General features: G+C 39.1%; 3 protein-coding genes and 1 long non-coding RNA gene across 9 annotated transcripts in view; 1 reads left to right on the top strand and 3 right to left on the bottom strand.

Moving 5' to 3' along the window:
- Window positions 1-3,572: 3,572 nt before the first annotated feature.
- IMPACT (impact RWD domain protein) lies at window positions 3,573-20,000 on the bottom strand. The gene is made up of 11 exons (XM_027638773.1): window positions 19,878-20,000; window positions 18,925-19,053; window positions 18,155-18,207; window positions 17,169-17,231; window positions 14,137-14,222; window positions 12,888-13,016; window positions 12,501-12,595; window positions 9,479-9,552; window positions 7,890-7,980; window positions 5,500-5,634; window positions 3,573-3,773 (listed from the first exon to the last, which is right to left on the bottom strand). Exons 1-11 carry the CDS (start codon window positions 19,911-19,913, stop codon window positions 3,702-3,704), a joined length of 963 nt encoding a protein of 320 aa, XP_027494574.1. The 5' UTR covers window positions 19,914-20,000; the 3' UTR covers window positions 3,573-3,701.
- A 4,699-nt stretch (window positions 20,001-24,699) lies between these two features.
- OSBPL1A (oxysterol binding protein like 1A) lies at window positions 24,700-102,193 on the top strand. Of its 6 annotated transcripts, none has more exons than XM_027638765.1 (28): window positions 24,700-24,872; window positions 30,117-30,239; window positions 34,793-34,878; window positions 37,066-37,140; window positions 37,909-38,020; window positions 39,128-39,213; window positions 42,820-42,964; window positions 43,690-43,757; window positions 43,838-43,882; window positions 45,363-45,436; window positions 45,518-45,581; window positions 46,513-46,614; window positions 46,880-47,002; window positions 48,802-48,883; window positions 51,056-51,162; window positions 70,771-70,933; window positions 77,895-78,051; window positions 83,018-83,093; window positions 84,731-84,865; window positions 87,398-87,495; window positions 88,203-88,385; window positions 88,892-88,999; window positions 89,091-89,180; window positions 89,431-89,557; window positions 92,814-92,930; window positions 93,696-93,819; window positions 95,340-95,430; window positions 101,021-102,193. In XM_027638765.1, exons 2-28 carry the CDS (start codon window positions 30,119-30,121, stop codon window positions 101,121-101,123), a joined length of 2,862 nt encoding a protein of 953 aa, XP_027494566.1. In that variant the 5' UTR covers window positions 24,700-24,872; window positions 30,117-30,118; the 3' UTR covers window positions 101,124-102,193. The 6 variants fall into 6 exon arrangements, with proteins under 6 accessions (XP_027494566.1, XP_027494567.1, XP_027494569.1 ...); XM_027638766.1 differs by lacking the exon at window positions 24,700-24,872 and adding an exon at window positions 26,083-26,189; XM_027638768.1 differs by lacking the exons at window positions 24,700-24,872; window positions 30,117-30,239; window positions 34,793-34,878; ... (10 more) ...; window positions 48,802-48,883; window positions 51,056-51,162 and adding an exon at window positions 53,615-53,757.
- LOC113944981 lies at window positions 24,843-26,048 on the bottom strand. Its single transcript, XR_003526904.1, has 3 exons — window positions 25,948-26,048; window positions 25,625-25,864; window positions 24,843-24,924 (listed from the first exon to the last, which is right to left on the bottom strand). It is a non-coding gene; the product is annotated as an uncharacterized LOC113944981 (long non-coding RNA).
- A 9,386-nt stretch (window positions 102,194-111,579) lies between the features above and the next one.
- Window positions 111,580-144,179, bottom strand: part of TTC39C (tetratricopeptide repeat domain 39C) — a 36,437-nt gene continuing 3,837 nt past the window's right edge. Inside the window, exons 2-14 of the mRNA XM_027638772.1 lie at window positions 137,458-137,506; window positions 135,843-135,971; window positions 134,750-134,864; window positions 130,983-131,337; window positions 129,492-129,660; window positions 123,626-123,719; window positions 122,723-122,830; window positions 122,091-122,200; window positions 121,282-121,405; window positions 118,125-118,222; window positions 117,109-117,213; window positions 114,702-114,740; window positions 111,580-114,170 (exon numbers count right to left, since the gene is read on the bottom strand). Coding sequence (XP_027494573.1) covers window positions 114,081-114,170; window positions 114,702-114,740; window positions 117,109-117,213; window positions 118,125-118,222; window positions 121,282-121,405; window positions 122,091-122,200; window positions 122,723-122,830; window positions 123,626-123,719; window positions 129,492-129,660; window positions 130,983-131,337; window positions 134,750-134,864; window positions 135,843-135,971; window positions 137,458-137,506 — 1,585 coding nt within the window. The 3' untranslated portion in view covers window positions 111,580-114,080. The remainder of the gene's footprint in view (window positions 114,171-114,701; window positions 114,741-117,108; window positions 117,214-118,124; window positions 118,223-121,281; window positions 121,406-122,090; window positions 122,201-122,722; window positions 122,831-123,625; window positions 123,720-129,491; window positions 129,661-130,982; window positions 131,338-134,749; window positions 134,865-135,842; window positions 135,972-137,457; window positions 137,507-144,179) is intronic.

The raw sequence follows: 144,179 nt of genomic DNA, 5'->3' as shown, positions 1-144,179 counted from the left end.
GGCATGACTACTAAGTAATACCACTAGCCTTTCTTCTGCTAGCCATACTGAAGCCTCAAGAGTAAACTCAGCAGCTTCACTGTTTTTCATGAGAACCAACTGACCTTGCCAAATGGCTTAAATCTTGAGGTGCTTCCTATGTGTATATAGCTACCTAATTCTTTTCCATCTCCATCCCTCAACATTTCTTCTTGGAGTTAACTTAGATTTAACTTGGTTTCTTGAAATCTTAAATATCCAGTTCTTCCACATCATGCTTGGAAAGCCTGTGTGTAGCAAGTAATCTACAAATATGCTTAACAGTGGATCCACTAAATGAGCTTTTAGAAGAATTATTGTGTGGCTATAACTATGATTAAATCAGTATAGAACACAGGTCTACACAGAAAAATATCTGAAGTAGCTAATAAACAGCTGATTTTCATTTTATATTCAAACAGACGTGTTAGGCAATAAATGCATACCACAGGTGAACACACAAAAAGGATCCACAGTAAATGTTCTTTTTCTCTTTTCTTCTTTCCCCCACATTAAAAAAGAACACATATAAAACAGTAGAAGCACCACTCTGAATTACCTGCAATATCAAGAAATTACAAACAGTCCGGAATTGCTGTGCTGCACTAAGACAATTATCTTCACTTTTAAAAGTTAAGGGTAGTAGATTTTAGAAACGTCACCTTTTCATATTTCAGCATGGAAGATCTCCAGGTACATGTAGGACATTTATAAGAACTAAGTCTAAGAACCACTTGTAAGCTTGTAAGAATAACAGTTCTGCTCCACTGCTCAACTGTCTTGAATTAATTAAGGCTCTTCTACCTACAGTCTCTGTTTGAAAGAGAAACCACCTACCAGTTCTTCAGAAGGTACTTGGCTAACAAAACAGCCCAATCAGAGAGCAGACACAAAGTCTTGGTCTGGTCACTGAAGTCTGAGACACAAAGAAAAATAAATCATTCTGATACTACCTTGTCAGAGACTGTGGTACTGTAATGGCTAATCTGTTTTCATCCATACTCCCAATTCACTTCCAGAATAGCAAAGCAAAAACAGTAACATAAAGAGATTAGACAACAGAGTGGCCAAAAAGACAAAATAAGAGCCACAATCCACCTTTTCCTGCTAGTGTTTGATATTTCATTGACATATTTTTATGACAGGCAACTGTACTTTAGGTATAAATTAATTCCATACTCCTTTTCTTCTTTTTTTTTGACAATAATGAAATTTGTTACTCTTCCACAAGCAGGGACTATTTCTTAAACAAATTCACAATATTTGATAGCAAAACCAGTTAAAACTGCTGCTTTGGTTTAACATTATTTTTAATTTTTGAACAGAATTTATAAAGTTAAGAGTTATTGCCAGCCATTTTTGTACCAACCCTTGTTGGATCTTCCTCTTAGAACGAAGGAAGTTTAAACTTATGAAATGCTTGCAAACAGAAATACAAAGAGAATTGCTACAATCTCAAAACTCTCAGAAAAGCAATAGAAACTTTGCAATACTTAGGTCAATAAAGTACTTGAAGTGAATGCCAAAATTTTTACTTTAAAAGAGTCCATCTATAAGACAAACTATGAACAAGAAATACTTGTATGACCAAAAAAGTACAAGACATACACAGTGTGGATCTCCTTTCCTGAAAGACATTTTTAGTATCACAAGTACAAATGCTAAGGTTGAACTCAAAAGACCTTTGCTATGCAGACAAGTTAATGTAACTTCATAAAACTGTTTTAATAAATCAATGCAGGAATCAGCATGTTTGTTTCGTTTTTTAATCATGTATTTTTGTGGCATTTTTTAAGTTACTGGAATTGCTAAGAAGTATCTCTGTTGCTCTATCAAACTCTGAAAGAGTTACTTTGATTAGATGAAGTCTGCTTTGAGAGAAAGGTTTTCTGGGGTATCTGTGCTGGAGAACTATAATGAACAATCCAGTGTAAGAAGCTAGCAGCAAAAAGTTATATGCGAAACTGGTGGTTGAGTAAGATAGTCTTACAATTACACCTTTAAACTATGTAAGTGCCACTGGAGAAAAGTCATTAAAAATAGTCACGGACCTGACATATGAGCAAAATACGTAAGGTGCACCTAACCTAGAAGTACCTCTGACTAAGAGGTCAGAAAGTTTAGGAAATAACTTGAGAAAACAAAAACAAAAAACCCAACAGAACATTAAAATCTACCATCTCCAAGTGGAAGATATCAAGGGTACATTAAAAAAAAAATTTCATCTAATCTAAATAGAAATATGACAATTAACTGACAAAACATCCTGGTGGGTTTGCTTTGTTTTGTTTTGCTTTTTTAAAATGCATTAAAGCCTGAAAGCCATTAATAAAAGACTAGAAAATTCAAGTCTTTGTGATCATATCAATAACATTAGCTTTTTTTTCCCCCTCTCGACACCAACAGAAGTCTTCAAAATGTTTATATCTTCATTACTAGATGTAACAGTCCTATTTCAAAATCCCCATGTACTTTGTTGAAACCACTGGTTCCTTTAATTAAGCAACACTTAATTCTCAGCTTTTCAACAGGCTCTCAGAGTCCTGATTGTCTCAGAACAATCCTCAAAAAAATTTTGAGTAATTTCATCACATTTCTTAGTTTACTGCCCATGTTTAGCCTTTCTAATGTCATCAAGCAGGCCCTATCTAGCATCTGACTGAGAACTGCACAGGCAGGACCAGGCTCTCCAAGGCCATACAGCACTCAGCCACATGCATTCCTTTTACAGAAGAAAATCTGAAACTCAGAAAGTAACCTGGTGTACAAACGACTCTAGTCTCAGCCTTAATATAAAAAACTAGAGAATTCAATTACTAATACAAGACAGATATTTGAATTTGAATCCAGGAATGGAGAAGATGAGAAATCCACATTAGAAATTAGTCAGCTGTTGTTTGTTGGGAGGGGGTGGGATGGGGTAATGGTTCCAGATGCTGCAATGTCCTCATAACAAGGAGCTGAAACGTATAAGAAACAGAGCAGTTGTGTCTTAGCTCTACTTCAGAAGAGTAGAAAAAAAATCACAAAACAAGATGAAAATATGAGGAGGAACATCAGAGCGAGTGGGAACGATTTAAAGCCCGGAGGGACTTATATGGAGCCTACAATTTGTGGACTGTCATGTTATTCCATGTTTCACGTACCCTTATACATATATTTTTGTATTAACCCCCTTGGTTTCTGTTGTTCAGGGCTTGTCTGGACTTGCCCTCATGTTTTCCCGCCCAAAGTTGTTTACCACCTTGTTCCCTCCTGCTTTCCCGCTCATCCCACACTGATTGGCCAAGAAGTGCCACAGTGCAGAGCGAGCTCTCATTGGTCCCCGCTGCTTAACTCCTCCCAAGTTCCTCCCACTTTTCCTCATTCCTCAGTCCTGTGATACTCTGAGATGTCAATCCCATGCTCCGCCCCAGTTACCAGACCTCCCCTTACTCGAACCCTATATAAGTCCTTGTTCCAAGTGGCCATTGCACCTTGATCTTCTACCGTGTCAGAACCCTCTGTGCAGTGTCGCGTCCCTATTCCTTTTCCCCATCGGGCCGTGGCAAAAATATATCTATATCTTTACTGAATTCTCTTCTGAATACAATATATCTGTTGTACCGGATAAGGCAATAAGGTCCAGGTTTTCTTTGTATAAACATGTGCAAAGTAATATTTTAAGGTTTTCAAAAAATAAATTAGTGTTCTGTTCTCTTCTTGTTGTCCTTCCTTATCTTTTTGCTCTTTCCTGCTTGTCTAGATGATTCTTCCTGAAACGAAAAACAAGCATTTCAAAATTTAAACAATATTTTTGTAAACCACAACTATTCTCTCAAGGTAATAATTGAGAATTATTTTTATTATGAACAGTGTTCGTAGTTCACAAGGATTTATGAAAATTTTGAGTTGTATAATATTTATCCATTCAGTCTCGCTATTTAGAAATTTCTGCCTTCAGCAGTGATAAAATTATAGACGTAGCTACGCCAACACAATATAATATAAAAATAATCTCAGCCATTTCCACTCAGGGAAGAAGTTACCAGTATAGGAATAATTCTATAGCACTATACTGCAGAACTCCTCTTAGTGTGGATGTGGCCTCATCACAAGATACACCAGGACATTAAAACTGCTTTGCTTCCCTAAGTGAAATAAACCTCCAGTGGGAAAAACAAAATTTGGCCAATCCTGCTGGATCAACACTGTAATGCACAATTTACTCTGACTGCCAATTCTGAAAAACAAGACTTTTCTTTGGTAGGCATTCATTGCAAGCATTCCCCAAAATAGTGAAGGAATCTGACACTACATCTGACAAAAACACAAGACATTTTAATCTGTTCCTTTCTATTGCTCACACATGGGAAATGGACTCAAACAGGTTGTTTGAACTCTGATATTTTGAAGAGAGTTAGTTAAAAGAATACTTTCTCCAAGAGCCACATGCATGGCATTAGAATAATCATTAGCCTGAGTTCCATCTGTTATTTTTCTGATGGACACTGGTAACCAAATATGTTTGTTAATACACAGAAAAAAACCCCAGTCTGTTTTGTTAAAAATAGAAAAAGTAGGTATTTTTTGTCAAGAACATGAATCACCAAGTATATATAAGCACGTTTAAAATGGAAAAAGCAAATAACTGAAAAGTGGAGGGGGAGAAATGCCAAAGAATGCTCAGCCATAGCTACCTGAAATACTTCATATACAAAAAAACCCCTGACAGCTGCATACTTTTTCAATTATCCATTAGTAATTATTTCCTACTATCTGAAACTCTCTGTCATTAGCAATTACATACTATAATGTACATAGATATATGTAATATGGTTTTCTGAGGATGAAGAAGTGTTGATTCTGAGGATGAAAAAATGTTGAGAAACAAGAATGTGAGATTATTAAATGATCTGAGTCCTTTAACAAGTAAAATGCCATTCGAAGTCATTTGGAACTTTGTCTCCTGAATTATTTAAGCTCCCTTGGAACATTTTACCATAATTTTTTCTGTACCAGTAATGTTACTTCACTTGAATTCTTCTAGTCTGGATGTTTTTTTAATGGTGTCTATCATCTATAATTCTGAAAACTTCTTTGAGTCTAACAAAGCTTTCCATTTTGAAAATGCCTACTAGTTACAGAGATTCTCAAGCTCAGTCTGCCTGCAGACTAGAACTGGTGGCAGAGGGAAGCATTAGAAGTGGCAGCTTCCAGTTTTCTGAACACAGAAAGAGGCATTTCCCTTTATCATCCTCCCCCAGCTCTCAAATTCGTGTTTTGATCAATGTTCTCAACTGCTTCTACCCTTCTGCTGCACACCTCACGCTTACAAAACAGGTCACTAGCTTCCCTGGAAGTTCTCTGCACTGATCCTGTTAGTGCATCAAAGCAACCCAAGGATGATACACGTTGTACTACTTTTCTTCTGGCTTCACCTAGCAGGGAAAATTCACACAAGTTCACATGCAAACGCCCTTCTAAGGGGCAGAAACTTACCACTGAAGGCACATAGTCATATTCCACAAGTACGTTTCTTGCACAATTGTTTATATGTTTGAAACGATCTGGTCCTAAGAGAATACCTCCATACCAGCGGGATACCACAACTAACACGTTGTGGACATTCAAAATCTGTGAATAACAGAAAGAAATAAAAGTTGTTCTTTTTTAATCGAACTAGTTTTACTATTGGCGCCAATATTAAATGTAAAAAAAGTTTACTATCTTGCATTTTTATGAAGGCCTTACAGTCAGGTCTGTGGCCCACATAGGTTATCAGAGAGTAACAAAGAATGACTAGTCAGCAGTTGTGCTTAAGTTTCCCTCTCCAAGCTCCTATCCAAAGTTAAATGCAAAAGTAAAACGAGTCCGTGTATCCCTCAGAAAGGGCACAAAGCTATCTCATGCACTACCACTGCTCATCTATGTGCCAAAAGCTTCAGGCATTACTTAAAGGGAAAATAACTGAAAATTACGTTTCTTATTGTTTGATACGACCAATTATTATTTCCAGAGAACCACTATTATTAAGCAAATTGTCTATCCACATTTTTAGAAGTGTTGATGGATGAGGCTCATAACAGTCAGGGCACAGGCATTATTCATATGGATAGCAAAATGCAGCTAGTACTGTTAGCATGTCCATGTTAACAACCATTAATCGTCTTCATTAAGGAGAAAAAAATAGATATTTCACTAATTTGAACAATACTATTACAAGAGTCTATCATTGTTTGTGAAAAGAGAAATATTCTCAGAATTTTAAAATGAAAAGGATAATAAAAAAAAGAAAAAAGGATTGGGGCATGTGCTGTGACAGGCATTTTCTACTCTTCCTTTAGGTATCAGCCATAAAGTCTATTTATAGCAACTGTTCAAAGTGAACAGGATGGTATTAATCTAAAATACAGTTTTTTGTAATCAAAAAGAGCTGTCTTAAGTGCTAGGTTTATCTGAAATAGGATTAGATTTCTATTGCAAAAAAAAAAAAAGAGCTACAAGTACAGAAACAATAAATGTTTTAAATCACCTAATCTTCATACCCATATCAGATGTCATAAGAGCTCATAACAAAAAAACTACAAGATCTACGAACATCTAGAAATCAGCCCATAAACTATTTCAATCTTTTTCTATGGCTGAAAATTGCTCTTTTCTGATCCCTACCTTAGTATTCTTCCAAAACTAAAATATTCCCAGTAACTAGGACTACAGATGGAGAGAGATCATCCATATAATTTAGATACATCCACATTTGAAAGGAGATACTTCACGTCACTTTCTAAACTGCATTTTTATGGAATATTAAGTGCTTAGACACTCTAAATCTGACAGCTTTCAAAAGTATATATAACCAAGCTGAGAACAAGCTGATAAGATCAGAACAAACTAAGGTACAGTAACTGCCAAATTCTTTCTTTACATAATTTTCATAACAATAATGTTTTCACTCTTAGCACATATACTTGCATATATTGCGCAACCAAAGTTTTCCTTCCCAAGTCTGGGTTGAGGTTGAAAAAGTTCTAAATTAAAAATGTCAAAATAGTTCCATCAATTGTATTTTTTTCAGAAAAAAAAAAATTTGTGGGGAAAAAAAGTCTCCAGGAATAAGACCATAACACACTAAGCAACAAAATATTCAAGCAAGAAAAGCATGGGAAAACAAAACTGTTGTGAAGGTGACATCAATCGAAAAATAAAAATCAAACCCAATATTTTATCTGCTCATACTGCTAAGTGTCTTGAGGAACATCATTAAGATGTACCCAGACAAACTCTGTAGTTTATGATATTTTATTTATAGTTCTACTAGGGCTGGCATCATGAACCAAAATTTATCAATCTCAAGTCACATTTAGTAGCACCTTTGGTGAGGGAATATTATTTCAACAGATGAAAACTAAAATATAAACAAGTATGAGAGTTAAGGACACAGAACCTTATCAAAACAATTTAACTGCTTCACTCCCACTACCTTTTGTTCTTGAAGTTCTACTGTGCAAGTTCATATATATGTCTTTCTATTATGCATACTCGAGGAAACAGCATCAGCTTCTTCCAGTCTTCATTTTCTATATACCTTACACCACATGGTATGCATAGGAATCAAAACTTAATTATCTCTTAACACATTCAAACTATTACTACCACCTATGAAACACCACTCATTCTATAATCTGAGCCTTGAAAAAATACTCCAGTCTGTGTTTTTCCCTTCACCTTTAAGAAAGCAAACATCTGTTTGACTGCAGCAGAGCAAGAATTAAAATAATTTTTTATTATTATTACAATTATTTACAATTATATTACTACAATTATTTACATTGTAGTGATTTTTAAAATCTGTTCAAGATTTCTAGAAGTCAAATATTAATTTCTAGAACCTGCATGAGATGAAGAAGACGTCCACCTGCTGCTGTCTCTCCATCATCTTCACAATCCTGTAAGAAAGTCTGCTTATCTTCACAGTATATTCTTGGAAAAAAAAACAAAATAGATTAAAAAAAAAGTCAATCAACTAACATCTTTATATGATTAATAAAGTCTCAGAGATCTTTCATACATATATGTATCAATTATAATTCTCTACTAACGACATTTACATGAAAACAGGATGAGGGTTAAGGTAAACCACAAATATTTATCTGTACTGTAGAACAAGTTTTGAGAAGCTTTTACACAGACTTTAGCTACTTCAGGTTAACTCCAGAGTCATTACCAGCATAAAGTCCCTAAACAGGAAAATCCTCAGGTTTTTAGTCTAATAATTACACCTAGCTGAAGCCAACTATATCAGATACAGGTTCAAATTATGGTACAAACCCATAAGTGGTAAGAACTTGGACAAAAACATCACAAATAATTAGTTAGGTCTGTATTTCAGCAGCAACATGAAACTGTTCCTGAAATTCATCTTCAGATTATCCATGTCATCTCCTTTCTCAGGGAGCACTCCAGGAAACTTTTAGATATATTGCTTCATATAAAGAACAGTTGCACAGGTCTAATTTTCCAGAAGTAATGCACAGAGGTCTACTGTTTGTTACCAACTGATTTTACAACTTCTGAACTTACTAATACACAGGTGACACAATGAGAAAGAGGCTTCTGGTACTAGATGACAAATAGGAAGCAGTAAGTATGTGTCTGTTGCTTTTTTGAAGTGTATTTGGATAGTATAAGTGAAAGAAGTCAGATCATCATCTGCAACAACAGAAACCCCTCTTTACAGAAACTCTTTACTTACTTTTACTTTTTGGTAAAATAAGCTTTCACTTGCTCTCATTTCATGTTTCATTAGGATCACACCAGGATTGGCATGAATGGATCAGCATCTATACTGCTTTTTCAGATGACTGGTTCCTCCAGTAAGGAAAGGGCTCCCTTTTACTGTCACATTCCTCAGAAAACCTGCATTGCTATCTGGACTGAGACCGATTGATTTCACATAAGCTGTGTTTACAAAAGTTGCCAGAGGCAGACCACTGCCAAATTAATTTTTACCTGTTTCTCATTTTCCCTGAAGTTTCTTGTATTTCAGCTGAAACTTCATATGCCAGATGTCTGCATCAGGCTTTCTGTTTCGAGTCTTATTTCAACTGACCATTTTCACCTATTTCTAAATATAAGGTTGGGGGGAAAAAAAAGTTACTTCATCCGAGTAAAAACACATTTAGTTCAGGATGATGCAGCATTTCCATGCTCAGACATACTATACAAAGTATACCAACACATGTTCAAATCCACTTTTTTTTTTCTATTTCTAATGCTGCTTTACTATCTTATTTCCTACTGTATTTTCTGCTTTCTTGACCTCAAAGTAAAGCCTGCACTACCATTCAAGTAAGAAACCTATTCCCTTAAGGATTTAACAGGAACGAATTTCCTTCTCGTGCCCTGCACTCATTTGTCAAAGAATGCTAAAAAAAAAAAAAAAATAATTAAAAAAAAAAAATCACTCTTTGCATCTCACCGGTATGCATATATGTTGTGAGTAGCGCTTGCAATCTTCTTGTTCTCATATAATTTTTCAAGAACTCTTTTTACCTTAAAAAAAAACGGAAAAACCCTTCCTTTAGTAACAGGGATTTCATATACACATCTCAATATCACTGCAAAACAAACATCTCCTTCTCAGTACATATACAAAACAATTTTACGTTTTGACATAAAATGAATTATATATTCACTGTGTTAACTCAAGAAGCTGCTTCTCAGTACCCTCATGTTTGTTTCCAATCGTTTTTCTGGGATGCTGAAAACAGATGCTCCTTGAATTTGTACATTGTATACAGTCACATTATTGATGAAGATATATAAGTGTCAAACTGATTTACTAAACAGGAAAGACAGTAAATTTCAGAAAATATTTTTAATCAGTATTACGTATAAGTAATTAACCTGATTATTTTTCCAACTATAAGATTAAGCTGGAATAGAACACAACTCGAATATACCACTACACACTGCTTTTACTTATTTCACTAAAAATGTGATGTTTAGAAAACCTTACTATATTTCACTTTGAGTTTTTCCCAAACATGGGTTTTTTTCAGTTTCCATTTCACAGAAAGAATAACAAAAAAAAAGAAAAGGTTCTATTAGGGGTCTGGAAGTGTCAGTATTTCCCAGGAAATATTTCCATCATGTCCATTCTTCTGCTCTTAAGAATTACCAAATTCAAAACATTAATCAGTATAAGTCCATCTTACGCTTCTAATTAAACAAGCTAGCAATTGTTCAAGCCTTTCCAATGGTCTAGCAAAAAGGAGAGCTTACGATTAAGGCATCGTTTTAGTACATAATGCAAAACATTACTGAAGTTGAGGAAATTTGGGAAAACACGTCCAGCAAGTAAATTGCCTTTCATTGCAAGGAAAAATGTCTCTGAGGTGTAATCAACAGCCATATTTAATATCTGTCTTAGCTGTACTGTGCTATTTCCAATTTTGCTTGAAGAAATTCAACCAACAAACATCACCTCAAATATAAGATACCTCAATGAAAAAATTGCTATTATTAGTTAAGAACATTTTTTCAGACACCTGTCTTCTCCTTATTTTGAATATTTAAGAAATTCAACTTAATACACTCTCATAAATGTGGACAATACACGGACTTAGGGTACAAATCATATGAAATGATCATCACCTTTGACATTACTTATTTGCCAGCTACCAGGTTCCTAAAAACATACTTTAAAGATTCATTCTGTGTCTGTATTAGCAATGAACCTCGAAGACAGACATCTTAAGCCTAAGCAACAATTTATCCTTTTCCATGATGTAGCTCCTGAGCATTTCTGTTCCTCCTGTTCCACTCTCTAGTATTCCTGCTTTAGGGAAATAAGGGATGTGATACATCAGAATGTGTCAGTGAGGCACATGTTCATAAAAGACACAAGATGTTTAAACAATAACTCAGTTCTTAGTCCCATTCAATGAAGGAGTTCACACTGTACTCTGTACACTGTCTCAAAATATTGATGAGTATCACTGCATCACACAGATTATGCAGATAAAGTTGATAAAGAAGCCAGTTTTCACTACAGCTGTAGTGGTTACTCCATTCCTCATCAATTTTGACTTTCTTTCAGAAAAATTAGTCCATACCACAGTAAAGCTTCCCTGCAATCTGAAGACCAATCACCTCACACAGTAAGACTCTCGCAAAACAAGACGGATTTGACACTTTGGGGAACTGCTCTATCTTTATACTAACTATATACCAATAAGCCTTGACTGGAAATTCCTGAGCTTATTGAGTATTTGTTGTCTTCAAAAAAAAAAAAAAAAAAGTCATGAAAGAAGAATGTCAATTAAGAACATCTTTGTATGCAAAAGGCAACTCACAAATCTGCTTTAAGAGAGTCCTACTCCTTGACACAGATCTATCCTTCTGCAAACCGCTGTCCATGGGTACAGACTTCCTCATGTGTAGGAAAAATTTTACCCATAAATCATGATAAAAGAGCAAGAGTATTTAAAATGGAAAAAATTACATTAACCCACTTATTCTGATTTCCTCCCTTTCTAAAGCAACTCTTTGAGTTCAAACATATATTACATATAAAATAACCACTTAAGGCAGAAACAGCTGTGGCACAAAAATCTAAATGAATGTACAGTGTATGTGAACTTGAAAGGTCAAAGTGCTCCCGGAAGATGCAGGGATTTAAAGACCCAATCTTATATCCATACTGGGCAAATTAATGAAAGAATTAAAAACAACAAAAAACCACCACAGACAGATTAAAAAGCTACACCTTTTGTATAGAGAAATATAACTCAATACCCTGTCACCATTCTTTCACAGTCACTGACCATGTAGTAGACTTAGCTCACCTGGAATTTCCAAAAAGCATTTGACAATATCTCTTACCAAAAATCCTTAAAATAAAACGTAAAATTGGATAAAAAGGAAGAGAAAAATCTTCTCAAGGTTTGACTCTCAGTTCATAATAAGAAAAGATGAGTAGCTTCCCCACTGAACAGAGATGATCAAAGGAGGCTGATCACAATAGATGCAAAGTGATGTACAAAGTAACTCAAAACCCCTCTCAAGTAGGTCTCGATGAAGATTTACTTATGCATTATCCAAGCATGTTTTTGAATAGAATTGCTTTCTGAGGGATGGAAAACATTTATAAATTCACATTAATTAATCTTCCAATTAACACATGATAGACTCGGGAGCTTCCAAATATTTTACGATAAACTTGCCATCACCCAGAAGTCAAATTACAATGTTCTTATTCTCTTACATCTACTGAACATAACGGTAAAGAATAGCAGGAAGTACTGCAGAGCTGTTATTTAGAGATATTCAGCTGAAAGCAAGAAGCTGGTGACTACTCAGACAACGTTAGCACACAAAGATGCAGAGACAGACAGACAGACAGACAGACAAACATACCTGGCAAATTCAAAGTATTCCAGTAATATTTTGTCAAGCTCAAAATACAGGCAAAAGGAGAAGAACTGATTTCTACTAACTTGTCTGGTTGTCACCACTGGAGCCAGATGTGCCTGGAAAGTACTCCTTCGATCTGTGATTGGGTTTCCGTGATGTATGGGTGGCAGTTCTTCATCTATTGATCACAAACAAGAAAGTGTTTGTTTTCTTTCAGGAGTACAAAACCAATAATGTATACAGCTGTGTAAGTAAAAAATGTCTCGAGTTTTAGAAAGGGATTTGTTAAAATGACGGACATGACATGACAAACAGAACAAGTAAAAATATGCTGGGTTATTTAATGACTGTTATCAAACTTTATTATGATTTTATTGTTACTAAATTTTCTCTAAAGTTGGGTAGAATAGCAGAATCTTCAAGCCTCTCCTAGATTATTTCAACAGAATTAACATGAGCATACTTTTTACCTTCCTGACTTTCAGATGTCATGTAATTTAACATTTTAATTGGATCTTCCTGAATGGGTTCATAGTCTAGGAGAAAATCTTCTCCATCATCTTCATCAACTTCTTCACTGGTTTTCTTAATATCCGGTTCTATTACAATATAAGTAGTAGAATTTATTACACATTTTTTGCAAGAAAAGCAAAACAAAGTTTCAAACTCTTTGAAATCTAGAGTTCTGGTATTTAGATTTAGAGACAAGTTAATACATCACAGTCTGATTTCTACTGAGGGTCTATGATGTGGTGATAATGCAGTTTTTATAACAAGTATTTTCCATAAAAAAGCAGAGGGGTGATAAAGCATGTTCAAAAGGTCTAGAAAATCATTAGATATAATAAGTAGAAGCTATAAAGTTGCAGTCAAAATACCGAAACTTCCAACACTGTCAGTAAAATTTTCACTTCTCAGTATCCACTCCTTCAGTCACCTCAATGAAAACTAACTTCTTAAATGTCCATGATGCAGCAACAAAATGCTCAGTTTATTGAAAGACTAAAACCAGACCTTACTATGAAGCAACACTGACAACAGAATTTATTTTCCTCTTCAGTCTTTTATTCCTCACAGGACTAAGCTAACATCCATGACACAGAAAAGTACTTCTCTTACCTTTTGCCACATGTGCATGCACACGTCACTCACACATTTCACAGTAGTTTAGCATTTTAATGCACAAAAACCCCTCCATCATTTTTTGAAAGAACTGTGAATTTACACAGACTAGGTAAGAGTAACAACAGAAAAATCACTGCAATTCTAGTGATCGTGTACTTCTCATCCCTATACAGTAAAATACAATTAAGAAGGAATATTTGGTCATTTTTCTGCATATTCCAGTGAAGTTTATCTTCTCTTGAATTCTGATCCTCCAACAGTGCACTCAATACCAGAAATTAATTACTGACATGAATAATTCCTTTGCAAAACAGAGGACAATGCATGATGTACTGTGTGCAGCACTGTCCTTTCATGCAAGTAATTTCATTCCTGAGGGAACTGAGGACTGTGTTCTAGTTCAAAGGCCACATCCTTTTCTCTACTGCTTTTTAAAAAGGGAAGCTATCACTATAAAACAGTAACCATGACACTTGAGACTGTTTTCTGATATGTAGAGCCAATACAAAATTGGACATAAACTTTAACTTGGACTGAAATTTACTTTGCAGTGGAACACAAATAAACTGAAAACCCCGATGTTTTCTGAAGTACCTGGCTCTGAAGATTGTGCCTTTTCTATCAGAACTTCTCGTATCTTCTCCACCCATAAATACAGTATACTTTCACCAAGGTTCTGTCTGGAAGTAAAAACCCACAGAAAATGAATAATCATTTTTGCAGATTTCATTCGGAAAGCACACCAAATAACATACAGATTTCAGACACACAGAAATAGAACATAATAAGCTGGTGAGATAAACAGCTTAGGCAGGCTTGTGGAAAGTTCTGTTTCAGTACTTCACTGAGCAAAACACGGTATCTGCGTTGTTACATACTCTTTGTGGCTTGTTTTACTTATTTATTAACATTAAAAGCACAAATGATGGAGGGAAACAGGAAACTGACAGAAACTTTCTGACCACAAAGCAAAGGGAAAGCAACTGTGGGAAGAGTAAGTCAGACAGACCTCAGTATTTTCAAAAGAATACTAAGCTACAATGTCCAGACTTAGAGCTTACCCTGGATCAGTTTTCTCTACAAAAAGCACTGTACTGCCAGTGGTGAGCTCCTTCAGCTGCTCTGCAGCTGTAGGGGACTCTCTCCTCATCAATACGGCTGAGGTTGACCTCAGTGGACTGTGACAGGAGGTCAGTGGCAGCAGACACAATGGAACATTGGACTGATATACTACATTTTGGGTAACAAGCAGACCTACAGGACAGAGAGGTAAAGATTTAGGTCTAGGAGTCTTCAGTCAGGGGATACAGATGTGTATTAAGGCACTGGGGGAGGATGGAACGAACGTGTTCTATATATGCATATTTGGAATTAAGAAATGCTTCCTTTATGTACAGCAAACAACTCAAAATACATTTCAAATGGTGTCCTACAAAGCTGTCTTCACAATTTTAGTTTGTTTATGAATGATGCATGTTTGTCTCCAAACCAAAATTAAAGATTTAGGGCCATATGTAACTCAAGGTTTCTCATTAATTTTATTCTTACTGCCACCACCTGGGCACCATGTAAATGACAAAATAACAGCTTTAAACTCTCACTCAGCTTAATGTATACAGCACTACTGCTGGAAACAATCAAATTCAAATAAACATACATATTTTAAGAAAAAATATTCAAGCAAAAATAAGGAATTTATAAACTCGTAGCTCTGTCTTCAAAATCTGGACAGACTCCAGAATAATTCAACACCTTGATCTCACACTGCTTTTCTTAAAGAAGCACTGCCTTAAAACCTGAAGACCTAGATTTTTTTTTTTTTTTTAGCGATGGAATAAGAGAGATTAGACAACAAATAAAATTTTTCAGTTTTGTAAAGTAAATAGCAATTTCTCCAGCTACAACCCAATTTCAGATTCTGAAGTTGTAAATTACATTTACTCTAAAAAGTTACCTTTCTATGCTGCTATTTTTTTTGTCACTTGTGTCTAAGCCACTAAACAAAGCTTTCTGTTGGATAAAAATCTTACCAGAAGAATATCTGGTTAAACACAGTTATTTGTTATGTTTTTAAGAACTTTTTGTCTCCCAAAACAAACTCGTGATCTATAACTACCCACTCTTTACACATCCTTAAGAAGACCCAGCGATCAATAGTATAGTTCATACTGCTTTAGATTGCAGAACTCTACAACTTAGATCACGAGGGACTAGAGACATGGTCAAACACACAATGCAAATGATGCAGAGTACGTTTATCCAACAACCACTCAGACACTGAATAGATAAAAGGCTTTCACAAATACTGTGAAAGTCAGTGACTACTCCAGGTTTTTAAACAGTCTAAAATGACATATATGGCCTAAAGTACAAACATTCACTTCCTGCTGAACAAACAAAAGTGAGAGACCAGCAAGGGCTCTGAAGAGCAGCTGATACAGACGGAAGGGAACCACAAGGGACTAAAGTAGCACACTCTAACAGCCTACAAGACTGCAGAGGTGGGGAACAAAAAAAAAAGAAAAAAAAACCCTTTCACAGCCATGCTCACAGTTCTCACATGCCAACTTGTGCCAGATGCTCAGGACATTTAAAGAATCACCTACAGCAGCTCTACCTGTGGTACAGACTTCATCAAATCCTTTGAATCTGGACAACATTGAGGACAATCTCTGTCCTTTTTCCTCCACTAAAAAACTGTGGTGAATATGATTCCATAGAATTTTTGCCTAAAATCCTTGTGCATTTTTAACACTTCAAATTCAATTTTACTTGCTTAAATTATCTGTTGCTTAATTAGCTAAGAAACACAGTTAATCAAAGTAACTGAGTAATTAGATAAAAACCCATTATGCAAGCTAAGTGCTCCCTTCCTTATGGCATTAAAAAAACATTTCTTATGCAAGATGTTCAGATTTCACTATCTGGGGCATGACTGTGCTTCCTTATGATGCATTTTCATTTAATTTATTTTACATTATATTTCGGATCTGAAAGAAATAAATAAACCATAAAAAATAACATTTATTACCCCAATTTCACAGCAATTTAAAAATATATAATTTGAGTATTTCTAAATGGTCTGTTTATTCTCGTGCATTCATTGTGCCTTGTTGTAAGCTGCACACTGTGATAATAAACAGTCCATGATGATCCAGACTCCAGTTAATAGATTCTGCATGTGTTTGTTTTAAAACTTAATTATCCCTTAGCTTTTAAGAAAAAATGTGCTCCAAGACACAAACAAATGTTTTCACATCCTGTGCTTTAACATTCAAATGCAGAATAGCTGCAGAAATCTCATACTTGATAGCAATAAACAATCTCATAGATTCCAAAGGGCATCTATTCTATTAGGTTTCAAAATGAAAGCTTCTATCCTTATCGAAAATCAGGTCTAAACAACATAAAAGAGATTTCTCAGAGTTTAACACAATTTGTTATTGTAAAATGATTACTAAATATACTGCAAACTGTTAAGATTGATAAAAAACTTGCTCTGTCTATTGCAGCAATCACTTCACAACTACTAGTTAATGCAGGTACTTCAAAAGCATACACTGAGCAGGGCATGGAACTCAAAATACAATGTATCCTTTTACTATATTCCACAGTCTCGAACTTACAGATATATTTCTTCCAAGCTATTTGCTAGTTCCGTATAATCTTGTCCTCGAAGCCAAGGAGCACTAAAATGAAAAGAAATACAATAAAAATTGTGCCATATGCTGCTTCCAACATTCTAAAATAAGTGATAAACACCTTGAAAATATAAAACATCAAGATTTCAGCTGTAAACATTTTGGGAATAGCACAATCACTCAGTTCTCCTTCAAGACACCTAACCTGGGCTGCCTTTTCTTACCTTAGTTAAAAAAGCTGGACTCATTGTTCATGGAAGACCATTGTCACTCCAGTGTCACCCTAAGTATTATTTGTTGACCCTTCCAAGTCCTTCAGCACCATAGTATCTACTATATCTAGAATGACCTTTCAGTTTTGTACTATTGTCCTCCTGGTCTCATGTTAAACTTCAAACTTTGCCTGAAGTTTATTAGCACTACTTTGTATTGCCTTGTCAATACTCCTGACCAAAACTCAGTAGATATGTGTGTGCCACACCCTGCAGGTCCTTCTATCATCCAAATCAGGGACCTGGCTTACACATTCCATTCCCATCTTGTTTACCTGCCAGAAGACAAAGGGAGAGCAGGGAAGGAAAAAAACCAGGAAGATGGCACATGCCAGGGCTCCATCCTCTGAAAAGCATTCCTTACCATCTGAAACAAGGATCCAGACAAGAGGGGTACATCCAATGACACATCAGTGTCTAACACAACAGGCAGCTGCCACCTTAACTCTACAATCTCACTGCTGCCTAACCACAAAATAATGCTGCAAGAATTAGAGTTGAGGGAAGAGAGAAAACTTTCATAGGGAGCTCTGTAATTTTAACTTAGGAGAAAGAACAGAATATTCTTGCTGGAAACATCCCTCGTCCCCTGTATACTTTAATTTGAAGAGTCATCTTAACTAAACTTCCACTTACATGGTAAACAATCAACAGTGGTAATTCAGGAAATACAAATGTTTGCAAGAAAATTTCACCTACTTGAGTTGATAAATGGGTGGCTCTTCTGTCGGATATCCTGGTGGCAAAATCACCTGAAAGAAATACAGAAAAAGTATTCATTGGACTACTCCTCTCAGCTAGCTGAGCTTTACTGAAGGACTCTGATGTCGAGCACTAGAACTACAACTGGTGTTACAAATGAAGCAAACAGTTGGGTATGTTGATATAGAATTACAAGAACATCTGAATATCTGTATTTAGAATTCCGGTAATGGTAACGCATACAATTATATTTCATGGTGCCATTTTTAAGGATGCAAAATAAAGTATGGAAAAAATTTGAAAGAAGCTGCACACATGGTTACTGGACTTAAATAAGTGGCACCACATTTCCATAAGTAGACATGTCAGTGTTTCTTGCACTAAGAAACTTATTGCTTTCCGTGCTGAAGACATAAAGTAACGAGTTACTCAATTAAGTTGGTCCAAATTTTGTTTTGTGAAGCAACTGCAGCAGATTCGCTGAGGTGCGCTACACAAAGTCAATGTTAAATATTTTTCAGAAATTAGTCTTTGGAGAAGCACACTGAAATGTTTTTGCCAGGTGTGGAATTAGGATATGTAACTACAAGCACATCGATGTGTTACAGGAAAACAATCACTGAGAAGTCTTATCACAGATTCCAATTTAAGCTTCTTAACCCACCTTAGTAAATAATGAACCGTATTTAGAATGGTTTCATGCAGCACACATTTTCACCTGCCTCAGTCCAACTGCAAATTTTGTGCTAAACTCTTTACCACTATACCTGCAAACAGAGGGTCCATTTTGGTTGATCCAGACAATCACTAATCTTAATGCAGTAGATTTTTTCATCTTCATCAACAACACACCAATCTTCACCATAGATGGATGAAAGGGCTTCAATTTCATCAATCTAGAAGAAAAAACCCCAGACCATTATGCAAAAATAAATAACTCCCCCACAAAGCCCACTCACAGTATTTTTTAAATCTTGCTCTTCTACAGGTTACTGACAGATGTGACAAGATTCACTTTACTGGAATGCTGTAAGTACTGGGGATTCAGTCCTGATTCACAGTTGCGCCTGGGGAGGTTTAGGTTGGATATCAGCAAGAATTTCTTCACAAAAAGGGTGATTAGACACTGGAATGGACTGCCCAGGGAGGTGGTGGCATCACCGTCCCTGGCTGGAGGTGTTTAAGAAAAGACTGGACATGGCACTGAGTGCCATGGTCTAGTTGACACAAGGTGGTGTTGGGTCACAGGTTGGACGATGATCTCGATGATCTCAGAGGTCTTTTACAACCCAGGTGATTCTGTGATTCTCTAGGTAACTTCTCAGTTCTCCCACGCACAGTTCTCCCACGCACACACCAGCTTTTGCATTTCAATGGATAATCACTTTCAGCAGTGACAAGGTGATCAAAGTGACACGGAACAGCGACAACACATTCCCGCAGCTCCCTATCCGTGCAGCTCCCGATTGGGTCGGACCCCTGCAGGGGAAAGAACCCCCGAGGGCTCGACACTAAGCTCTTCCTGAGGAAGAGCGGGTACTCGGCAAATTCCCATAAAAAAACCGGAGAGCCTCCTTCCACACAGAAACCAAACACCTGGAACGGGTCCTTGGTGCGAACGCGCCACCGCGGGCGCGGAGCCGCTCACGGGGCCGGGGCTCACCAGAATCCCCCAAATCACCGCTCTCCTCGCAGCCCCCTCGCCCCCACCCCGGCTCACCTGCTGCTGGGCCCTTCCCGTGTCACTGGCCGCCATCGGGACACAAGGGAAGGGAGACGAGGAGGAGGGAAAGGGGGAGGGAGCCGCCCGGCGCCGGGCCGTGTGCGCAGCTGTGACCGTGACGCCGCCCGCCCGCCCTTCCGCCGGAGTACTGAGGGCGCGGGTACTCGGTCGGTCACGGAGCGCCACAGAACCCGCGTTCTACTTCTCTGGTAGACTTTCGCCTTATTCCTTACGCCCCGTTTTGAAAATATACTGTGTGAACACTTATGTTTCAGTGGCGATTTTACTGATGCAGCCGTTTTCACCCTACGTTTATGAGACCCCGGAATGAGCGATTGACAAAACTGCGTTATTTCTTCTAAAAATTATTTTAAAAGGATCATAGGTGTTCCAAGCAGTTTTCGTTACAGCTCTAGAAATTAATTTCTTTTATTTAACATCGACAAGTTTAAGACATCTCTTTAGAGAGAGCACTGATCAGTAAAGATACCTTTTGGCTTGTGTGCAAAGCATGCATGTCACCTTTTTTTGTGTTTTTGTAGTTCATGTTTTCTTCCAGTGTGATTTTATGCTGACACAGTCATGAGGAATTCAAGTTAATCTTTGTTTTCCTCTTTCTCAAAAGCTTGGAGAATTCCTGGAGAACAGGATTAGAGTTCAGAAGGATTGTGACAATCAGGACAGGCGTTATAAAGACAAAATCAAAACAAACAACCCATCAAGAAACCCCACCCAAAACAAGACAAAAAACCAAACAAAACCACCTAAAAAAAAACCAACAGAAAAAAAATCCAAAAAAAAACCCCAGAAGCAAAACAACAACAACAAAAGGCAAAAAAACCCCCCAAACAAACAAAAATAAAAACAACCAAAAAACCAACCAACCAAAAAACAACACACCACCAGAACCCAGGATGCAACTGAGCAGGGACAAACCTAACTCCGTATTATCAACTGCATATATTCTGGATGGAGATGGAGAACAACTGGTTGCACAGCAGTTCTGCAGAAATTATTTCAGAGTTAAAATTAATCCAAAACCTTTTTTGTCTCCACTGTCACAGAGTTGGTTTAATTATCTTTGAAACAATAATAAAAAGAATATATCCAGTCTCAGAACATGACAAAAATGCACATTTTATCAGGCAAAGTCACATATCCTACTTAATTTTAAAAGAGAGCCAGGCAGGGAGAGAGAGAGGGAGCAACCTTATTGTTCAAACAGTTGTCTTCTGACCAAAACAGAACAGAAAGCTTCAATTTACAAGGACCTAGAAAAGATAGTGCTCCATCTGTTCATCCTAATATTAAATTGCCTTATAAATTTAAAGAAAGAGCTATGACATTTTTAAACTTTCTGACAGCAATCTCTGTATAGTGCTTGTGCTTTATAAGTTGCTAGTTTTGACTTAGCTGAACAAGTGAGTTTGCATTACTGTACACATGATTTGTTATCAAATAATTCAGAAATGTTATTGACATTTTTTATGGCTGTTGTCTATAATCCATAACAAAGCATTTATATGAAAGAATTGAGCAATGTAGTATTGGGCCAGGAAGAAAATGTACCAGATAAGAAGACAAAAAGAATAAATCACAAAGCCCATATGAACTGTAGACATCTCTGATAGATTTCTGAGGACTCTATAATTTCCTTTCACTGTTATTTGTATTTGTGATAAGTCTTAATAAATAGAAAGGAATGTAAATTTGGCTAATGAATCTCCAGCATGCTTATATATACTAAATTAATAACAGAAGAACTGAATTGATATGGTACACAGGAGTATTTAACAGCTGTACATACAGGAGACAGTGATCCACAGTACAGTTAACTGGAGCAGGCTCAAGTCTGTCCTATGCTGCCTTCAGGCCTGTGTCACAGTGCACAAAACCCTTAGAAGCCAGCTCCTTGACACAGAGGAGCCTGAAGGCAGCTCCTGTGTAATGCAGGCAATTACACCATCTGCGTGGCCTTGCCTTTATCTACAGGCATAGCAAGGAGTGAACCTCTCCTGTGAACATCCTTTATGAATAGCTGTTTTCTTGTAAGAAAACTAAAATAGCTTGACCAAAGAAGAACTTCTGTCCACAGATGCAATCTGTGTAGCCTGCCATGGGAGAAGTCCATCCATGGTCAGTCTAATGCTGCAGGAATGCTGCAGTCTAATGCTGCAGATATCATGGCATCTAAAAGGATGCAAGATTTACCTGCTGTCTCTGTTGCTCTTTACTATGTCTTTTTAAAACATTAAATTTATTAAGTGATTTGTTTTCAGGTCTTCCTTACTCAGATTCAGAGAAAAAACCTGCACTGACTGACTGAAGGGTAAAACTCTGAACTATAAATTTTGTGCTGCATCGCAATGGGTTACAGAGTAGGGGGATGACAATACCTCCAATATATTGCAAAATTTATAAGAAATATGAGGTAATAATATACATATTTTTATATTGTATTCATGTATGTAAAATATAATACAAAGTAGGAAAGAAAAAGGATGCTTGAGTTTATTGTGACGTTGCTTAAAGCAGTTATGGCATTGTGAAAGATGGCTCAAAGTCAGAAGCAAGAGGAAGAAATAAAGGAAAAGGTATGTGGGGATGACATAGCTGATGTTCTGAAAGTAAGGACAGCAACTTGAAGACCTGCTCCTAAGAAAAGAAAGTCAATGTGATCCTTCCCTGAAGCCTCTCAGATGTCATATACTTCTTGCTGAAGCATCCCTGGAAGCAAATGTCTTATCTAAGATAAACTAATTTAAAGTAACAAAAAACAGCAGGAGTCCAAACAGAGTAAATTTGTGTTATCTCTGCAGGTTTGGAACTGTTCCTTTTCTTCTTTTTGGTATGTCATTCTTCAAACATTGAAAATATATATGTAGCTATAGACAATACAGAAAAGTGAAGCTTGCCTCATCACTTGCCTCAAACTCTGAAGAGTTTCGCAAGAATTGCTCAGTTTAAACTTGCCCACTTTTGGAACAGAAGTTTCACCCTAATCTTTTGTCATAGTTTCTCATGGCACCTGTGGCTCCTGCCCTGCCTTTTCAGTGCTCCTTCTGCATATGACACAGACTTGGTCATGCCGCAATAGTGCAAAGCTTCCCTGCTCCCTTTATAAATTCCTGCAGGACTTCCAAGGCACTGTGCAAGTTTTCAAAAAGTAAAACTCCTCTTACGTACTAAAGGCAGAAAAACAAGGTACCAGCTCTTACATTCAGATGAAAGGTACAGTGGAGAATAAATAAGGGCAGGAGAAAACAGAGGGGAGGGAGTGGTGGACCAAAGGGCCTTGAACAAAGGGAGCACTTCACTTTTTGTCCCTGGTAGCATCCAATCTCTCACTCTTCTAGGTTCCTTTTGGCTGCACTGTTCTTAGAAGCAGTACGTATATTCAGTTTCCTTTCACTTGCACCACGGTCGTATAGCAACTGAAACAAGTTCCAAGAAGACCCTTTTTCCCCTCTGGTGATGCACCATTCTTGTACTGTTACCGTCCTCTTTTGAGGCCTTTTTTTGCACTCTCCCTATCTCTCTGAACACCTGTCAGTGCCTCTTTCCCTCCCCCCCCCCCCGTTCCGCCCCTGCTGAGGGTGCTGGGGTGCTCCCCGGTCGGAGGGGAATCACAGAATTGTTAGGGTTAGAAGGGATCTCTGGAGATCATCCAGTCCAACACCCCTGCCAAGGCAGGTCACCGAGAGCACGAGACAGAAGACCGTGTCCACGTGGGTTTTGAATGTCTCCAGAGAGGGAGACTCCATGACGTCCCTGGGCAGCCTCTTCTAGTGCTCTGCCACTCACTGTGTAAAGAAGTTCTTCCTCATGTTGAGGTGGAATTTCTTGTGTTTTAATTTATGGCCGTTGCTCCTCAACCTGTCGCTGGGCACCACTGAAAAGAGTCTGAAACCCATCCGCAGCGGGCACAGGGCAGTACCTGCAGGGCAGCCCCGGGGTCGCAGGGAGATCACTGTCCCTGCCTGGAAAGAGCGGCCGCCGCCGGCTGCGCCCGGCGCGGGCTCGTTTCTCTCACAGGAGGGCGGGCGGGGGCAGCGCCCTCGGCGGGGCCTTGCCTCACCCTGCCCGGCTTTTCGGGAGGGCTGCGGCGACCTCCGAACGTCTGCGACAGGCTCTGTGGGAAGCCCGCCTGCCCGGTGCCGGGGGCGGTGCCGCGGCCAGGCGGGCGGAGCCCTGTCCCGTCCCGCCCCGCCGGGAGCCCGCGCCGCCCGCCCTGCGCGGTGCGGGGGGAGCGGCCCGGCTGCCGGGGCGCTGCTGCCGGTCACATGTAACCGGGCTCGGTGCCCGTAACACAGCGCGGGGCAGCGGCGGCGAGAGCTGCGCGGAGCGGGGCGGCGAGGCCGGCGGTGGGTCAGCCCGCCCGCCTGTCCGTCCGCCCGGGGCGGGTTTCCTTCCGCGGCGGGGACGCGGGGCCGGCGGGGGATGCGCCGCCCTCCCGCGGCGGCGTTGGCTTTGTTGCTGCTGTGGCGGCGTCTTTGGCTGTCCCGCGTCGCCGTGGCCGCCTCTCCTCCGCAGCCGCCGGGAGCGTGTGGTGGAGTGTCGCTGCTTCCCCCGCTCGGGGGTGCGCGGTGCGGGGCGAGGGGGCGGCCCAAGGCAAGGCGCGGCTCGGGGCACGAAGCAGAGGCGGCCTTGGTAGGCGGTGGGGGTGGTCTCTGGCCCTTGGGAAGCGATGTGCTCACCCCTTCTGGGCGCGGGTGCCCCTTCCAGCTCCTCCTCCTCCTCCTCGTTCCCCTCCTCCCTGGAACAGCCTTGGCGGTGGCTGGTGCTCCCAGGTCTGAGCGCGCCTTTCCCCATAGGTAAGGAGCGCAGCTGCGTGAGCCTGTCTCGCCGTAAAAAGTGTTTTAATTACCGCTACCGAAACGAGCTGCACGATTCCAGGTGGACGTAGGGAACTCCGGGCGTTCTGCTGAAGTTCCTGACTGCTTGGGGCTGTGCCTGCCTGCTGATCCGGGTGAGATCACTCACGAGCTGTGGGTAAGCTTATTCGGAGTTCCTGGGCCGAAAGAAAGTCTTTGATGTGACAGATCTAAAATATATGTAGAAAACAGCCAATAGATGCCCAAGAATGAGGATTAGTTTAAATAGCTGTTGCCTTGGCAGCGGTATTGAATAGATGCTGTGTTAATTGCTATTAAGCAAACAATAGTTGACTTTAGAGAGGTCGTACTTTCATAGGAAGACTGTCATAGATGCATGTTCAAGTTCTAGAACTCTTTACGTGAAGATTAAAACTACTTTTAGATAACATCACACATGCTTCTAGTACAGCTACTCTTTCTTCTTGGAGCAACTTCTGTCAGTACAGTGTGTTGTGTGGGTTTGTAGACAGGTTCTGTCTGTTTGTGCGGTTTGGTGAATTTTGTCCTCCTCCTTTACAAGCATCACATCATAATTGTTTGCGTGCTGGGACACGTAAGAAATCTTCCTGAGCAAGTATCATCCTTTCCCTACAGGAATCTAATTTTCATGACTAGAGGGAAATCTCTTGAAATACTAAGTAATGTGCATTTTACCAGCCTCACTGTTTTTGTCACAAGTAGAAAACTTCCTATGCACCCAGTGGCTACTGCCTCAGAGCCTTAATGTTAAGTTGGCTGATGCCAGTACTGGTTCTCCTGCTTTTCTAGCCGTAGCAGAGTGAAACCCACCCACATTCTGCTTAGTGAGTATTGTTGCTGTTCTGGGCTGTGTACACGGAAATCAAAGTAAAAGAAAGTGGGTCTTACTAATAGTGCTGCCCCATGGTGAGGGACGACACTTTAGGTCTTTGTAGACCATTTTGAGAAAAGCAGCTTCTTTTGCTTGGACTCTATCCTAGCAGTTGGTTAAAGTTGGTAGTTTGTATGTCAGTAGTTTGGTGGCCTTCTGTGTTGAAGTATTCAGCAAAACTCCCTTAAGCAGGCATGCAGGCAGAACGGTAACCTGGGCACTCTGTGTTGGAAACAACTCCTTTGTGAAGACAGATGCTGAAATAGCGTGAGAAGATCGCTCTGGCATAGGTCTCATAGAAGAAGATAAAAGCAGAGCATCTCAATGCTATTTTTTATACCTTCTTAAAGGATAAGATTCAATTAACAGTCAAGTACTGCTCTAGTAGTCCTAATGAGTTCAATAGAAGTGCCTTGCAGTCACATCTCAGCTGTAGAGGAGATGCTAAATAATGTTCTAAGGTGTTTTGTAACAGTATAGCAGTGACTGTGGAGACTACGATGCAAGCCTTTCAATGGCACAAGGCATGAAGATGAGCTGAGAAATAGGTTAAATTGCTTATCATCTGATTAATGGAATAAGGTAATATGGCAACATCACTGACTGAAGAAATGTGTGTTCTCATAAGTGGCTAGTAGATTTTATATAGAGGCAGCACAGTTCATATAGATTAACCTGCTAGTAGTATCTCAAGGCTAATAGTTCCAAATTAAACTATTCAGTTTCTCCCTCAGTGCTGATGATCTGGCTCAGTGCCTCAAAACTGGTGGATGGGGATTTTGGAGCTCTGTTGGTGGTGGGTCATGGGACCAAATAAACTCCAGTCTGCAGGGGAATGTAGGTGTACAAAGTACAGTTGTACGTGCACAGCATTCAAGTGCCTGTGTATTGACTTGTTTCCATACTCTAAACGTGTCGCTCAAACTTTCGTTGGTCATTGCTCATCTCCATTGTAGAGGAAATACTGTTGCTTAAAACAGTATTTTCAAGATTATGATAAAGTTCTGTTAAGAGCCTTTTTGCTGCCAGCTTAATTTAAGAACTTCTTTTATCTCTTTACCTAAAACATTATGTTCTTTACCACTTTTCTGATGGGTAACTGCATGCACATTCACTTTCCAGCCCCAATTGTAGAAACATTTTCATGTGAGTGATCCTTCTAACTATGACTAATAGCCAGACAGTCATTCTTCTGCATCACTGAATGCTTCAGGCTTACAAAGTGTATTTGAAATTGGAGACTTGGCCTAAACAGCAAAGTCTTTGGGGAGTAAACCAGTGAAGCAGACTGGTTTACCTTTCTTAGCGATGTTACTATGCATGTCACTCTCTTGCTAATGTTTGCTGTGAGAGTAGAAATAAATCAGTGGTTTTAACCTTATGACTGTCTGCCGGGAGAAGAACTGTGCAAGTAATTTTACATAATGATTCAACTTTCCATGTATCTTAAACTATTTAAGATTCTGCTCGTGTATGTAACAGACCTTGCTGCATACAAGGGTTATGTGTTTAAATCAGTCTTGGTTCCCTTCCCAAACAGTCTTTTCTTCCATCTCATCAATATCAGATGGAAGCAGCAGGTTCTTAATATGTTGAAAGTGCGTTACTGTTCATACCTGCTGAGTATGTGGGATGTTGACAAATGATACAGGGTAATGATAGGAGTGTGTTTCTCTCATCTGAAAGAAATACTGTGTGGGAGGATGTGAAAACGAAGGATGAGATTTTTTTTTTTTCTCTTCCTTAATGATTGTAGGCCAGCAAGATGAGCTCTGTCTTCTTGGCTTTTGTCTGTACAGTTCTCAGAACTGCATTCTTTGTCCCACTGAAACTGTGTCACTCAGCTTCAGAGATAATATTACAGGCTGATAATACATTAACATATTTGATTTTGATCTTTCTCTAGACACTGTTAGAACTGATTCACTGAAGAAGATTATAGCTGTCCTGGTAAAAATAAACTGTGCAGTGTTGCCTCGCATGAGTGGATAGACTCCTGTTTAAAGGAGAAGGTAGCTTCAGGGCTCAAAGGATTACTGGAAGAATTAGTACTGTTTTGTTTTGTTTTCTAGAACTGAAAAGCATGCCCAAACAAGAGTGCTCTCTAACCACTTCTGGAGAAGGCATTTGTATCCTATGTCTATTGTAGATTGCAGGTGACTGATCCAGTGTGTTCTGAAATATGCTAGAAAGGGCTTGTTTGGTCTCTCTGTCAAATTCTTGGAACACGGATTCTCTCTCTCCCTTTACTGATTGAGCACAAGGTAGAGAAACTTCTCTTTGCTGTATTATTAGCACTTTGGCAGTCTGTCCTGTTCTAGGTTTCTGCCTAAGACTTGAGTATTACAGGATCTATCCCTGTTGCAGGCTTTTTGTTGCTTGTCCAGTGTTCTCACTGTGTCTTTTCTTGCTGAGTCGCTTCTTATCTTACAGTAGTCAAAGAGCTTCCTGCATCTGTTTAAGCTGTGAGTGTGTCTGGTGCAATCAAGCTGTCTGTCTAGTACAGCAGAGTGTAAACAGTTTGTGGGACCAATCAAAACCTCTGCTAGTATAGGAAAGCTAACTATGTGAGGCCAGTAATCATTAACCAACATCAGAAATCTAGATTCTATAGGACTTGGTAAACCTAGCGTGTCAGGTGAACCTGCTAAAATGGAGACACTAAATTTGGACAACAGCCTCTCATTTTTGTATTGTATTTAACAGCAGTAAATTGTGTATAGCAGCACAGTCTTTTGAAGCTCTTTTTGAAATTGTTTTTTGACAACTCTTAAAAGCAGTGCATTTAAACAAGGCATTGCTGCATCTGGGTCTAGTTGAATCATAGAATCTTAGAATATGCTGAGCTGGAAGGGGGCCCATAAGGATCATCAAGTCTAACTTCTGGCCCTTTGCAGGACCCCCCAAGAATCACACCATGTGCCTGAGAGTGTTGTCCAAATGCTTCTTGAACTCAGACAGGCTTGGTGCTGTGACTACTTCCCTGGGGAGCCTGTTCCAGTGCCCAGCCACCTTCTGGGTGAAAAACTTTTTCCTGATATCTAACCTAAACCTTCCCTGACTCAACTTCATGCTGTTTCCTTGAGTCCTTCACGAGAGTGAAGAGATCGGTATCTGCCCTTCCGTTTCCTGTCGTAAGGATATGGAGGACCATACGGAGGTCTCCCCTCAGTCTCCTCTTGTCCAGGCTGAACAAACCAAGTGACCTCTGCAGCTCCTCATAAGGCTCCAGACTGTTCACCATCCTCATGGCACTCCTTTGGACACTCTCTAACAGCTTTGTATGTTTCTTATATTTTGGTGCCCAAAACTGCACACACTACTCAAGGTGAGCCTGCACCAGTGCAGAGTAGAGTGGGACAATCACCTCCCTCAGCCAGCTGGCGATGCTGTGCCTCATGCACTCCCAGGACACAATTGGTTCTCCTGGCTGCCAGGGCACTGCTGCCTCATGTTCAACTTGCCATGGACCAGGACACCCAGGTCCCTTTCCACGGCACTTCTCTTCAGGCTGTCATTCCCCAGTCTATACACACAACCAGGGTTGCCCTGTCCCAAGTGCAGAATCCAGCACTTTCCCTTGTTAAACTTCATGCAATTGGTAGCTGTTGTAATAGCAGGGAAAAAAAAGGCAAACTAACCTCAGTTTGTGATTTCAGTGTGGGAAAAAGATTGGTTAAGATATCACGTTATAACTGTATTCTGCATGAGACATGTTAAGTAGCAGTATCACTTGCCCAAAGGTCTAAGGCTCTCTGTCTAGTAGAGAGTTGTACAATTTTTATGCTAAAAGGTTTTGGTTTCTCCGTTCTTTGAAAGATGCAAATACTTTTTTTTTTTTTTTGTAGTTCAAGAGCAATGGTAAGATGAAAATTAGTTAGTGATGTTTTACAGTTATGTGTTAACTTCTTTATATTGTACTATTGTGTTTCTTAAAGAAAAGGTCAAATCTGCAAAGTTGTTTGAATAGCTGACTCCAAGTCGAGATTGGAGGGGCTCAGGTATCCAAGCTCAAGAGGTGATAGTACCAATCACTGATGGGTATCTGGGACCTCTGTGCAAAGACAGAATCTGTTCCCCAGGGTTGGCAGCCAAAATAAGTGTCAGTTAATTCTGAAGAAATACTTGGCTAATATCTGTGCATAATTATTTTTTTTATTTCCTTGTTGCTTCTGAAAACTGTGAGGAGTAAAGGTGGAAGTCTTATGAGGGAAAAGTAAATGCCTTGTTTGTGGCATGCAGTTCCAACTCCCAAGCCACACTTAGAACCTAGAAAACTGAGATGCAAGAAAACTTGGGTAATTTGTTATTTAACTGCTTTGTATGAGGAATTTTAATGCTTCTTAATAGCCTGAGTGCTGGACTGTTGAAAACAGCTTACGCATTAAATGTGTTCCACAGGGAGAATAATTATCTTTTGCATACCAGAGTTAAATAAGGAGAAAAGTGATGTAATTTACAGCAGCATATAAGAGATTGCAAAATCGGTTCTTTCATATCTTTTATTAGAGATGAGTACTGAAGCAGAACAACAGCTTCTCCATGATGCTAGAAATGGAAATGCTGAAGAAGTTAAGCAGCTGTTGGATACCATGGACAAAGGAGAAATAAGCTTTGATATCAACTGTAAAGGTTAGTAGCCGCCTTCAAATGTTTGTAATCTCACTGTTGAAGCCACACGTAGTGAAACTGGTAGTGATTAAGTATAATCTCGCTTTCTTTGGAGCGCTTAACAGAGTAATAAAAACCCATTTAAATGGCTGCATTTACCCCATGAGTCAAGGCCATACTTGCATAGGGGAGAGATAACAGAAGCAGAGTACGGAGAGTAGTAATGTACAGAAAACCTCAGAGTAATTCACAGACGTTAGAAGTGTCGACAAGATGAAGAGATGGTACCTCTCTTTGCTTGTGTTGGTGCTTATGCCAGCTTTGGAGCTTTGTAATACTAAACAAAACAGACCGTGGTGCCAGGGGGTGGTTCAGGGAAGTAAATAGCCTTCATTGGAGCTGCAGAGATTAGATCAGGTCATTCATTTCTGCTCTGTAGGAGCATTACATTTCTTGCCACTTGCAGGAACGTTTGGGACAAATATATGCTTTTATTATTAGCATTATATTAGGTTACTTGGGAAAAGAAACTAAAACTGTTCTCCATCTATCTTTGGCCAACACTAAAGTTTTTCTCGTGTGTAGCGAACTTAGTTACGGCCAAGCAACTTGCTTGCTGAGCGTTAAAACTTCAGACTGGGATGGGATTTGTAAGCTTGCTAGCAGTTTCAGGCTGCTTTACTTCTTTGTTAATTTAGTAACTTTATATTTTTCTTTATTTACACAAGTGTGCAAGTGTGTTTCTGGTTGCTTCAAAGAAACGGATGTATATCCCACTCTTTCTACACAGGCTAGTATTCTGTTATTCAGCATATAACTGTTAAGCAGCACTAAGAAGACAGTGATACAGAGGGAGAGGGGAGAGAGCAACTATGCTTTGTCTTGGCCATGACAGAGGGAACACCTTGCCCTAAAGAGCAGGGATGCCTGTTATCTGACCAAGCTTAATCATCAGTTTACTCATCCTTTTGTTTGACTGCTCAGCTGTGTTTGTGTTTTCCCAACGGTTAGTGTACTCACTTCAGAAAAACAAGTTGTAAATCCAAACTCTTGCTACTTTATCTTTGAGTAGCTAGTTCATAATTTAAAGGGGAACTAAACAGACCTTGATGAAGGTGAAATCCTCCACCCTCACAAGTATGTCCTTTGCAAATATTCAAGACACTGTGTGTAGTGCCTAAACAGTTGGAATAACAGTTCCATAAAATTCATAAAAGAGTACCCATAAAAAAGTTCCTGAAGTTTCTTGTGCTTAGAAGAGATTTCAGAGCATCTCTCATGTGTTCTTAAACATAATCTGAAGCTGAGAAATAATAATTAAATGGCACAGTCTGCAGTCCATATTATATAAAGCAAACAGGACTCTGGTCAGAAAGTCTGCACGATAGAAGAGACTCGGGTAAATGAGGGGAAAGATGGTGCTTAGCTGTTGTTCTTCTAGTTTAGCAATACAAGCCAACCAGTTAATCCTTGCTTGCTAATGGGAGCTCTAGGAAGCTAGATGGAATATACTTGTGATAGTTCAGGTTAAAAAAATTAATTCTGAATATGGAATCGGTCCACAGTGAAATCTCTAGGTTCTGATTCTTCTAAATGTTGGAGGACATAGAAGTGTAATGAAAGTGTGCTCTGGGGGAACTGTTCTCTAACTCCAGAGTTAACTCTCTGCTCTTCCACAGTCACTTTTCAGAGCCTAACTTGTTTCACTCTGCTCCCATAGAGTACTTCTTTGCAAATAGTTGAAGACAAATTCAGACCAAACAGCTTCTGCAGTATCACTGTCCCTGCCATTTTGCCTCTTCGCTAGCACAACCACCATGTCTTGCTACAAGTTCTGATCTGCTGGGTACTACCAGACAGTAATTGCATAACCACTTGATTAACTAAAATACACGCTTTAGACTGTAACTGTCTGTTTGCAACTCTCACTCTTCCTTCTCTTCCTGACAGCCTCTTGTGCTTCTGTCATTACCTTCTTGCATAATCAGATGTCCCTAGAAAGTCAGGGTATGGGGAATGTCTTCTGTGCTGTGGCAGTTCCTTCAGTACTTGAATCTGATGTGACAGTGACACTTGGCCCGGAATAAAGTGCTTCTAGAGCAGGTGGGAGGCTGAACTGGAGGTAGTGTGAACTTCCTCCAGGGTGTGCCTTAGGAGATATAAGTCTGACAAGTCAATGTCCCTGCATGTCAAAGCCTGTCTTTGACACCTTGTACTTGTCTTTCCAGGGGGGAACCTATATCTGAGTCTGTGTGTGCTATAGATTCATAAGTGTAAAGTCAGACAACAGTGATCCTAAACACCCCAATTTCAACCAGAGTGAGGGAAGAGAAAGTAAATTCAGGCTTCTTCTACTTGCTCTGCTGTGGCTGTATTCTACCCAGTCAGTGCTTGCAGATAATCAGGACTTGCTTGAGGAGAATCCAGCCAAATGATCTGAACTGCTTTTGGTTTTCTCAGTTCACCATTTTGGAAAGAAGGTATCTGCATTAAAACAGTACTAAACCCAGGTTTCACCTAAAATGATCATGTTTTCTAAGGCCATCTATTGTTAGCTCATTCTCCTTAAATACAAGAAAACAGAATATCGAGGAATTTGCAAAGTAAGAAATCTATAAAGGTCAATGGTCAATAGTGTGTTATGGCAAAATACACATTTGAATGACTGCACAGTGGCCTAGCAAGCCACAGCTGGGAAATGACTGTCTGATTTGTCTCCATTAAACAAATGGTAACACTTGAGACTTAAAGTTAACTGGCATTAAAGCAAAGAGCTGTGTGGGAGAGGTAGAGAACTTTATATTTTTGTTGAGATTATAATATTTCTACTTTCCTATCCTTGCATTCTCCCCTGTGTAATGATTTTCTAGTTTAAAATAACAAAAAAAAAAAAGGTGCAAACACTTGTGGTCACTTGAAGAGAAGTAACAAACACCTTAAGGGCTTGAGAAATAACTGGCCAGCGAACATCAGAAATGCAAACATTCAGAGCGGATGCAGAACAAGGGCCTGTGGCACTTTATCCAATAAGAACTACAAATCTGGATGGGTTTCTGTTTTGTTTTGGTTTTTTTTTCATGACCAAATTCCTTGGCAGCAGCATAGTCTTGTCAGTGCTGTAACTAATGACTGTCTTGGGCTAATTTTGTGAATACAGTGCAGCTCAGACCTCTTTTGTGTTCTTTGAAAGAACCTTATTCCCTACTAGACTGAGGGATGAATGATGTCTGTTTAATAGTTATCCAGCACAAATAGCCCCAGAGTTAGTGATCTACACAGTGTTTGTCTTCTGTGGTACCTTAGCCCATCAGTCACATAGAGTAGGAGCTCTGTTGTAGGCCTAAATGTGATGAGGGAAAGATCTAAATCTGGGGCTGGAAACAAGAGTCGAGAAGAAAGAAAATCAAATAACAAAAGAAATTACCAATACAGGGCAGAAATGTTAGCTGGAAACAGTTCTAAGAAATGGGAAGGTATTTCAGCTGTGAACCACATTCTAATGTTAATTTTTATTACGAAAGCATGATAAAGAATGATGAACTTTCAAGACCAAGAGTTTGTTTTTCCTCATGCTCGTGGCTTGTTTCCTTAGGGTGAAGTTATGCTGTGCATGTTTCATGCCTCACTACTTGAGGTTACATGACAGGGGAAAATTTAATGGTGTCAGTAATTTCAAAACAATTTCTAATGCCTCATTTTCATTTTGCTTCCAAATACAAAATGATTGCTTTTAGGTGACACTCAGAATGCTTTGGGTCTGTTGCTTAGTAAAAAGCACAAATCAGCTTTGCTTAATGCAGTTGAGTGTTGCTGTTGGAAAGTGATGTGGATTGTTAACTTTAGTAATCTCTAATGCTTTAATATCTTGCTTTTAAAGAAGTGATTGTAGGACAGTTGTTGAATTTTATTCTTACAGACAGTCCTCCAGGGCATGTTTTAAATGCTCTTTAAAGCATAAATCGTATTTTTCTTTGCGTGGTCACTTATGTGCCTGCTTCCTGTCTGTGCTTTGTCATTCTGCAGTTTAGAGCTGTAGGTGATACATGAGTTCTACTGTGCACAAAGATTTCAACTCATGTTACTTAGTAAGGCTGTCTGTATTAAAATTGAATGCAAGCACAAGACAACAAAGAACCCCAACATTAGATCATTCCACCTGTTTTGTTTTTAATCCTTTGTTTGAAAAATGAGTTGTCCTACCTCTCCTTTGAGTAAAGGAAATAAAATTGGGTAAACCAAAGAGTTTTTTGATAAACAAGAGAAATATGTACCTGCATGTGCCGTTTTCATAGTAAATGAAAGTTACTGAAGCTTCTTGCTGGTGTTAAAGGATGAGGCATTACATGCAAACAAAAGTTTTATTCTCAGTCAGGCTACATGACTTTTTCCTCTCAGAAAGATTTTATAGGTTTGACTCTAGCATTTTCAAACTGCATCCTGATTTTTCAAATAACATGAGTGGTATTGGTGCTTCCAGCCTTCTTGCTCCTCTGTTACTGTGAAGAATGGTCACCCATGCCAGCCTTGAATTGTATTGTGAGGCCAAAACTTAATTTACCTGTTATGCCTTTCAGGCAGAAGTAAATCTAATATGGGTTGGACACCTCTTCACCTTGCTTGCTACTTTGGACATGCCGTTGTGGTAGAGGATTTGCTGAAGGTATGTTTCTACTTTCCTCTGCATCTAAGGCAGAAAATTCTTTGTTATTCTAGAAGCAGTTAGTGTTTATTCAGGTTTTTGTGATAGAAGAATGGAGGCTTTGCAGGGAGGCAGAGCCAGTCGTACAGTTTATCTACATGTGACATTGAGGTAACTGGTCATTAAAACTAAGGAGTGAGATCGTTGTGGTAGGTAGAGGATGGCACAGTTTACAGGGATCCAAAATAGTGGCACTGGAAAACTTCGCAGTAGCATAGATTGGTTACTCTGAACAGTGTTTACAATTATCAGTGCTTAGCTAGCTTTCTCTTGGAGTGTGTGTGTAACTGTCTACATATAGAAATTGAAGACAAGTAGTGTATATAGGTATGCACTCATGAAAGCTCAGCTTTTTTCAAGCTTAGTGGATATCTGTATATAGGAAGCCAGCATGTGATACTAGTAATGCAGTTACTTCAAGGGTTTGATCTAGGCTAGTGCAGTACATAAAGTACATAAATTTAGGCAATTTCACTTTCTGAGTTGTAGGAAAAGCTAAAGTGTCTCAAATGCAAAAACCTGTGTTATCTAATTCTATGTTGTGCGTAAAAGTAGGCCCAGAATTCTGCACAAAGTGTTTCTTTCAGGAACAGGCTAATATAGTTTGACTCGTTATTGCTTTCTAACATCTTTGAAATAATGCACTGTGTGACAAACTTTGAAACAACAAACCTCTGCCATGAAAGCTGACCTGTTTATATGTGCATAACAACTGCAAATGCAGTGATTATGAGGCTTATGACTTACTTTTTTTTTTTGCTCTTGGTAGCTTCAACCAACCCTAATTGTATTAGACCCTATTCATATTGGACAGATTTTTTTGTAGATGGCAGGAGTGTGATAAACAGCCTCAGGTACAAAGGTAACTAATCTAAACTTGAATTTCATTCAGAATAAGGGCTGCTGGCCATAATCCAGATTCTAAAGGAAGAAACAAATTTGAGATTTCTTTAAGAAATTCTTCTCTAGCCTCCATACTTCCTCAGTAAATAATGCTGTTTTCAGTTTAAGAGGGCTATTTAAAGCAAAAGGTAGAGTTTTATTAGTGCATTTTTCAAGCATCGAACTTCAAAAGTTGCAAGAGTATGTGTAACTTTGTGCTTTCTTTGTTAGGGCTCTTGAAAGAGTATTATTTAAAGAATAAGGTGAGAAATAAGAGAGGCTGTGCAACTCTGAAAGCTAGGCATGTGCGTGTCTGTGTATTTGTGCCTAGATTTTGTGCTCAAAGAGCAAGTGAAGGAGATACCAGAAACAGAGCTCTAGAATCTAAGTCAGGTTCATCAGTTACCTTTAGGGAGGCAGCAGTGACCTGGCTAAGTCATGTAATCCAAACATATGTGCTGAAGTTAAATATGTCCTGCCCTCTTTCTGACCCTTTGAGAGGTTAGGTAAGGTGGTGTAGAAGGCATACTCAGTGAAAGAAGAACAGTATTTCTTGGTTTCCTGGAACTGTGCCTGTGCAGTGTGGCAAACAGTCCTCCTTTCAGATAAAAGGTGTGGGATAGAGTGTGACAAAAGGAAGGGAGATTCAAGACAAAGACTGAGGAAGAGGAAAGAGAGAAGAAAGGTTAAGTTTCAGATGGTAATATCAATGCTCACATGGAAGTTTGCACTTCAGGTGAAAGAACAGCAATAGTTGCCTAGAGAGAAGACTTGTTATATCAGGAGCTCCGGGAGGCTGGTGGTACTTTGTACATCTGTAACAAATGTATGTATGTTACACAGTACTACTATAGTTCTTTCATTAAGTTTTGTTATGTTTTTTTCCTAGCACCTCCCTGCCAAAAAATGCCAAACAAATAAATAAACCAAAAACCTACAAAACTCCCAACAGCCCAAACCAAAGAAAAACCAAGCCAACAACATCCCCTGTGGGGTACTTATTTCCCATATACCATATTCTTAAATGTGTGAGAGATACCTGGAAAAATGCAGGACACTTTTCATTTTGGAAGCAATTTGCAGGATGTGGGTTATGAATCTTATATATGTACTTTATCTTTGTTTCCAGGATGTGTTACAATTCTGATCTGATTTGCCATGAGGCCTCTATTGGTTCCTGTCCTCCCCTTCCCCCCCAGTCAGAGGGAATAGCTATGTAGTTCTTGTTGGAAGGACATTCAGATGTCTTTTGGTCTTGCTGTTTAGGCTGGTGCAGATGTGAATGTGCTGAATGACATGGGGGACACTCCACTCCATCGGGCAGCTTTCACAGGACGCAAGGTAAAGTATGTTGGCTTTTTTAAGCCTCAGTTGTAGAATTATTAAGAAAGTGCTAGCAATAAGATCACTTCTAGAAGATGTTTTTACAGTGTCTAAAAATGACTTATTGTCTGTTTTGGTACACTGTGTTCAGAGGGACTAGGCACATTGCCTAGCTTGTATAACTGTATCCAAAAAAAAACCAAACCACACACACAGAGAAATCACATTGTTTTAATCTTAGTGCCTTCTAGAGGGGAAAAAACCCTCTAGGGTTAGGACACACAGGCCCATTTGGGATCTGGAAGTGCTGTTTCTTCACAGATAGCTAGAACTAAAGAGCTTTTTATAGACCTGTGTAATGTGAGACTAGTTTGATTTGTTCCCCATGTGCCACCATCATTCCAAAACTAGTACTACCACTATGGATAGCCTCTTAGGCCTTCTGAAGGGAGTGACTACTTACTGTGTTATGAAAAGAGCCAATTGCAGTATTTTTATCTGTCAGATTTAGCATTTGCACTAGGTACGCCAGCTTTACAGAGTGAATCTGTTCAGCTATAACTCCTGTTAGTTCCCTCAGCCTGACTGATGTGAGAGAGAAGATTGCAGTCTACCTCACTCTTCAATCCCTCTAAAACATCCCTTCCTGTTTTCATAAAAAATCAGCAGTGGTGAGAAACTGTTAGTTACGCAGCTCATCTTACAGGATGTCAGTAGCTGGAAAGCCCGATTGTGGCCTTACTGTTACAGAGACAGATAAGGAGTGTTTTTGAAACTGTTTTTCAGGAGGTGGTGATGTTACTCTTGCAGCATAATGCTGATACTTCCATTGTTAATGGGAGTGGAGAGACTGCAAAAGAAGTTACTCATGACAAAGACATAAGGAATATGTTGGAAGGTAACTTTAATAGGTCATGGCCTGTTTTGTTTGTTTTTTTCAACATATGTACACTCTGAAAGCTGATCTTTCTACTTCAAGTTACAGAATCTCAGTTGAATTTTCTCTTTAAATTTTGTCATTAGAAAGAAAAATGTCACAGTTTTTGGTTCTCATCTGCGGTACTGACAGGTGGGGGTTTTTTGTGACTTGGAGAGTTAAATGTCATGAATGCCAATAGCATTATTCAAGTAACTTTCAGTCCTGCTGGGTTAGTCCTTGCTACAGCTCTGAATAGTATATGGTAGTCAAAGTCTTGGCTCACTGGAAGAGGAAAAGCTCAAGTCAAGAATATTAAGCGACTTTATGTCAATTGAATCATTAAAGGAAAAAAATGCTGAACAGTTTGCAAAGGTGCCTCATTTTCGAATCAAGTTCAGGACTTGCTATTGCAGTCATAAATGTTAAGTAAAAAGGGGAAAAAAAAAAGTAAAACCTCTTCCCCTCATTTTCCTGCATTGCCTCACAGGGATGAAAAGTGAGGCAGATGGTGCCTAAGTTCACTGCTTATAGATTTGGAGAGTTCTAAGAACTGTGTTGCTTCCTGGCAGTATTATGTGATAATCATAAATACAGCTGAAGCTCTGTGTCCACTGACATAGACTGTACATGTGAAGTGATCTCACTTCTAATTCTGCATGCAAATGCACAGATAACAGTCCTTTCAGCTGCTCATCTGCTGAATTTTTAGAGAAGAATAAAATTCTTGTAGTGTGATAGGAAGAGTAGAAGAGAAGCCGAAAAGAGCACAGGGAAGATCTAATAAGGGTGTCACAGAGTCCCTGTTTTCCCTCCCACAGGGAATGGGGTAGGTTATAAATGTTGAAAAAATTATAATATGTATGTTTATATAAACTCACACATTTTGTCAAATTTTATGTCCTTTGAACATATTTTTGCTCTGACACAGACTTTTCTGAATAAATATTCTATTTATACCTGTTCCAGATGAATAACACTGGAACTCTTTTTTTCTCTAGGCCTGTTTTGATATAGTTTTTCAATGCTTTATTTCATGTGTACTTGCTACTTTATTGACTGACCTTAATTTTTTTTTTTTTTAAATAGCAGTGGAAAGGACACAAGAAAGGAAACTGGAAGAACTCCTCTTAGGAGCAGCAAGAGAGGGGGAAGTGGGGAAACTGACTGCCTTGGTAAGAATTCAAGTGCCTGTAATACTTTTGTATCAAGTGGTTCGAGCCATAATGCTAATGTAACAAAATATGACATTGTACCTTGTATTGCAAAGCACTGTGACTTCAGAACATCAGTGCTGTGCACCAGGTTATGTAAGGTGCTGAACCCTGAAGGGTTTTCCAGTCTCCCTGTTAGAGATTGCAAAACAATGATTTTCAGCTTCTTCTGTGTTTTTAAATTCTCTTCAGTTAGTTGTAAATAGCAGTGTAATGGTTCTAGGTCTGCTGATGTGAGCTTATTATGTTATTGTGGATGCCTTAATGTCATGGGTGCGTAGGTTTTTATCACGGTATGGTCTTAAATCTTGAAAGTAAGTTTTTTGTCCTTAGCATCCATTGCAGCTGAAGTCTCTGTAATTTTCAATGGACAGTTGTCTGCACAACACAATTTCATGCTGAGCAGAAATTGAAAACTGTATATGTGTGCAAATGCACACCCATAGAAATTCCAGCTGACCAATACAGTGGCATGGTAAGACTATTGGAGGAGCAGATCGCAGAAGAATTGAGACTGGAGGGTTCCTCTGGAGATAAACTAGTCCAGTTCCTGTTTGCAGAGCAGAATGAAGTAGAGCAGGTTGCATGGTACTGTATCCAGTTGGGTTTTGAAGCCAGTTTTGAAGTTAGGTCCCAGAGTCCTGAAGAGTGTCCCCGGAGGTAAGACATGCAGTATGTAACATTTTCTAGCTAGTTGGCACCTTTAGTAATACCTTTTATTTAAGGCATCAAAGCAGTCTAAATACTTCTACTTACTTCTAATGGAAAATTTACAAATGTGAAATTTGTATATTGAGAAATTTGACATTCTTTACTTTCCTGCCTAGAAGCCAGAATGAGCACCTATTCAAAATTTGTTATTTCCCTCCTTTAAATTTATTTATTCTTATCTGGAGAACTCGTCTTTCTAACTCCTTCTTACATGGAAACTGTTTCTAAATATTTGGTCATCTTTGTATTTCTTATTTGTACTTTTTTGTACGTCTCTTTGAAATGGAGAGAGAACCAGAGCTGTACACAGTAACTAAGATGTGGAAGAATAGTCCATTAGTACACTGGCACAATTGTATTAATTGTAATTAATAAGCTGACATAATAGATCTGTTCTTGATTCTGGTAATTTTAACACTTGTTTCATGTCTTCTTACCTTAAGCTGATGTGAAAAAACAATCAGAAAAAGGTGACTCCTCATAAAAATCTGTTTATCGAAGAACTCTGCTTTCTCTTATGTGGCATGTAACTATGCATGTAACTGTTCCTGTCAATGTTTTAGTTTCTAAGTAATTTTTTTTAGACATATATGTAGTATCTTTGAGCTCTGTATATGTGACATGTGATACGTTGATCTCTAACTTTTTGAAATATTTACACGTTTTTGACCCCAAGACAGTTTTTAAGTCAAGTCTTAAGAGGTGTTCCTTGGAATCCTTTGGTGTGAGTACTTGGACCTGTGGCCATTGAATTACAATTTTGAAACTCCTGATGACTCTTGAGAAGTCCCAAGAACTTTCTCAATTTCCAGCTCTGTAGTGTAATCCTCTTTGACTTTCCTACCCTTAGGTTAATACCTCTGCAGAGAATTTGTGTAGCTCTTCAGAACTGCCCTATACCTTGAGAATTGCTCATACTTTGCCTACTGATTGTTCAGGCCTTTCTGCTCCTACTGTATGTTTTTTTTTATTAGTAGACTGTTATGCTTATGGAACTTTAGCTACTTAAATGTACTTTTATTGTGAGACCTAACACCAGAATGTGTTATTTACTTCACTGCCTTTGGAACAGAGTGCCACTTGCTTGAAAGATATCCTTTTGTTATTAATTCTCTTTTATCCTGAGTATCTTTACAAAAAAAGGCTGTACTGCGTGTTGTAACACAGTTGTCTGGAACAGATAATTTAATAGTGCAGTTTCTCTAAACCTTCTAACTGGACTTCAGACCCTTTTTTCTCCTTTACCTGCATACGCTTAACTTTATAACTGCTTTCTATTGAAGTTTCTTGAAGTCAAGTGCAAGTGGTGGCTTTTGTGCTTCTCTTTTGTCAAGATTCTTGCTAGATCACAATCTGTTTTGCTACTACGAGCTAGATCTTCAGCAACTGAATCTTATTAACCCAGGCTTTTTTGTCTACTTGAGGCAAAACCAGTGTGTTTTTCCTCTGAGTTTTCAAAAATGTACTGTATGTTTCCTGAGGTGATTGGAGAGATTTTTATCTCAATGAGCTGATGCATCAAACTTTCTTCCAAATAATGCTTTGTAATATGGTGTAAGGTGTTGAAAGCACAGGCATGCAGCTTAAGAGGTGTGGAGGGAAGAAGTCAAGAGACAGAGATAAGGTAGATGTAAAACAGCTGGTTGGAGGTAGCTAAAACTTAGGAATCCTCAGGAATGCAAGTATTTGACCACAGTATTAATGAGGCTATACTTTTACAAGCTCCCACTTTTTGACTTTTGTTCTCTTATCATTTGATCTGTAAATAACATCTGTAGCAGTTTATCCTTTACAGGACTATTTCTGAAGCATGTTTTAGGTGGTCGCAGTTGATGTTAACTTAAATTGTTGCCATGGGAATTCTGTTATTAGGGAGTAATTTCTCAATGGTTAATGAGAATGTTTCAACTGAGTTTCTCTAAAAGTGTTGTCGTGCACTTGTGACTCTGGTCTCCTAAGGCTGCATATCAGTAACTTAGCCTTTCTGTTAAGGCAGTCCCATTTGGCTCATGAGCCTAACTGTATGGCTGATATTGCGTTAAATGGTTTGGGTTGGAAGGGACTCTAAAGATGATTTAGTCCAACGCCTGTGTACACATCCAACGGCCACATAATTTGAGTAGACATGTAGTGGTATTTTCTGGTAGGTAGTAGTGTCACGCTTAATGACCCTTCTCTTTGATGGGATCAATTTCTCAAAACATTTATCTTGTCTGCAAGTTAAACCGGGGTGATTTTTTTTTTTTTCCCTCAGTTACATAGTTGCTCTAATCTTAATGGTTAGACTTTAGAATGCAGCAAAGCTGCAGTCTGTGTGACAGACTGCCTATCCTAGGAGCCTCCAAATGACCTAGGCTGTCTGTGTCACTGACACAGTGAAGGTCTGCCACACTTCAGTAAAAGTTCTTACTCTCTGAAACAGGGTGGCCACACCATTTTTTTCTGGATTTAGTGCTGGCCTGTGCTAACTTTCACACTGTGCCTGGGAGCCTTTCATTGAGAACAGTAGATTTTTGACAGTAGAATCGTACAGGGCCATTCTAGCAATATAAATGACTGAACTGCAATGCTGGGCAACTTTCCCTGGCACTGTGCAACTGAGCAGGATAAATGTGTCCATGCTGTGCAGTAGAAGGGGAACAGCAAGCAAGAAAAGTGAAGTTCCCTTGCTTTAGCTGAACATCTTGTGTGATTATTGTAGTCCTTGCCCTTGTCTAACACTTGCTACGTGCCCTCTTTGTTGCCAGATCTACACTGAAGTATCTTATTTAGGAACCTCTAACTTTCAAAAGAGAGAACATGGCATCTGGAAAGGGAGGAAAACTGATAAGTAAGCAGAACTTTGTTTCTTTCCAGTTGAATAAGCCCAAACCACCTGATATCAACTGTACAGATCAGATGGGGAACACACCATTGCATTGTGCAGCATACCGTGCTCATAAGCATTGTGCATTGAAACTTCTAAAAAATGGAGCAGACCCTAAAATAAGAAATAAAAATGGTGAGTACCAAAGGAAAAGTACATTAAACGTCAAATGGAGACAAATTCAGCCGCTTCTATAAGCTATGTTACCGTGCAGTGTTCAGGGAAAATCTTATGATGCTTTACAAGCTTTGTATCCCTAATAAAGGAAGCTCAAAACTGACTTAATTGCACAAGACTGAAGAACTGTAGCAAAATACTTATATATATGTTTTTATTTTCCAAACATAACCATTTCTAGAAACTTTACCTACTGTCTGAACAGTGAAATGTGTTTGACTTTTGTTTTCTTGATGCTAAACACTGAACACAAATAACAAAAAAATAAGATTGAAGATCTGGCTCCTCAGAAGAAATCTTCTAATGAAACCAAACAGAGGAAAACTTTATGCAGATGTTATGCAAACTGTGTACTTGTCCTCTGGTTAAAGATGCCTCTATCTTGGTGTTTGCAAATGTTCTAAACTGTTTTGTATAGCTGAGAAGCTAAAAACAAACTTACACCAGTAAGGGCAAAGGGCTGTCTGTAATTGGTAGAACTCTGATGGACAGTTCAGTGCATTAAAGATCAAAACCTTTACAGTCTTCTGCCCCTGAGGAGTTTATGTTCCCCAATTCCAAGTAAATGTAGATGCTTGTGGGACCAAACTTTAGTGGGTAAACAGTGTCAAATTATTGTGAAGTTAAGTACATCTAAGTTTATTTGCATCAAATTCTCATGCTTTGTCTTGGTTGCTAAACAGATCAGACACCCCTTGATCTAGCCCAAGGTGCAGAAATGAAACTGATACTGTCAGGTAAAACTGGAAAGGTAGGAACTTTTGTATGAATTTAAAATGCCTAGGCTGTCTAGTGGAAGCTATTCCTACATGAGCTTTAATTTCTATGCAGGTTATCAACAAACCCCTGAGACGATACGAAGGTCTCCTATGGAAGGTATGTCTTACTTCCTTTTCTAAAATAGCTTATAAGATCTCAAAGTATGTCAGTATGTCCTTTTTCTGTACTTTAATGATAATTGCTGAATGAGGGAATTTTTCAGTAATAAATTTTCTAAATGACTTAATTTAGTCTAGTGTATATACAGTTAGGCTGGCTGGGTGGGGAGTCACTAGTTTCATGGTACTCTGATGTTATTCTCAGTCCTTAAAATTTCTTTTTATTTCTTAGTATATTTTGTGGAAAAGCTTCACTGTGGTAAGGTTTTGTTCCTTATCTGTGTGGTGGGCAAAATGTTTTTTGTTTTTTCTCTCCTTAATAGATTACTTTGATAATCTATGACCAATATAATCTGTGACTAATATTTTGCCACAAATTCACCATCTTCTGAAAATTTTAAAACATAGTGGGAAGATGTCAGAGAGTTTAACGCTTGTTTTGCTGTGTTGCTCAAGCGAATCTATTTTCCCTTTTTAAAAAAAGAGTCTACATGAATGCTTAATTCTATGTTCCTCAATGAAATCTTTAAAGTTTTCTTCAGTGTAAGTTTTCCTATGTATGCAGTCATGATTGTAATATAAGGAACCAGAACTATGTACCAAAGCTTATGAAAGATAAAATGTTTTCAGTGGATATCTCAATATCATTTGTTTCTCATTTGATTTTAAAAAATAGAATTTTGTGGTGATCAACAACTCCTGTAATATTAAAAAATGCAGCATTTTAGTATTTCAGTTCATCTTGAATAGCAGGCTCAGCAAAACTTTTGTCTTTAGGTGGTTCCAAAAAGGAGAGTAGCGCTGTAATTGTAGAGTATTCTCAGGTTACTGTGATCGCCAAGATATGCAGAACCTAAAACGTTTTCATAATCATTGTCAGTTTTATGTGTTGAGGAAACTTCCCAGTTTGACAGTTTAGGAGGCGCTGTGTCAACCACACTTCCACCACCAGGAACTTTCACTGATGAGACCGAAGCCCAGTGGGTGGCTCCAGTGAGTCGATGGGTGCCCTGCTTGACTCCCTAAACCTACCACACTCGCACAGTCAGACAAGGTTTCCTTACCAGCTCAACCCTAGGTTTTCCCTAACAGAGTCTCAGACATGTAGATCCTTTAAAATAATTTAGTCATGGTGCAAGAACAAAATAGCAGCTCGAACTGGTGTCTCCGAGGAGGAACCTAGAAAAAAGGAACCCCATGGCTTTTATATCCCTTCAGTCTAGTAGGAAAGTCTGGGGACTTCCTTCTGAGCTGTTGAGTCTTTGGCTCCTGGCACCACAGGTCACTGTGCCCTTTGCTAACCAAAGGCTTATCACCAGTTCATGGCCTCTTGCCTTGAGCTCCCGCCACCCAGAGCCCAACCTGCAGCTCTTACTGCAGCTGCACACCCAGCTGTTAACAGAATACTAAATGTATTCTGTTAACCTTACCTGACCCTTTTCTTTTTTTTCTTCTTTTTCTTTAAATTCTTTTCTTAGAGCTCACGATTTTTTGGGTGGAAACTCTACTGGATAGTTCTAGAACATGGAGTCCTTTCCTGGTATCGGAGACAGTAAGTTCTGTGTTTAAATTTCTGAAAAGCGATTTAAATAATTCTTATCCTCACTTTATTAAATCTCTTCTTCTTTCAAAGAGCTGATGCAGTGAACAATGATCATCGTCAGGGATGCAAGCATCTAACACAAGCTGTCTGCACGGTAGGAAGTGAAATGCTTTGTAATACTGAGTTGTGTTCTTATGTGATGGTGTTCCGTACCTGGATAATGAAAACTTCAGCTAGATTGGTAACCTGATCTTTGTTATAAAATAGGGAAAAAGCTTATGCTGTTGAAAGAAACGCTTGTTCTTGTCGAGCAAAGTATTCTTATATGTAAAGTGGCCGTAAAGCTCCTTCATTACTTTTCTAAAGTCCTGAAGATTTAAGCAAACATAACATATCCTGAAACCTTGGTTCATCAGTTGTGCAAAGCAACTGTTTGGAGCATGTGATACAGAATAGCAAAGCTCTAGTTCCTCCTTAGCTGTTATTGGCTACTTGTGACTGATTGTGTAACTGAGGCTGATCTCAGTTGAAATGATCAATTCTGAAGGCGACTTTTGGAAAACTTCCCTACATTCCATTATGCTTGTGGGAACCCAATTCACCCATTTTGGAATGGGTGAATAGAGGAAAAACAGGCCAAGTGTTGTTTATAATACACAGGAAGATGCATTTAGAATCATTTCAGTATTTTTGTTACTAACCTGTCCTAGTTTGGCACCACAAGTTCTGCTAAACTGCACTTACATATACACTCATGTTATATGAAAAGTGACTCTTGCTTCTCATTATGTACAGATTCCTCAATCCTGGTGATCTTACACCATTGCTGAGATTTTATCTGAATCAACTGGCGCAAATAAATGCAAACATATTATTTAGATATAAAGAACCTCTGTATTCTTGTTCGTGATGTAATGGCACACTTTGAAAAACTTCTGACCAAGATACTTGTAAACTATAATTATTTGTATCAAGACTGAGGCAAAAACTTCTGAGTTAAGACTAATTTTCTACTTTGCTTACTCTTCAGTTTTTTTCTGACTCAGTCATTATACTAATTTTGTGTTTTCTCCACATCGCTTTAGGTAAAATCTACAGACAGTTGCTTCTTTTCTGTCAGATGTTTTGATGACACTGTTCATCGTTTCAAGATTCCTAAAAATAGCCTTCCTTCTCAAACTAGAGAGGTAATAATGACTCTTTATCAAAGGCATTAAAATATAATAACTTCTGTAATTAATAATTTGCATACTGCTTGCTATGGATGCATTATTAGCAGTATGTTTCATATCTTTAACATCAGGACTTCATAACATAAGTAAAGATATTGAATCTTTTAGCATGATTATAGACTAAACAGCAAAAAATGGACAGATTGTAATTCTCTTCTTTAAAATTAATGCTACCTTGTTTTCCAGCTCTTGTTTATTAATTCTGGTTTTTCCTTTTCAGAGTTGGCTGGAAGCAATAGAAGACCACTCTGCATATAGCACTCATTACTGCACACAAGAACAATTGAGTAGTGATGATGAAGATGATGCAATATCTGTTACAGACCTACAGGATACTCTGAAAGTATGTCCTGAGTACTTATTTGGCTCATGTATCTAGGTAGTCGGTATTCGTTTGTGTTGAAATACTTTAGTGTACTTTTGGCTAAAGGTGATGATTTTTCCTACAGATGCATAAATGCTGCTTGCATTTGCATTGCTTATTGTCATGTTTTCCTGTTCAGACTGTGTGAATAAAATGGCATGTTTATCATAGCTACAGGGCTGTGTTTTTCAATTTTGCTAGAACTACTGCAAGATAGAAAGCTGCTTTAGACTTTCAGCCAGGAGAGGGAGCCTTGAATACTGTAGTTAGCGACCCCAAGACTGAAGGATAACAAAGTTCACCTTCAGTGAGCTCTGCCTCTATAAAACAGGCGACAAAGTGTCTTAGAAATGGTCCTTTATCGCCTCAGATCAGTTAGATGCATTGTACAGTGACTGTTCATACCTGCAATGGAAATGACTAGTCTTTGGTAATTCTAGCATTCAGCCTGCGATTCTTGCTTTTTGCTATATATACACTTCTGAAACCTTTTATTTTAAGGGAAAGTTCACACTGCAATACAGAAACCTTCACGTGACCAAACTCCAAAGTGGCTTGTACCATACCTTTTGGTACAAGAACTCTTAAGTAGCTCATGGCAGAGCAGAGGTGGGAGGATAGCTGGGGCTGGCAGTTCTCAGCAACTGACAGAAGAAGGTATGTAATAGATAACTGTGAACTGTGCACTCAAAGCCCAAAACACCAAGTGCATCCTGGGCCACAGCAAAAGGTGCGTGGCCAGCAGGTCAGGGAGATGATTCACCCCCTCTGCCCTGCCCTCATGAGGCCCCACCTGGAGTGCTGTGCCCAGGTCCAGGGTCCTCAGCACAAGACAGACGTGAACCTATTAGAGCAGGTACAGAAGAGGGCCACAAAGATGACCACAGGGAACGAGCACCTCTCCTATGAAGACAGGCTGAGAGCTGGAAAAGCAAAGGCTCCAGGGAGACCTAATTGTGGCCTTCCAATTCTTTAATGGGGCTTATAAAAAAGAAAAAAAAGGAAAGGGACGTTTTACATGGGCAGATAGTGATAGGACAAGTGGGAATGCTTTTAAACCAAAGGAGGAGAGATTTTGTGTAGATGTCAGGAAGAAATTCTTTACTGTAAGGGTGGTGAGGCACTGGGACTGGTTGCCCAGAGGAGCTGTGGATGCCCCATCCCTGGAAGCGTTCAAGGCCAGGTTGGATGGGGCTCTGAGCAACCTGGTCTAATGGAACGTGTCCCTGCCCATGGCAGGGGTGTTGGAAGTAGATGATCTTTAAGGTCCCTTCCAACCTAGATCATTCTATGATTCTATGATAACTGTCTCCAAGTTCAAATGCAGGCTTGAAATATGATCTTAGGGTTGGTTCCTGCCATGCCATTGTACTTGCCATACATCAGTTAACATATGAATTTGCTTATTTTGGCCTTAGGTTTCTCAAAGAACAAGAAAATGCTCTTCCTGGGTTTTTAAACTTTAATAAACAAGATGGGGAAATGGAAAAGTGGTACATAGCTTTGGGGGCTGATTTGCTATGCTAATTTAAATAAAAGCTGGTCAGTGATATAATGTGCATAAATCTTCTCTTTGTGTCTTTGAAAGGTACTTCAAGTAATTTGTTTCAATTTTTTATATCAGTCTCTGGGCTGGGAATCTTCATTAAGATTTAATGCTCTCCAAATTTAAAAATTTAAAATTAAATTTCTCCAAATTTAAAATAGTTAAGAGAGTAAACTTATGCTTTCCTTAGGACAAGGCATGTCTGAACTTAGCTATCCTTGTTGTCTTTCAGAAAGCACAAGCATGCCAACTAAGACTCAGTAAAGAGATTTCAGACTTTCTTGCAATGGTTAAATCCTTGGATGCTACAAAAGGTAAAACTTATTTTTTTAAAATGCAGTTTGTTGCCAGGCAACTGATTTTTTTTTCTGTTAAACAAAACATGCTTTTATTTCACCAAAATTAAATTTTCAGGAGCTTAAAAATATAGGTCTGTTTTCCTCATTGAAAAATATACAAATAAAGTAACATTATCGGAATTGCTAAGAATTAAGATTTCAGATTTGGAGAAACAACTAAGGAGTATGCTGACTGAAAGAAATTTTATTAGTGGCTGTAAATCCAGGGGAACTGCCTTTAGCTATAGTCCTTATTGAGTAGCATTGTAAGAATATAACTCTTTTAAAAGTTCACTTTAAAGTTTTTTTAAAACAAAGTTTGTAGTTGGTAGCTTATTGCAGAGCATAATTGTCTCCTCACAGGTACTTTCTTACTTTTCTTCTCCCTCAAAATATTTGTCTTGTAGTGAGTAGAAATGCAATGAAAGCTGAAGCACGATAAACAGGATATGAAGTGAAATCACGAAACTATGCAAGGAAGTGGAGGGATGGTATAATGGGATATATTCCACAGACCTTTTCCATGTGTTTTATGCCAGATTTTAAATTCTTGGGCTTCTCAGGCAAAATTACTCTGAAGTGGATAAATTCCCTTTGGTAGATGTAGGAGCAGTTTCTCAGACTCCATATTGCTGACCTGAAGAACAAGTCAGATTCTTTTTTAAAAGAGAAAGCTTTTTTGAAAAAGGAAACATACAACTTCAACAATCAAAACCCATAGTAAAGCAAAATCAGATACTATCTCATTCCTAGAAACTGCTAGTCTTGGCCAATAGCAGTAATAAGTTCCTGTTTTCCTTCCAATGAATGTAACTTGATAGGTCAGTGAACTGTTTCTAGGTTCATGTGTAACCTCTGCAGGTCTCCCAGTAACTGCTGCAGTTATCCCAGTTCTCACATTGTTGTGCTATCTTTAAAGTATTGGAATCCTATGGCTCCAGAAGAATGCAGATTTCTGAGTTAGAAGTCCTTCCATGTAGAGCTTCCTCTAAAAACTTTTGAGTAATATAAAAATGGCTGTGTTGGGACGTGATATTTAAAATTCTCTCCATAACTGTTTCAACATGCTGTTCTGAATCCAGTTATCTTTGAGATTTATGCATTTGTATATTACAGATAAAGATGTCTCCTGCTCCTGCGCTCACTGTGCTGGTCCTCCTTCTAGAGGTGCTAGCTGTTCTTAGTAGCTACTGTAAGACTCAATTTGAGTCAATAGTGAGCTTTGGTATCAAAGACCACAATTAATGTGTGTATATATACTGTATCTTGTCCTGCAGAAGCAGTATAAGTTGAAAAATAAATTCAGGAACTGTCACTGATGGACCTCTTAATCTTTATTGGTGTGACATCAGCTTGAAGCACCTGTGTTACTAAATGGTGTCAACTGATCCTGATACTTTAATTGCAACTCTCTTCTGAGAGAATGGCTTGCTTGACTTCCGAGGAATTGCTGCACATCACAAAACTTCAAAGAATGACTCAAATATTAAATAATTTCTACCAACTGATTGGGTTATCATGATTTCCTGCTGATTCTAGACTTGTAGCCCCTTAATGTCATAGAAGTCAGGATGTGAGGTGGCATTGCTCTGCAAGCTGTACTGCATGCATGAGTCCATGAAAATAAGATCTTCCCCTTTTATTGTTCACTGTGCTTGTAGTTACAATGCCATTTTTTTTTTCAAACCTAAATCTCTAGCTGCCCTGTGGTAAGCTTTTTCTCTTCTATATAATACATGGTAGAAGGCAAAAAAAGCTACATTTCTCACTTTAACTTATATTAAATTAGTGCAGTATCCTTTTTATTTGAATTCTGTCACCTGGCAACTCTGAAGCTTTTAAATCTAGAAAGTGGTTAAAAGGAGATTGTTGCTAGTCCCTTTTCCAGTGTCTTGCTGCCATGGTTTATTGCCTCTGCTTTCTGAGCCATGCTGAAAGGGAAACTTGATCCATTCATGTACCACTTATGCCAGTACTAGGGAAAGGATGCTACTTTTGCTTGACCTTATCTCACACAGATCTTGTAGTGCACCAGTCTTCCTGTAAAATGCGAATGTTACATCTGTATTACTTGGAGGAAAAAATAATTAAAAGAATCATATAGTTTTCAATGTCCCTTTAATGTTACTAATATTTTTATGCTTTCAGGAATATCTTCTCCCCTCCTGCAGAAAGTTGATGTGGTCTCTGAAGTATCCCAAGAAACGTGTGAGGCTCTGGCTGACTGCCTCAACCTATTCATGAAGCAAGAAGGGGTATGTATTGTGCTACGTGGGTCTATAAAGGGTCGAATAGCTTAGTGTACTTGGCTAGTTCTCTGCTTAGCTGTTACAAAAATAAATACACAAACCCATAAAATTTCATGTTGTTGATAAGCTGTCCTTTTGGATGCTGAATGTGATGAAAACTCATGCTTCTAGAGAAAGAGCAGATAAATTTCTCTGCAAAAGGATGTCTTAGTATTTGGGTGTTCAGAAGAGACATAATTTTTGGTCACAGACTACTGCTTGTGGTGTTCAAACTGAATGCTTGAATTCAATAAAGCTGTTGCTTTGCTAATTTGAAGGTCAAAATATTGAGAAAATTAATAGTTTTGGTTTGGGTTTTTTTTACTGCTAACTGAAGTGTTGAACAATATTGCTTATGAATTTATTTTTCAGACCATGTGCTTAGTGGGTGTGTGAACGCTATCTGTTGAACTTCTGGCTTTCCCAGTGACAAATGTCTTGTATAGTGTTAAACATAATGTAAACACTTCCATTTGGGAATATGTGTTGAAGTCATTAGTTCCTGGAGTAGGAGAGCTGGTATTTTTGTTTGCCTATTACCAAGGAGTAAACTTGTCTTCGTGTACTGTGGTAACTCTAATCCCTTGGTTAGGCTCTTGTTGTCATCAGTAAGCTGTGTTTCAAAATGAGGTTTGTGTTGGTGCTGTTAGTCTTCCAGTTATTTAACAGTGAGCTGCAAACACTGGCTCCATTGTTTAGGTTTGGTTTAAGATTTTTTTTCATTCCTTTCCAAGCCCTTTTGTCTCCGGTCACGAGTCTTTTAGACTTACTTGAGTCAAGTTCTAGCGGAGTGGAACAAGCATTGCTTTTTTTACATTGAGTTTTTTCTTTTAAAAAGTCTGATATTAGAGTTGCCAGCTTCAGTTGCGGATGAGGGGGAAATTGTTACAACAGTGGGTGTACAGTGTTAGTTAGTATTCCTTAATTGTGTTGGCATCTTGCTTCAAGCCAGACTGAAATAGCTTTTCAGAGTGGAGTATGGCAAAGCATATGGTGAAATTGTAATTTCACCTTACTTGAACTTGAAGAGTCTCAGTAGGTGTAATAGGGGCCTTATTTTAATCTGGAAGCACATAAATTTGGGCACAGAGGAATAGGCTGAGGTGTGAACTTGATTTTCCACCATAGCTAGTTAAATCACTCAGTCATGACAGGCAGATGATGTGATTTTGGAGAGTTTTGTGTCTTGGTATTTTTAAACTTCAAACTATTGCAATTCCAGAATATACGAGGCTTTTAAAGATGCCATAAGATCATAAGGGAAATTACAGCTGCAATCTCTTTCTAAGACTTGCACCTTTCTGTGAACTTATGTTCATTGAGCGTTACTGTTCTTAAATCCACAGGATTTGGCTTTGTCTTTTGTAAGTCAGGGCCCTTTGCTGTTCAGTGTTGATTTCCATTGCAAATCAACATTTCAGTGTTGATTTGCCATTGCAAAAGCAATATATATAACCCTGCAACAGTATTGTGCATGTCCCATGAAATCTGGTTATCTCTAGAATGAACGTTTTCTTAAGCTTGGTACCTTTTTATCTTGCCTCTTTAAGGAGAATTCTTTTCTCCTCCAACTTAAATTGTCAACATACCAGAACCTACTGATTGTCTGAGGAGAGGCTGCTAACTTCAGTAAGGATAACTACAGTGAACGGGCTTTCGGCTCTCCAGAGGAAACTTTATTTAGTCAATTGCAGCATAATCGTGCAGTCTGTAGATGAAACTGCTAATGCAGCGCTAAAGAAAAAGGAAGGTTCAGCCGTCTTCCACTTGCGCTAGAAATGGTGCATGAGCGTGATACCCGAAGGCTCCATCTGCCCGCTGCTTCTCCTTCCCCCCGGTGCGGGGCTCGGCGTGCGCGGTGGCGGCTGCGGGAGCGGGGCCGGTTCCTGGCCCGGCGGGCGGGGGCCGCTCGTCCCGGAGGGGCTGCGGGAGGAGAGGCCCCCCCGGCCCCGCGCTGCCCGCCGCCCGTGCCGGGGAGGGCCTGACCTCCGGGCTCCGCTCGGCGGGAGCGGCTCTGACGCCGCAGAGGGGAGCGGGGGGGTGGGGTGGGGTGGGGGAGCTTCCAAAAATAACCCACTGCGGCGGGGCTCCGTGCGGGGCGGCCCTGGCGGGCTCGGGGACCCGCGCACTGTGCGGGGCCGCCCCGGGGAGCAGCGGCGCCCGTGCGCTGTGGGCAGCGCCCTGCCCCGGGGGCGCGGCGGGGGCGGGAGCGCTCGGGCTGTCAGGCCATTTTTAGCCGGGCTGGGAGCCGGGCTGTGGCCGCTCCGCCGCTTCGGGTTGGTTTCCTCCTCCGCCCCTTCCCCACCGCCCGGCGGGACGCGGCGGCAGCGGAGCAGAGCCCCGGCTGCGCAGGGCGGGCGCGACTCCCCCGCCCCGCCCCGCCCTGCGCCGCGGCGGCCGCGGAGCCCGCGGCGTGGTGGTGGTGGAGGTGGAGGTGGTGGTGCAAGGTGAAGGGGCCGCCTGCTGCGCTGTGCCGGCCCGGCAGGTGCTGCTGCTGCTGCTGCTGCTGCAGCCCGGGCCGGCTTCCCTCGTAGCGCCTGCCTTCTCGAAGTCCGTCCCGCGGTATGTGGCGTGCATGACGGGCTGGGTGCTGTTGTTTTGATGGCTTTGCTCCCGTGTTGACATTGGGGTGAACCCGTCAGTGTCAAGCAGTGATAAGCGCAGTACTTTTTTGCGGAGCAGTTAAAGCGTGTGAGGGGAAAACCGAAGGTGACTTGGTTGCTTTAGTCTGAGTATTTACCGAGGCGCTGGTGCTGGAGCCAGCACAACTTGAAACGTTTTCTGCAGTGACTTTGGGCACAAGGTTAGTAAGTATTGTTTCAAAGCAGGACTTCTCTTGGACTATTTCTAGCAAATATCAGAACCTCCGTTCCTAAAGCAGTTTGGTTCTAATATTTTCTATATTCTAAGTTATTTTTATATAGTTGTAGGAGTTTAACTTAAGGTTCTTTGCATGCTATTTTCTCTGCTAGATTTTCTGAGTGAGTTTAAAATTCATCTCTAGTACTCGAGCTACATGTACTGAAGGTGTGTGAAATCGATAGGAAAGGTATAATTTTTTTCTGTTTTTTTTACCTTGCTTCTTCACTAACCAGTGCTAGATAAAGTGTGCTGATGAGTATCTTAAGTTTCACTTTTACCAGCAAGGATTATATTTAACAGTAAATTAAAGAGCTCATATTGCATGAGTTTATAACAAATAGCAGTTGTAAGATGACTTCGTTTGTAGTCTGTTTGTGGCTTTGGATCTTCAGCCTTTGCAAATTTGTCATTCTTTCTAGTTTGTTTAAAAAGGGATTGTTTACAAGCTGCTGATAAATCTTATCTGATGAGATAAGGGATTCAGAAAAGGTTTCTTCATTTTTTGCATTAAAGAGTTGTATATTTAGCTATGAAGAATTTGTCACGACAAATTAAGCTTGTTATTTTTACATAAACATTTAAGATCAAAATACGGTGGGTCATAGTCCTTGAACTTGGTTATCTTTACCTTGGCATAATGCTCTCTCTCTCGTATGTTTAATTGACATACTGTAAATAAAGAAAGTGGACATAGTTCAGCTAGCACGTATTAAGCTCTAGAAGTTCAGTGTACTGCCTTAGTTTATTTCGTATTTCTTGGAAACGTAATGGAATGTGCAAAGGTTAAATTTGTCTGTGTGTTCCTGTGAATGCATGCATGCATGCTCTTTGATAAACAAATTGTTGTCTTTAATACATATCTGATTTTCATCTGGGAGACACGTAGAAGCATGGCTGTTATAACTTAAACCTACTTACTACCTTACTGTATTGTGAATGAAGAAAAAGCCTGTAGGCTATGCCCAGATGACTCCTTAATGAGGCTTTTTATTATCTGTTTCCTTGTGGGGATGCAAGTGAGGGGAGCAATGATGAGACACTGCAGTCATGGGAGAACTGCTGATAAGGGCACCCTGAGCAAATGTGTCTAGAGAAGTCCTGGCATCCATCAGCAGTTCTTTTCTGCCACCTGGCAGTATCATCAACTACATTAATCTCTATAAAGTCTTGCGAGCTTTTGGTGTGTGGGAGGGAGAGATGAAGAGGTGGTGATGGACTCAAAATTGGAGAAGCTAAACCAGAGGTTAACTATACGATTTCTGAGTTAGATGTGGGGAGGGGATCATCTCTTGGCTGGCTGTTGTACTAGACCTAAAACAATGGAGTTCAGTCAGTGGAGGAATTATGTTGTACATTCTGTTTTGCAGCTCCTGATGAAAGTAGTAGAAATCAAGGCAAAACCTCATTGTGTCAAGGCCTGTAGGCAATGCCCAGAACCACTGAAATGCTGTTCAGGTTATCAGCTTGGGGAAAGGAGGAGAGTAGTTTTCAGACAGTTGATAATTGCAGTGGACACAAGTGGTATTCGGTGTTGAGAGACTCGAGGTGTGTCTGCATCACAAAAACCTTTATTGACTGTATGAGTCTGTAACTGTCTTGATCGTCTTTCTCCCCCTCTCCTCCAAATGAGTAGAAGTGTACTAGAAATACCTCCTGCAGCTTGAATCTTGGTGGAAAGTAACAAGTTCATTGGAAGGTTCTCTGTGATCAAGAGGTACCCAGGTGAAGACCAGTATTTTTTCCTTTTACAGAGGAACATGGGATTACATGTTGTGGAATGTTGTATGGGCATGGCATGTAAGAGAACAAACCTACCAGCAGGAAAGTCGTTCGGAAGGTTGTTTCTCCTGCTAGAATGCTGGTGGTTCTAGTCATGCCTTGATGATTCTTGCTGTACTGATTTTTGGGTGCTGTAAATGCAGTGTCTTTCATCTGTGCTAAAGCTTTATAGAGAAGATACTAAAGTTGGAAGAACTTGATAGCGAAATGTTTGTGGGTGGCATAGTGTTCTTCCTCTGGAAGCATTTTTTCCCACCATTGTACTGCAGCTTTGCAGATGGAAATTAGCTACAGGTCTGTGAAGGTAACATCCTTACCAATAGTAATAGTGTGTAAATGAAGGAGTTTAGTGAGTCCAAACTATCCAAGAGATAGGGGATTTAAAGAACATAGCTACCTTTTTCTTTTTCTTCTGAGATTTTCCTAGAACAGCTAAGACTCAATAGGTCACCAGAGTGGGCAGTGAAGCTAAGCAGCAGCCCAGACAGAAGCTTGTTAAAATAATAAATGCTGAGTTTCCATTCAGGGAGAAGATAAGTAAATATTACTGCTCTTCTTTCATAAAAGGGCAGTATGTGTGTTGAGAGAATGCTTGAGGTCTGAAGCAGCTGATAAGATCCTTGGTCAGGTGCCATATGGGAAAGTCTTCTTTCTGTATGGCAGATGGTTTTGGCTCATAGAAGGGCACCTTGATGTTAGCATAGGATAAAAGATGAATGCTGCTGGTCTTTGTCATATAGCAGGGTCCCAATTCTGGAGATGTTTTGATTGTTTTGATTGTTTTGATTCTTGATTGGTTTGATTGTTTTGTCTGTTTGGGTTGAATTTTGTTTGTTTGTTTGGTCTTGTTTGTTTGTTTCCATCAAGACTGTGCTCTTCAAAGTTAACCTTTTTCCTTGCAGCTGGCTATAGGTTGTATTGGCAAAGGGACATACTGACTTCTAGGGACAGGGAGATGGTTGCTCACTTGTAGCTCTATGGGCCTTTGTGGAAGCTGATCACACAACTTGACTGAAGGCAGTCTCTGCTCTGGACTGTGTTACTCAACTCAAAGCACACTGATAATCTGTTCTTGCACTTTCCTTAGTGGGTTAATGCTTTTTCAGAGCTTGGCCTGTAGATGTGTGTTTTGTTGGCGGCTGTTGTTAAGCAGCCTTGTAAACTAACTTGGAATCCATTCACGGGCCTCTGGGGAAAGGCAGTGTAAAAACATATTAGTTTGAAATGAGACTCCTCCTTACTGTGCTTCTGCAGCTCCTGCTCTGAGGTTTACTTCTAAGGTCTAGTCTACGACTTATTTGAGTATTTAATTTTTAATGCAAAAACATGGAGAAAACAGTCTTAGCTGAGGTTTCAGGGGGAAAAAAACAAGCAGCAATCTTAATAGAGTAAACTTCTCAAATAAGAATTAGGAATTCCTTTTCCTATGAATGTATTTGCAAAATGGTGCTCTTTTGTCTAAGTTGATAGAGAAGAACAGAAAAAGAAATATATATATTTTATATATATTATATATATATATAACATTAATATTTTCTTTCAGTGTTTTCACTGCTTAGTGCTATGAGAATATTGTTTGGTTTCCTCTTCTTCATACTTTGAAAACAAACTGGAGTGAGAAGGGTGCATGCTTTTATTCTTATGTCATTGTGATGTGAAAATGGCATGTAAAGCTGGTCAGCTTCTTTTCAGTGTTCTGGCTTAATTTGTGTTTGATATGCTTTGGAAGAACAGATGAATAGCAGACTCCCAGAAGTTGTTAGCTCCCAGCCCATCAGTGTATTGTCAGCTAAGGACTGGTAACCTTTCAGGAAAAAAGAGAAGTGGTAAAAAAACAGGATCTAAGGCTGAACCTCTATGCATAGCACCATACTTGTTAACTTTGTTTACTGGGATTTTGCGTGCAAGTGTGTGAGATAATTGGCTGGAGTGGCAGTCTGGCTGGGTGGTCTGGTTTTGTGTCTCAGCTGCATAAAACATCAAAACACTGAATTGGGTAACTGCAGTCACACACATTTACTAATTCTCTGGAGATGCGTTATCCTTCTTGACCTTTCTTTCCTTAATTTATAAAAATTAATGTATAAAAATATGCCATTTTTTTTCTGTGTAAAGCTGATAAAAGCTAGTTTCCTAGAAAAATAATTTAAAAAATAATTTCTATAAATATGAAAAATAAACTTCATGTAGCCTGTCAATACTGGATAGTGACACGTTTTTTTGAGGGAGATAGAATATTTAATGCTTCATTATGCGTGTATTTTGTGTGAAGTTGTTTTAAAGGCAGTGTCTCTGAGTAGCCTAAGTAACTTAAGGTTTTGTGTCACTTAACAGTTGTCAAATCATCTTAAATTTTTCATGTGGTGGGATTTTGGTATGTTTTATTTGGCTTCCTTAAACATCAGTGATATCAGATCTCTTGCCTTACGGGCTAGTGAGCTGTCCATGTGCAATTGTGTAGCCTTTCCTTGAATAAAGGAGTTTGACTGAATCTATACTTCTTTTTCTGCTTTTCTTTGCTGTGTTTTTAGTTGATTTATTTTAGTCACTTCTGATTCCATGAAATATAGATGCCTTCCAGCTATCAAGAATAAAATGGGTGATTTCCCATTTAGACAGTACGAGTGCTTGTGGAAGGGTGTGTTGTCTGTTGTGTTTTTTAACTTTACCTGGCCACAGTCATAGTATTGCAAACTACAATTGCTTTTTGAACTTTTTTTTTATTCTGTGACTCATCAGAGCTGATACCATTTTTATACCAGAGGTAAGCAATTGTGAAATTTGACCTCTTGTCTGTTTTTTTAATCTCATTACCGAATGTGTACTTGTTGGCCTCTTTCTCTCCTCTCTCCACCCCCAAGACAGCCAATGAATTTGAAAGCTTTTTTTGTTTTAATATCAATATTCAGAAGTGTGTTATCTCGGCTTGTTGTGCTGTCCAGTAAAGAAATGCCTTAGTATGATGCTGACTGCTGAGTCACTGAGGTTATCACTAGAATTGGTAAATGGGCTGTGTTTGGAAAGTATTCATGTACTGAAAATAAATCACTGGTGTTGCAGTTTTTCTTGAAGGTATATGTCAGGCTTAGTCGTAAAGGAATGTTAGTAAACTCTTTCTCCATAGTGCTTATATTGTTCTTAGCATCACTCTCCTTTAAATGCATCAATAATATACTTTAAAAATAAATGTGTTCGGTGTTATATATAAATGGGAAATGCAGGCCCATGCTGTCCTATTAGGATAGTTGATAAGCACACAAAAAACAGAGTACACTCCGTTTATAGTGAATTGAATGTTGCTGCAGAGAAGTGGTCAGATAGAGGCCCTCTTACAAATAAAGTGTATCCATCTGTTGTGAATATTCTGAAGAGTCCATTATAATTGATGTCCAGCTTTCTAAGCATAGCCCTTATCTGAATATCTCATCTTTGGGAGTGACACCTGTGATGTGCTTACTTTGCTTGCATGGCTTCATGTTAAGCCGTGTGTAAGGTAAATGTGGGCTCAGTGGTTTTAAATAGGAATGTTTCCCCTCCTCTCATGCCTGTTGCTGCTACATTATTAATGTTAAAAGTTGGACATCAGTGCAATAACTGTTGGATCCATAGGTACACTAGGAGATCTTGAGAATGGCTTTAAAGAATACCTATTTGAAGAGGAGGTCTGTATTGTGCATTCTTAATGTACGGGTACTTTTTAGCACAGAAGTAGTTTGTAAACTTTTTCATCTGCTTCAAATGGTTTTGTGCTGCCAAAGCTACACTGCTTCCACAACAAAAGCATGTTCAGGTATGTCATTTGACCTTTGAGTAGAAATAGAGCTTCTTGTTAATCTTAAAATATAATAGTGTTGCTATTGCAGGTCCCTTTTTTTGAGTCAGGAACTATGGTGGGAGAAAGGGAGATCAAAACTGCTCATCTTGTCTGGAAATATTCAGTGTAATTGGCCAGAGCATCAGCCTCTAGGCCTTGTCCAGGTCTACTGTAGCAGAAAAGTATCTGCAGGAATTTGGAGGGTTTGACCTGATAGACAGACATAAACCAATGGGGCATAGTCATACATGGGGATTTTATCGTTGTGGTGGGGAATAATCTTAAATTGTCAAGATAATAGTATAGTTCCTCTAGGTAATGTGGTAATCCATATATGTCAGTAGTTTATACCTTTCTGGAAATGCTTACAAGACTCTTAATTGTGGATGTATGCTGTGCTATGCATCCAAATTGGATTTTCTGTTGTTCCAGTGAAACCCCTTGCTGCAAGGTCAGACAAATCGAATTGAGTTTAAAATGAGCTAGCTGAGCCTTTCAGACAGTTGAAACCTTAGACAGTTGCATCTTTTCTATGGATAGCAGAAATCTAGTTTTGTCTGACCTGTATCTCCTCCAGCTCTGAAGCCACATTTTGGGCTAAGGCGCAAAGTCTAATCTCACAGAATAACAAAGTGGAAGTGGTTGAGGTTGGAAGGGACCTCTGGAGCTCCTCTGGTCCACTCCCCCTGCACAGGCAGGGCCACCTGGAGCTGAGAACATTGCTCAGAACCATGCAATGGCTTTTGAGTGCCTCCAAGGATAAAGAGTCTACAACCTCTCTGGGCAACCTGTGCCAGTGCTTGGTCACCCTCACAGTGAAAAAGTGTTCCATGATCTTCAGAGGAAATTTCCTGTCTTGTTAGCTTGTGCCCATTCCTTCCTGTCCTGCCACTGGGCACCACTGAGAAGAGCCTGGCTCAGTTGTCTTTGCAGCCTCCCTTCAGGTGTTTATATAGATTGTTGAGATTTGTCCTGAGTCTTTTCTTCTCTAGCTTGAACAATCCTCAGACATCCAAATAGTACTTAAGGGGCAGGCCAGTACAGTAGTGTTAGACAATTTCAGGGAACCATGTGTCAAAGATCAGCTGATAATATAAGGTCAGTGCTTTTTTTACTATTGTCTTTGCTCCCACATGCAGTTAATTGAAACTAAAAAGTGATGTGTCACTCTAGGCTGTCAGATCCTGTTTCAGCTTGAGGTGGGGAGAACCCTTGGTGTTCCTTAGACTTTCATCAAATCTGTAGTCTAGTTTTCTTCTAGCAGCCAGTGGGTTTTATTGAAGAAGTTTGTAAAAGAGCTTCTTAGAAGTTTAATCTGGGTCTCTTCTTCCTCTGAATGGTAGATGCTGCTAGATTGCATATTGGGGAGTAATAAACATAAGACTTATCGGTAAATAGCCTTGCTACAGAGTTCTTGCAAAAAATTTAGAAAAACCCCAAAAAACCCCAACAACAGTAGAAAGCCCCCATCAGATAATAGCAGAATTGTTTAAGATCATTCATAAGGAGAGAAGATCTGTTCCACTGAATTAGAATATTTGGATTTTCTAGTCATTCTGTATTGTATTTCCGTACTCCAAATCATATTTATCTGTCTGCCCTAACTGCTGGACAAATGTCCACATGACATACTCTGATTTCAGGAAATGTCTCATCAGCTTACCCAGAGCCTGGCTGATGTCTGCTGGCTGTTACCTGCTTAGGAGTAAGGACAAAAACTGTCTCAGAGGAATACTGACCCTAAGAAAAGAGTCTTCTTAATGCTGCAAGTCCTTCTGCAGACTGAAGTAGAAATGAGATTTTTGCATTTGCGTCTGGTTTTGAAGTCTGATTCTTTAATATTGGTGAACCTTTTCCGGACTACAGCAAGTAAGAATACTTTCCAAGGTGGATTTGATTTGGAGATCAGAACTCCAGCACTGCATTGTAAAACTCGCTGTCAATTTCTAGCCTGTGTGACATTTTTCACTTTTAACTAATTTGGTTGGCATCCAAAATGAAATAAAAACTATCGGTTGAGACATCTGAGGTTTTCTGAAATGCAGAACAACTGTACAACATGCGTGTTTGTTTTGAATTGCTTGTAAAAAAAAAAAAAGTCAGTTATTCTTCATGACAATTTAACAAGATTCCCGACGTAGAACTTGTAGAACAGACAACCAGCTTCAGAAGTGTTAATTTTTTTAGTAGGAAGCTGTTTTCTCTCTGAGTCAACAACTGAGTCAAGTTGTGTAGCAGCCCTAGTAAGCCAGCAGGAGCCAACAAAAACATGGTAAAAACATGACAGTTGCTTCAAAAGAGAAAACATTACATGCTTTCACTGTAATCCAACTGGGAAGAAGTGTGGGGAAGAGAATACAAAGGGGCTGATCAAAGTTATCAGTGGTGTATATACTGAAAAATGCTTGAGGGAAGTAGTTAGAACAAAACTGCCTTAAGATCTATTTTCAAAACAGTCCTTAAGAACAAAAAGGAAATGTTTCCTGTATGCATTCTTAAGAACCGCTACATCTTAAAGTCTGGTCTCTGTTTGTGAGACTAGCAAACTTCAAAGATGTCCAGAGTCTCTCAAAGGGAAAAGACAAAAAAAAAAGTCCCTACCTGGTGTGAAAACATGCAGCAGTGTACTGTTCTGGTTCTGTTTACATCGCTATAACTTACAGGCTTCGATGAGACCTTTTGTTTGAGTAAGGTTACTTGTGGCATACACCTCTGAGAACATGAATGCCTAATCTCACTAGGGCAGCAAAATATCTTTTGGGATGTGGTTTTTTTCTGGTAATTTTGTAGTTCTGCAACTTGAAACATGCTTCCCAAATGTGTACATCACTGATGTCATTGAGTCCCAGCTTGTTATGTTATTACTACTGGCAAGTGTGAGTAGCAGCCATATTTAATTTCAGCTTTACTCAGAAGAAAAAACAATACTTCACACAAAATGACAAAATTGGAAGGCTTTTTCTTTGAACTTCGGATAGTTGACTAATCGGTATTGTAATACTGGAACAAAAGTAGGGACAGAGTGTGCTCTGGAAACAGGCAAATTCTGCAGCTCTCAAACCTAAGTATACTCCATGAGATTTATCCGTTTACAGTTAAGTCTAAGTAAAATGTAAAGAACAAATACTTTTGAGAGGAAGACTTGGAATTGCCATTGAGTCTCACTTTAGAAACAAACCAGAAAATGCTCTTTTAACTCTTGATCTGTGCAGAATCACTTTGAAGAAAAGAGCTTCTCTGATAGAAAAGCTTAAACCCAAGCTTTTAAACCATCTTTCTAATTTGCACTCAGAAATTAAGTCGTTGAAGTTTCTTGTGCTCTTAGACAGGTTCCTGGCTCAGAACTGTGACATTCTCCATTGGTTAAAATTGTAGTGCTTCATCAGCCTATGAATAAACAGACTTTGACATAGCCAAATGTGGAAACAGGAGAGGGGAAGGAGGGCAGCAAGGTCCGTGTTGAGGAGGAAGTGTTAGTGTCTTAGGAGAGAAAGGTGGGAGGTGAACCATCTTTGTCCCTAGCATGTGGATAGTTCAGGAACTGTTATTCCAGGCAGTCTTAAATGATGAATTTTTATATTAGACATGCATGCTGGAAGAAGGGTGCTGAGTCCTCTCACCATCTCCAGCTTTTCTCTTGAAAAACAGTTCTCTTACTGCCGAGATGTCTGTGTTGACATGATCCTGCCAAAGTATGAATTTCTTCTAGGTGGACTGTAGCTTGGTTCCTGCTTCTAGCAGTGCTTCTGCTGTATTTGTTTTATGATCATATCTGGTCCTTTCCTTCTTTAGAAGAATTTGATTATGTTGATATATAAATATATCTACATAAAAATATGTATTTTATTTTACTAATAAATGAAATATGGGGAAATACTTTAACTCTCGGAAGAATGAAATGCAGCCTTTCCAAATCAGCCCTGCTAAACTCCTCCTCTTGAACTTTTGAGGTGAATGTTCATAGTTACTGACTAACAATGAACTGTTGTGTTCATCTGGGGAATGGCTGAGGCAGAGTCGTATGACTTGATTTACAAAGTCTTTGCTTTCTCCTATAGACTTGGGGTTAGGATGTAAGAGAATAGATTCCCAGGACTTTAAATTGGTATGTAGGGGGTTTGCTTCTGTGTACGTGGGTCTTTCAACCTTTGTACAAAAAGAAACTGTATCGATGATGTTTTCTGTGTGTGGATCGGAAAGAAAGCCAAACGTTGTGTTAGCCTTCTGAGTGTTCTTATTCTTTTGAGTTTGATGATCTCAGTTAGATGTGGTACTGTGATGCTATAGCTATAGAGTCAGCTGGGCAGACTTTGGAGATAAAGACTAATGCTGTCTTGTGATACAGTAAATAACCCTTTGCCTAGCACCGCTGAGCTCAGCTTACCTCCTTGATTAACTGATCACATCTTGTGTTGCATTTCAGTACTTGCATGAGCAGTAGTTCAAGTCAGTGGCAAGGCCTATCTAACTCTGTTTTTAGATCTGATAGGTCTCTGAAGGCAGGTAACTGCCAAGCTTATAGCACAGAGAGAGGGAAAAACTAAGCAAGAAACAATGGTTGAAATAAAGCATGACCTATTTTGGATCAGTCCTCTGTACCCCAGGGTGAGCCAAGGCTATGATGAAGTTTACAAGAGCTAGTTTACTCCAGCAAATGAGGAATTATGATGCAAGACTTTAACATACGTTTAAGATAACAGACGTTTGTCACAAGTTCCTTGTGGTTGGTGGTGATCAGCAGGAGGGCTCCGTGTGGAAAGGCCGATGTGTAAACAGATCAGAACTCCAGAAGTTTTGTATAAAGTATTTACGTGCTTTAGGGCTTTACGAATCTAGGGATGTGTTCATGAAATTGACTGCATCTGTTTTGGAACACTTTGTTGTTGCTTTAACGTGAGCTGTCACACAGTTTTTTGATGTGCCATAGCAGTATTCGTAAATCACTCATTCCTTTATCAAATACCTGAGGCACGCTTGCAAAGAAACATTCTGAAACTAGAATTGTTCCTGCTTTTTGGGGGCGGAGGGGGGGGGGAGGGTTAAGAGGAAAGTAGGATTATACATATTCATATCATATACTAATATGTGCTTAGTGGGAGTTAAGTCCCATGAGGTAAAAATTAATCCTTTTTGAAAATTTATTTTCCTTCTGGAAAACATCCTGTATTGAAGCTCAAGTATTGTTAAAACTGTGAGAACTTTCAGAGTGCGTTCTTTATGAAGCAACTGTTTTCAGTTTTCACTTCAGTAGCAGCTTAAGCAACAATTCAGTACTACTCCAGGTAGCAGAAAATCTGAAAGCATGTTTCGTAGAAATGTCTGTTAAAATAAGCAAACAGTATGTATGAAACTCTGCATTACACCTGTGATTTGCACTGTTAGCCTCAGGTTTTTTGGTAGGGGTTTTATTTGGTATGAAAGTTACAGAAGCAGGGAGACAGAATTCTCGCTTTGGATCCCCAGTGCTTCCTGTGAGTGGTTTTCTGTAGTGTAATGTGTTACAACACAGTGTTTTGTAGGTTTTGTCTTTCAGGATAGTATATCCTGTTGGAATAGCTGACTCTGGAAACTATCAGTTTCATATGAATAGATGTAGTGGGAAACAAGTGACAGGTTTGATTGGCCTTTACTTCATTACAGAAAGCATCAGGAGATGTCCAGAGGAAAATGTCAGTTCTACTATAGCAGCATTTTTCTAATTCCTTAGTTACCTGTTAATTTCCAGCCAGGTGTTAGACTAGCCCTTAGCCTCCTACTGAAAACTTGCACCTCTTGTCTGTGCTTTGTGGCAAATGTCCCATAAGCAATGTTAGCGGGAGAATGGAATTTCTGTGGCAATTGGACAAAGCCATTCATTTTGAAAACCAAAACCTCCCTTCTGAGTCGTCAGAGACGTTGCTGAGGCGGTGTCAGAGGCAGCTCTCCTGCGCTCAGCTTACTGCAGAGCAGAACTGGTACGGGGTGTTCTGACAGTCTGGCAGAGTCTGGCTTCAGATCCCCTCGTGGTTGCTGTATGAAAGAGGAGGTTCTTCCTTCCAGCCCAGCTCTGAAGCCTGCATGTTTTTTGGGCAGTCGTTCCTAACGCTAAAGTTGAGTGCTTGAAAGTAAAATTCAACTAAATCACACTGCAATGCTGTGAAGTCTGTCTTTTCTCTATCTCAGTACAGAAGAAATAAGAACTAAGGTATGCTGTCTTTTAATTTACTATTTTTTGTTAAAGGCGGGTAGCACTACATGTTATTGAAGTGTCTGTATTTGTTCTGTGCCTTGCTTGCTGTATGTTGGTTTTAGTGTTTACTTGCAGCTGCAATAGCATGTCGCTGAGGTGATCTCTTACTCTATTGGCATAAAGTGGTGTGATCCTTTTCTACTCCACAAAAGTGCCACTGTTGTTGGGCATTAATTTAAATTAAAAACATCCAGCACCAAACAAAGCAAGTATTTTGTGTATTGTACTAAGATGTCTTCAGGATGGACAGAGAAGCCTTGGTTACAGGCTATGCTGATATAGTTCAAGACTTTCGGTTTTAAAAAAGAAGGGGAAAAAAAGAAAGAAAAAGTAGTCTTTAGTCCATGTTACTTTTCTCCCACCTACCTAATGGAAGTTGAGGGTACAGAAAGGAATGGGACTGGTGTCTGTTGCACACAGATAAGCTTTTTGATATTCTGGAATGAGCGCATGAGCTTTCTGCCAGTAATACACAGTAAAGGAGTTAACTTTTAAACCATGTACTTGTTCTTAGCTGGATTTCTAATCATGTGGAAAGACAATAAGAGTATCTGCAATTAGTTTGTTACTTTCCTTTAACAAAAAAAAATAGGTCGAACTGCTAAAATAACTCAGTACAACTATTTAAACTCAGAATTTTGTGCTTAGAGTCTGAAGGACTCAAATGTTACAGGAAGCAGTTGGGATTAGATTTCCATTCAGTTAAACCAAAAGTGAAACTGGTTACCAGAACTCTGATATCAAGTCTTTTCAGCTGGAGAAGTATGTTTTTAAAAAACAAATCGTTGCAGTGACCTAGAAACACTGACACAGAACCACGAAGACTTCAGTGTCAGGTTATAACTGTGCCTATGGCTCTTAAGGATAATGATGGAGTGGTTGTTTACTTCTGAGACAAAGCTAGATGGTTTCCATTAGCAATAGTAAATCTGAAGTTTGACTATAATATTATTCTCTTTAGAAATGGAAACAAGACTGATCTTAACTGTCATTGTCTAACAGTGCAAGTGCAAGCCCAATTTCATTGATAACTATTTGCAGATTAGCTCCTGACAAGGGTAAGGTAGGAGGCCTGACCAGTTGAACATTGGGAACTCAGCTGGCCTCATACTGGGCTCACTAGACCACTCTGTGCCACTGTCTCTGTGAAGCTCAATGGAAAGCTTATACTGCTGGTGGTGGTGCTGGCATTGTGGGCACCACTGACGGGGATCAAAAAGATAGCAGCCATTCCATAGATGGAAAATGAGGAGCTAGACTCAGTACAATGTGAATTGCCATCTGTCTCTCAGTTCAGACACCACTACTAAAGGTACCATGCCTGTATTACACGCTGTGCCTTACACAGGCTGCCAATAAAATGACTCTTTCAATAATTCCTCAGTATGCTCAGACTGGATTTCCAGAGCTTTGTATAAACAGATATCTGCATCACTTTGGTGTGATATTTACTACATTATATAAATATTTGTATCACCTTGTTAAATGGGTGGCACTCAGCTAATGCGACTTTACAAAATCAGGTGATATTTCACTGAAAAATGTTTTTTTCTCTGTGTCCAGTTTAATAGACTGAAATGCTTCTCAACTTTATTGTTTTATGCTTGTCTTCCTGCTTATTACATGGATCCTAAAGCTTTTGTGTTAATAACAATTTTTAAAACTAGTCTGGAGGTTCCTTCTGTCGTCTTGCAGTTGTTTTTGTGTTGGGACACTGAAGAAGGACACGATGGGAAAGAACTTTTGCAAAAGGAGTAAAGCTGAGATGTCATCTCCAAAAACAGTGGTGGAGTAGGGAGGAGGGTGGACTAATTCACCTCAGAATTTATTGATTGGCCAAGTCTTGTGAATGAGAAATAGAGTATGGCAAAATTATGCATAATGGGAGTCTGCTTCTTACGTTTTGGGAAAACCTGTCACTCAGCTGATCAGTTATGTTGTTCAATAAAATATACTTTAAAAACAGTACTAATCTGCCTGTGGTGTTTCTTGTTAAGCTTGTAAGAGAGTGTGTGGTCCTGGGAAAACAAAACAAAACTAAAAAACCCAACAAAATAAAAGACAAACAAACAAAAATCCCCATCCTCCCTTTACAATCATTTTACTGCAAGTAGGTTTTAGGAGGTGCGTCTCATCACCTTGTCTTTTATGATTGATGAAGTGGTGGTATCTCTTAAGGCTGCTTTTTGTTAAAAAACCTGCTTATTTCAAACAAGGTTCTTTGTCCTGTATTTTTAAGTAGAGTTCATAAAGGTTGTCTTAGCTCTATTTCTGCAGCATAGCTTTTTTACAAGTGAAATCAGTTTAGTAATGGTAGTAGAAACTTTTTTTATTTATTTTTTCCTTCTCACATTGACACTGTGGAGCTGTTTTGGTGCTTAAGAATGTAGTGTATTTACAGACAGTATTTCCTGAACATGACCTTCAAGGAATGACTAGTGTAGAGGTGCTAGGATGTAAAGGTTGGTAGAGCCACCTCTGGGCTCACTGAATGTGTATGTCCATCCCACAAGCTCGGTACTGTTGTCAAAAGTTTTTATTACACATTTCATCTCAAGCTGCCAAAAATTGAATTAAGGTTTCTTTAAAACCAGGTTATTCAGTTATGAATGAACATCCCAAAGATTACAAGCAACAAATGGGTTGTAATGGGTTTTCTTTTTTCTTTAGCTTCTGGCTAGGGTTCTGTTCCTTATGTGACAGATGACAAGGTGGGTTTTTTTTTTTTTTGTTTTGTTACCTACTAGTAGTGTGACTAGTAAGCGTTTGGCAACTAAGAAGCCTAGAAGTACACAGAAAAGTGAACCTCACTGTAAAGCTGGCAATTTATTTTCCAAAAGAGAATTTATTTGTACACCTTCTGCAATTCTGAATAGCTCTACACTGTGATAGGGCAGAGGAACCTTAAAGTCAAGAAAATACTATTTTGGAGGAGGCATAGTGTCTTAAGTGTATCTGTTGTTGCTTGTTTAGTCACACAACTGTGCTTTTAAAAGATGCAAAAAAAAGTCCATTTGGGTATTTAAATTATTTCAATTTTCCTTCAATTTGCTGTAAGTTTTAGATAAATGTTTAAATTGCTCAAATCACTTACCAAACCAAAGCATTAGAGCATAATGCCATCTAATTCAGTCCTGCAAAAACAATATTATTGCAAATACCATTTTAATAGCTGTTTTACTTTGCTCTTTCATAAGAATGAAAAGTACCATTTTATTTCAGTCTTCTATCCACCCTGTCTCAGGAGAATAAAATACTGATGCTGGTTCTCTAAGTGGGTGGTTCCTTAACTGTTTGATAACATACCAAATGTATTAAGCAGAAACTGCTTAATAACAGATCTTTTGCACTGGCATGTCTGATTTGTATGAAACATTGCAGTAATTGGCTTCATTGGTACTGTCAGAGTGAACTTTAAATGAAAGTGACAGTAACTAGTCCAGACTTTTTTCATTTTGTTCAGGGTAAAGCTATTAAACAGTAAGTGACTTGCTGGTTTTTCTGCTTTCAATTAGCAACCCAATTTTATACTCTTTTAATTATCATTTAATTGGATTCCCCCCTTACACTCAGAGCCTGGCAGCCAAAACAGCTGATTTAGTATTTGGCACAACTGAGGGGGTGAAAATTTCTTCTATAAATCTTTCTCTAGAGGATATGTTTCTGCCAGCATAGGAGCTCTTCTCTGGAAGTGGCAGATCTCCTTTAGTAACTGTTTTCTAGCCTCCTTTGTGCCCAGCTCTGAATTCACTATTTGAGTAGTGGTTGTAACTGAGAGGGCTGAAGCCTCCAGAGTAAAGCTTTAATGTAAACTGTAACCAGATAGGACATACGAACAGTTCTTAAATTAGATTCAAAAAGTTAATGTTGGTATATGTGTGAGTTGTCCCTGTAACTGTTCCAAGAGATTAATTGTCATGTCCTTGCATGTTCTTAGTGGGAATTAGTGTTGTAAACTGACCTGTGAAAGTAAACTGGAGGACAAGGCAGGGGTTGAGGATGCTTTTAAAAATGGACTCAAAGAGAGAAAGGAAAAGACTCGGTGGTTTAGGGACTGGAGGAGAGGTAGCACATTGAAGCCTTGCTAGGCTAGGAAAAGTGGTCTTTCCTTAGCCTTCAGCTACAGCCTTCTCCCCTCTGCTGGCAGACAGAGGAGGCAGGAATGCACCAGCAAAAAAAAACCCCAAAACCTAAAGGGGAAGTAGGAAGGACATGTTGCTCTTCCATTACTTGTCCTGAATGCAAAACACGGATAACATCATCCTCTCTGGAGCCAATTGTGGGTTTAAAAAAAAATCCACCATCTGTTGGCTGGGCTTCTCTTTTTGTCAACTTCTGGTTCCTCTGTAAACTGTTTTGGGAATGCGGAGGGAGGGCTGTTTGTATTGACTTTAAATCAGTATCAGAGGAATTTTTATTTGAACCTCCTTCTGTAATCCTCAGGGTTAAATGTTTTCAGCTCATAGTTCAGTTGCAGTTATTTGTAGCTGGCATTCACATTTGCTCTGTAATTCAATTTAGATGATGCTGCTTGGCCTAAATTGGAGCCGACTAGTAGAAGGAGCTTGGTCCGTGTAGAAACCGATCACTAACTCCATAGTTCAGGTCATCTAAGTAGAGCTGTAAACATTTCCCCTCAGTTTTAAAGTATAGTTCTCTAGCTCAAATTTTGATTGATACTGTCAGATCTTATTTGTCAGATTTCTCAACTACTAAAAGTGCTGACTAACAACCTCATCACAGAAATATTGTAATATTCTGGTTAATCCGTATGTTTCCAGTTCCAGCTGTTTGCTAGTTATTTATTTATTAGAGTCTATTTTCTGAATAGCTTCCAGCTACACGTTCTTCAGAGAGATGAGATTTTATTCATACATGTATCTACTTATAGGTGAGGAATTTGAAACTGGAGCATGAGCAGGAGAAAAACAAGATCTTGTCAGAAGCATTAGAGACACTCGCTACCGAACACCATGAACTAGAGCAGTCGCTGGTGAAGGGATCTCCGCCTCTCAGCATCCTCAGTGAAGAGCAGTTCTATGATGCTGTTTCAGGTAAGTAATGATGTCCAGAATGTGACTGTGTAGCCAGCTTGTGTGTAGTGAATGTGTTGGGGGTGGGGGAGGAGGGTGGGAGCAGTCTCACTTTAAGTGAAATCTCTGCCTTTTTAAGGTGGACCTAATTTTAGGAAAATGCTGTATGTGCATTATGAGCAGGGCTCTAAAAATTTGCCAGATTTCATCTGTAGAATTGTATTGTTTCACCTTAGCATAAAAAAAGGTTGCAAAACCACAGGACAGTAATGACAGGTCTGATTGCTTGGGTGTCTATGTCCTTTTTTTAAATTGCAAAACTTAAGGCTCCTATTTTGGGAGCCATAACTGTATCTTTTAGCCTTCTGACTTGCTTTGTCTATGGTGGTGTATGCTGTTTCCTTTGTCCATAAAATTCCTAGTTTTGAGGGATAATGAGGCTAAGAAAGGCTTGTTCCATTTCAATTTTGTATACTCAAAAGTGTTAGAGGTGGAAGAAAAGGATGAATCAAAATCCTGTGTGCATTTCTGAAATGTCTTTTCATTCCCTATCTGCTCTTCAGTTCAGTATCTTTCATATTTTCATATGCAGAGCATGCATACAGTGATTTTGGAAGATTCTGAACTTCCTAAGACGATTACAACATGCATTCATACAGAAAGGCTGTACGTAGTACAGCTCAATAGTGGCTCGAACTGGGTGATCGCAGAGCACAGAGCTGTCTGTAACTATGGAGGGTTTTGGAAGAGCTAATCTAACTGTAGCAGATAACGAGGTTGTGATGGCAAACTTCATAAGCAAGTATGGGGTTACTTTTGCTGTGAGTGAACTGTCTGATGCTTCTGACAGATGAGAAGAGCGGTGTTTCCAGACTCCGTGATAGGTGTTCTGCAGTGGGAAACTTAAACAGGGAAAAAAAACAGGCGAAGTGGGGTCCATGCACAGGAACACAGGGAATCAACAGCAGGAGGAGAAGAGACTAAGGAACACTAGAAACAAGTTCTTCAAGCAGAACCAAAAGAACAATTCTGCTGAAAGGCCTCAGGCTCTTTTGATTGTCAACAAGGCTGAGAATAGTTCTTTATCTGATGCTACTGGAATGTAGTCTCTCCAGCCAGGCTTGCTTTGTGTATATGAGAGAATATTCAGCTTTAAAGAGCTGTTATTCTATACACCTCATAACTCACCCAATCTCTAAATTTTGTTGAATGGAAATGTCCAAAACCACCTCCATAGTTGTCAGAGGTGATGGCTTTGTCCTTGGAAACTATGAACAAATCTCATCGAGTGGATTTGTAAAACTATGAAACTCATTGAGCGCGTGTATATACACACATATATATAAAAAAAATCATATATGTCATTTCTCTCTCCTTCAGGAAAAGTTGCTTGACGTAATTCATCTTAATTGCATTTTAAATAATTTTCTGGGACAGAATCACTTTCTTGACTGCCTGTGAGTTTCGTCAGACTGCTGTTAGATTCTCTTCTCCAGGTGTTTTGCATTTAGTGCTCGGCAGAGATTAGGGTCCTGTTTGTCTCTAAAGGCAGAGGTGACTAGAAAAAGGAAATTGTGGCATTTTCCTGACTGCTGGATGCATGTTATCACTTTCACCATAAGCACAAAAGCAATTAGTCTTTTGTTGGTGTGGTTTGAGGTGAGGTTTTCTACTAATCATTGGGATCCTGGTAAAGCTTTGTAACCTTCTTGCTTTTCTGCCATATCTGTGGAGTCTCAGCTAGAAGGCTTCTTGTCTCTGTGACAAGAATGAAGTGAGAGCAGAGAATCTGGGGATATTTGACCCTCGCTCAGAGTTTTGGAACGTGGGTCTTCTTTCTCAGGCTAATTAGATGGGAGATACGATCCTAAATATTTTCATAGTAGAGAGCAGTGAATAGGCCTAATTGTCAGAAGCTAAAAATTTTTGTTTCCAGAAGTTTAAATTGCTATGACTTTGTCTTCAAAGCTTTTGTTTGACTTGATTTGCAAACTGATAGCATTTTATTAAGTTAAATTATATTGACTTGGACAAATAGCCATATTCATGATTTACCTTTCTAGGCTGTATAGGAGATTGAACAAACACGAATGTATTTTAACAGGGTGATATAACAAGTTAGAATGTCTGTCAGTGGGAAAATGCCACTACTTAGACTATTTCTTCTATTAGGATACCATCTTTTTCTACTTAGAGTTCTCTGAATTTTTTAATCTCCACTGTAGGAGTGAGTTTAGAAGTGAGAGTGTTGCATAACTAGGCTTGCACTTTGAGCTGAGAAGCTGTTAGTTTTGACTTGACAGGTTGAAAGAAGAAGCCGCTGCTGCTTTTTGTTTTGTTTTTTAAGAGAATGTTGTCTGCATGTAAGACACTTCTTGTTTACTGTCAAGGAAAGTATCACTAGTGGGACAATCAGAGCAACACACAACTTTCAAACAGGTTTCTGAGGAAGAAGTATATTCTAAAAAATGTGTTCATGGCAACAGCAACTTGTCCACATTTAGTTTACATTGTAGAGGAATCCAATTGCTCCTGAGTTAAGCTGAATCAGAAGATATAGTCCAGTTGCTGTTGGACACTCAGTCCATGGTAGCAGAGTAGAGCTAATCTGAAGAGACCACCACCAGAAATGTGTCTGTTTCAGTTGTCAAGTGCTCAGCACCATCTGTTCTGCTTGCAGATCTGCTCCAACCAAACCATGCTACGTGCTAATGTTGGCATAGACTGAATTGGTCACTGTTAAGTCTGTGTTGTGTACTTCTCTCTGTAGAAATTGTGGCCACAGTTACAGAAATATCCTCTTTCTTTTCCAAAACTGGAGTGAGGAAAATATTTGTAATGTGCCAAGATTACTTCCTGAAGTTGAAGTCTGTTTTCTGAAGTCTATTCTCATTTTATTTTTTAAGTGATATGCTATTGTCAGTGCTTTCTGACTGTTGTGGTAACTCCTAAATCCCTGCAATGGGAAAGCAGTAGACACCGAACATGAAAGAAAGAACCTATGGGAAGTGAGAGCTACTTTTGCTACCAAAGCATGGTTAAGAACAGTAAAGTTAAGGGTGTTATTAATCTGAATTCTGATAGCAATAGGTCAGTTAACAGTGCTTCCTGGTGTGCTGATCCTCTCATCGTGGAAATGGTGGAAACGTGTAATTAAACTTGATATCACACAGTGCTGGAACTCTCACTTTCAGGGTTGAATGCTTAGCATGTGTCAAAGTTGTCTATGTTTAAGGCAGGGGAAGAAGTACTAAAAAAGTAGACAAATTTAGAAGGAACAATGCCATCTCCTAGAGAACTGGAGAAGTTGCTAGCTTTGATTAAGAATACAGACCTGAGGAGCATATGAAATGGAATACAAATGCAGTCTCCATCCACATTGCTGAAAAATGGCTAAGCAGGTCAAGAATTAAAGGGTAAAGGTACTTGGCTTTTGCTTTCCAGATAAGATTCCCTGCTCATATGCAAATTGTACACCCGGATTGGGAAGAGCTTAGATCTGCCTTGGGTTTTCTCCTTAACAGGTTTTATCTGAGAGGTGAGGGGTTTTTTTTCTGCAAACACAACTTTTGTGTATGTTGAGGGGGTTACTGATAGGTTTACATGGATGAAGTCTTACAATAAAATCAGTTATTTAGATACAGAAATATTTAGAGTACACTAAAGCTAACCTGTCATAGTACAGCTTCAACTGGTATATACCAATACTGGGTGCTGTGTTTATAAACTATACAAATGGTACAAGAAGTAGTAGACTACTTCTGTTGCTTTTGCTCTCTTCCAGTTATCAGATCATGAAGGAATAAAAAGGGTACAAATAACATGGAAACCTGTTGCCCTTCCTTCCATGTTTAGCGTAGTTTGTCAAGTGGCTTTTTTTGAACGTGTACCAAAAATACTTCACAGCCTCTGTGAGAACACTGCTGCCTATGGACTTCTTGCCTTGAATATAGTTAAAAGAATGAATTCAGGTATCTCAGAGGGATGGGAAACGCCCAGTCAGAATTCAAACCCAACTGTGCCAGTAGTGTTTAACCTTTCTCAGGTGTATTTATTAATCAAATACATTGGCCAAACTTTTCTGTCCAGATCTGAAGACTTACCAATTGCTACAATAGGAGATGAACTCTCTTGAGTTAAGTCTCTGTCATTGCTTTGGCTGTTTCCCCTTGCTCTCCCACCCTTGCAAAATGTAGCTGGTGTTTTACTGTTACTCTTTCAGGTTTCATGAGCTGAAGAGCTTCCTAGTCAGCCTGATCTTGTCTCAAAGATTACTTACAAATTTTGGCTTGGGGACAGGGATTCTTATTCCTTCTCCCCCCTCCTCAACACACCCCCCCCCCCCCCCAAGTTCAATAGAAAAAAGAAAACCCTCATTTTCTCCTAGTCATCTGTTTGACAGCTGCTCTGTAGAAACTTGTGAATATAAATCTTTTTTTGCAGTGACGGGGGAGTATGCAAATCTTAATTCAGAAAAGAGTTCGCTGCAAGTGCACAAGGAAAAGCTCCATTTGAGTTGCCTGTTGATCTGTGTTCACAATGCAGTACTAGGCTTGTTCACTCTGACACCTTAACAAGCTCTCAAGGCTTGTTAAGCTCGTTGGGTTAAAGGAGGTAGCTGAGGTTTAGGGATTGGAGACTGAGATCTTTGGTGGCAGGAGCTGTTGTAGACATACTTCTCAATTTCTCTGGAAAATGGGTGAGATGTCTCTAGAGAGCAATTTCTTAAAACAGTGTTGTGTTTCATTCTTCTGCTGTTATTTATTGTATAACATGCTCTTGTATTAAGTAAGGCACCTGCCTTGGAGAAGGCTGGCTAGTCAGTGTCTACACTTCTGGACAGGTTTGCATGTGCAGAGCTCAGTCCATCAGAATTGTCTCTCGGCATTATAAGGCCAGCACTGGGAAAACTGATCATGTTTGGTGTTTAAAAATGCTTGTTATATTTAGAAGCATATCTGAGAGCAATTGGCAGTTCTGGTGAAGCTTACCTGTCCTTTCCTTTCTGCCTCTGGAGTCCTAGGTCTGTTGCAGAAACTCAGTTTGAGGGAGTTTGTGTGTCATGACTGTCTGAAAGCAAGACAGTCCCTGATGGTACGGGAGACAAAAGGACCCTATATGAGACAGACTTTGCTTAATGTTACTGGGATTTTTTCATGCTTTTCTTGTCATAAATTCTGTTGGCATGGTTGAGTAGCTCTTTCAAAAGAGAGATGGAATACATACCTTGAAGGGATTTGTAGTCTGTCATGTGGGGATACTGAGGACCAAGTTGTGTTACACTGCTGGAGTGTCTCTTCCTCTGTGATATTTGGATATACAGGAAAATGTTGTTTTCCTGACTGCCTGGACTTATGATCTCTGAAGAAATCTGTATTTTTATGTAAGAGACTTGTCCGCAAGTAAAAATGCTTCTTATCCTACTTGTTATATATAGTACCCACCAAACTAATGCTTTGATATGTTATATCATAATTTGGCACAGAACTAGACTGATAAATTTGGGGAAAATTGTGAGAAGATTCTCTGGAGTGCCAGTCCACTTTTTTTAACATATCCTCAGCACCAGCTGGCGTACTTTTCATTCCCTAGCAACTGGCTAAATTTCAGTACTGTCTTGATGAGGATAAGGATGGATATTTTAGTGAAAGATCTCCTTTATGCTTCTAGATGTCTCTCTAGCGAGAATGAGACATTGTGACACAGCTCATCCATTCATCAGGATTTTGTCCTATTCTTGACCCTTGTGTAATCTGGATGTAGTAGAAAGTCCTCTTGTCACTATTCCCTTCAGCAAAGCAACACATAATTTACATGTTCTGGAAAAACTGGCATAGTTTTTGAAAGAGAAAACAAGAAAGCACCTGGCAGTAGGCAGCTGTGACTGAGATATTCTTTGGGATGGACTGCTACTTCAGCAGGTTTTGATTACTAGTTTTGAATTAGAATGAGTGTGTGAGAGAATGACTAATTTTGCAATTGTTTCTCTGGGGTTTTGCAGCCAAGTGCAGTAGCATATGCTGAAAGCAGTGCATATTAGGAATGGTGTCTACTACAGTTTGTGTCCACTTTTTTTCAGGAGCAACGAGGCTTGCATTAAGCTGTTTACTGTGTTTTACCTGATTTTTGCTAAAGGATTTTTTCAGTGGGATAGGAATTGATGTCTTGAGCTATTCCCTTACTTCCTGGAACTTGCAATTGGATAATGCTTTGATAATCTTGTCAGGTTTGAAAGAAAATATGACACAAAAATGCAGCCTTTTGCCAAGAAATTCTTACTTTCTGATTTGGGGCAAGATTGTCTCTTCTCCAGAGCTGGACAAGCGCTACCTGACCAAAACACTGGTTGGAAAGAGGGTAGTGGTGTTGGTGTTGGGCTTAGTTTTATATGTGACATGGATTGTACTATTAACCTACCTTCCACAGTACAAAGTTTATCTTGTTTGATTAGTGAGCTTATCGTTTAGACTTTGCTGGGATTGTGTAATCTACTGCAGACGGTGTAATCTACTACAGGCGATACCTCCTCCTGTTCTTTGGTACCTCTTTCCAGTACCTGGAAAGTGAAAGTTGATAAACAGCACTGAGTGTCTTAAGAACTTAGACCTAACTGAAGAAGGAGTCATTACTGGAACGTCGAGGTGCCTGTTAGTTAGCTAGGTAAGGTACTGGCATCTGTATGGCATTGGCACTTGTCCTAAGCAAGTTCTAGTAGCTTCAGTTAAATAAAAATGTCAGATTTTGACTCTGTTTGATAGCGAATTTTTAATATACTGTGTTCTTGCTTATTGTGCAGTTTCTTTACATCTAGATGCTGAGCTGCAGCGATCTGTGGCAGTACTAGTTACTTACCAAATGGATGCTGTCATCAGGACACAGTAGCCTACTTAGGTTTCAGTTTTTTACGCAGAGGGGAGATCTGTTAGTGACTGAAGTCTAGCACTGGCGGTAGATTCATTAACATGCACCTGCTCTTTTGCAGATTCAGAATCTGAAAAATCTTTAAGTGGGTTTGAAACAACAGCAGCCTACTCACTAGAGGACAACATGGATTCAAAAGATACAATAACTTCAAGCATGTCTGAAGAAAAGGTTTGTGGCAGTGGGGAATCGCTGTCTAACGGAATCAAAAAACACAGGTAGGATGTTGTCCATTCTTGAAGTATTATCATGTGCATTAGTGGTGAGTAAAAGACCACAGAAATCTGAAAAGCTAACAGAAAACCTTTAAAACTTTGTTCAGGATGATTGACAAGTAGTTGGTTGTGCTATGATTTTATAAAGAATGTTTTTCCAGGGCTGTTGTGCTCCTTTGCACCTTGTTTTTTTATGATACAATCTGACCAAGTAAAAAATAAAATATAACATGCTATTTAAAAATGGATACACTTGTTTTTTATTAGATCTTATTGAAATCTATGTGGATTTTAATTCCTTCATGTATCTTTAATGACCTATACTTCCTATTGCCTCTTTAATTTCCAGTCATTTGATCCTTCTGTTAGTATCAGGAATGAATGAAAAATATTGCTAGCCTGGCATCAGAAACTCAAATGTGAACAAAGGGAGTCTTATTCTAAAAGTCTCATCCATGTTTTATGTGCTTATTTTGTGTTGTCAAATGATCCATTTTTGTTTGTTTCCTTGCCGATAAAGAAGGACAATAGGTCTGGAGTTAATGAGATGTAACAGACACCAGTATTCTCCAGTTTCAGTGAAAGGACAATATAACGTTTGTGCTACAGATCAAACCAGACTTCAGCATGTTTCAAAAGGAGTACTTTGGAAGTGTTTTGGATATGCAGAACGATGATGGGAATACCAGATTTCTTTTAAAACAGGAAATTAATGTTTAATTTTACAGAAGCAAGCAAGACAGGCTGTAATTACTTTAACTTAAATAGTTAAATTGCAGTAACTGTTGAAGTGTGTGGTAACCATCAGAGAGGTAATGTTTCAAGGTTCAACCTCTGTGTGTGCCATACTAAGACTAAGGCTGATGAGAGCTTGGGTGGAGTAATGGGTGGTTTGGGAAGATAACATAAAGCAGCTGACTAAGCGTGTTGCTTTGCACTGTTGTGCTGTTAGCAACGTAATATTTATGGCCTTGGCCAAGTGCCTTTCCTAATTAGAGCAGGAAGTTCAGGAGTGGGGTGGGGGCAGTAGGTGAATGCAATCTGAATTGCATTCACTGCCTTGGAAACAATGAGGAGAAAAGAAGCAATTCATAATCAACATGAAAATGATGGTACAAGTTGACTTGCATTGTCATTAGGAGTCTTAACAGGACTTGGTCTTCTGTTTGCCATAAAAAAGAAGTTGCTTGGCAAGTTTTCATAGTGCTACACTGTGCTGTCAGAACTGTAGAGAGCAGGTGACTGGAGGAGCATTTCAAATCTACTGGTTTTATAAAGAGTAATGAAAAATAATAAACAAGTACCTCTGTGCAAGTTGTTTCTCTGAGTTGCGTGTCTTAGAGAGTATAGAATGTTGCACTAAAATGAGTGCGTAAATGGGCTGGCTAATGATTTACTGCTAAAGAAAAGGGGAAACTCTTTTGGATCTGTTTTGCATATATATATCAGCATGTATGGTCATATTTTATGGGACTAAATGGCTATAGAATGTATGGCCATATTTTATGAGACTAACTGGCTGTAGAGCACATTAGAGGTTGAGCTGTAATGTCAGGCTTTTTTACCTGGCACCTTGGTGTCCCATTGGAATTTGTCCACAAATATATTGTTACAAACTGTTTCTCCCCAGAACTCAGATAATTTAAACTTTACCTCCAAGAGAACCTTCTCAAGGGATGGGAGTTGTGTGATGTTTCTAGCCTCGTCTCTGAGGCTGTTGGTGGTAGCGATGTTTGGCCTGCATCTGTTTGATGTCACTTCGGAACTGTGTTATCTACCTAGAGCTGTTGGTTCCAGTCTTTGCCTCTTTTTGTTTGGGGAGTGGTTCTAACCATGTGCATGTGGTCATACATGGTTTGTCTGTGATGCCACCTGTGTCATTTTCAGAGCAGAGACCGTAACTTCTTGATGCTGTGCAAAGTGAGGGATTCAGAATGTTTTGAAAGCACTTAATTCCATCCTGGAACCCTTGGATTTGCTTACAGCTCTTTTTTTTTTTTTAACTTCCATTTGTGTTAACCACATGGAAACAAGTCAGTTAGAGAATAGACCAGATTAGTTTATTTTGCTTAAAATCTCAATACTTTCCTGTAGTTCCTCAGATGAATAGAGGAGCTGCAGTTGCATTTAGATTGCACATTAGAGTACCTAACAATCTTTAGCCATCAGTATAAGTAAGACTATTTCCTATCTTCATCAAATCTCTGCCTCAAATAATATTTTAGCGGTCAAGAATTTTCCATACAGAGGTGGAGGTTGGTTTTTTATTGGGGAGGGGGAATATGTGGTTTGGTTTTGGAAATGTAGGAATGAATCTGGTTCCAAGGAATTAAAAGTGTTGGGAAGTACATATACAGATAGATTAAGCCAGTGCCACATATAATCTGCTGTCTTATTCTGGGTATTTTTGTTGGGTTTTTTTAATTAGTTTGCATCCTACTAATTGTTCACAGAGTGTTTTGAGAGCAGGCTTAACTTGTGTAAACTTTTTGGGAGAGGATTTGAGAGATAGGAGAATAGTACATCAAATAATCAGGGCGCATTCAAATCACATCTTTTTAAGAGGGAATTTTAACCAAACCTGAACCCAACAAAATATAACAACAAAAAACCCACCTCTCAAAAAAGTTCAAGCAAACAAACAAACACACAAAAAATCCGTTGCAGAAAAATGTTCTGTTACATGTGCCAACATTTAGCATCTACTTGTCACTGCTGTTTCCCTCTTATTGCTGAGTTTTGTAGTCAGCTTTAGCTTTGATCCTCCCACTAAGGGCCTTTCAGAATGCAAATATATTAGTGTTCAACTTCTTGGGAGCCAGGAGGTTATTTGTTCAGGTTTCCACAAAGAGCAAGCTAAACATGCCTTTTTCACACCTGATGTCTCATTCCCCACAAGATTCCTGTAAGTAATTGATCTGCAATATCTAATGCTTTGGACAAGTGTTTTTGTTTAAGTGAATGATCCTAAATGCATCTCATCTATTCTACTGCACAGAAATTCTAACAGATGTTTTTGTCACTTAAAGCTAAAATTAACTTAATGACTTGTTTTTAAAATTGAAATCTGGAAGGAAATTTTTGCATTCACAAACTTTTCCTTTAATCACAGGGAATGTATCAAGGTTAGTAGGCCTCAAGTCTTAGCTGCCTGTCATTTTTCCACATGTCCTTACTTGTCCCTGGGATCTTTCTGGGTGACTTAAGACTGTTTTGTTTCTTTGTTTGTACATGTACGTGTTAGATGGAGGAAAGAACTGACTCCTGTAGCAGGTTTGACTGATATAGGTGACAAATACAGATGAGTGGCTGAAACTGCATGCCATCCTTCAACTAACTGAACAAAGGGACAGGTTAACTGTAGTGAAAATATAAGTTTTAATATGTAAGGAAAGCAATCCCTGTGTATACTTCAGCAAACTAGAGGTACATGTGTGTGTTTTGCATGCGGAAGGAGTGACTTAAACACCAATATCCGCTCTGCTAACTGCCTTCATTAAAAAATACACAGGAAAACAAGTAAACACTTCTAATGAAGATAAGACTGAATACTTGGTGGACACTGTCCTCTCCTGGACATTTGTATCAAAGCATTCACAGAAGTGTTTTATACTTAATATTATTCCAGATAATCTGTTTGACAAAATATTTTTGTATGAGTGAAAAATCAGAATAAGGAGTGAGTGATGATATATTTTTCAATTAAAGTAAATCCTCCTACCTGCTCATCCTCTGCATGGAAGCTGAATAAAACAAGTCAGTGTTGGTCTGTTACCTGTGGAGGAGTTCAGACACATGACTAGGGTTTTGACTGGATGGGGTTGTTGTATTCTAAAGAGCATTTTTTGGTTTTGTTTTTTCTGAAAACAGAAGCATCAGCCCTGGTAAAGGTGTTTCAGTAGCAGATAAGTAGGGCTACTGAAACAAACAATTTAGACTGAATATTTTTTTCTCTTGGCAATGTTTCTGTTTATCAGAAAAGTGGGGTGCAGAAGAAGGGTACAGCCTGTTCACATTCTCTAAAGATATTGCTTTAGCTACTTTGAGGAGAGATAAGACCACCTTGATTAGGAGGGCAACACAATCATTTAGACAAGAGTTATCTAAACTTTAGAACTTCAATAGTTCGTGCAGTTTGAGTCAGCTCTAGGTAACTTTTATCTATTGATAAGAATTGAAAAAACTGTGATTTTTTTTTTTCTTATTGGTAATAGCTGTATGATCCAAACACGAATTTTAGTGTTGTTGTGGACAAAGGACTTTAACCAATATTTTTACCTTTCTATAGGTAAATTGGATTAATAGTTGAGCTGTAAGTAGCAGTAAGAAAACTGAACAAAATCTGTGCCTGATTTCTCATAGAGCTGAGAAATACACACTGTGTTACACAGGCTAAATATTGGTCTTAAAAGTATGCTTAAGACTTGTTTCAGGACATGTCAGCCCACTGTAGTACAGGCTGCTATGTTTTCTTTAATGATGCTGTTTTTTCTGTTGTTCCTGAGGGCTGATTTTAGTATAGGCAATAAATGTCATGGCCCTTCATTGTCAGTATAAAAGTGACTAGCAAAAAAAACCCCAAACCCACCCCACTATTTAATCCTCAGATCAGTTCAGACATAGTGAACTTATTTGTGTAGCTATTCAGATTTAACTTACATTTTCTCACAAACACAACTAAGCATCTTAATGATGCCATTGTGAAAACACTGTTCAGATAACTGATGTAGACATTCTCTTCCTCTGCTTTTACATAAAATTAATGGTTCTGGTTCTGGTTTTGGAGAGTTAATGTTTCTGTTGCAGGTAAAACAGTTTAAGGGCTTCAAAGTAGCACTGTCATTCCCCCTTGGTTTTTAATTTAAAAATTGGGAAACTGTTACTTTCAACAGTGAGTATTTGGGTTTCTTAGTCATGGTTAGTAATGGAAAGTTTTTCTACTACTTTTTTTCCCTGTTCCTTTCCACAGAACAAGCTTGCCATCTCCAATGTTCTCCAGAAATGACTTCAGTATCTGGAGTATATTAAGAAAATGCATTGGCATGGTATGTAATCAGAAAGCTATGATAAAAGATGGGGAATGATGGTTTCATTTGAGACCCAAATGAAAACCTGTTGAGGAGAAGAGGTCGTTTGGGTTTGTGTTTTTTTGGGTTTTGTTGAGGGGTTTTGTTGGGTTTTTTTGGGGGAGGGTGTATTTTTTTTTCCTTTTTTATCTTTTTTTTGGTTGGTGTTTGTTTTTGTTTGTTTTTTTTTTATTATTTGCTGCTTATGCTTTATTTGCTTTCACAACTCAAGAAGATAAGACTTGGTCAGAGTAATATTCTTTCAGTAAAAGGATTTTCTCTTCATTTAAAGTCTTTAAGTATTTTGTGGTAGCAATTTTTTTTTTTTTACTTTGACTGTGAAAAAAACAAAACAAACCCAAAAAACCAGCTACTTTTATTTGCTCTTCTCCTTTCCCCTAAGTATCTGAGTCTTCCATGGTGTTACTCACCAGATTGTGGCCAAATCAGAGTTGGCTGGTTGGCACCTAAACTCTTCCAGCTAAGGGTGAATTGAGGAGTTCTCTCCATTAGATCCTACAGTAGGCTGAAATTACTTGCTGCTTATAAACCTCTGTGAGCCTCTAACAGTAGTTACAGAAGGGAACGTGTGTGTTTAGTCACTGTTGTTTTCTCCTCCTCCCCTTGGTGTAAGTTAGGAGCAGCACCAAGCAATTGGGTGTGGAAATGCTGGGAATGCCTTTGTCAGCAGCTCCAAGTTTCCTGAGTTGTTATGAAGCATCTGAGGCTTCTCACAGTGGCTTTAGCAGAAAAATGTTATAACCTTAAAATACAAAGAACACATTGAAAACCTGTCTTTGCATAAGGTCTATGCGGGCAAGAAAATCCATAAAGGTCTTAATTCTGCTTTGCAGGAATTGCTGCACAGAAGTTGCAGTTGGTGGGGGCAGCAGAACTTGTAGTGTCTTGTCCCAAAGTGTCTGCCAAAGCTGTTGATGCCAGGTGCTGCTGTTATGGCCAAGGACAGTGCTGTTTGCTGCACACATGGCAGCAGTCATTCCATATGCTTTTAATTTGCTACTGCAGGCAGCTTAAGCCATTACTATGTTATGCACTCAGAGAACATGCTTTTTAAAAGTGGGGAAGAAAATAACCACCAAACTGTAGGACTTCTTTTCAATTTTTATTCCTGTTACAAAGGTTCCTTTTTCTCCAGAATGCAAATCCCTGTTTTTAACTCCCGAGCCGTTTCCCTGTGCTTTCTCATCCTCCTACCCCCCACCAGCCCACCTGCCTCCAAAAAAAGATAATATGTTTAAGTAATTAGATGGGCCATACCTATTTTAGGAGTAATAAATAACTTGGTCTTTAAAGGAGTCCTTAATACGTCATTCCATTGTTTCATTTCACATTCTTAATGCATTTGTTGATAATAAGTTTGCTTGTTTGATATTTGGGTTTCTTTTTGTTTTAGAAGTGGCCTTAACACCAGCACAATTCTGCTTCTTGAGCTTATAAGGGGTTTGTCCTTTCAGCATTAGCAGAGCCAGGTCAAGCACATTGCATTAGCACTAAGAGCATCGTTTATTTTTGTAATAAGCCAATTACACTTGGGTTACTGCAGGTCAGTGTATCTAATCATTCGACTTTTCACACAAATTTCATTTGTGCATCAGGAGTTGTCGAAGATCACAATGCCAGTTATATTCAATGAGCCACTGAGCTTCCTGCAGCGACTTACAGAGTATATGGAGCATACATACCTCATCCACAAAGCCAGCTCCCTTTCCAGCACAACAGAGCGAATGCAGGTATGTTGAGTGTGGTAGTTTATGTGAGCTCTTGGTGAATACCTTAGGATTTCTTTCCTTCATAGTCTCATCAAAGGAGGAACTCCTATAATTTGCTGCATGTCGGGTTTTCTTTTTCATTAACCAGTTTTATTTGTCCTGGTTTCCACTGGGATAGAGAGTTAATTTTCAGAGAGTTAATTTTCTTCCTAGTAGCTGGTACAGTGCTGTATTTTGGATTTAGAATGAGAATAATGTTGGTAACGCACTGATGTTTTAGTTATGCCTAAGCTGTGTTTACACTAAGTCAAAGACTTTTCTGCTTCTCACCCCACCCCACCAGAGAGGAGGCTGGGGGGCACAAGAAGCTGGGATGGGGACACAGCTGGGACAGCTGACCCCAACTGACCAAAGGGATATTCCATACCATATGGTGTCATGCTCAGTACATAAACTAAGGGAAAAGCTGGCTGGGTGCTGCTGTTAGGAGCAGATGGGGCATCAGTCGATGGGTGGTGAGCCACTGCACTGTACATTTCTTGTTTTGATAATTACGATTCTTTTATTGTCATTATTTTCCCCTACTTTTCTGTTCTATTAAACTGTCTTTATCTCAACCCACTGATCTCACCTTTTCTTCCCCCCAGTTCTGTCCTCCATCCCATTTGGATTGGACAGGGGGTATAAGTGAGCAGATGTGTGGTGTTTAGCTCCCTGCTGGGGAGTCCACAGCAGTCCTTTTTGACACCCCACAAGGAGCAGAGCACAAAGGGTTGAGATAACAACAGATCTGACCAGAGCATATTAAAACAAATTCATTATAAGCATTTATTATACTAGTTTAATAGTCTCAGGTCACAGTGTTGATTTACTTGTTCTCAGAGTTGCTGCACACGTTTTCAGAGATGCATTATGCAGTATCTTACTTGCTGTATATGTTCCCTGTTGTGTTGTTTATCATCTCTGAGGGCTGGATTAAGGTTATCATTTTGCTGTACTTTGTAACACTGCTGGTGGTGAGTCTGAGCTAGTATTTGTACTCAGCACTGCCATCATCTCCATACTTTGGGAGCCATCTATAGGAAACTATTCATAGCTACACCTTTTTCCTTTCCTCCTCGGAGAGCCAATCTGGGGGAGGAGATAACCTCCATCATCCCCTTCTCCTTCAGGTTAATTACAATAGCTCTTGAGATTTTTTTATATCATTGGGATGTTCAAACCAGGATTTTCCTTTTGCTGTGTTTCCTGAATGTGTTTAAGTTCTGCTTATAGTAAAACAATCATTTATGCATACCACTCAGAGATCTGCCCCAAGGCTGGGTAGCTATGAGTGGCAGGGTGCATGAGATAGTATGAGGTAGGGGGCACCTCCAGCATTTTGGAATTTCACCCCTAAACAAGTGTAGAATCCTGAAAAACTGGTAAAATGTTTGCAAATAGAGAGCAGAAGAAAGAAGTAGATGAGACAAACTACTATGCTGACACAGGGCAATCATGAGAACAGGAGGAAGAGAGGTAGCTGCTGACTGGGAAGAAGGAAGATGAATATATAAATGAGGCAGTAACCACCCAATCCCTATCCCTGAGTGAGGTGTGAGATATGCAGAAAGATTTCAGCTGTTGTCCAGGTGAAAACATTGTCACCAGGCTGCTCTGATGTTGGGCCAATAGCCTGGAATTAGAGGGTAAGGATGCCAAGCAGCTTGGATCCCTTTCTAAGGAAAGGGGTATTAACAAAGTGATTGGAAAAGGGACACAAGACCTCAGCCTGTGGAGGTGACTTGTGTCAGGTGTGAAGGAAAGGTATCCCTTCAAGGAAGATGTTATTATGTCACCCAGGCAAGTGAAGCATCTTGGAGAAAGGTATCAGTACCTGAGGGAATTAGCCCTGCTGGAGGTGATTTGTAATGACCTGGACAACAAGCAGTTATCCAGAGATCCACGTTAAGTCAGATGCATGCAGCTCACATGGTGGAAGTTTGTACAGAACTAGGACTGTTGTGGTTTAAACCAGCAGGTGGCTGAAACCTCAGCCAGCCACTGACCGCCCCACACGCCTCCTCTATGGGATGGGGGATAGAACTGGAGGGGGAAATAATTAATGGAATATACAAAACAAATGATACCCAATGCAGTTGCTCACTGCCTGCTGACCAATGCCCAGTCAGTTTCCAAGCAGCAGCAGCAGCTCTCGGCCAGCTTTCCTCCCTAGGTTAAATACTGAGGTATGGAATATCCCTTTGGTCAGTGTGTGTCCCGTCACAACTTCTTGTTCCTGCCCGCCCCCAGCCTGCTCATTGGTGGAGTGGTATGAGAAGCTGAAAGTCCTTGACTTTGTTGCTAAACATTGCTTAGCAATAACTGAAATAGCAGTGTGTTATCAACATTATTCTCTTTCTAAATCCAAAACACAGCACTGTACCAGCTACTAGGAAGAAAATTAACTCTATCCCAGCAGAAACCAGGACACTTATCTAGGCAAATGTTTTGGTGTTGTGTAATACCCATGACTGCTGTTGATTAACTGTGTGCTTACTCTTCTCTGAATAGTGTGTTGCTGCATTTGCTGTCTCTGCTGTTGCCTCGCAGTGGGAACGTACAGGGAAGCCATTCAATCCACTGCTTGGAGAGACCTATGAATTGATCAGGTAATGAACAGGAGAGTGGTATTCTGTGTAACAGATGTGTCGTTAGATTTGTCAGGTGGCTTGCAGACAGCACTGTAGCTTGTAAGCTTCCAGCCATTCTGGCAGCTGCTTCAGGTGCTTCCAATGTGTGTTGGTGTTCACCAATGCACCTTCCAGCAGAGGAAAGCTACTTAACTTTTCAATTCAGAGGAAGCAAATGAAATTTGCCAGGCTTAAAAAAAGTTCTATTTACAAAAATGAATCTTTTTTTTTCTTTTCCTGAAACCTTCTGAATGAAAAGATGTACGTGGTACATAAGGGAGGTATTAGAATTTTAGTATTCATTACCTGAGTGTTCAGAATACATATAGACAGTATGGGTCTATTAGTGTGCAGCTGCACCTAGGGCAGATTTTTCTTTCGAGTGAGGTTTGGCCTGTGTTTATGCAAAAACTCAAGAAAGAGGTCCTTATCAAAAGTAAATATATTGACTCATCGGATTTGGGAGTTCTTGTTTTCTTTTTTATATTAGGTCCTCAGCTATTTAGAACGAGGATGTTGTATGCATTATTTTGTCCTTTGGTTTAGCCTAGGCTTTTAACTAACTCTTGCACTGAGTAGAGCAACTGTGCACGGGTCCAACTATCTGTTTCTCCTCAGGGAAAAGAACTGCAACTTCATCATGCTTAATATGTAGATACAGAGTTTTGGTTGTCTTTATTTTGCAGAGATGATCTTGGATTTAGACTTCTCTCAGAGCAAGTTAGCCATCATCCACCCATCAGTGCTTTCTATGCTGAAGGCTTAAATAATGACTTTGTGTTTCATGGATCAATTTATCCGAAACTCAAATTCTGGGGCAAGAGTGTGGAAGCGGAACCAAAAGGCACGATGACTTTGGAGCTTCTTGAGTAAGTTGATCAGAAGTGATTGCACAGGCACAGTGCCTCATCCCTGATGATTAGTGTGCATTAGAGTCCCACAGCTTAAAAATGGACGTGTCCAATACCCACATCCCAAAGTCTGATGGCTGATCACTGTGCAGGGAGGAGGGGATGAGAACATGAAAGGAACTGCCATCGTTTCCCCATATATGTTCAGTGTGCTAATAGTAGCAGCAGCTGGGGCCTGTGCCTGTATGTTCTGCAAGTGCCTGGACATCGGTCCTGCTAAATCTAGCATGCTTGAGTCCTGTTGGCTTTCCTCATATCTTTCAGTGCTAACAGTGACTGCATTGAAGTGACTGTTGTAAGGAGTTGATAAAATCAGTAGCAATAGGTTGATAAACTTCTTGGGTTTACTGACTTATTGCCATGTCCATTTCAAGACTTGGAACAATTGATGGATTGATGGCTTGTTCCAGGAGTGATATCCAGTACAAAGGTAGAATATTTTAATTTTTATTCCCTTCCCTTAGACACAATGAAGCCTACACATGGACAAATCCTACGTGCTGTGTGCATAACATTATTGTGGGCAAACTTTGGATTGAGCAGTATGGAAACGTGGAAATAACTAACCATAAGTAAGTTAAAAGTGTGAATGCTTTCACTTCCTGCAAGTTTTAAAAGGAAAAGCATTTGGAAGTAATTAATGCTTTCTTGTTCTGCCTTTAGAACTGGTGAGAAATGTGTACTAAGTTTCAAGCCCTGCGGACTCTTTGGGAAGGAGTTGCACAAAGTTGAAGGGTACATTCAGGACAAAAGGTAACAGCTTAATTCCAAATAGGAAACAAATGCCTGCCCTTGCTTCTGATGGGAGCTGTAGAGCTAAATGCCTTTAACATAGTCTGGCAAGGGCATTAACCTGCAACAGCAAGGTTATGAAATGTGCAACACCAATAATGGAGATTTAAGAGTTTCCCTCAAAAGTTGTTCTTTCAAATATTTTTGTCTGAAATTGTGAAATAAATCTCTTTAAGCTTCTTTGTAAACTTTATGCGGGTTTTTTTGACAGCAAAAAGAAACTTTGTGCATTGTATGGGAAGTGGACTGAGTGTTTGTACAGTGTTGACCCAGCTACATTTGAAGCTTACAAAAAAAATGACAAGAAAAATACAGAAGAGAAGAAAAGCAGTAAACAGGTATTAATCACATAAAGAGGTGGTATCTCAAAAGCATGATGAGACCGCTAAATATTTTAGTAGCATTTAAGAGCATTAAGATTTCTTTTCAGTTATCCTCTCTTTCCTAGTAGGATACAAAATGGATTGGATGAGTACCAACATTAAGGGATAAAATGCTTTCTCTTTCTTGGATTTATATTCAAACTTACCAAAACTTGGTGTGATGTAAATACTGTCGAATTCCTTACTTGCCTCTTCCTCCCAAGTTACATGGAGTAGATAACATATCCATTAGTTGGACCATTTCTGATCATATATGACATTTATATTCTGACAGAAGGACTTGAACTCCTAGAGGTAGAACAGACTAGTTTATCATCCTGATAAAAGATCATATTTTACAGCTTTTACATGGAATTTTTGTATTGCATTCTGTTAAATTTTCACAACTGTAGAAATGCTGGCATTTTTTTTCTTCACAATTGATTTTTTTTTTTTCTTTTGTGAAAAAAACTCATTCATAATTCATCCAGATTTCTGGTACACTTTTTGTTTAGGAGGAGTGGTGATGGTGACAACAGCTTGATGAAGAACAGCCACTCATACAGTAGCTTAAAACAGGGATTGTTCTTCTTTGGTGACTGCAGACAGATTTTTTGTTGTTTTGGGTGTTGGTAGCTTTTCTTAAGAAAAAAAACTGGAGAACTCTTTCAGATGGACAACTCTGAAAGGAGTTGTTCCTGTGCAGGTTCAGATTGTTGCTATATCTGAGGTTGCTCCAGTGCTTGTCATCAGGAGAGTGCTAAAGCACTGGGGATTGCTGCTTCTCTGTGAGTCCAAGATCTCTAGAGAGAAGGAGCGAAGAAAAACACACCCTGTGTTTTTGTTCGGCTTTCACTTCACATTTTCCAACAATGCTGAGGATGATTGTTGCTTTTCACTTCAAAAAGAAGCATCCTGTTGCATAAAGCCCAAGCTGCAGTGTTGCTCTGACTCTAGAAAAACATGCTTTTTCTACTCATTTAACAGAACTATTTCTGTGCAGAAAACTGAAAGCTTGCTAGTGATAGCTATGAACCAGGTAGTCTTTGTTGAATATGTATGTATTCCTACTGCTCCTTGTGCCTGAGGAGCTGATATTTTCTGGGATTTGAGCATTTAGTTAAGCCATGTATAGTGTCCAGATGTGGTTTGTTCCTTCATGGTATTGAAGGATTTATTCAGGTGCAGAAGTACATGGCTTTTCAAACTTCTCCAAATTAGAATTTTCAGATTTCTGTAGTTGTTTCCCAGCTATTCCTTCGTGCTGCATTGCTACTAATGAAGAATTGCTTCTGTCTCCCTTGAGGGAACCTGCTTGGATGTGAGTCCTTTTGTAACTTGCCCCAGATTTTCCCCTGAATCCCTTTGATTTTTATAGGAATAAAACTTCAGGGAAAAATAATTTTGCAGGAAACTAGACAAGCCTTCGTGTATGCAAAGGTGATATAACATTAGAAGAGTTTTAGTAGACCTGGGGTTAGGCCAGGATGCTCTCATTTCTGCTCTGAATGAACCAGAGTCTTGTTCTAAACGAGATGAAGGATTTTGTGTAGATTTTTCAGTGCAAATACATAGGAGAGCACAATGTGAGGCAACAGCAGCTGCTTTCACATGTGCCTAGTTGACATGTACCAGAGGTCTTGCTTTAGCAAGTCAGTTAATACTCTCCTAGCAATATACTGAAAGGCTGAGTAGCACTGAGCATGAAGTATGGATCACTGTGGCAAGAGCATGTGCAAATCCACATTTTACCTAGTTCTCTGTAATTTGATGGCATTTTTAAGATTATATATATGATAAGGCACAAATTGTGTATTGTAGCCTTCCTATAAAAGTTGGCTTGGAGTTTGGCAGTCTCATATCAGAGTGTCTATGTTTGATATAAGAATAACTTTCTGATCCGTTGTTTCAGATTCCCAATTTCTGCAGGATCGATCAGTGTCCCTGAAAGGGCAGAATGATAGGTTGCCAGTGCAGTTCAGATGTAGTCAACTAAAAGTCCTGTTTGTCCCCCATAGGAGCTGAGGGATTGAACCTGGTCTGCATGTTGTTCTGCTTACTTTGCAACCTGTTCATTGTTAAAAGCACAGTGAAGCGCTTCACAGTGAAACAGAATCCTTACTACTAATTCTAATTTTCTTGAAAGCATAACATGTGAATCCTCTCAGGGGACAACTGAGTCCAGGGTGCTGGGTACTGGATATTTTCAGTCTATTATCTGATGCAACCATGGGAGAGCAAAGCTTATTAGCAGCGGGATTAAAGCTGTTGGCACGTAGCCAAAGTATTTAAGGCATTAATTGCCTCTAAATTCAGCTTTAATCTCTGGTGGTCTCTGAAGCATGCTGCTGTTTTTAGCTGTGTTGGTGACACCAGGTTTTCTTCAGAGAACCATATTCATTGCCCAGCTTGTCTTTAGTTCGGTGTTGTACCATATGCTTACGTAGCGGAATTAATGTCAGCAGCATCAGAGCCCAGTTGCTTTAAAGCTGTGCATAAAGAGGGGATGGTTTAGAACTACTTCAGGTCACATCTACTCTGTGACCACCAACAATTCTCTACTGCCCTAGTAACCCTGGGTGAAGTTCTTCCTTTTCTGGGAAAACCATTTCACAGTGCTGTGGCCACAGCTGCCTCAGGCTGTGTGTCAGACTTCACAGGATACCCTTCTCAGAAGAAGTAATTAATCTAGGATATTTATTTCACATTTGCAGTTTGCCATTTCAGTTGTGTACTGGTTAATGGAAAGGAAGGTTCCTCTGGGCAAAGAGCAGTAGGAAAGGCTTTCTGCTGTGCACAAACTGGGCAGCGTCTGCGTTATGTGCTGGTATTTCTTTGATGTGGAAGGATGAGGAATGTGACTTCTATTCTTCACCTTTAATGAAGCAGTGATGCAGTTAAGTATCAGGCATGGAAATGCTTGTATTTGAGGAAACAGGACATCTCTGGGTTGGAAAAATTGACATTTCTTAATGCGTGAACACCCACCTTATATCTACAAAAATACTACTGCAAGAAACTGTTGGTAGTCTTCCATTGGGAGGGAGTTGGGAATATGTGTGCTATGTTAGTGCTATTATCCTTCTGGACAAGCATCTAGAAAAGTTTCATTGTTGCTGAAATTACTCGCTTTTGGTCAAGGAAATAATTTTCTGTAAGTTCCAGTGTTGGAATGAATTGGTGTAAATAGTTCATGACTCCCAAAGAACTTTTCTTTGTGTGCTGCCTTTAGGTGGGCAATACTGAGGAATCAGATGAGATGCCGCTGCCAGATTCTGAGAGCGTGTATGTTATTCCTGGAAGTGTTTTGCTATGGAAGATAACTCCAAGACCTCCAAATTCAGCACAGGTCAGCTACGCTTCTCATTACTGAATGTGCTATCCTGTTATTTTGTATGTTTAACACAAAGCAAATCCGTTTGTTGTCTTTGTCATTAGCAAGCCTGGATTTGCCTGTTTATTGCAGCAAACTCCCTGCTACAATTGTAACTTTATAATGTGGGGTTGGAGGGATAACTGCCACAGGCGAGAATATAGAATTAGCAGAATTTCTCTGGAAAATGGGATGCTTTATGTAGCTAGTGGTATGGGGGCATTCCCCACCTGTTGTGTCCACCCTGTTTCCCCCACTGAGGCCCTAGCCTTGTGAGAAATCTCTTCTGATGGACTTCATTAGAGGACAGACACTTGGAGGGATAGACACTCATGCATGCATGGCACAAGTTGGAGAGTCAATAGGTGGAATACAAGGGTACTGTATGTAATTGCCAAGGCAAAGAATTGGAACAGAAAAGATGCTCTCACTGGGTTAATCAAGGGGGAAATCTCTCTACAGCGATAGGGAAAATACCAGTGGGACTGGAAAAAGAAGATAAGAGAGAAATAGTGCACTGAGTAATTGGATGCTGGCCTGCTTAAACAGAAACACCAAGGATCATCTGGATCTCTGCCTGACAGTGCAGTTTTGCTGGTATCTTGAGCATTTCTACCTTGAGTGATTAAATAATAAAAGAGCCCTTGGATGTTTGTTTATAGGCAGCAGTTTTCTTGTGTATTAAGACTAGCAGCTGGAGACATTGTGAAGTCACCTTTTATCTTTGTCTCTGAATTTCAGATGTATAATTTTACCAGCTTTGCTATGGCTTTGAATGAGTTGGACAAAGAAATGGAGAGTGTCATTCCCAAAACCGACTGCCGGCTACGACCGGATATCAGAGCTATGGAAAATGGAGAAATAGGTAACTTCAGTTATTGGCAAAGGTGGTTTTATTTTTTGTTAAAACTGAAGGACTGGAAAAAAGGTTGATAGATGAACAGTTAAAGTAGCTACCCATACGTTCCTTCATGCTGCAAGGCAGTAACTCATTAACACGGCCTTCTGCAGGTTGTGGTGTGCTTCTGGTGAAAGGTATGTCATCCACCTGTACTGGGGATAGCTGGGATGGAGCTAATTTTCTTCACAGCAGCCCAAATCTGGTGCTGTGGTTTGGATTGGTAACCAAAGCAGTTGAAAACTTCTGCACGGTGTCAGTGAAGTATTTGTGAACTTTTTGGTTTGTCTGTTTCCATCAACCTGATGCAGAAGGAGTGGTTTGATGTGCCAGTTCTGAGAAATGCAGTCTAAACTATTAAGGAGAAACTGTAGCGCCAAAAAATACACTTGATGCAAAATCATTCTTCAGTGAGATTTGAACACTACTGCTGTCCTAGAATAGTGAATTAGAAATACATAATGAGACTTTCAGTGAGTAGAAATAGTGTGCTTTTTAGAAACCTCATAGAGATTGTTACTGTAGATGCCATAGAAGGAAAAGTGTCTTTTAGTCTTCTGACATGTGACTTGGTGTTAAATACTTCGATACAGTGTTGAACAGCCTCCCCAGCCCTCTTTTGCTCCTTTTTCTTTGGCATTCCAGTAATTTGTCTGTTTAAACTTGAATTGCAAATAACTGTGCTGTTAGCAACAACTGTATTCCTTAATGATACTAGTGGCATAAGTGTATAGCAGGTAGTAATACAGAGTGGGTTAGTAGCTGGCAGGGTAACTGGGAATGGCTGATAGAAGTAGTTAAGAGAATCAATCTTGGAGACGAAGATGTGTATGAAATGCTTTTTGAAGAGTCAGGTGTGAGATTGCCTTTCACCTAATCTGCTGCTTAGTCTGACTCTGCTCCTCAGACCTTCTCACCATTCTTCCTCCCAAATAGAAGCAACTGTTCTGTATGTTTAGGATCATAACCTGTGCTACCTTAGAGCATTAACAAAAAAAATGAAAGGATACTGCAGAGAGACAATTCACTGTGGTTTGGAAATGAATATTCCAAAGCTCCATTGATCAGGAACTAAAGACTAGTAGCAAATTAGCCCAAACATCAGAAAGAAGTAGGTTGCCAGAATTGTACAATCAATCCTGAATACCTTAATTAGTTTCCATCCTGAAATAAATTCTATGTATGCCACCTCCCTTAGCACACGTTTGCTGTCATGTAAACATTTTTTTTGGGTTCTCAGGCCATGGATAAACATGCATTTAGGAGTCTTAAATACTGGAATGCCATTGGCTCATTCTGTGCCACAGCTGGGCTGGCTTTGCTCTTAGACTAAACCAGTAACCTTCAGTGTTATGTAGAAAGCTTTTTAAATGCACAATTTTTACTACTTCCTTTATTTATTTACTGGGTCAGATTAAGTAATGTCCCTGTCTTATATATTACTCTTTACGTCTGTTTTTTTATTTGTGTGTTTTTATTCCTTCAAGATCTGGCTAGTGAAGAAAAGAAGAGGCTAGAAGAAAAACAGAGGACCGCCCGCAAAAATCGATCAAAGTCAGAGGAAGACTGGAAGACGAGGTTAGTGCGTTTGGCTCTGTGTGTAGTTATGTAAACGTTTTGAGCATTGAGGTTAACTGACAGTCCGCACTGGTGACATGCAGTGTTGTGTCAGCACGAAGAGCAGACATCCATCAGGTCTGGTAGTGCTGCTGTTGTATTTGCTTACTCAGGGCTTGGTCTCAGTTTCTTCCCTCTCACTGCTTGCACACTCATATGCAAACATAAACTGTGTTGTCTTCTCTGAGCACCTCCTGGTTCTGACACAAAGAAGATGGTGTCACTGATAGCTGCTTGTAAGGACTGTTGTTGCTGATTAATTTATAATTTCCTGAAATTTGCATGCTTGGCCAAAGAGTAGAGGAGATGCTTCCTCTGGTAAACTTGACAGCTTACTGCCCATGACTTTTCAGATCAGTGGCTCTCTGCTGACAGTAGTGTATTCTCAAAGTTGGTGAAAAGATTTTATCACCCAGCTATCCAAGTCACTACCTTCTTTCAGAGAGGGTTACTAACTATGAAAGTGAGAGGAGCTGAGGGAAAAATTAGCTTACAAGGGATCTGCCAGGATGTCTTAGGGATTTTTTAGTTTGTTTTTTTAACTATGAGAGAGGTCAGTTGGGAGCTCTTACATGCAAACTAAAAAGAAACTGTGAAAACATGACCAGATGAATCTAGGTTGACCAGACAAGGTCTACTTAGACATATAGGAATAAACTGACAGTATCTTCAGAGAACAAAAATGGTAAGGCTAAACTCTCTATAAGTAAGCAAGTTTCATCACTTCTCTATTAACTAGCTCTTTATACACTGAGACACTGTGGATTAAATACCTTTAAAATGTTTGTAACTATAAATCACTTTTTTCTTTTTTTTTTTTCTTTAATGAAGTCACCCATCATGCCAGAGTCCCAGGTTTGGACATGTCTGCCTTTGTCTTTTTCCTCTGCCTGCACTCTTAAAGTGTTTGGGTTTGTTTGCCCTGAGACTGGTGGAAAATAACACCTTTGTAAAGCTTCCAAGTAAACTCGTTAAGTGCTGGATGGCCTTGCACCTCTCTCCCATTCCTGAATTCCGAGTGGTTCTAGCTCTCTTCAAATGTTTTCAAAGCAAGGGGATAACTATGTTGTGTTCTTCCAGGTGCCAGAAGTGTAGCTTAAGGTATAGCTCAAACCAGCTGAGGTTGGTATTGGAATTTGGAGAATTTCCATGGGGCAACTAGGAGCTATGGGTTTCAGGTTATATAATTAGTGCAGACACCATTCACAAGGTTCTTCCATAGCTATTGTGCAGATACTGTAGACCTGCTCAGCATGTATCTGGGATATCCTTTAAGAACTCTTTGCTTTCCAGGATGTTTCTAAAGCCTTGGCAGAAAATTCCTAGTGTTGATCTCTTTAGTAGGAATGCCAGGTGTGACAGCCTATATAGGATGAACATTAAAAGTTAGGGAGAGTTGTGCTATGGGGGAAAAAATGTATGCTGTAAAGGAGAATTCTCCTTCCTGTTCCTAGAAGGTCATCTGTAGGTCTTATTTGGTAATGCAGTATAAACTCAGATTTAAACTACTGCAATTTCCTTGCAGAAAAGCAGGCTGCTTACTTTGTCTAGTAGAGTTCTTCCCTCGTAAGTTTTCCAGATGTGAGTGATTTTTGGGTTTTTTAAATTATTCTGAATCCATTTTAGAAGTGGAGTCTTGGTGTTTCTCAACAGGTGATTAATGTTTAACATTTAATATTTTAGACGCTGACCAGTGATCATAAGTCTTGAGTAAAAGAGATTAATTCAGTTCTGAAACAAGCAGTGGTTTGGCAATTTGATGAAAATCTGTCCCGTCTTTCCCCCATCACATATGTGGTGAGATCATCTTATTGCTTTAGGTCTTATATTTCTCTTCCCATTGCCTTTCCTCTTGCTATTGCAGTAGGTTGTCACTGGAGTTGGGGCATATTGTCCTGACCTGTACAGGTGTTGAAGAGACACTAATGAGGTATTGGGTGGTAGAATTCCTTAATCTGAGAGGTGAGATAACTGTGCTTATGACCCTCTCTCACGGCAGATGCTCCAGAATGAGCTGTTACTGGTGAACTGGACACCTGAGCGCACCCGCAGACCTCTTGTTTAGGAATGGCTGACTGTTCCTGTGTGGAGGATAAGCAGTAGTGAAGTATATGCAGTACTATGAGTGAATGACTTCTATTGACTTCAGTTGGCATAACCAGGACAGCAGGAGAACCATCAGAGTGTTCAGCTGTTCAGTTTGCCACTGTGAAGGCAGCACAAGGCATTTCTTCCAACACGCATCTCAAATCCTCTGAGCCAAGCGAGGCTTGCCTGTTAGCTGCCCTGTTTTCTAACACAGCACTGCAATACTGGTGCCTCTTATGCTTTTGCTTTTTAAAGAGATCAAGTCATATTTGGTCTGAATGTGCTCTGATTTCTCTTCTGAAAGCTTATGGTACCATAGAAGGGAAGAGCAGAGTTAAACAGGCTGCCTTGCACACAGATGATTTACTTAAGTGAGTGTGTCCACTGCAGTGAGTCATAGAAAGGAAAAACTGGCTTTTGTGGTCAGTGAGGAGGTGACAGGAAGCTGTGGAGCACATTAACCACAGAAACAGCTTCTAGTAAGTTGGTTTGTTCTCTTAAACGTGGCCTGGCAAAATACAGCAAGAAGGTAAAATGCTTGAGGTCTGGTACTGTGGGTTGTTGAGGCAGAAGATTGAGTAACTGGGGCCAAACAGAAAGTGGTGTTCAGTAACAGCTGCAGGATTGCTAGGAACGTGTGCGGGAGAGGAGGGAGGAGGCAAACTTCTCTGCCATGGTGGTTTCACAGGGTTGTACTACTTCCCAGCAGTTTGGCCTTGTAAATGCACCTTATGGTAGAGATGGATAGTCCCCCTCCACCCCCTGAAAGGTTATGTACCCTCACAGGTGTGATCTGTGCCTGTGTGTTACATGGTGCCTCCAGATTAGGCAGGAGGGGAGAGGGAGGGAAAGAAAGAAGGTCCTTAACTTCAGTGTTTCTACTGATAATTAGCTTATTAAAAGCTCACAAATAACTCCATGCAGATGGAATCAGCTTTCACAGCATTCAAATGAGCCTCCCAGTGCTAACAGTGCAATGTAGCACAGTTAAATTGTAATAATCCAGGACCAGGACTCCTCCTGCAGCCTGTGGGTGATATTTCACCTGCACTAAGGGTAGTTGGCACACTTGTTCTAAGTTAACTGCTGGTCAAACTGAAGGGAAAGAAGCAAATGCACAGGCAGTGGAAACAAGGACAGGTAACCTGGGAAGAGTATAGAGATGAAGTTTGATTGGGTAGGGATGGGGTGAGGAAGGCCAAGGCAAAGCTGAAACTGAACCTGGCAAGGGATGCATAAGAACAGCAGGAAGGGCTTCTACAGGTACATTAACCAGCAAAGGAAGGTAAAGAAGGTGTATGGGCACGATAAACAGTGCTGGAATACTAGTAACAACAGATGAGGAGCGGCCTGAGGTACTCATCAACTTTTTTGCCTCAACCTCTCTTCCCATACCTCTTGAGTGGACAGACAGCAGGATGGCCACTGGGGGACCAAAGTCCCTCCCACTGTAAGCAGAGATCAGGGTCATAACCACCTGAGGAACCTGAGTGTACATAAGTCTATGGGACCTGATGAGATGTATCTGAGACTCACGAGGGAATTGGCTGAAGTAGTTGCCAAGCCACTCTGTGATATTTGAAAAGTCATGGCTGTCAGGTAAAGTCCTAGGTGACTGGAAAAAGGGAAACATTGTACCCATCTTTAAAAAGGGTAGAAAGGAGGATCCTTTGAACTACCAACTTGTCAGTCTTACTTCTGTGCCTGGGAAGATCATGGAACAGATCCTTCTAGAAGCTCTGCTAAGGCACATGGAGAACAGGGAGGTGACTTGGGACAGCCAGCACATCTGGGCAAGTCCTGCCTGACAAACCCTGTGGCCTTCTATGATGGAGTGACTACAGCCATGTACAAGGGAGGGGCTACAGATGTCATTTACTGGACTTCTGTAAAGCCTTTGACACGGTCCACTACAACATCCTTCTCTCCAAATTGGAAAGAGATGGATTTGATGAGTGGACTGTTCAGTGGATAAGGAATTGGTTGGATGGTCACATCCAGAAGGCAGTGGTCAATGGCTCAGAGTCCTGATGGACATCAGTGACAAGTGGTGTCCCTCAGGGAAGGGACATGTGTTGGGAACAGTGTTATTTAATATCTTCATTAAGGACATGAACAAAGGGGGTGAGTGCACCCTCAGCAAATCTGCAGATGACACCAAGCTGTTGACACACCTGAAGGATGGGATGCCATCCAGAGGGACCTGGACAAGCTCGAGAAATGGGCCTTTGGGAATCTCATGTGGTTTAACAAGACCAAGTGGAAGGTGCTGCACCTGGGTTGGGGCAACCACTGGTATCAACATGGGTTGGGGGATGAACAGATGGAGAGCAGCTCTGCTGAGAGGGACTCGGGGGTGCTGGTGGATGAGAGGCTGGACATGAGCCACCAGTGTGCACTTGCAACCCAGAAAACCAACCATATCTTGGGCTGCATACCCAGCAGTGTAACCAGCAGGTTGAGGGAGGTGATTTTGTCTCTCTACTCTGCTCTGGTGAGACCCCACCAGGAGTGCTGCGTCCAGTTCTGGGGTCCCCAGCACAGGAATGACACAGACTGCTGGAGGAAGTCCAGAGGGCCACCGAAATGATTAGAGGGCTGGAGCACATCTCCTGTGAGGAAAGCATGAGAGAATTTAGTTTCTTCAGCCTGGAAAAGAGAAGGCTTCAGGGTGACCTAATTGAGGCCTTCCAGTACCTGAAGGGACCCTACAAGAAAGATAGAGAGAAACTGTTTACAAGCGCATGTAGTGACAGGATGAGGGGGAATGGCTACAAACTGAGAGACAGGAGGTTTAGATTAGGTATTACAAAGAAATTCTTTACTTTGAGGGTGGTGAGGCACTGGAACAGGTTGCCCAGAGAAGCTGTGGATGCTCCATCCCTGTAAGTGTTCAAGGCCAGGTGGGATGGTACTCTGAGCAATCTGGTTTAATGGAAGGTGTCCCTGCCCGTGGGAGGGGGGTTGGAAGTAGATGATCTTTAAGGTTCCTTCCAACCCAGGACATTCTATGATTCTATGATGAAGTGCATTGCAAAACAAGGCTTTAAAGAACAGAGGGTAATGTGGATCCAAGGAAATAATATTTTTCTGTTCTCGGGACTGCAGTGCTTGTGGTGTTTACATGTCTTGCAAAAACTGTTACTACTTATGCATGCCAAAATGATTGTTCACAACTGCTTTGAAGTAAAGCTGTACCTGTCCTTTTTTATGCAATAATCTTGGGAGCTTCAAATGACAAAATACTGGTTTCAGTAGTATCACCTTGGAGATATTCAAGTGGTGTGGCAAATGGGGAGATCTAGTCACTGAAGATGATTTCACTTACAAATTTAAAACCAAGAGAGCTCCTGCAATCACCATAATTATTGCTGATACTGCTGAAGATGCAGCAAAGCAGTTCTGAACTTTTATAGAAGCGTATGTTAATAGCTTCACTAACATGCTGTATGTTTCCTTGCAGATGGTTCCACCAAGGCCCCAATCCTCATACTGGTACGCAGGACTGGCTTTATTCTGGCAACTACTGGGACAGAAACTACTTTAACTTGCCTGATATTTATTAAAATGCAGTAAGGAGCCTCAGACTGATACAAATAAGTCTTAATCCGTTTTAATGTTTTCCCTTGTTCTACTTATCTCCTGAAAATACTGACATGTTATCAAACAGAATATTAAGTGTCTCCGCAATAAATCTGGTGGTACATGATCTGCAGTCCTAGAGGTAGGGGAATAACTTCTCTGGCTGATGGTGGGTCCTGCATGGACAAAGTAAGTCACCGTGATTTTGAGCTGCCCTGATTACACCTATATTAGGTTGTGGTGTATGAGGAATAGAACACCTTTGGCTGTTCTGTGAATACTTTGTTTTGTAGATAACATTGGCACAAGTAAAACTTGTTTTATTTATTGTGACATGGGAATGTTTAAAAGCACACACAGTAATTGCAATATTCTATTCTTAAATGAAGAAAGGGTGTGTCACTTCTGTAAAGATGTAATTTTTCATAAAGTGACTTTTCTTTTACTAAAGTAATTCCCTTAAATCCTGAGCTCTGGGCAAGAGATTCCAGAAGAATTCCCATCTCTGGAAAATTAATGCAGTTCTTTAAGCTGGTAACATTACTCAGAGGTATTTATTCAATGTTTTGTGCAGTGTGTTTTGAATTTTGCTCTCCTGTTTTGCTACCAACCTTATGGTTTAAGGAATTAAGAGCCATTGAAATATCTACAGATTTGATTTGAACTGCACACTAGTAACAGGTTTTAAAAGAATCTGTTTAATGCACTAGAAGTTCCGGTGCCCAGCACCACTGCAAAAAAGCAACAACCTAATCAGTCCAGGACCTGGTGGAACATGGCAGGGGGACAGGACTGTGTCTGTACTGTGCAAACTCCCTGGGAGGAAGTCTTGTGCATTTCAAAGGTAGTACAGCACCTTAGTGAGGCCTCCTGTGCACAGCTGCTTTACCCCTTTTCAGTGGGGTGCATTCAATCTTAGAGTGTAAGTTTATATTGAACTGTGTACAGAGCTTCTAGAGGGCAACCTGCTCTTTGTACAATATTTTAACTGCTGTCTGGAGGTTAGTGTTAATTGAGTAATTTAATTGCTACTAAATAAAGGCTTCAAAACTTCTTGCATCTAGTCTAAAGTGTTTGACAGTGGTGACCCCTTCTGAGCAAGCCTGGTCCAAAAGCTGCTGCGATGAAGATGGATGGTGTGCTTCCCTGTGCTCCAGGGACCTCTCTTTTCCAGGAACAGTCTCCTCCTGGGGTGGTGGGGATGGCAGCTCAAGTCTTCAGGGTGGACTTCTGAAACTGTTATTAAGGCAATGAGATACTTTCTGGTTTTATTCTATGCACCACTCAAATTACCCAGGTCATGATACTGAGACATATTAGATAAGGGAAAGCCTTTTCTTTGGCAGCCTGTCATGTGAGGGCCCAGCTCTCACAGTGACCCATAGATGCAGAAACTGAATACCTGCCCTGTCTGTTGAAAGCCTTATCTCTGCACTCACGCCTCTACTCTGGCCAGTGATTCTTAAAGTCTGTCTTAATTCCTGTGGGACTTGCAGGTGTGAGTCTGAGATCTGCAGAAGCAGCCTCACTGTTGGTCAGTGCAGGTCACACAGCACTGAACACTCACTGCTAAGAAAAACAAAGCATTTATTTCCTGCCTGCCCCCCATGCGTACACCATGTCAACACAGTGAAGAGGCTGGGCTGCTGCAGATATGTCAGTGGGCACAATTCACATAAAGCTAACATTTGGGAGGTTGTGCATGGGCAGTTTAAAGTGCTGGTTTGTTGGGGTGGGGGGTTTTGTTTGTTTTGGTTTGGTTTTTTAGCATTTATTTAACATTATTTGATTTATTACAACGTAAATTCCATCTCTCCTGAACTCTTCCTGAAGTCCAAACAGCCTCTTTTCTCAACTGGGTTAAAAATTAACATGAACTCAGGAGAAAGTGCAGCAAGGACCGCTTTTGTTGCTACCCAAATGCACTCTAAGGTGAGTGTAGTTTGCCACACTCTGCATATTACACAAATACTAAAAGTTCAGGCTACAGGCATCAAGTTGTGTATAAATGTGAGATTAAAAACCTGGGTACTTCAGACTAAAACCAGTGCAAAAACTTTACTAATTGCAAAGTGTAACAAGCAGATGAAGGTGTTTGGCTTTTACTACTAGAAGCTTAATTTAACCATTTTCAAAATGAAGTAAGGTTTGAGACAAGTGGTTAAACTATTTGTCCTATGTAACAGACCATGCACAACTCATGCAAGAAGCAAGCTTACTTCTTCAGGCATGGGGATCTGATGTAATGGTAACCTGTCCTTGCAGTACTGTTGTTAACTTTCTGCAGAAGCACTTACCCCTTGTGTGCTTACTGCCAGCTGGTGAGTGTATCTTTGCGGGCATCACATCATCCAGAAGGATGGCAACTGGGAAAACACTGGGCACACATGGCTTAGCTGCATGAATTAGAACTAGGGCTTGCGGATTTCTCATAAGGTGGCCTGGCATCTGGGAACGTAGTGGATCTCCTCCTAGCACCTGTAGCTGGTTGTGCAAAGACAGCAGGGCTAGGAACAAGCTTCCAGTCCTGTGTGTTCTGAACATTAGAGCCCACAAGAACAAAAGGTGGAGAATTTCCCCCATCCTTTTTCTTGAAACACGTAAATTGGAGCAGATACTTACGACAGCTGACTGTGTTGTTGATCTTTTCTCCTGGAAAGGCTGAGGCTTGCTGGGGAATAAGGAACACCAGTTCGAGCAGGAAGGCAGGCTTTGTGGTGATTTTTGACCTTGTCTCACCTAAGTTAGGCAACATAAGGTCCACACTTTAGAATGTGACAGTGGCTGTCCTGTTCAGCTGAGGCTGTGGCTAAAAAGAAAATAAGACTGCTGGAATTAGGAGCAGTAAGTTCCAGTCATATTGTAAATCCTTATGTCTAAAACAAACATACCTACACTTGGCAAAAACAAGCATGTTGGTATGTGGGTGACAAACACCTGCAGCCTAGAAAAAGTTAAACTATTTATGGTCAGAGCAGAGGCTCTTTTGTCTGGTACTTCTGAAACTCAGCTCCCCTAAAATATGGGTCTTTTTACAAAGAGCCAGTGTTAATTTACAGATCTGCCTCAGCTCAGCTTTTTTCTACAAAAAGCTCTGCTGAGCCCTCACAGCTGTATCAGAATAGGGCTTGGACAGATTCTGCTGTTCCAGGGAAAGTTGGAGCAGGACAGCTCCGCCCTGGAAGATTTCTCCAGCTAGGCAAGGGATGAGCTGGGCACACACCACCCCAGGGAAGAGATGCTGGTGAAGGCCTCACCAAGAAAGACAAGCACCAGCTCTCTTGCTCTTTGTGGAACTGATAACCAGTGCTTAGCCCACTCAGCCCTGCTGTAGAAACTCACCAAGACCAGCCAGCAGAGACAAGCAGCACCATTTTTTTTTATAAATGGAAAAACTCCTGCATCAGTGCTGGAATAAAAGTTCTTTCAAGGAAGGAGAATCAAAACTAGGGCTCCAACTAGTCACCTCTCTTTAGCCACAGAGCCCATGTGTTACATCTTTGGTCTCTTAAAACTTGCTTCAGAAAATAGGGTTTGTTTTGAGCAACACCATTTGGCATCAATGGGCACCTTCCCATCACTGTTATCTCTGCCTACTTGCCCTCAGGAGCGCAGCAGTTCTGCCGCAGTTAGCCACATCTCTTGGACCTGAAATCTCTTGGAAGTGAAATCTAACATGCACTGCGGCCAAACAGACAGTGTTGGTTCAGTAGTTTCTTAGAAGTCATCTCTGCCCTGCATTGCACTGACAGGGGTGATCTTCCATTTAGTTACCTCTGATGAAGCTGTAGAGCTGGAAGCTGGACCAGAAAGATGATATAAATACCCAAACTTTCTTACCTAACAGGACATAAACTTCCTCAGCCGATTCCACTTGTGCTGTAGATTCTGTTCTCTCAGGATAGCACACTAAATCATCAGCAGATAGACCTAAGCTTGTAGCACTTGAACCCTGACCTGCATTGAATGGCTGCTCAGTCTTTTAACAGATGATCTATTTGGTCTACAAAGGGAATTATTATTTTCTTTGGAAACTGCTCTATATTAAAGGTTGAACATCTGCACTCATAAGCAGCTCATCATCCCAACACAGTGATACAACCTCATTTGAAGTACTTAAAGTAACCTCAGCTTTGTTGCAGGAAGGCACGGCCTGCAGTGGATCTTTAGGAGCAGGTGATGATTCTTCCCACAAGAGGTCTGAGGAAGCTTGAGTTAGGTCAATTGTTGGGACATCAGCCTTTCCATCTGAAGGCCCTAATTCTCCAGCTACAGAGGACTGACAGTTGGACTTGGTGATCTTAGAGGTCTTTCCCAACATTAATGATTATACAATTAGACCTTTTACATTAAGCACATCATATAAGCCACCTAGAAAACCATATCTCCTCTTTGCAACACGTCAGAACTCTCAGGATTCATACAAGTTATTGTAAATGCATAGATGGTGACATTTTAACCTCCTCAACAATCTTGATTAGTTAAACTGACAGGTATCCCAGTGAAGAACAGGGTAAGACATGAAAAAGTTTTAGATACAAAGTGAAAAATGGTTTCTAGAGTACTTATCAAGGGAAGAACACAGAGTAATTGTGGGATGAAAACAGTGTCCCATCACACGGTTAATAAAACCAAACCAACCAATCCATCTCGTTTCCAGCATGATTAGCAAGTGCTGGCCATGGGTACAATTAGAGGGGAAATTGAGGTTGGAAATTAGGAAGAAATTTTTTACTGTGAGGGTGGTGAGACACTGGAGCAGGTTACCCGGAGAGGTTATGGATGCCCCAACACTGGTAGTGTTCAAAACCAGGTTGGATAAGGCCTTGAGCAACCTGGTACAGGGGGAGGTGCCCCTGCTCCTAGCAGGAGAGGTTGGGTAGATGATCTTTAAGGTCCATTCTGACCCCTGAACATTCTATGATTCTATGTAAAACCAGCACTGTAGCAGTAGAGTAGGCAAGTCTTTAATACACCATCACAACTCAGCACTGAGCTGTTTTCTGAATGACATCAGAAATTATGAGAGACATAATTCAAAGCATGACAGAGCTAAATCCTCCGTGAAAAAACATTATTCCGCCTCCCAGCCCAAGCCAACTCAGACCCATTTATAATCTGTCACTATCAGGCAACACCATGGAAAGGAAAGGCTCCTTTGCAGCTACAGAAACCAGCTAGCTCCCTACTGGTGCACAAGTCCCAAATCCCGTGCTGGCACTGTGGGTGGGTGGGAGACTCCAGAGGAAACCCTGCTTTCATCATCCCCTCTCATAACAAAGTTATGTGGTTACAGAGTAGCAAATAGACAAAACAGAAGGCTACTTGAGGGACTTGTATTGGAGCTTAGTGAATGTGCAGAGGTCGGTTCACAATTACACAGGCAAACCACTGTCAGGCATTCAGACAGAAAATTTCTGAATTATGCAGGCACTCTCCATTATACTTGAAAAGTCATGAAAATCAGGCAAAGTCCCCAGTGACTGAAGAAAATGGAGTATCACACCCATTTTTTAAAAAAGATAAGCACTGTGGGAGCTACTGACCAGGCAGCCCATGCCTGGTAAGATTATGGTACAGATCCTCCTGGACAATACATCAAAACACAAAGATCGAGAGGTGGTTAAAGACAACCCACAAGAGCTGGAGCTTCACCAAGGTCAAATTGTTCCTGACTGACCTAGTGGCCTTGTATGATGGAGTGACTCCATCAGTGAAAGAGCTACAAATGTCATCTACATACACTTCTCTAAGGTCTTTGACAGTCCCCCACAACATTCTGGCTACTAAACTGGAGAGATAAGAGTTTAATGGAAGAACTGTTAGATGGATAAGGAATTGGCTGGATGGGTAGAAACCAGCAATAAGTGGACCCGCAAGGGTCTGTACTGGGACCAAAACTTTAATCTCTTCAATGACAGTGGGATCAAGTGCACCCTCATCAAGTTTGCAGATGACACCAAGCTGAGTGGTGCAGGTGATTCACTAGAGGGAAGTGATGCCATCCAGAGGGACCTGGACAGGCTTGAGGAGGGGCCCACACAAGCTTCATGAGGTTCAGCAAGGCCAAGTGCAAGGCCCTGCACCTGCCTTCAGCATTCAAGCCCCATGAGCCGCTGCCTTTTTTCCCTACCCACACGAGCATGAAACCCGCTCCTGCTTTCTGCCACTGACTTGCCCAACACACAGCACAGGCAGAACCCTTCTAAGGAATTGCCTTTGCCCAAACCCCAGTTTTCCTCATTAGTAGCCAAACCAGAGACATTCCTTCCCAGCACATGATGCTGCAACCTGCAGAAAGCAGAAAGGCCACATACCATCCCCTCTCCCAGCTGTGGTGGAGCAGGTGGGTGCACAGCCCCATCACCTGGTTACAGCCTGGCCTTGTAAGACAGGTGACATACAAAATCCAAGGGATTTGAACCAACAAACTGCAAAATATAGCACCTGAGAAGCAGTGTTCCTTAGTGGCCTCTGGAGGAGCTCAGAGAAAACGGCTGGGAACTGTAATCTCTTCAGCCATGGCAGCTACACCCAAAAAGGAATGAGATTATTCCTTACTAACAGCTCCATTCGTACTGCAGAACGTTATGATTGCAAGGGCAAACCTTGAAACCCCAGGGACACTGGCTGGTAACATTTGCTTTCTATGACATGTTCAGTGGGTACACAGAAGATCATTTTCTGTTCCAACAAAACAAGCACACAGAAGGTAACTGGGTAGTGCTGTATATTCACGGTTACCACAAACTGTATTTCTGAAGATCACAAAGGCAGAAAGATCAGAGGGGCAAGCCACGATCAGGAGTCTGCTGTGGGATAAAAATTTTTTAAACACCAACATTAGTACAGATTAGTTTTCATCACCATTGGAAAACCATCATCTACCTACCTGCTCTTGCATTCTTAGATGTCTACACCTCTACATAAACCTGAGGGGAATTCCAGCAGTAAAATTTGTTGCTGCTAAAGCATTTAGAAAACCTACAATAGCTTCCTTTAAAAAGTTACACATTTGTAACAGAATACTCTGTTAATATTGAATGACCTATCACTTTCAAGTTCATTCACGGAAAAGTATATTAATGGTAAACTCACCACAAAATGCTTCTTCCATAAAAGAATCCTTAGAAAGTAATTTCTCAGTCTTCCGTCCTGGAGAGTGACAACACAGACCATAAAATTAAAACCATCAAATATTAATATGTTATGACTTATGAAATCAGGAAGAACAGCTTTCCTATAGAAATAATAAGATATATTTCAAGAATATATATATATATATGTATGTATGTAAGTGACGGTCTGAAAAATAAAACTAGACACAATTCCAGCATGGGGAAAACTGGAATGCTTTACTGAACGTAAGAACACAATTTTAAAGGCATTAAGGCTGGACGTGTTAATGAAGGGGACAATATATGTTAATTAGGGAGTTACACAAGTTTTTACTGCAATTTCCAAATAGTTAATTTTTCTTCAAGTAGGATTACATGGGGGATGGAGGGATTACAGGGGTTTAGACACGGTTTTAACAATCATCTTAAAAGGTCCTTTCTTAATTCTGCTTGGAAACAGGTTTATATCTCAGGGTTGCACATCAACAAGTCTCAGGACAAGGGTCCAAATTTCTTCAGATCACAAGATGTTTGTCAGCTCTTGTTTTCCAAGGATTATGATTCAAATTTACCGAGCTTCCTTTTGCTGGGAGCTGGTTTTTGGCCCCTTCATATATATATATGAGAACTAGAAATTTTATCATTTTTTGAGTAGGGATAGTAATCCAAAGTCTGGATTTCTGTATTGAGAACATATGGGCGGAGCAGGACTTCATAAAGGCATTACACATACCTCCTAGTCATGTGGTTACTTCAAAACCATCCTCACTGAAAACAGAGCAGAAGTTAAAACTTGTAAATTTCCTTCTTTGAAAAACTTTCAAAACTCTAGGTCTGCAAAACTCTGCACAGCCAGAGCTTCAAAGACACTTAACTACAAATGTCATAAACCATAGAAAAATATATTATCAGAGGTAACTGAATCATAAACATCCATAAATATTTAAAAAGGCTGCAGGCCCTAACATAAAATTGTGTCTGTCTGAAAAATCAGAGCAGCTATATGAAAAAATGTCTGGAAACTAATTCACTGTGCTGGAACTTGAATGCTGGTTTTGGAAGCCATGGAGAATAATGTTATCAGCTACTTTACTGACTCATGTCCCCCTCTGGCCCCAAAGGGAAGAACCTGTCAGCCTACAAGCAGTCTGCCCAACTGAGGCCATTTACCTTGTCCTTTTGTCAAATCAATGTCACAGATAAGCCATATTTTTCTACCTAAAAAAGGACCAAGTCAATCATTAACTGGGAAGAAATCTATGTCCCAGAAGTACAGCTATCTGTTTTCAATACAGTAAACATACTGCTTTTAGTGAAAGACTGCGAGGTCTTTGTTACACAAATGGTTTTGCTCAGCAAAGTCTAACAACCTCTTTGTCCCTCCCTTCTCAAATCTTCAACTTAAGCCAGTTGGTTTTTTTCTCTGCCCACCTGGACATCTCCTACAGGTAAGCACAGCTTCCCAGAAATGACTGAAAAACACTGAGGACCAGCCAGTCCTGCTGAGTGTAGCAATTTATTTGACTGGAACACCATCTCGGAATGAGTTACATCAAAAGACACACAGCATTTTGGAAAAAGCAGCACTGAAAAAATTAGCGTTAACAGCTGTAGTAAGACAGCAGCACATGAACTCCTCCTGGCTAAAATGCACTGGTGGTTAAAACACAGAGGCTACGTAGGTCATAAACATCTTTAGTACTAAGCAGAGGGGTTCTGAGCAGAAGCAGGGAAGCAATATGCAACTCTAATATGCACCTACCCTGGTAACCTATGCTGGGTCCAGCTGTGAGGTCCAAATATACGTTGAAAAAGTGGTCAGAAATAGAAATAATTCAGCCTTTAATTCTGGAAAGCCTGCCTCAAGTTGAATTTCCTACCATCTGCTGGGGTGGGGAAAAGGGGTGGTGAGTGGGAATAACACTTTTCACCATCTCCTAACAATGGCACACTTTTATAACTTCAATTGAACAAGTTTTCAAGTTCAGGGAAAATACAGATTCTCCAGCATTGTGACAAAGTTAGGCCTTTTGTAAAAGAACCTCATCTTTTTTTCCAGTGTATCCTGTACACCAGCTAATTTCACACAAGAATGTGCTTTGCCATAAATTAAGAGCATTGTATATAGACACAGATAACTCAGTGCAGAAACAGCAGCTTCTCATGCTTTCTGAATCTCTGTATAAAATACCATACTTTAATTGTTCTTTGATCAAAGGGAACCAGAACTGGAACTTGCCTGTGTATTTCCATATTCTCTAAGTCAACTTTTCCAGATAAAAGCAGTTTTTGAAGTATTTTCTAGCTCACCTGAAAACATGTGAATGCAAGACAATATTGCATAAGCATCTACTCAAACTGTAATTAGCAGTGAAACAATTGCCTTTTCTGCCTTTTTTTCCTAGAATTTATAGAAAATAAGTTGTCATACAGCTCCTTCAGGATGAAGGATCAGAGTCAGCATACCAGTTCGTCTTACTCCTAAATTTCAGTGGAGTCTATTTCTCCTAAATTTCAGTTTTCCACTGTGGTCTAGGCTGCCTGAAAAGCTTCTGGCAGATGACACTGGCTGCCTAATTGCCTTAAAAGACAGATAAGCATACATTTAATTCTAAAGGTTAGGTTGAACAGTACCTGTTTGGGATTGCATAACTTCTTGTGAAAGAGCTTCCTTCCGCTGTTAGTATTTCGTCATGGTGGCTGGAAAGGGAATCCAAGTGCTGCTTTCACCCCACTGCAAGGTTTGATTGGTGCCCTTGTAACACCATGTACAGCCCCCTACACCAACCTAACACTTGCTCCTGTTCAAACTTCAAGCAGGTACAGAGCAATCTTTAAACACGAGTACAATCAATTGTTGGAAAGACAATCACATTGTTGTTAATTGAAAAGCAATTCAGTACAGTATTTGGGGAATTTTATTTAGGAATAAAGCATAACTAGAATATGAAACAAGCATTCAAAGTCAGAGAGAGGAGAAATTAAAGTGTTTGCTTTAGAGTAAATTAGAAACATTTTTCAAAGGTGTAGGAATACAACAAATACAATTGTATGTGGTTCTTTTTCTTTAATGAAGAACAAGTGAATTTGATGTCTTAAAAATGTCTCTTAAAACTTGTTCACTCTACGGTTGAGCTCAACATGACACTTTCTAAACCAGAAGACTGTAATTATACTGGAAGAACAAAGACTAGAGGTAATTGCTGACTAGAAAACTTTGTTACAGTCACTTGACATCCCAGAAGTTTTCCCAATACTTGGTATCATCTTGTTCAGGAGGCCACCAATTAAAAGACAAACTCAAGGAGCAAAGGAACAAAACTCATGTCCACATTTCTTTTAATTTTACTCAGAAATATAAAAGTGCAAGTTCTGTAAATTAACAACGTTTACAGTACATCACAATAAATATGCCACCTTGTGACGTCTAAAAAGTCTAGTTATTTATTTGAAAGGAGTCATATTGAGATAAAAACTGCATCAACATCAACAAAAAATAACCTGTCCCAGTAAAGATGGCCTTAACATATTAACTAGCAAGATGCATATTCCATTATTGCTATTAGACCATGCCTCCGAGTTCCAAAGTATAAAAACTTGACAGTTAACACAAAATACCGTTGAGATTTTTCTCATCACAGGCACAATCTAACATAAAAAATAATTTTGCAATTTACAATGTAGGAGATTCTCCTACGAGGAGAGGGAAAAAATAATTAATACAGAAACATACTGCTGTGATGATTTGCTAAGTCCACAGAAAAGCTGCAATTTGCACAGTTATTAAACTGTTACATGAACATATAGTGTCTTTCCCACTCCTGACCTGGTGAGAACAGGCCTTTTAGTAAATTTACTACAATTTGCCAGCTACCTCCAAGTATGCAGACCTTAAATATCCCAACACAAATCGCATGCAGGTGCTTTGTGTCCTGAACAGCCTAGTCTCATATATTTAGGGAGTGTAAAGGATTTTTGCCAGTAACTGTACTGTTTCCACCTATATACCCAGAACAGACTGTGTCTCTGATTGCAAAACATTAAAAGTCAGATATGACAAAATAAGATTTCAAGTACCTTAAAGCCCGTTTTTAAAATAATTTTTTGAACTCTAAGCAGTCACTATATATATACAATATACCATTTTCTAGTCAATACTTATTTGGATTGACCAAATAAGGTTGAACACTCATTTATGCCTCATTACTGTCAAAATGGAATAAAAAAACTCCAGTGTACTATCTGTAACACACTTAGATTATAGAAAAATAAAACTGCTTTTTTTAAGAGTCCCTCCTCTCCTTCAGGAACTGCAATAGAAGTGTTTACCTGCTCTAGGAACGCCTTTCATAGCAGAACTGTGTATTTCTAGAGAAAAATAAGTGTCTCAACCATTTCATCTGGTCTATGAAATAGGACATTACTTCTCTCCTCCATATCAGTCTTGCTTTAGATGTAACCTCAAAAGCAAATCAATGAAGATTAGGTGTGGGCAAGGTCTAAAACTTTGGCAACATGCTTTCCAAAAAGGTAAGAAGAAAAAAAAAGTTTAAGCTACAGAACTGTTTAAGGCAACCTGACCAAAGTAAAGATAAGGCTTTTAGATAACTCTTTCCAAGGATATCCAGTTTTCTTAGCTTTGCAAAGTAATATAATTCAACTAACTTTCTGGTCAGATTTCCATTCGTAAGCTTCTTTTAAAAGACATCTACCTTCCTAGAATATGGTATTAACTCAATATAAAACATAAGAAAATACTACGTATTACAGGCAATGTAAAAAAAGCTACAGATAAGTACACACATGGCCAAGTATTAAAAATTATATGGTCATGAGAAAAGTTTTAAGCTCTCTGAGGTATAGCAATATCTTAACACCACAGGTTTGAAATACCATACAGAGACTCAGGATATCGTAGTATTGGTGTAACTACCAAAGCAAATTTTTGGGTTTGTGTTTTGTGGTTTGGTTTCTTTTTTTTTTTTTTTTAAATACCTGTAAAGGTCACCGCTACAAAGATTGAGCAGCTTGAATGAAAAATACATAAAATTACTGTATCTGGCCTATGTATTTTAACATTACATTCAGAAAATTAAGAGTGGAAATAAGAACTGCCCACGCTGTAACTGCATGTCCAAGTATTTGGCTGGAATGTACCAGAAGCAGAGATCATAAACACTGACATAAATTCATATCATGAATCTGAGCTGGGCTGGGAGGCATGAGACAAAAAATGGAAGGCAATGAGAGGTTTAAAATTCACACATTAGTAATCATGAGGTAACTGACAAAAGCCACTAAAATGTAGTAAGATTTGCTTTTTGTGGTTGAACAGTTTTCCTCCTCCTGTGTATTGGTAAATGTGTAAAGAAAAAGAAGTATTCTGACCATTTCCAACTTCAAAATTTACACCAATTACTTTTATTGTATTATTTTAATCAAACCAGAAGTGCTCCCCTTGGCATATTTTAGATCTAGATCTGTTTTAAAAGGTAAAAATCACATTTGCCAATATTGTTTAAGTAAATTACGTGTGCTTCCTTAGGCTCACCCACAGTTGCAAGCAATTGTGTTCAGCTTGGTTTAAACAAAATAAAAACCAATGAGTTAAAAACACAAGGTCACTTAACCTTCTTCCTGGTTGATTTACCTTTAGTTAAAATTGTAATGTTTTACTAAGCCATACCAACTCTGACCATACTGGGAAAGTGTCTCTGGCACAAGTGGTTTTCAGAAGAAAAGCTGGTCTTCCCAACAGCTCTTTCTTCTGCTTCATCTTAAAGTGCAGAAACTGTGGGAAAGGATAACAAGACTTGCTGTTCGTCACTGTGGAACTACTTCCCTTAGAGAGGCTAAGGCTGCATGTATGCGGACGTGCAATCTGTTCTCAAAGTCATAGCCAGAAAATTCCTCCTGGGGGGAAAAAAAAAAACAAGAAAAAAAACATCAAACATATAACTGTTAGCCTCCTTCACTTCAGGACATGGAAGACAATTTTGCTACTAGTGCTTAAGAAGTCATGTTACAAAAGAGTCCAAAAGAAAAGAGGTGAACTGGAGATTGCATGTTGCAATATCCCGACGTTACCCAAAGCAAAAGAATTATTAGAGATATTCAAAAAGCTCTAGTCCAAGGCAGGAACCAGTTGGAACTGACAAGGAGTGGAGAGCTGTCATTTTCAAAATTTCTGCAGCAAAATCTTAGTTGAAAAAAGCAAGGTTCTAACAGTCCAGGAGAGGTCACTAAAATGGGCTCTGCTATGACTGACCTAGGAATACATAGTTATGTAACATACATAAATGTGGATCATATACATACATGATAGTGTTGTAGGCTATAGGGGAGGGACACCACCACTTAACATCCACTCCACCTGCCCCAAAACCACAACCTCCCAAATGCCCTCACCTCAAAAATCTAAATTTGAAAGTGCCTGGTTTTTACCTTGGCTTGGAGCAGTAAGGTTTTGCCTCTTGGCACAGTCTACAAAAAGACAAACACCGCATTAGAAACACATCAAAAATGTTACAGAAAATACCTTAAGTAAATGACATGGTCAGTCTGGAGTAGCACCTCTATCTTGAAAAAAGGTACTGAGTAGACATAAACCTCTCAAATTAGGAAACTAGAAATATTAATGAGGCACCCAAGACAGTATTACGTATTTCTAGTCTATAGAAAATGCAAGTTGCTGCCGATGATGGTGAGCTACAAGAATGTATAAGGGAACAAACGAGGCTACAAATAACTGACTAATTGATCATTACAGTAGTTTTTGTTTCTTAATTAAAGTTTAAGCCATTTATTTACAAAAAAAGTTACTGGATATTAAGCATTAAGAGTTGTTCCAGAAATTTCAATTTCAAACTCTTATGGAAAGAAAAATATATTTGCAGATTAATATTTACTGCTGAGAAGCTCCTGGTTTTTTTCTTATATAGTACATCTTTCATTTAAGCCTTACAAATAAATAAGATATAGAAAAATGAAGTTCCCTTATTCATATGTACCTAAATATGACTGTATCTAGTTTTATTGGTTACACTACAATCAGTGTCTAAGACAACTACAAAAAAATCTGTAAATTTCAAGATTTTCATACGGTTACATCAAGAAGAACTTGATTAGAATTCAATTTAAAATAACAAAGATGATCCAGATGACATGGTAAATCAAACATGTAATTATGCTTAACAATAACTTCAAAGCAAAGTAAATTTAATAACAGCATGGTTTTTATACTAAAATGCATATTGATATCTGTTGCTCAGGTCTGTAATATGCTCTGCCTCTTGTGTAAATGTGATTCATAAAATCCTATTCCTTTCTTAGCCATTATAGAGCTCTACCAGGACACCTCAGTTAGTAAATGAAATTTTCTATAAACAGCATCCACTTGCCTCTAATTCTAGCTCTTGCTTTTCCCTACCTCATCCCACTCTATTCAAGTTAAGCATCATTTATCTCCTCATTGCCTAAGTGCCACAAGAGGGAGTTTTCTGCATGTCCTTCATACACTTAAGCACTACCACAGGTTCCCCGTAGAGCTACAAGCCAAGCTTGTGCAGCCCTCAAAGACCCAATATGAGGCACGTTTGGTTACTGTGTGCACATCCTACATGTAAAAAGCAGGAGGAAGGAAGGACTGCTCTCATATTCTCCAAACAACCACATAACTTCACTACCCACCACACCCTTTCTTTAGAGACACCTGACACCATCAAATTTAAACAGGAACATGGAAAAAAAAGGCAGAAAGAATAATACAGGACTCAGACCTCCCTTCCAGGCTTCAAGGTCCAGCTCCAAGTTTTAGGGCAGCAGACTTTTCAAAACGTACATTTACTTTTAAAAGCATTTTCTAATTATGTCCTTTGTCATGACAATCATCTTTATTGAGAGAGGGGAAGGTTCAGCTCAGATGATTATACCTGACAACATCACAACCAACTGAAAACAGAATCTTAAGAATATGAGAAACTATCAACACAACTACTTCTTAAGAATATGAGATATTATCAGCCTAACTACTTCATACACTACATACAATGAAGGGGGGTTCAAGTCACTACCCTGTAACCACTTCCTCCCACTTTCAATCTGACTAAGGATGTACTACACAAGGTGGTATAAACTCCAAGTAGTGCTGTTACACGTCCGAGGAAGGAAAACAGCACAAATGCACAAGTGGTGCACAAGCTGCTCTACTATTAAGATTCTCCAGGCTTCCTAGGAGGCAGAGTACGTGCAAAGACCTAAACAATCAAATGTATCATCAGCCAAGCCATTTGGACAGGTTGAAAGCCAGGTGGATTATCTTCCTCTTCACCCTGAACAACAAAACCCTCACTAGTCAGGGTGAAAATCAAAATGTCCATACAACAATCTTTAATGGAATTTAAATGACTGAAAACACTTGCTATTTTAGGAAGGCATCAAATTCTATTTAGAAAGGATAACTACAAGCATTCTTTGAGCTTGAATGGCATTCAACAGGATTTTAAATAGGTAAGAAAACGACCCTAAGCATCCATGATACTAAATACCACCTGTAGACAAGAAATCCCCGCCTACCCAAGGCATTCTGGCCAGGCTTTTTTTGCCACCAGCAGCAGGAACACTCTCTATATTGAAAAAATAAGACATTGTTACCTTAAATACATTCCATTTCTTGGATTGAAAAAAACCAAAACCTAAACACAAAATAGTAATTTTCTTTACAGAAGGTATAAAACCAATTTTTAAAACTTCACATAGATTATCACCCATAAATTTTGTTTCATTCTTTATATAGTAGTATGCTGACTCTTTATGCTCATTTTAAGAGTTTAAAAACAGTTTATGCTATTACCTCTGGATTGTCTAACAGAATACAGCCAAGTTCATAGCAAGCATATGGCTGGACGTACAAGTTGCTTTGACGGCAGAGTTCATCTTTTGCAGCTCGCTGAAAGTACTGTAAAAATGAAAGGAAAAAAACCCAAAAAACTGCAGTAATTTATTAAAATTGACTGTTTGATACTTCAAAACAATTAAGAAGCATCATTCAACTTTAAGCACTAGAAATTAGCCAAAGCTAAATTAAGAATACATTAAAAATTTACAACAGTATAGATTCCTAGATGTTTTTACCAACACTACTGTATCAAGGCAAAATAACTTGTCTGGATTTTAACAAAGTAACATATTGAGTGTTTCAAGAGTTTTCCAATTTCATATTAAAAAAATATTAGATCTAACAAGGAACTTTAAAATCAGTGATGAAGTACCTAGATTATTTAAGGTATGCTTGAGAGAAGTGAGAAGAGGGGGAGGGATTCAAAGCCAGCATCTTGCTGCATAGGTGAATTGCATTCCATTTTGGGGAGGAAAAAGGAAAGCTGTGCCCACGGAGTAAAACCTGAATGAAGCAGTGGCAATTTTTTTCTTTGGTATGTGTGCTAAAAATCAAATCTCTCAGTGTCTAGTAGTCCTGGAGAAGCAGCAAATGTGTGCTTTCAAAAGGTCAACCTCCAAGGTACTTCTTTTCAAAAAAGATTAATTTTCATTGTTGGACAAAGTAAATCTAGCAGAGCAAGAACTGTTATAACTTTTATCTTCCTAGCTTCCCCTTAACTCTTTCTACTACAAGCCACATTGGTTGCCATGATCATTCAGCACAGTGAACTACTTTTACAACACAGAATATAATGACAACATGTTAAACTGAAAGATTTTAGAAGAACCTGTTAGAATTCACAAACTAGAATGATTACTAGCACTGAAAACTAATGACTTGCTTAACACTCTTACTCAACAATATTTACTGTTTAACAGAATAGCTTGTAAAACAGGATTAATGGTGTAAATTACCATTTAACAACTTACCTGAACAGCATCTTCAGAATTTCCTAAACATTTGTGTATGGCACCAAGAAGCAAATTCCTCAAACCAACAGCCGATGAATCATCAACATCCTGACAAGCTTAATGAAAAGGTTCCAGTAAACAAACAAGATGGATTGAAATCCTTCCTTAGACAAGAACTGTGGCCTATGGTGTGTTTTAGTCCAATGTTTAAATTTAACCAGACAAAGGAGATGCTAGTAACATTAACATAAAGCAAAGTAATTTGTCTTCTTTTAAATACAACCCATTTTGTATGAACTTCATCAAGAAATCTTGTGACTCATGAGAGCAATTCCTAACAGGGATTAATGAGCTGAAGTCAAAGGCAGTTGGTGTGTTCTTCTCACCAGAGTAGAGAAGAATCTCTACCAGTCTTTGTAATAACCACTAAAAAGTCAACTTAAGAAACAATCACCTCCTTCTAGTGTTATGGGAAACTGGTTTGTCCCACACATTGAAAAAAAAAATACACAGTCCCAAATTATGAGGAGCACAGGGCAAACAGTTCAGACAAACCTGATTTGTCCCGAACTGAAGCCAAGTGACAGACGCACAAAAATCTGTACTGGACCTAAAAACCCAGACTAGGGTATTTTGGCATCACGATTCTCAGTGATGACGAGACAATAAGGCTTATTTGCCAGACCTTAGCTGGTCAACGATCCAGGGACACACTGTGCCTCAGCTGAGTAGTGCTCTGTTTCCAGGAAAACCTGTATCACAATGCATGAACAGTTTCTAGATGAATCAGGCTCCATTTTGATCAAGTTTATTAGAGCCAGCTCTGTTAAACCAGGACTAGTTCCATGAGGACCCATTCTCACTTGTCAGCACCATCACCTCCAAGAAGGCAAGGGTACGGGGAGGCCTGCAGGGCTTTTCATCACTTAACTGCTCTCTCTGGAGCAGTACAGCTCCTTAAACATTTTGCCTCGTTGCATAAACCCTGCCAGATCTTAACCAGCTCTGCATTCACAGTTAATCCATAACCCAAAGAAGCCATCTATGGATAACTAAGAGTTGGCTGCATGAAGTATTTGGGTTGACAACATCATTGCAAGGCTTGAGTTACTTGGTGTTTTAATTACAGGGATACACGTGGATACAAATTATTCTTTTAAGTCAAGTTCTAGCCCTGAGGAAAACCCTGGAAATCCACCACAGCAAATTACAACTCAGTTGTTCATGAGAAGAGGAAACAAATATATAAAAAAAATTCCTTATCATCCACATTCTTGAGATACACATAAGGTGTAACAAAAACAGTCTCACTGCACACATCTTCAGCCAGGGATGGCTGATGCAGACCTGTCAGTGTCAAACTTAGAAGAAGCTTATCTCTGAATTTTCATCTGTACTGCTATTTCACATTAAAATGTGAACCACTGACTAGAAACTTTTTCAAGGGAGATCTACACTGCTTCTGGGTGTGCGGGAGAGAACACATACTCTTTACACCCTTGAAAGCTGACTGTTCTGAAGGTGAATGATAGCCAAAAAAAATCCTCACATTTATTTTTATGTGAGTAAATCTGCTTTTAAAGCCTACCATTACCTTTGTGACTAGAAAACTAGAGATCTGAATATAACCCACTGCCATTACTCAATTTAAACAGACAAATTATCTTAAATTAAAACCAGAACAAAACACCACTACTAGTCCTGACTCTCAACTTCAAGACTGGAGTTTTCTAGCTTAACATGAAAATTGCATACAATCCCCAAGACTTCACAACTACCAAAAAAAAAAAAAAAGACAACCCCATAGGAGACAATTTTTGGTTTATTTTCTAAATGAGCAAGTAATTATCTAGAAATAATAATAATAAAAAAATAAATTTAAAAAGAGAGGATTTTAGAATGGTTTGGGTTGGAAGGGACCTCAAAGATCTTGTAGATCCAACTCCCTTGCCCTGTGCAGGGACACCTTTCACTAGACCAGGTTGGTCAAAGCCTCATCCAAACTGCTCAGTCTCATCCAGCCTGGCCTTGAACACTCCCAGAGATGTGACATCCACAGCTTCTCTTAGCAACATGTGTCAGTGCCCTCACCCTCACAATAATTTCTTCCTAATACCTAATCTAAATCTGCCCCCTTTCAGTTTGAAGCCATTCCCCCTTGTCCTATCAGTACATGCCCTTGTAAAAAGGGCCTTTCCTGCTCTCTTGCTGGACACCTTTAAGTACTGAAAGATGTTCTGAAATCTGCTTGAAGCCTTCTCTGCTCCAGGCTAAACAGCTCCAACTTTCTCAGCCTGTCTTCATAGGAGAGGTGTTTCAGCCCTCTGATCATCTGTGTGTGCCTAATCTGGATCTGCTCCAACAAGTCCATGTCTCTTCCTGTGCTGAGGATCCCAGAGATGGATGCAGTACTTCAGGTGGGATCTCATAAGGTCTCACAAGAGCAGAGTAGAGGGGCAGAATCATCTCCCTCGATCTGCTGCCCATGCTGCTTGTGATGCAGCCCAGGATGCAGTCGGCCTTCTGGGCTGGGAGCTCACGTTGCCAGCTCATGTTGAGCTTCTCTTCAGCCAATTTGAAACTGTTTGCAGAATGTAAATAAGAGTGACTGCTGGATGGAGGGAGAAGTACAGTAAACCTCATGATAAACACTGCTAACACAATCTTCATGTGACAGATATCTGAAGACATCTGGAGACTAAGAAAGAGGCAATCATTCACCACTACCAAGGTCCCAGCAGCCAAGATAAACAGAACGCCTGTCATGTCATAGATGACCTCACAAGCAACCTACTTCCTCTTAGAAGAAAACTGACATGCAGAAACAAATTGGTAGATTTATTTTGTTATTTTTTAGCTACGTTTAAATTAGTTATATTTTGTTCAGTGACTCGGAACAGTAACTATCATGCTATTGTTTCATTTTAAACAATCATTAACAAACAACTATATGCAGCAGGCAATGAAGCATTAAGATGAATTGTAATAGGCCATTATTCTATGGTTACTCAAACTGTATTTTGCTATGACACATGCACACAAGTTTAAACTTTTTGTGCTACTACGATCAGCTACTCCACACAACAGAATAAAATTATACACCCGCCTTTTAAGAAGTAAATAAATAAATCAAGCTTATATCGTGATAAACCTTATAAATAAATCAATATTATACCTTGACTCATATGCTGTAAGTTCGAGAGGGAACAGTTTGGAAGGGCCTTCCATAAGTATAATACTTCAATGGATGCCAGGACACACAGCTCTTTGGTCGGCATTTGTTTTCTAAATCTATCTGCCTGCAAAGTGGGGAGAAAGAGGGAAGGGAGATCCATCATTTATCCTTTTATGGGGTCATAATATTCCCAAACAATATATCACAAACAGTAATTTTAACTGTTTCATAAAGTCACACAACAATTCTATGACAGTAAGTCAATGGTAACTTAGCTTAAAGACTTATAGACTAAAAAGTGAAAATCTGTTAACTAATTTAGGAGCTTACCTATTGATCAAAATTAAAACTTCCTTGTATGCAGCCTGACCAGTTTTACTGTATTTCACAGTCCCCACTATGCAATGACTGGATGATGAAACAGTAACATCTGCAAGGTATCAGATGGGAGCTATTTCCTAGACAACTCCTAGCTTTCAAAAAGAACTAAGGCTTTCACAAACAAGACAAGATAAAAAGGAGTAAGGAAGGCAAAGCTAGAAGGAAAATTACCAAAGCAACTACAGTATCACGTATTTTTATCTTTAATAATGACTTTAGTTGTAAAGTGAATAGGTAATTCACATTTCCTTTGCTAGATCCTTCAAATACCTATGACACTATTCTTTTTCCATCCTTCTTTTTCCTTCCCACTAATTCTACAGAAGCAACACAAAAGAAAACAGATACATCCTTCAAATAGAAAATACTGTTAAAGAACTGAACTGTTATTACTGCACCAAAACAAGTCAGCCTATGCTAAAACTAACCTTTTTCACTGAAAATTGTTCAATTTGATTGTTTTTTCTTTTGAAAAGCTTCTGAACTTCCTTGAACACATTCTGAGCACCACTGACATCACCAGTGGCTCCTTGACACACTGTAAGAACACAGAAATATGTTAACACTACTGGGATATAAAACATGAAAAATTAAGATTAGATATCACACGGTCACAGAAAAACAAACACACTCACTTCAAGAAAGTGTCTAGACCAAGGATTTGACAAACATGATAATCCCAACTTCCCCAGGTACCCTCTGTGATCATTAACAAGTCAGTACTACTTTTGTATAACCATTAAAGGAAGTAATACCATCAAGCCTCTAAAGATTTATTTATTAGATCTTTGCAATACAACTGTTACATGTCACTACACTGACAATCCTAATTGTATCTACATGGAGAGGGCGCACACACAGGCATGTACACGTGTGAGCATGCAAGTGTTCATTATATAAACAAACAAAATTATCCAAGTCAAGTCTGGCACAAAGCTGCAAAAGCAGTAGGCAGTGTGGAAGGCACTGCACACACTAGCAAGTTTCCCAAAACAAAACAGTGCCAAAACCTTAGCACATCACTGATTTATCATCTACCCAACACACTGAATGTACTCACCTGCTGTTAAATAAGCATAGTAGCATTGGGACCACCTGGATTCATTTTTAAGCCTTTCAAAGGATTCAAACGCATCTTTGAAGTTCATCTCTATCATGCTGCACCAACCTAGAAGCAAAACTGATTTAATTTCAGGGAAAGTACAGTAATTCAAATTTGGTGTCAACATTATTGAAACACACAGTCTATTACGAGAGCTGGAGCTACTTTAACAATTACAACAGTAACTGGAAAATTAAAACCAATGTAAATGAACTACATATATTTAAAGACTGGTTTAAATTTACTGAGAAATTCTGAATGATAAGATTCCATACAAAACAATGAATCCACTTCAGAGCAACAACAAATCTATACAGATACCAAAATCTTTTTTTAAATTTAGATACAATATTTTGTAGGATACTAAAACTTAAAAAGCTACTACTTGTCCCTTTATTATTTCCCACTGTCACAAATTCCCATTTACAGCTTGAAGCAACATATCTTCACTCTAAAGAGCTGTATGCAAGATCATATAGCATATACTACTACTGATAGAAGGAAATGAACATGAAATACAGATCCTGCAAACTGTGAAGCTTCACTAGACAGATTACTGAGAGAAATGATGATTCCATGGACAAATTAAATGAGTTAATTTCTAATTTTAAATAATATTCAGTAAGTGAACAGTGTGCCCCTTGATTCCCCTTGCATCACCTTGTGTTTGCAGAAAAATTTATTATGAAAAATACTTGCCCAAACAAGAAGATAGGTTTATTACCATAACCCATCCAAGACAAAGGCCAGTATTCTAAAACCTTTTTAAAAATCATCATAAAAAGAATCCAGTTTGCTTATTGAAGTTGCCAATCTAAACTTGAAAATGAGCCATTTATGGCGTAAACATATCCAACGTACCTATTTCATATAAGCAGACATGCTGAATCTCCCTTTGGTCTGTTGCAAGTTCCAAAGCAGTATGAAATGAGGTCAAGGCACTATTGATTTGACACTAACAAAAGTGAAAGAAGAATAAAAAAAAAATCAGACTGAAATTTAAAATTTGGTCATTACTTTGATTTTGATAAAGAAAACAATCAGATTTCTGTTAATAGGAAATTAAACATAATAGAAGAGTTTAACAATGTAGCAACAGCCAGTTCAGACTATCTCTCAACCTTACAAGTAAGTGACTATATTTTCTATTACGTCAGAAATTCATTGGTTTTGTGCAGTAAGCTTTAGTCTCATTTTTACTCTTATTAGTCATTCCACCTTTAGAAGTCATATTTTTAGCATCTGCCAATGAAGTTTAGCTTTCTGCACAAAAAGGGTACCATTAGTGTTTGATTTTATTTATTTTGAACTTTTCACCTTTTCCCATATCCCTCAGCAACCACTTAAGCAACAGTTAATAGCGAATTCATAAATGCTGCATGACACATTAGAAGACAAAAAGGCACATGAGAGAAAAAAGAACATTTTGATAAAATCATTAGTTAGCAACAGCTTAGCAAAAAGAGGCTGACATCCTTCTAAGAACTAGAGTGATAGTTCTTTTGACTACCTTAATTTCTAGTTTTCCCAGACTAGGAGAGGATTTGTCCATACCAGTCATTATGGGGAGGGAATGCAAAACAATATGTAATTAGTTTTACATATACATACTATATATTCCAATATGGCCTGTACCTGCTTTAATAGCATTCCTATATTTATTCTCACATACAATTATAATAATTTATATGACAGAAGAATTTTTAAGCCCCTCTCTGCTGACTAAGCAGGTAAGCAAAAGAAACTCTTGCAAGGGCAAACCCATGATCTGTGCAAGCATAACCGAATTCAAAAATTCCTACAAAAATCTGCAGAATTGTATCTTAAGTCCATGAACACACAGAGCTCTGAAGTGATTTTTTAGGTTTTCTCCTTTGTCTCATCAGGGAAAACTGTTTTAGTTGCTAAGGAACAATTTCATTGAAAAGAATACATACTGCATCAAGACAGCACAACAGACACCTGTACCAACATAAACACTGTACCCTTAGAAAATACAGTGGTGATGAAACTAAGATGCTTGTTGGAAAGGCAGAAGGTGAGTTATATTTGCCCTTGAAATTACCAGGAAGCCTGAGCCATGTGCACCTTGTTTACTTTTGTAGCAGCACATTCTCTCCACTACACATTATCCCAACACGCCTTCCTAGAAAATAACTGTTATGGGCCCAATCTTACAGAAAAAAATAACGTCAGTTTAGAACTTTATCTTTGTGCTAGGAAGTTCAAAAGCTCTGTAAATCTATGTTTTGAATGATTCTGAGGAAAATGGAAAAAAAAGAAAAAGAAAATCTAAATATTTAGCCCTCTTTGAAGATATTTTGCCTTCTAAAATCCTAAACATTTCAAATCAGAAATCACTTATTTGTAGGACATGTTATTCCACACAATGACTACTGGCAATTAAATCATTGTCTGCAATGCCATACACCAGCCTGGGGTAGTACATGAAACACCAACCACTCAGTAATATACAAGTCCAGTTTGTTGAATATTCAATCTGCTATAATCTATCCTTTTAACTGTCTAGATCTCACAAGTGTTTTGACATCTGTCTAACTTTTCCTTCAGCACCAGTCTCGGTTAAGTATGTTTCAGAGACATTCCTTAATAAATACAGTTTCAATCATCTCTAGGGATTGTGACAATGTGCTGGAATACCAATTTTTACTCTTAGTGTTAATTCTTAAATTAATTACTATTTGTTTACTGTTTGAAAGAATAAACAGAAATAATTATAAAGTCCCAAGAGTCTGCAAATACAACATCTTAGCTGCACCTGAAACTGATGTTCCTGAGATTTATAAATATATATAGACACACTTTTAATTCCTTCAACAGGCACTAAGTACTCATGCCTCTCTTGGACATAATACAATGACAAAAAAGCCCATTAAGACATAAAATGTGTAATTTACAGAATTACATAACCATAAAAAAGATTAATAAAGCTAATGTGAGAACCCTAATCTTACATTTCTTGACTTCACACTAAAACTGAAAGCACCCTAATCCATCAACTAAGCATCTACAGAGCTCACCAGGCCCAAGCGGCTTCCCAAGCCAACACACATTTCCCCAAACACCTGTTCTGAAATCTCAGGACACTTTCCTTCTCCCAGAACGTTTCTATTCTCAATCAGGGCTCTGAATTTGTAAAGCTTTTAAGAAGTCACGTTCATAATTAAGGGGAAACCAGAAAGCAGTTTCCTGCTAAAAGGCAACAATTTACAGCAGAGAACACAATATGGACATTTCAAAGCCTCTGTTTTCTATTCCTTAGCACACAGAAACCCATTTTTTCTTAGACATGACACAAAATCAAAATAGAATAAAACTAGGATACTGTACTTTGTAGCCTAGAACAAGTAACTAGAAAAGCCAGCACAATTTTTGAAAATAAACCTTGACATTATGCAAGCCCTGCAAATTTCTTTACTTTAGACATCACTGTGACTTTCTTCCAGAAACTTCACTTAAGACTTTTCAATGCTTATTATTACTCTTGCCCTCAGTCTACTTTTCCATACCACACCCTCTTACTCCTAAATAAGAATGATACCACTGATACCAAAATGTCTACAAAAAGTAACTAAAAAACCAAGAGTACCTGTCAGCATTACATTTAAGCACAGTGAACATTTTCAGAAGCCTGCACATCACATACACTTTCATACACCCAAATGTATGAATGGTGTTTTGCCCATCAGGTGGAGTATTTGGTACTTTTCCATTCAGACTCTTTACATGCACCTATACCAATTGAACTCCATGGATCAAGCCTCAAACCCCAAGTTTTTTGTCCCAGCCCTTAAGATTTCTTATTGTTTATATATACACATGCAGAGTCTGTTCCTAATCAAAGAGAAACAATAGTTTCAAATAGTATTGTTGATTAGGAAAAAAAGAAAAAAAAGGGATAGCAAAATTGCAAGCTGAAAAGCAGAAATAGGTAAGATCCAGAACACCACCTCTCACTCTGCCCTCTCCCAGCTCAAGGTATACTTTTATGTGCATACAGGTTAAAGCACAAACTTCCCAATTTTGGTAAGCCACCTGAAATAATATTCCCATGCCCAGTGGAAAGAATTTAAACTTACTGGTGCACTAACAGCTTCAAGAAAGCACTTCCCAGGCTTTGCAGGAGCTCTCCTCACTCACCTCGGAAATGAGAAGGAAATTACAACTCACCATATTAGTCTGTAATCTACGAGTATCTGAGCACTTCTGGTTCAGAACCACAGCAGCATTTAGGTTTAAAAAGACCTCCAAGATCATACAGTCCAACCTCTGACTGATCACCACGTTGTCAGCTAAACCAGAGAACTAAGTGCCACATACAGTTGTTTCTTGAGCACCTCCAGGGATGGTGACTCCACCACCTCCCTGGGCAGTTTGTCCCAACACTTAACAACCCCTTATGTGAAAAACTTCTTTCTGATGTCCAACCTGAACCTCCCTTGGCACATCTTGAAGCTGTGTCCTCTCATCCTGTCACTTTTTGCCTGGGAGAAGTGGCTGACTCCCACCTGGCTACAACCTCCTTTCAGGCAGCACTTGTAGACAGTGATAAGGTACTCCCTAAGCTTCCTTTTCTCCAGGCTAAACAAACCCAGTTCCCTCAGCCACTCCTCACAGGAACTGAGCTCCAGACCCTTCACCAGCTTTGTTGCTCTTCTCTGGACACTCTCCAGCACCTCAATGTTTTTCTTGTAGTGAGAGGCCAGAACTAGACACAAGACTCAAGGTGCAGCCTCACCTGTGCCGAGTACAGGGCGACAATCACTTCCCTGCTCCTGCTGGCCGCACTAATATGAAATGGATGCTGTAAGACCAATGCCCAAATTCAAGACACATGTAACCACAAGTGTACCATGCAGACATCCAGCACAGCTCCTTGCCATTACCACCAGTCACATACCTGCCTTCACTACTATGTCAACAGCATTCAAACAAATTAAGCATGTAAATTCATAACAAAATCTACAGAAGAGCCCTAGACATTTAACCAAAACATTCAGACACAGCAAAGCCTCCCTGATACAGCACCACTTGGAACAAAGCAATGATGAGAGAGGGGGAAAGGCTGCTGAATAGAAAAGTTCTCATGCAAACACACACATGAATAGCAAAGGGACATTTTAATTCCTGTTAGCAACCAATAAGCTTTCTGCTGACTAAGGGTCATGGCTACACAGCATTCTGCGTGCCTAAGCTAACTAACTCCATTAACATGGCCACGCTGTCTCTGGCACAAACAGTTTCACTTGGACCTAAACTTCAGTATCAGTACTGCAGTATCTACATACTGCATCATTTCATACACTAATACTGTAAGATTACATTTAAAGAACTCTCCTCTGGAACACACTGGTTCTCCAGAAAGGGACCAAATTCACAAAACTGACACTCATCCCAAACATATTCTCTTTCTTTACAACATAGAAAGATATATTCAGTTTATTAGCAGCTTATGTTTAGGCTTTCACCCTACCTTGCTCTGAAAGTCAGAAGCACCAGTTGAGTTTTATTTCTCATTACACTAAAAATACCAAGTCATACCCTGGTAATCAATGCACTTGCATTTTTAACTGCACTTGCCTTCATTATGTAGCTATTCCTGACAAATCTGATTTTTACCATAAGAATGAAATATGCATACAACTGAACAAAAGCCACCAAAATCTTTCCTACTCTGACAACAGCAATACTTCCCCAGGACTGACAGTTTGCCTGTGACAATGTAATTCCTAAAATGCACCACTGCCTTCAAAACAACAGCAAAAAAAGAAAACATTCAAATCCCATGCAAGAATATGCCTGCAAAATCTGATAGTCCACTGAAGCCTACTCCTCTGTTCTGTTACTCTTGTTACCTCTCTCAGAATATTTAGTTGTATTTGAAAGACTTAATTGCAAATCCCAGCAAAGAATGACCACCAATATTAATATCTCAATGAGCTCTTGTAATTATGATGTTGAGATGAAGGGTTTGAACATTCTGGGTTTGTGCTTTTGTGTTAGGTTTTCTGGTTAATATAATTGTTCAGAAAATATTCTGGTCTGATAAAAGCAGCAGCTAGGAGTTGAGCAGTATGAAGTACTTGTCTCCTATTATCAGAGATTCTTAGAGAATACTTTAGCCAAAACCCAAAAGGCTCCTGCAGTGTTTGAATAGCACTTTGCAATAGCATTCACAACCACATTCTTAGTGAATACCTTTCGGCTTGGGTCAGAGCTCACCCTTAGCAACAGAAAACATCCTGGTTTGACCTCTCAAAAGCAAAAGCAGTTATTTAAGGGAAATTACTCTAGAGAATTAGCTGTATATGAACAATGCATAAAACAAAAAGGGGAAGATAAATGCTATGTACTCAGCAGATAATACTCAACATTTTAGCTTCACAAGCAAAACTGAAATAGCTCAAGAAACTCATGAGTGACCAAAAGCACTTCCTTTTAGCACAGCCCACAAATGTATCAAGTAGCTGAAAAACAATTTCAAAACGTTAATTCAGATAGATGTAGCGGAAGAGCTGGTTTTGCATCTGAACTTGAAACTAAGAAGGATTTAATCCATTCTTATTATCTTTTGATTATTGACGGAGATGATTATCTTTCCATGTATCTCACACTTTGCTGAAGCTTGCTTAGTTCATTGACATCAGAAAAACATAACAAATGGTGAGGAGAAGAAATCAGCCTAAAGGATGAAAACATGCAATACCTCTAATCGCTGTATCCTTCCCTTGAAGAACATGAACAGAGAAGAATTTGGATAAGCAGATTCTTTTTTCGCAAGAATTTCTTTTGCCTCTTTCAATCCTGCCTTGTTATCGCTGCCGTCAAGGGCAAAAAAGGGGCGAACAACTGTGTGGTACCACAAGAGAGCCAATCTAAAAGAAATGTAAGAGTAAAAATGATTACAGCTTGTAAACAGAAATGTAAGGATTACGTTCTACACAGAGAAATTTTTAAATTATTCTGAAAGACAGACATGAATCTTTTATTATGCAATCTGGCTTTAAAACAAACACAATACTACTGCCATACATCAACATACTCCTAAACTGCACCTGAACATACAATTCAGTGCACCTCACCCAAAGGCAAGATAACAATCAAGCTCATTGCATCAAAGCAGTTGAGCCTTTAGAACTTCATCAATTTTGAAAAAAGAAAAACTCACAGGAAAACTTTGAAAACTAATTGTTCATTAGAGAGGGAAAAAAAAACCTCCAAAAAAACCAAAAACTAACAAAAAAAAAACCTACAAAAAACCTAAACACACATCAGCAGACACACTTGAAATCAATGTCAAAAAGAAATACATCCTGTTTTCAGAAGGGCAGACATCTACATGACCTACATCGCTCCTGGAAACAAGGGCAGAGCACAGAGATTTCCAAGACTATCTTAAGGAGGAAATATTCCCAAAAATATAATTTTTCTTCCCCAGAAAGGAGGAAGAACGAATGAACAGGAACATTTAATCTTAATCTTTTTAAAACAAACAGAAATCAAATTCTTCTCCTGCTTGTCAATGTTTCAAAAGTGACATCTTATAGTACCTGCAGTAGATCCAGTAATAAAAGGAATAATTTGTAGATAATGTAATAACAATTTATGAGGGTAGTTTAAATTACATCTATCTCTTAAAAAGACCTGAATGCAGTATGAAGTCTTGGAAAAAGAGTACACAAAAAATACCCCTTATAAGCTCCTTATAATGTTCCTTATAAGGAACATCTCATTTTACTGAGACACTAAAATATATTAAAAAAAAAATTAAAAAATTGAAAAGATCTTGGGCTAATAGTAAAAAAAACCAGCTAAATGAGATCAATGACTCAGACAAAATAGTATGCTCTCCATAGCAGAGAATATAATTCAGGTAAATCTACACAGACTTCGGGGGAGCTTCTATTTACTCTGCTGGCATTTAAGTAACTAGACATGAGAACCGCAGGTACTGAAGAATACAGCAAAATATTGACACAACCCCCAAATATATGTAAATAATTAACAGCAGAGAGATCTCATACAATAGTAAGTGATGAATTTACTAAACCATGGCACGTTAAACAACAAACTACGAGTTTATTTTACCTGCTGTTGTTTCCTTTAAAGCAACAAGACCTTTTGGTTTTGACTTTTCTCCAGTTACTTACTTTTAGTACTAAGTTATCTACCAAAGCATTTCAATATAGCTACTCACGTAGCTAAAGGGGCCTTCATGTCCTTACTTTCACTTGCATACATCAGTGAGGAAAGCCCCTGTAGGCGGTCTCCAGGAAAACCCAGCAGGTTGATGATTTTGAGCAGGTTTGGGGGCACCATGGATATGCAAAGATGAAAAAGTCCATATCCAAAGCTAACAGCACCTTTCAGTCTGTTTAGCGAATCCTCCGTTACACCTTCTGCAGCAATATGATTATCATTTGCAGCATCAGAAGTCAAGGATTCCTGAGTTGTTTTCTTCTGATATATTTCCTGAAGTGTATTAATGTCCGTATAGCACTTATTGTAAATTTTCCAGGCTTTTCGGAGTATCCACCCACCTTTTATGTAAGCTAAAAATCAAAGGAAAAAAACTACTTCAAGGACACATTTCAGAAGCCGTTTTAAGTGGTAAATGCTATTTCACAAACTCTAGGATGCTCTCTCCATTTGCATTAACTTCTTGTATAAAGGATTTTGTAATAGCTACTGTTCTCTCAAAGAGGTCTTGCGTACTGGGCACTACAAACTTAAGCGTTCACAACCACAGACTTTACAACACGCAGCACAAAGGCACTTCCAGTCAGCTACACAGCAATACAACTGTCAGAAAGAAGGAGAGATATCAAAGAACTTCACATTGGATCTTGCTCCACTATACAGTACAGATGAAAGAGCTGCCTGGCAAACAGAGAAAAGCAAAACTCAAAAGAGACTACATCTCTTCCCTTAAGCCCAAATTCTGTTAAAAGACAGTCGATAGCAAAATACCAAGAAAAGCCTTTCCTTTGGGCTAGATAGTAAGATTTTCAACATCATCATTTCCATGCCCCTCGCATGAATATAATGCCTTTATGATTAAAAAAAAAATGGAAAAAAAAGTAAAGCATGCAGAAATTTTATGGTTTTAAATTATTTCTCAGTTGCCTAATGTCCTCAATTTCAAATCCAATATGAGTACTTGAATTTCCCTAAAAAATCTGGTCTTGAGGATTCTCAGCTGAGAATGAGAGAATACTCAGTCTCACTATGATTTTTATAGGAGGGTAAAAAAAGGCCTGATATCAAAAATAAAGATTTGCCTATTTACACAGCAATCATCTTGTAAGCACATCCTTGGATAATGACAAGTGTTAAACAGGATACAGACAGAATATCCTTGTATACATTAATCATAAAAGCAGACACCAGCATTATGTCTGTGAGAGTCCTAAGAGTTAGGAACTGCAGTGACAAAGACAGTAACTAAAAATAAAATAAAAACATGGTTATAGCAGCAGTCTTCTAAACAAATATAACCAAATTTGCAGAGATAAGTGTTATAACTCATGCCAGAATTAGATCATAACAGGTGGTGTGTGTCAAAGAAAAGAAAAATGCTATTAATACCAAACAACTCCTTACAAGGCTTTGATGTCTTTGACAAAAATCCTTCCAATTACAAAAAAACCCAAAACATTTCTAGAGAAAGTAATATCACAGACTAGGCTACGTCTTTTTGGATTCTTGTTGTATGAGGAAAGGATAAGGCTAGTTTGATAGTCTTAAAAAACTGTACTGAGAAAGACTGCAACATTTGTATTCTCAGTAGTGACAGATGGGTTCTGTCAACATGAACTTGAGGTATTACAAGAAATTAATCCTCTATCTTGAGATCCATATTAAAGCATTATAATAAAAATGGAAACCCCTGCCTTGATTCAGATGCATTACAAAAGGAACATCACTTCATTTTTAAGCAATTAGGTCATTTTTTGCCTGCACAGAGTACTTTAGAAGCTATGTGGCTCACCACAAGATGAATGCTCGGACAACTACGCACAGCAATGCAGCACACCAATAATAAGAACATCCCCACATTTTACTTATCCTACAGTAGCTTATCCTAATAGCTAACCACTGTGTTTCAATGTAAGGACGAAACAGAAAGGCTTTTAGGCTTTACTTCCATCAGCATGGTGTCATTAACCCTAAATAATTTACGTACTATGATATAACAATACGAAACAATCAAACAAATTATAACAATGAATTCCTAACTTTTTTAACATAAAAATTTATATTAAATTTTAACAAAAAAAATTTCATGCTGATTTCCCAGCATGAAAGTAGTCAGATCCATGACAGCAGTGGAAAATATCAAGAAAAGGTAGTTCAATATTGCCATGAGAAGCCAATGTAAATTGCTGTGTTACCAACTTTAAGATCAAACTATTTCTAATACATCCATGAGGGTGGAAAAGAAAATGTGTTAAGCATATGAGAAAGCAGATTGCATGTCATCATATGCTTCTTGTCAAACTGTTCCATGAAGACAAACAAAAAAATTTTCACCCATCCACCGATCAGAAGTATTCGTCTGTCTTTTTTTTTTTTAATTACAGTCATTTCAATAATCTGGTGGCTGTTTCTGTACAGAAATATGATAAAAACAGAAGATGTTTATACATAAACAGAAAGATAACGTACTTTAAAAACCAAAATAATCAACCCAACAGTTCAGCAATGGTAGTAAGTAGCATTTAGCTGCTTGGAGTTTTAACTAAAGATTCCAGGTATATTTTTTTACTCAGTAGAGTAACCCAAATGTACTGCATGTTGTGCAATGCTCTCTCTGCTACCCACTTCAGTTCTCTGAGCAGCAGACAAGAGAGAAAAGAACAGACACCACCCTCAATTACAGCATCCAACCAAATTATGCAGCTGCAGAATACATACTGAACCAAAGAAAAAAAGCTTCAAGAGGGAGGGAAAAAAAACAACCACCACAAACAAAAACCCAGAACTGCATCAAAAATAGCAAGGAAGTCTTTCTGCAGCACTAAACACACAGCAGACAGAAATATCCCCTGAATTTCTGCTAGCTACAGCCAAACACATTCCTGATGTCACGGCTTGGAAGAAAACAAGTTTGCACATCACAGAAAGCATTACGTCCTTGTTTGAAAATCTTAGGTGTTATTTTAAACAATGTGAATGTTATTTCCCTGATTCCTTCCAGCTGATCAGCAGGGTTTTCACCAACAATCTAGTCTGTTTGCCATCTCTTGGTCTTCACTGATTTGGTGAGAACCTGAGAATGTACTCACGCTTTATATACGACCTTGACCACATTTCCTATAAACTCATGGATGTTTTAAGCATGTTTTAAGCATGTTTTAAGCACGTTTTAAGATTATGGAAGAGATGCAGGAATGCAAGAAAACATTAGAAATGGCTCTGCAGTCCAGAGAAGGAGTTTATATTCAACACGACAGGATTAACCTCTGGCATACAAGGACACAGTCTGGTGGCCAGAGAATAAGAACTGATTTGGCAGTTCCATCTTCAACACACTTCATTTAAAATTGCTTTCACTGGCAGTTTGTCAGCAGCCTGGACTTAATGGCCTCTTTTATCTTGCATCAAGCACACAGATGCTACCCATCTTTGCTACCCATCTTCACACCAACTCCTCCAATGCCTCTATGAGAACATGCAAAGGACTCCAACCTGCCTAAGGAAAATCAGTTGAATGCGACTATTGGTATGAAAAAAAGCAAAAAGCATGATCTGTAGCAACCCATTTCATCCTACACCATTACCTACACAAAGACAGAACAATACTTTTGCAAGTGCACCCATCTTGGAATGTTTCAACTGGAACTGTGCTCCTTCTTAAAAACAATCATCCTTATTGCTATCCTTATACTGCGACTTTATGATCACGCTTTATTAAAAGGATATCATGCAAAAATATATCTAAACATGAAAGACACAGCACACCTGATAACTCTTGTTTTACAAATGAGAGCACAGCCAAGTAGACTTGACAGTCTGCTACAATTATTTGTCTTTGTAGACGATCTATCATGGATAGAGTGGATTTTCGTCCATCAACCTGTTTGGAATATACAAAGACAGAGCAGAGCAAAGTGTTAACAAAGATAATAGACAATACTTCTCTAAATCTGAGAAATCAAAAAAGGCAAAATTAACTGCAAGTGGTAGTATTGCTACTAAACTAATTCAGCATTTTGAAGTGCAAAACTATGCTAAAATTCCTTTGACAGGTCATCAAGCAAAATCCTACTCGATAAGAGAAATTTTACACATATACTAGCAGTTATTTTTCCTAAGGTTCTACAAATATTCAGAACAGATTTAAATTTCATTTAATTATTACTAAATGCATCAGACATGGAATTAAAAGATGTCAGATAGGAAAAGCACAGGAAGAGGTATATGACAATTGGCCAGGAAAACATAGTGCCTCTTAAGAGCAGAGAGTGAAGTATGTCAGGTTCAATACTTTTTAGCAAGTAAACTAAATACTGAAGAGAAATGGTTTCTTTTTCTGCTATGTCACACTAGACAGGCCATTCACTACACATTTCTATACTATTACTTTTACTAGTCCTCAATCTTCATGCTTCATTCTTCCTTCATTATTTAGAATGAAAAATCTAAAAAAGGAAGGAAAATTCCCTAGGAATATTCCTGGCTCACAGCATTCTGCAGCCTCAGCGTCATGACTTTTGAACATTACTAGAGCATGTATGAATTAAAGTTAGTCTGAATTAGACAGGCTACAAGCTTCCTGAGATGATTTAAGAGATCACTAATTTGACATGTTAAAAATAATTACTAACAAAACACAACCTGCTGCTTTAGAAGAGGAATCACCTGAGACTGAGTATTTTACAACAATCAGGAAATCCAAGTAAAATATTTCACTTCATTTCCAAGTTTATCATTAATCTCAACTGCTCTTCACATATCAAAAATAATTTATTCAAAATACAAGGAGGACAGAAAGGAAGTTTTCAGAAATATTTATCCAGTAGACAAATTCATATTTTAGAAATAATGTTCTTACATTCTTTTTAATTTTATTCTTGATTGTTTCTATAACTCCAGCTTCTTCACTTTCACAAAGTTTCTCTGTAGCCTTTAAGTCATCACATGCCAGTTGCATTTTCTCTTCTTCAAATGTCATCATGGCATTCTACCAAAAACCAACCACATTTGAATGATAGAAAGCACAAATAGTTTTATTTCTACAGAAGCTATGGATAGTAAAAGTTTTCCTAAAAATTTGAGAATAAAACTTCTTTAAACAAAAGTAGTAAAATATACACATAAGTACAAATATTTTCAGCGCAGAAACACCAAACTAGAGAACTGAGTACTTTGTCAACGTTTCAAGACAAATCAACTCAGAACTCAGTAAGTCCTTGCCCCCATCTCAGAGCTTCATATGCAGTCAAATTGAATGCACTGTCATGATGAATTTATAAAAATTCATTTTCAGTTATTGTTATGTAAGGCATGATTTGTATCTGTGCAGGTACTGCTTTTATGTAATAAATTCATATAAATAACAGGCCTCCAAAGTCAGCAACAACAAACAGCTATTACCTTTTTCAAAATAATAACCACAGTCTCTGTAAAGGGTAGGAAGAAAAAGAAACCGCATCTGACTCCAACTACTGCTGAATTTCAGGACAAGTAAGTTCTTTTCTTGGAGCTTTATTAAACAAAAGCTCTGAATGACACAGACACACCAAGTGCTGGTGCTATATTTAGAACAGCAGCTAAGCAAGATACATTCAAGATCCTCTGATGCTGCACTCTGATGTTACACTGGTTCAGCACATCAATTCAGATAAGCAAGCCTGAGAGACTCTCCCTCTTTCCTTTCTTCCCCCCAGTGACTTAAAAGAAAGTACATGCCCCAGTAGGTGTCCTAACCAGTGTATTTGTCCATATTGCATACTAGAAAGAATTCAAATTTATTTCATTTACAAATCATGTATTTCTGATACATTGTAATAAATTCTGTCTTTAAAAAGAGTATTACCATGGATAATTTCTCGTGAGACACAGGATTAAACAGTAAAGTCAGAATAAGGACAGTCTAAAAAATAAGATTTAAACATTTTCTAATACACTTGCTCAGTTTTATATAAGGTATTATCATTTCTAATTTCTAAAAAGCATTTAACAGACTTATCTTGCTCATTATGCCTTTTTAGTCAATCAATATTCTCAGTTCTCATATATCCAGAAAGGAAGTAAAGTCAATGGATTGAATTAACAACTTTCACACAGCAGTATGGATGGAGAAATCTTCAGTAGCAAATGTTATCAGAAAAACAAGCATTTGTGAGTTTTATTTCAATTAATTAATTAAATAACTTCACTGCTCACTTAAGAGACTGTTTTATTATGTCTCTGTTAATGGAACACATAAATATTTCATACATTGAGAAGCTTAATCACAGAACCTTTACTTTATATTTAAACCACACAAGTAAACAAGCTTTACATGATGTGATGCCTTGTTCTCTAGCTACATTTAATCTAAAAATTTGATAAACATTAGTTTCATAAAAATAACCAAATTTAGAGTATCCAGTATTATGAACACACACATGCACATACAAACATGAACCAAAACAGAGGTATACTCTGTGCTCTCATCTACTCACCAAAAAGCTGACAAAACTGGCTCCAAAACTCATTAATGGGCTATGGTTTCTGTAAAGAAAACAGAAAATAGTTAGTATATTTGTAGATATATCCTGTCATAAAGATCAATGTTGCATTTCTTGGGTTTAACTTATATGTTTGTAAATAAATCTTGGTGGGCTTTTTGTATCAAAGAGATACAAAAAATTAAAAATCTGCCAGTTCTACTCTTCCCTTGTGATCTATCACTACAGCTTTGTCCTACCAGACAAACGTCAGCCAGTTGTATTAAGAGATTCCCATTTCCACCGCTTCTATGAATTTAAGCTAATCCACCCAGATCTAAAAAAACCACATCTACCACATGACAAAGTTGTTGTAAATGCGAGGTTCTTATAAGGCTTATGGTTTTATATATATTCAACTTCAGAATATGTATCTTACTACACTGTGTAAAATAGTTTTAAGATGCTTCACCTATTCTCTTTGCAGGGCTATTCCCAAAGGGTGAAATCAACAGCTAGATCAAAAAACACAGGCGAACAAAACCTTGGTAATATATATGGGACAGGTTTCAAGCTTCAGTACAACTGCAGTCACACAGACCATGAAAGTACAGTAATGTCACACAGAAGGTACTTGAAAAAATTAAAAATTAAAATGTCAGAATCTCAGTGGTACCATGGATCCACACCGCTGCCAGGACATATGAAAACACAAACTTCCAGGATTTAAGAAGTATCATTTATGCTACAGATATATATTTATAGATAGATAGATAGATAGATAGATACACAGTTACAGTACAGCACTTAATTTTTTTCCAACTTTATTCTGCAAGCATTAGATTAAAGCAGAATTTTTAAAATAGCACAGGCATTTGAAAAACAAAGAGAAAGAAGTATATTACTAAAACACAAATTTCCAGTAATGAACCTGTATTATATAATACAAGAGTTTGGTTCATTTTTTTCAAAAAGAAGCAGTCAGCAATGTTTCACACATCCCCACCCCCCTTTTCTCACTTTGTGATTTAGCATAAATATTTAAAAGCAAGGACATGAACAAGAATAATATGAAAGAAAAAAAGGAGGATAAACAAAGCAGAAAAACCTTTCCTTTTGATGCACATTGCTCAATTCTGGATATAACCTGTCATATGTTTTCATTATTTTTCAAAAGAAAATAGGTTGGGTACTTCCCCCTTTGTTGGCACGTCAACAAAGAACAGCCGCCAGTAAATGTCTCTGCTGTTCAGTACCTGGACTGTTCTCTACCAGCAGCTGTGTTTCACAGGGCAGTAGCAATCAGCTACACAAATTACACTCGCTGCAGCTGGCACTTCCAGCATGAACTCCTGCTGCAGAGGGCATGTGGCTCTTTCATAATCCCCTTCCCAACGCATGAGGCGCGTGGGACCCATCCGGCAGCCAGTCTTACCACCATACTCAGCACGACCTTCACCATACATTTCAAGGTCACACCTCCTGCATTATCAACACCCAACTGATCTAAAACTGCAAAACAGATCAGGACAAGAAATTTCTACATATATGTCCTTAAGTATGAAGTTGCATTTACATCATACTTTCAAGGAAGCTCAGAAATAACCCAAATGTTTCATTTTTGAGTTTCCTCAGATCAACATACACAGAGAGAAAGCAGTTCTGGGAAGTTAAAAAATGTTAAAAGTAATGTTAAAAAAGGAAGCAGCTAGTTACAGCTGAGAGTCAACTGGTCTTTACAGACTAGAAAATATACTGAAGCCCTTACTGCAAGCAGCAAAAATTTCCCAAATATTTTAATGCATATTTTTCTGAGTACAACTGAGTTTTTTCCCCAAATACATATTTATCTTTTCCACTGATCTATTTATCTTCTCAACTGATCTTTCAACACTGCTTCCACACTTGTATTCTTGACACTCACTTAGTTTCCAATTCCATCCCCCACAATCAAAGGCAAAACAGTGAAAAAATCAAGAGCCACATCATTCTATTCTGAAATTATCAGTAGCTTTAATACAGGAGATAACTGTCACAGATCAGTTCTTTTTAACTTTCAGCCACTCAATCTATAAAAAGCATTGCCATTACAGCACATATGAGCTGTAGCACAAAAGGACCCTGAAGCAAAAAAACATGATGCATAATATTATACGAAGTCTGGGAGATGCTTCTGTTGAGACCATGGGGTTTGGCAATCAAAACATGAAAACTTCACTGCAGGAGCTCCTCACACAGAGTCTGTGACATCACTAAACAAAATAAGAACACTTCTGCCATATTCCTAAGTAGTCGCTGTAGTCACTATAACTGCAGCTTTACGGAAGATCATTTAGTAAGGTTAATTTAGTGCTTAAAATCCATTTTAAACAACAACCATCTTCTGTGCTCAGTCTTTGTGACTATTACGTTGAATTATAAATTCTTCAACAGCTTAGGGCTATCTTTTCCTTGAGAGCTAGGAAGAAAGTTTGCAATGGCACAGTCCTGTCCCAGTAAAAACTAAGGGGTGACTAATGATGACAATAAATTTCTGAGAAAAATATAATTCCACAAAAATACCCTTGGCTCAAGCTCCTTATAAGTGCCCTTCAGCTTCAGACATGATTTTACATCTTTTTTGACAGATACCAAAAAGTTAAGATACAAAAAAATGAGGCAGACTTGGGAAAATACTAGCAGCAAACCAATGGCCATATCAATGTTGGCAGGAGTTATGGAACTGAATACAAATTAACACTGGGACACTGCACTACCCAAGTTGTCCTTATGGCTTTGAAACCAATAGCCTCCATTAAGTAAAGAAAAATCTCAAGACTTTTAATTAGCTCAAATTAAAAAAAGAACCAGTCTCCAGACATATTTTGTAAAACACCGTTTGCCCCTCAGCTAGGAAACTAGGACTCAGAAGATATCTTTATTGCAAGAAATTGTGCTATTAACACTATTACTCAAAGATACCACAGTAAAAGGTTCTACGTATCAATATGTACCAATACAGCTGGTACATGTAACTACACTTAAGTCAAAAACTTCAGAGCACTGAAGTAGAACTTTCTTTCGGGTATATAAATCAGTGTTACATGAGACATTGCTTCTCCCAGTAAACCCTGACTAATTTGACTCATATCATGGCATATCTTTAAGAAAGCAATTCAATTTCAGAATATAGGTGTTTGCCATGCCCCATTTTCACACATGATGATAACATTCAAGAGTTTTAAGCCTTGGCTTAATAATGCTGAGATAGTACAGCCCAATTTTACCATAAAAAATAAATCAGAACTGAAGCACATAAAAACAAACAAACATCTCGGTTACTCCTCAGTATTTTCTTTTTTTTCTACAGCAATTTCCAAGACAGTATTTCCCTTCCAAATACATCAGCCTCTAAAGCTACTTGAGCCTAGCTCAAGTTTAAATTTAGAGTAATGTAATTAACCTGCCAACATTTCCTCCCTGCTTTTCTAGGCATTACTACTTCAACCACAGTCCACTAAGAATTCTAGTCATCATACCAATAGTGACACTCAAGTTGAAACAAATTATTTTCCTTCAAAGTGGGAGAGTGAAGCATAATGGTATGTAAGTTCTCAGATAAATACAGAAGCAGCAACTAAATATTTTAAAACAAGAAGAAATATGTGTAAATATAAAGGTAAGGAATTTACTGCAACAACACAGAAATCCTTTGGCCTTTATTCCATCACAGATTATTCTAAAATCTGTTCTAAAAATTATTTGTGAGACTACAAACATGACAGAGCTACATAAGTATACATCTCATCCAATACTGGTGTATGAAATACCCAAGGTAATTTAAGTTCACAGAAGCATTACGGTATTAAGACACATTGAAAACTGAATATGTCAGATCTTGGTTTAGTTTACATTTCATCATCAGTCCAAATTTGTTTTGTTAAATTAAAGCTTACCATACACTTCTGTTTTGACTAGAAATACACAACCAAACAGAAATTCAGAAATATAGAAATAATTCTGTAGCCCTGTTCCATCTAGTTTTTACTGACTTGTTTTGTCCTTCTGCAAATTAAGAGGGGATTGCTTTGCTCTAACTTAATATTTTACTAGAAATAGTAGATCAAAAAATGAGTGAAAAGTCTTTACAGTATTTATATCTTTCACAGAGTTAATTTCTTCAGTGTTAAAATAAGATCTGTTTACTATCATACCTCTTCTGCCATCTCCACCAAACCTGACTTCTAACTTCTGAGTAACAAACTCAGATTTTAGTTTAGCTTTCTTCCATCTTCCCTTGGACTACTACCTCCCAGATACTGCCCCATATGGGGCAACCTCCCTCTACTCTTTCCACCACTTCTTTTGGTGACATCACCTGTCTCTGTTATGAAGACCACAAAAGCATCACACTCAATGTGATTATCTCCATGCACCCAGGTCTTGGAAGATTTAAACCACAGAACACTTAAAGTATTTTTAATCTATCCACATAACTGGAAGATTGGTGCTGGGTTTTGTGCATCGCTATTGCTATAACATACTCTGCCTAGCCTTGAGCAACGAAATCTTAACTTGCCGAGATATACATTTATTACACATTTAGAATACCACTGCTAAAGATCACCTCCCTTGTAAATAACTCTCCTTTCTATACATCCATCTAGCACCTGCTCCTCTGCCTATAGCTGCAATAAACAAAAGCACACAGGGCTGCTACCAGGGCACTCATGATTTATTCTCACGCTGCCAATCCAGATGCTATCATCCTTCTCCCAACCAACTGACGTCAGTTCCCGCTCTGCTGTCCTTATCTTTAGAGAAGCTACTGAAGCATCTACTAAATCACTTAATTCTTGCACTTAAGGTTCCTTTGCTGAGCTACATAAGCAAGAATTTTAATAGTGATTAGACAGCCCATACATGAGCTATAATCTACCTACTGATCAATGCTGGCTTAATGTCACCTTGTCTCAACTTGTATTTGGGTCAAAAGTATTTTGAGCCAGAGTCAGCACTTTAAATTGGTAATGTGAGGTTCAAACAACTATCCACAAGGGAATTTCTGGTCCGTTGCTGAAGCTCGTATGTCTGTTAATATATATAATGTAACATGTCAACCTTAATGTCATTTTTTTTTAGGTAATCATACTGAGCTTTTTTCCCCATTTGCTCCAGCTTACGATTCTACTCTATGTTCTGTTTTACCCTAGCAGGTTGTACAGCAAGCTTTTCTATATTGGCCCCATTCTTTAAATCTTTACACACTTTGTCTTAGAATCACATTTCCTCTATTTCATCTTCATTTTCTTCTTTGGAAATGACCTCATTATATACATTTTACTTATCATCTTGTACGATTTGTCTTTCCATTGACAGAAGTTGAAAACTTTATCAAGCCTTCTCAGATGTAAGAGTCATTCATGCAGAATCAAACATTTCCCTGGTAGGAGACAGAAGACTGTTGGATTTCTTGTGAGATAACATTCCTGATCTTATGATATATGCCCTGGCACCCAGGAGGGCCAACCATGTCCTGGGGTGCATCAGGCAGAGAGTTGCCATCTGGTCAAAGGATGTGATTGCCTAGTCTGTGCTAGTCAGTCTCACCACAAGTCCCGTGTGCAGTTTTGGGCAGTGCAATATAAGAAGGGTACTAAGTTATTAAAGAGCATCCAAAGGAAGGCAATGAAGATGGTGAAGGGCCAAGAGGGGAAGCTGTATGAGGAGAGGTTGAGGTCACTTGGTCTGTTCAGTCTGGAGAAGAGACCTCATTGCAGTCATAACTTCCTCATGAGGGGAAGAGGAGGGACAGGCACTGAACTCTTCTCTTTGGTCACCAGTGACAGGACCCCAGAGAACGGCCTGAGATTGTGTCAGGGGAGATTCAGGCTGGATATTAGGAAAAGGTTTTTCACCCAGAGGGTGGCTGGGCACTGGAACAGGCTCCCCAGGGAAGTGGTCAGAGCACCAAGTCTGACAGAGTTCAAGAAGCATTTGGACAGCGCTCTCAGACATGTGATGTGATTCATGGAGTAGTCCTGTGAAGGGCCAGGACTTGAACTTGATCATTCCACGGGTCCCTTCCAACTCAGGATATTCCATGATTCTACGATTTATGATGTGAATCAACATTTAGCTAAAACTCCTGATTTTATTTGACACTCTCTTCTCTCCTCTTAGCTGGAGGAAGTTTTTAAATAATTTTTGAATCGCAAATGCTTTTAGGAAGTAAAGAATAAGAAAAAAAAAAAAAAAGGTCTTTTGGCAGTTTCTTTCCTTCCTAAATGTTTAGGAATCCAAAAAACTACAAGGAGAAAAAGAACATTCCAGTTCCAGCTTTCTTGCTAATGTCAGAGTGGTTCACCAAAACAATACCATCCCACGGGCTGACTGAGGGCTCCATCTCCAATGCCTATGTCCCTGGTTAACCTCCACATCTCTTGTAGCTTCCAGAGGTACTCAAAGTTTAAATCGATGAGAACTATGATGGTCTCAGCATTGTTCAAGCTGAATAGAAAGATTGATATCTGACAGTTTCAAATATGAGTTTGCACCATGGGGACCTGACACAGCTACCAGCATTAAAGACAATGGTGCTGTCTGCTGCAGCTTCATGAAAATATAACACCCACTGGTATTTGATTAATGTTCAGAATGTTATCACCAGTGATAGACGGAGGATCTGGACTTCTTAAAAAAAATAAAATTCATGAAAAAGCACATGCAGTTTCTGATGCTACCTGCAGATGATTTTT

Source organism: Corapipo altera, unplaced genomic scaffold (assembly GCF_003945725.1).
Source record: "Corapipo altera isolate COAL_440 unplaced genomic scaffold, ASM394572v1 49, whole genome shotgun sequence".
NCBI classification, from domain to species: domain Eukaryota; kingdom Metazoa; phylum Chordata; class Aves; order Passeriformes; family Pipridae; genus Corapipo; species Corapipo altera.
This window is presented reverse-complemented; position numbering and strand designations above follow the sequence as displayed.

What these genes read in the sequence shown, in the direction of transcription:
- OSBPL1A (XM_027638765.1), top strand. Translation starts at nt 30,119, where the DNA reads ATGAGTACTGAAGCAGAACAACAGCTTCTCCATGATGCTAGAAATGGA. An exon ending in CTTTCCTGGTATCGGAGACA is followed by an intron (nt 45,437 to 45,517) that starts GTAAGTTCTGTG and finishes CTTCTTTCAAAG; the next exon opens with AGCTGATGCAGTGAACAATG. An exon ending in GACCTCCAAATTCAGCACAG is followed by an intron (nt 92,931 to 93,695) that starts GTCAGCTACGCT and finishes TCTGAATTTCAG; the next exon opens with ATGTATAATTTTACCAGCTT.
- IMPACT (XM_027638773.1), bottom strand. Translation starts at nt 19,913, where the DNA reads ATGGCGGCCAGTGACACGGGAAGGGCCCAGCAGCAG. An exon ending in CCACCCATTTATCAACTCAA is followed by an intron (nt 17,232 to 18,154) that starts GTAGGTGAAATT and finishes TTTTCATTTTAG; the next exon opens with TGCTCCTTGGCTTCGAGGAC. An exon ending in CAGTGGTGACAACCAGACAA is followed by an intron (nt 9,553 to 12,500) that starts GTTAGTAGAAAT and finishes TTTTTTTTTAAG; the next exon opens with GTAAAAAGAGTTCTTGAAAA.